This window comes from Salmo salar, chromosome 19 (genome assembly GCF_965601325.2).
Source record: "Salmo salar chromosome 19, fSalSal1, whole genome shotgun sequence".
In the NCBI taxonomy this organism is placed as follows: domain Eukaryota; kingdom Metazoa; phylum Chordata; class Actinopteri; order Salmoniformes; family Salmonidae; genus Salmo; species Salmo salar.
Window position 1 is genome coordinate 17,307,359 of NC_138309.1, and position 144,179 is coordinate 17,451,537.

Below are 144,179 nucleotides of genomic sequence, written 5' to 3' on the forward strand. Positions count from 1 at the left end.
AATGCTGACTGGATGGGCTAGTTCTACAAGCCTGGTCCTATACTGTTGCAGTAGCCAACTCTATGACATGACAGCTGTTAGAGAATGGCACTGCCAACACCAAGGTTGTGGGTTCGATTTCCACGGAGGACCAGTTTGAAAAATGTATGTAAGTCGCTCTGGATACGATTACTTAAATGTAAGAGTTGGCTACAGCAGATGGGACCAAGCTAGTTCCACTGATTATTTCCAGACACAGACTAAAAGGAATGTTCAATGGAGATTATCCATCGAAAGGGTTTCTTAATAGAAGACTAGGTTTAATCCATGTCTGGGAAACCAGCCCTCTGAGTACATAAACCGATCTGCAGCCCTGAAAATATGAACGATGTAATAAAGTGAGAAGATAAAAAAAATGAAACAAAGCATAAGTCTGATAAGATTCTTATTATTCCAATAAAAAATACATTCATACAGAAATATAACAATTTTGCAAAACAATTTCAAATAAAACGTCATAAAGCAAAAAACAAACAATCTTACAAAATGAATATTTTTTTTTTTTTTTTCTTTGACAAAGATTCTGTAAAGAACAAGGGGCGCTGTGTGTGGAAGAGGAAGAGAGAATCAGAGTGCGTCCCAAGTGACATGCTATTCCCTATATAATGCATTAATTTTGAACAAAGCCCTACGGTCCCTGGTCTGAAGTAGTACTCTAATAGGGAATAGGGTGCCATTTGGGATGCAGACAGCAATGGGAAACTGTAGGTTAAGATGTAAGCAAACATGAGGCTTAATTAAGGCTCGATTATCACCTGAATGATATTGGCTGCTGTTCTGTTACAAAGACAGAAAGTCATTGTTCTATTTCTTTGCCACAAAAGTCTTGCTGTTGCTGGCGGTGTAATTTTATTGCAGCAGGCCGTTTCAAGTTGTACTCATCCTCCCTCTTACAACAATCTGATCTAAAATCCATGTTGTGGCCCTGCTACATTGATCTTGCTGCAATGTCAAATTCCTTTCCACCCACAAAGCATGGCATGTCCCTGATACTGAATAAAATAAGTCTATGCACTTTGTTATATTTCAATGTTAAATCTCACCAATCCTTGAGTCTAGACTTTTTTTTTAAATGACGAATATAACACAATAAGCTATCCTTTAACATTATTTTGGTCCCTTACCCTGCAAAAATGTCCTGAAGTCTTCAAATTATTTCAAGTGTGTACATAAACAATGAATCAGCTTCAAATGGGGAGGGAGAAAGATGTTTTTTTTCTTCTCTCTTCAGAATCCTGTTCACGTTGGTTTTGATAATAATGTAGCTGCCTGGACCAAAACAACGAATGCGGCTGCCCAGACGGGTCAATAGCAAACTCCCAGAGTCAGCAGTCCGTAATAAATTCTATGCCAGCAAAGCCTTTAGCAATTTATTACAGAGATGCAGTACAAGGCAAGGGCTGTCCAACTGGAGCTTGTTAATTACAATAAATCTTTAGGGTTTTTCCTCAGCTTTGGTTGCAGGGGGGGATATTGCCCTACACTGAGTCTGGGCCCCTGAGTTCTCTACAAACCCACTGTTAGAGCATTGTTGAAAGCAGCTACATCACCATCACATTCCTTTCAAGTCAGCCTTGTCTTTATGCAAACCACAAGTTCATGTCCTAGACTGTGTCTGAAATGGCACCCTATTCCCTTTATGATGCACTACTTTTGACCAGGGCCCTATGGACCCAAAAGTAGTGCCCTAAAGAGGGAATAGGGTGCCAGCCCAGACCTAGTCCGATCGTCTCATCAGGTTTTTTTGTACCTTTGAGCAACATTTTCACTTGATACCAAATGTGTATAACTACGTAGACACAGTACATACTACAGTGGTAGAAAATTGGGTTAATAATATACTGTTATAAGTGCTCTCTAAATGATGACTTGAAGTTATTTTATACAAGTCTTGGTTTGAATCGACTGAATGTACTATATAGATCATCGGGGTGCTATGCAATATAACCTAACAAGGGAGGATCTTTACTGTACATGCTATACACACAAAACACTATTCACAATCTACATAGGGCTAATAGACCAAGCAGTCTCTGAAAACAAGGAAAGGTGCAAGTAAGTTCATGTGAAATTGAGCCTTAATAAAGCTTTTCAATCACCCATACAACAGTGTGACCCCCCGCCACCCTCCAAGGAGTAGTCATCCATCCCACAAGGATAGGTCACTTGCATAAGGCACCATTAAGGTCGTCAACAGTGCATTACCAGGTAGAAAAGAAGATAGAATATACAAAATCAAATCCGATAGTCCTCAAGGCATCGATGAGTGAAAGAAAAAAAAAATAGCTTAATGAATGAATGATTCAGTTGCTAAGTAAGCAGTAGTGGTTTCTCAAACCAAAAAGAGAGAGAAAGAGAAGTACTGAAGTAATAATAATAATAATAATACAAAAAATCATCAAGGCTTTATGTACAATATTGTAACATTTAACCGTTCGTATTTAGCTGCGCTTTTATTGGAATCTATTTGCAGTCCTGATTACAGAATAACAGGAAGAGAGAACAAACCCTAGAACCATGCAACACCTGTCTATGATACTGAAGTTATAGTATAGTTGTGTTATACCTCTAAGCACACAGCTTATACAATGGACTAAAAATTTGCTTTGTAACTTGTAAAAAAAACAAGCTACGTAACACATTGCACATTTAGTAGCTGCACCAAACACCAAAAAAAGCTCCTCTCACTCAAGGACTCACATTGTGGAGTTTCTGCCCTGGCCTGGGTTGCTGAACGGGGGGGAACAAAACACATCACCCCCCCATACCACTCAACACCACAACCCCTCAAGGCTTCTGGTGAGAAACCCCAATCTTCACTCAGTCTCACTGCTGCTTGACAGTCAGGCAGGCAGTCACGTTCTCACAACTACAAGAAAAAAAAGAATAAACTTGCTCCCTGACACCATTCAGTCCACAGCAACACTGGTACCAGACCGCCTTTGCTTCCCCCTCTTTGCACACAGGCCAGTCAACCAAGTCAGACATTCGCAGTGCACACATGCTTACCTCAGACAACCGTTTTTGTAAAGCAGTACCAGTGTATCAGTTGTCCAGGAGACAGTTGCTTCACCTCAAAAACATCATGCACCAACCACACATTCAACTCATTCATTCACCTCAAAAACATCATGCACCAACCACACATTCAACTCATTCATTCGTTAATTCTTTTTTTGTCTTTGTTTTAGTTTTTTTTTTTTCTTTTTCTTTCAAGTCCCTCAATTCAATTGGCTGCTTCCTTCTGTCTGTACATGATTTTGTCCTCTGTTGTTGTGGTTTTTGGACAGGCAACCTTCAGAGCGCCTTCCTTCTCCAAGGGGTCCATCCATCCCGGAGGCACTGGGTATGGTGCAAAATGGCATACTTTGGCTAGAACACGCTCCCCTAGCTCGCTCCTCTCAAGGGCAGTTCAACCATGAGGCTGGTTAGGAGACGACATTTCCTTTCGCTGCGTTTGTTAGTTTCACTAAACGGCTAACATCGCTCCGCTCCGACCTGCTCAGAGGTGTCTTTTCATGTGGAGGGCAAGGTGATCGGACCTGGAGAAACACCTTGAGAGAAAGAGAGAGAAGGAAAGTGTGAACAGGAGGGTACCTAAAAAGTAGTAGTAGTAGCAGCACTACTACAAAAACCAACAAGTGTGTCAAGGATACAAGTACAGATTCCAATTGAACATAAAAACAGCCTGACAATATAATTACATATTTTAAGAATTTCATTATGCATGACTAACCATTTTCATTATGCACTTGTTAACAATGCAATGCTATTCTCATCACTGAATGAACAGACATCGTTACAACTCTAGTAAAACAATCATTCTTTTCTAACACTTGATTAAATGGTATCAAGAGGGATTGGGTAAACACTCAGGTGCAGGTGGTCTCTATTGTAGATAGCAGAGTGATGGAGCTTACCGGTCACAGTGACTGCATTTAAATGGCTTGGCCCCAGTGTGCTTCCTGAAGTGTCTGGTTAGCTCATCACTCCGTGCAAATCGCCACTCGCAGCCCTCCCATGAACACCTGTATGGTTTCTCACCTATAAAATAAACAAGAGAAAAACATTAATATTGTGAAATGTATGTAATATTGCACAATACATTTTTTTTTACCTCCAGTCAATGTGAAAGAAAATGCTGTGTGCTAAGCTGAAGTCTTTCTTCTGGTCAATGACCTTTGGTAGTAAAGAGAAAGGAAATGACCAGATGAGATGATGCAGCGGTAATCACTTGACAGCGATACAACTTCACTCAATGACACTTGGTCTAAATTCAAATGAACTGGTTACACTTTGCTTTCACAACGCAAAACATGTTTTGGAACGCAGAAAGTCCTTTATACACCGGACGCAATAGCGGTCTTCATGGGTCAGAGCCCATGGAGAAAACCACACACGTGCAATTTCATGCTGCTAATAAAAAAACAAGGGATGGTCAAACGACCATACAGGCCCCCACTCAACAGCCTCCCTTTTCCCATGGTGAAACAATCCGTTTTGAAGAGCCATGGCTAATGTTTGCATCCCAAATGACACCCTAGTCCCTATACAGTGCACTACTAGCCGTACTATGGCTCTGGTCAAAGTAGTGCACTATAAAGGGAATGGGGTACCATTTGGGATGGAACCCAAGTCCCTTGTATTCCCATGTGCACTGGGACTGCATCCCTCAGTGTGAATGCCTCCCCTCCCCCACAGCATTCAGACACATTCCAGATAGATTAGGTCACAGTTTAGGTATCCAGTCATGTACGGCTAATAGTCTGAGAGTGAGTGCACTGTGTGGCACTCTCTCTGTGGCTGCATGAGGACACGCAATGAACTGGTTTTGGCTCTTTAAATTACATTACACAACTAGCTAACCAGACAGGCAATACCATTTGGTTAAATAAAGAATGACAGTCAAATAAGACATTGCTTTTGTGTAACAGTGAGGAAGTAAGGAAACTTAGTACCATCACTGTCACTTCCACCAACAGGGTTTGTATTTTGCCCCAAGGTTATGCAATGCAGAGGCCTGGGGTGTGATAGCATAGGGAAATGTCTGCTTTCTCACCTGTATGAGTGCGTTGGTGTGCTTTTAAGTGGGAACTCTTTGTGTAAACCTTGCGGCATCCGTTGAAGTGACACCTGTGCACCCGTCTCCTCCCGTCCGGTGACGCGTCTCCACCAACCAGCCCAGACTTTGCCGAGTTCTTTCCGATGCCGCCTGTCCGGACTTTTACCGGCAAGGTCAATTCTGTGTTTACACTTCCCCAGCCTTGTGAGATGCTGGGTTCCGAGCTGACCTCTGGGGAGGATGGGGGAGTGCTAATGATAGAAGGGCTAAAAGGTCCAGAACCGGCCAGAACCGACCCCAGAGGGTTCAAGGTAAAGCTGTGTGTTGGCGAGAGCTCCACGGAACTGTCTGAAGCTTCGCTGCTGGCATCAGAGTTTACACTGTTGGTTTCCAAGATCTGGCCATCCTGATTGTCCTCTTCTTTGACCAGAGGGATCTTTGGGTCAGAGTCGATCGCTTTATCACCGCAGGCCAAGATCAGCTTGCTCCAGAGGTCCTGCTCCTGCGGCTCCAACTTGATGTCGGATGTCGTTGAGACATAAGGCTCGCTCTGTAGATACCGCTCCAACTCCAAGCAAGTCTGGTTCAGGAACAAACAAAACAGATGTTTAGAATATATAGAAGAGATCACAGGTGTACTGCATTTCAGGGAGCTACCAGACCACCAACACATGAAGCAGTATCAACCTCATTGATGTTTTATGACAAGAAACTTATGCAACTTGTTTCCTTTGGCTCACAAGGCAGACCTGCTAAGGTTAGTCTGGGTAAACTACAGCTTCACACTAGTACGAAAACACATGTTCAAACAAGAAATGGGCTCTTCTTGACTATCACATGGTTGTGACCAAATTTAAGCTAGCTAGGCTACATGTTTACATACGCAAGTTGAGCAGTCATAAACTGCATATCCTAAGTGGTGTGTATGTGTGGAGGAACAGGGACTATATCCATTGTCAGTTCTGTGGTACAATGAATGACTCAGAGCACATTTGGTGTCCTTTTAAGGAAGCCACTGAACTTCCTGCTTCCCCAAGACTCATTCAGTTGCCACAGACTGACTGATACGATGCATTGCATGTAATCACATCCTTCCTACCCCCCAGAACTCAGTTTCTCAATGTTATAATACATTAATTCAGTTTTGATACTATATCTTGAGTATTCATAAAAATAAAGAGTAATCTGTTTGGAGGTATGGCAGCGTGTTGGTTTGACAAGAACAGTTGGAGAAAAAAAATTATGCCCCAGGCAAAGCACATAATGCCCCTTCCACAATCTAAACCAATCATTTCCAGTTGCAATACTATCTTCTCATGCGCACACGAATTCGCACGGAATTGGTCACTGCTGACATTTGATAGTGTGGATATGAGCATACTGAAACCCACTGAACGACATGCAAATTAATGCGATGTGTTTCAGAGGAATATAAACCTTATGGTTGGTTCAAACTATGGTTTTGATAAGTAAAATACCCTTTCCAGTTCTCTTTGGTAAAAATAAGTTATTACATTTTTACATTTACCACTACCAGTCTCGACAGTATTTATTTGTGGCTGTGTTGAAAGAGTTAAATCTCTTATGGCAGCTAGGAAGAAGTTGGCTCCGTGCCCAACTCGCAAATGCCTGAAGGAAACTACTTGGATCGATTTCAATCACGTATGAACTGCAAATATCTTCAGAAAAATGACTACAAACGAGGCCGTCCCGTCATGATTAATACGAGGGGTCAGTTGTTACACTTTATTGGTGTAAATTGTATCCACTTTCAAAATTAAATTGTTGAATTGGCTGCATTCCGGTTAGACTACTTCATCAGATCCTCTTACGAACGAGTTCCGCTCCGCAGCATTTTGAACGACAACAACTCCGTTACTCGAACCAAATCATTGCTTTCAAATTCACTTCCGATATGAAGGCTACTTACAGTAGCATCGCTCAGAAACAAGCCTATAACATCGCTCAGAAATATCACAACACTACAATGCTGGAAATTATATTGGTCGGGTCTCATTCATTTCAAGTGAGATTCCCGAGCTGTCAAACACTGGCTCACTGAACTAGACTTGTGCCGTGCTTTGACGGGCAACAATGCTCTACTTCGAATCAGCCATCTGTATAAAACAAGATAAGAACATAGCTTGTGCATCTGTGGGTAACCGGTTAAATAACACGTTTAGTCCTCCATTCGGAGGTATCCCTTGAAATACGAACCACGCTTGGTTCTTTTTTCGCATACTCTAACACACGCGCCGAATTTGACACATCCAGCTAGCCACGGAATTCTGCATGTATGTAGTTTACTGACGCTTCTGCAATGTTACAATTCATGATCATCTACTACAAAACAAAAGTTGACACATTGATCATCTACATTTTGTTTAAAAATGAAGAAAACAAATGTTTGACACAAAGTGCTGTAGAATATCGTAACAACGTGTAATTAGTAGTATATAATGTATCCATTTGTATAAATTAATATTCGTTTGCACGTACTTGAACACATGTAGCCTATAGTCATGCCAGGCTAACAGCCAGTCTGATTGGTCACATTATCTTTATTTCAGTTTAATGAAACAGTTTCAAATGAACGGATAAAAATGTTACCTGCTGCCAGTAATCCTCCAAGGATGGTAAAGCTGAAAAGTAGCCCGTGTCATGTACAATCTGAAGTTCCTGAAAGATGCTGCACATGGGTAGAACATCCATTTCAAATCCCAAATGTTGGCTAAAGAGCTGCACTGAAATATTTTTCTTGAGAATCAAGATACTATTCAAAATATTGGTCAATCTCGAACAGGTAAGTAAGATCCTTGTTTTAATTTCACATGCAACCCTATCTGTAGCTAATGCAAATAGCACGCACTGCAAACAAGCGTTGTTTTGCTTCCCCGTTGGCAGACCACTGCTTACTGGTGATGAAGTTACTCTATTTGCAAACACTGAACTAAATGCGAAGCCCGTACCATGTAAACTTCCTTATTCAAACCTCGCAACCTACCTACCCCCTCGTGACAGCATTACGCTTTTGGAACGTTAACCAATGAACTCGAATCAGCTTGCCCGCGCGCATATGATATCACAACCAACCAATCATAATCGTCTCCTGACATAATTTGGTCCTGTCTCTTTTTTTATTGGTGAATTTGACTCGTAGTTCCTTCACATTCATTGGACAGCTATTTTTAGAAAAGTATATATATGTGTGATGTACTCTATTCAACTGTCAGCGAGTTGCCTCTCTCTGCATATTTCGCCACGGAGAGCGCATCTGAGAAGCAACAATTTTTCCTCTTTGTAAACAGTTTCACTGTGTAGTTGTTTGACAGAGTTTCAACATACAGTACAAGACAAATACTTTTGAAACAGTATGCGAGAATGACTGGAATTTCGTTTGAATCTTTTGAAATACGCTTTTTTTTGCCGACTATATCATTGAAACAAACTTATTTTTTGAAGTTGTTCGGAGTTTCACACACTGGCATTTCTTACTAACATACCACCGTCTCCAGTCGCAAGATAGTAGGCTACAGCTAAATTCCACAAGGGGAGCCAAGTGCCACATCGCTCATGACTCAAATAGGCTACACCACTCTGGTAAAACGCAGCTATGCAGAATGCACAGCAGTTGTCCAGTATTTTGTTTGTCTAGCAACTGAAAGATGGTCATAGTCAACGATTTAGATATGCTTAAACTTTATGAAGGGCACACTCATGCAGAGTAGGTTACCTTTTGGGGGAAACTTGAGTTTGAAAAACTTGGAGACTTGCACTTGTTTTGCAAAAAAAGAAAGAAAAGAATAACAATCTTTAATGATATTTGAATTTGATTCAGTGTCAGTGACTTAAACATTTGAGAAGGATGATGGATTAATGCCTTTAGGCCAAGGCTGCTCATTTAGTGATTAGAGCTGAAGAGATTGTCCTAGTTCTCAGTAACATCCTGTTTTCTTAGAAATGATGACCAGTTGAGCGAAAGAACCAAAACACACACAAATGCAGTTAATCTATTTAATTATCTATCTATGCTCGAAGCCACACAGGTTTCAAAAATTGTTATATAGGTGTCAGTTTTCCATAACATCTCATATGTATAGTGCATCAAGGAAATCATGTTATTCTGTCATTTTATATGCTTTATTCTAACAGTAGTTTGATATTAATGAATAAACGGTGAATTGCTATCCACACTCAAATGTAACTCCATCACAGAAGATTTTTACAACCATGTTATTACGCTATTGCATACTTGGTATCTCCCCCCCCTTTGTATAGTTTCCCAATATGTTCGGAATGGCACCAAATAGATAGAGGAAGTGCTTTCATAATTGCAAAGTTATAGGATGAAGTCATATAGCTCTGTGATCATCTTGACCTGAGTGATATTCTGAGTTAAAGATAGAAGAGTTGCAAACAACATATTTGGAACAGAACCTCATTGTTTCAAATGGAACTATTTCCTGATTCTAGAACTGAGAGTCTTTTGTGAATGATCAGCTGTTGGTGCATATTTGTGGCTTGCAGCATCTGATGTAGTCATATGGTGATGTATTCGGAACCCAAAAGGAACCAGGCCTCAGTTGTCACTGGAATTCAAAGGAATTCCTGCTTATGTGCACACTAATGGTGCTGTCCATTATATCTTGAGTCATCCATGGTGGATGGTAGCTTTGAAGATGGTCTTTAAACTCAGTGAGGTCTATTCAGAAACCTTTATGTTAGAGATTGACTATGATGCACCCTAATTGTAAACTCACATAGAAGATTATACAATTTAGAATTTTTGTCTTGGATCGATCGAATGATACTGCACATCCATGCATTGCAGCTTGTACTTGATGCATGACAGGATTGCTGCCTCACATCCTGTAGCACAGCCTACAGCAACAGAGTGAAGCTGTGAACCTTGTGACCAGCCCACAGTATGCTGTCAGCGCTGCTATGTATGATTTTTTTTAGATAACCAGATGTAGTCTTTCTGTGAATAAAATGCTAAGTACAGCTTAGTACAGTCTGAAGGAGGCCCATTTTGTCTGGCACAGTACGTTGTGTGGTTGCACAATTGAGGCCTGGCTAACCCAAGTTCAGCTTTTGTAAGGTACAGTATTTACCAGGTAGCTCCAGACTTATCACTACCTTGATCTGTTGAAACATTCAGAGAATGCAGTAGTGTCTGCATGACACCAGGCAGCTTTTATCTTGGAAAGCTGACCAGGCAGGCTAGGTCCTAAAGCTATATTATCATTATGCAATCCTAACCAGGCAACCAGTAGGCCTAGCCACAGGAAAGAGCCATTAGAAGATGGCCCACTTTAATGCATCATTGTCAAGACAATTACTAACTTGTTTTAAGGTATTTTATTCCAGTGATGGACACTGTTAACATGCAATGAGGCATTCTTTGTCTCCAAGTCTAGGCTACAGCTCTTGAAGTAAAATGAATTAACAATGTGGTAGTTTTCTAAGTTATGTATGTTTCTTTATACAGGGATAAAGCATATTATATCAACTAGTAGGACAATATAATTGGACAATCATAGTAAAACAGAGGCATAATACTTTGATAAAGGCGTCAAAAACACATTCAACACAGAAGGCTTTGTTAGGCAAATCCAGAATGCCTAATAGTTTAATACATCATTTCAGACTATTTCTGGAATACTTTACAAACAACTGGTTTTCAGATAAAGCACAAGGTACAGTTGATAGAGTAATGCACTTGTCTCTGCGGGGGGCATTGTAATTTGTTCAAGCTTAAATAAAATGAAAATGAAGCAATTGATTGGAAATCAATGCACTTACATCAATCACTCTTTGTAAAAGACGGACAGAGAGAGAAAAAAAACCTGTCCAAAAATCAATATTCATTCTAATTCAACATATCATAAATCTGGACAGAGTCAGCACTGCTCGCTCACAGTGAGAGGATGATTGGCCAGTATGGTGTTATTTCACATTCTCTGTGTGTTTCAGCTCATCCTGTTCGGTATTAAAGCATTTGTTTGGTGAAGTCCTCATTGAAAGGCAGTGAGGGTTGACATGTTGTTGGCCTTATATTAAGCTATCAGGCCATGTCACAGGACGAGGGATAGATGTGTGTACATTGGGCCATGTGGCGTCAACCCATCAGAGAAGCCCCTTTGCCTCGCAGGCAGCTCTTGACCTTGTGTGTGGTGTGTGTTCCACAGCTCTCGACCTTGAGGAGAACAGTCTGCTGTGTGTTTGTAGTATGGGATGTATTTGAGCGGAATCAGTAAGTGGACTACATGGATACATCACTTAGCACTACTATGGCTAGTTTAATCATTATCGTCTGCCTGAGTGATGTACGTGTACAAAAATGGTCGCTAACATATTTGTAATGACTTGTGAAATACTGACCAGTAGTCTTAGACACTTTAAAAAAATACATGTAGTAGGCGTATAATATATACAGACCCTGTAACAGAGAGGTATAGAGTAGTAGCTCTGCTGCTGCCTTGAGTTCGGCAATAACATTTGTAATACAGAAATGTGTACTTAAGCTGTCAAAAAAGCTTTCCTAAATCATTCAGGTCTTACAGAATTGTTATTGTGGGCAACAGTTTCGGATTCACTATACCACACAAAATACCTTGAAAATTAGGAAATACATTATGCCCCCCAAAATCTACTTGTTTCAAGTAGGATGTTGTTAAGCATTGCATTCACAGCACGTAGGACAGATTTGGTACTAGATCTTTAAATGTGCTAGGTGGAAAATCTGAAGGACAGTTCAATGGTCATTGTTTGTCCCAGGGGTGGCATATTCAGTGGCACCAAGTTGTTTCCCCCTGTGATTCCCTGTGCTTCAGGCCTGCAACCATTATACAGATGCCAAAGGAATGTTAGATATTTTATTATTTTCCGAAACCACTCTGTGGGAACCCACTCTCTCCTTTTACGGGGGAGGCATTTATCAAGTGTATAAACAATGACCCAACCCACTGATTACAGACTACTAGGGTCTATTCATTTGACACTTTCGGGGGTGGGAGACTAGTAAAGAAGGGGAGTAGGGGAGGGCGAGGGGAGTGTATATCAGGTTACCCTGACCATGGACAAGTAGACCTGTATCTGGTATTTTAAATCCCTGATCCCTTTGCTGAGAATTCCCTTTCCTCTCCTTTCTCTTCTATTTAATGCATTAGCTGACATCAGGTGACAAAAAACAGTTTTTGTTTTGATAGAAAGTTCTTCTAAATGTTAAGTTCTGTGCATTTAGTTTTACAGCTGTTGACGACTGTTGGTATCTTTTAATACCATGATATGAATAGAATAGCACTCGTTACCAGTTTGTATTGGTGTAATAATAGTTTTGAGTGTGCTGTGGTGGATAATTTGTTTGTAATTATTTTATAAACACATTTTTTTTTTTTTTGTATTGAATATATTTATTTATTTAAAGCCAACAATATTGTTACACCGCAGCCATGAGCCACGAGCTGTTCACTCCCTTACCGTCGGGCAGATGGTATCAGAGCATGAGGTCTGATACCAACAGGCTTAGAGACAGTTTCCATCTACAAGCCATCAGACTGCTGAACACTTGAACTGGACTGACCACCTGCTCTGACTCCCCACACCTTAGCACACATGCACACACACACACACACACACACCACACACACACACACACACACATTAATGCTACACACATATCACAACTGCTGCTACCAGACTCTTACAATACTGCACAATTTAAACTCTTGCCCCCCAATCTTCCCTTTCTCTGATACATGTGTAAATATTGCACTATAAATTGTGCCTTCCTTTATTATACTTATGCTAAAATGTTTATTCTACTAAGCCATTTACTTTATGTTCGTATTCTGATATTTGATTATTTCTTATTGTTGTTGCATTGTCAAGAAGGAACCTGCAAGTAAGCATTTCGTTGGACGTTGAATACCATGTGTATTCTGTGCATACGACTAATAAAACTTGAAACAATGATTCAATGCAACAACTATGCTAATAGTGTGTAGAACATGGAATTACAAAACCACTGATCAATGTTTGTAAGACAAATATGTAATTCCAGTTCACAGCCAAGCTCTGGTCAATAAATGTGGAATCGTTAATGGTGAAACATATTTTAGAATTTTACCTTTATTTAACTAGGCAAGTCAGTTAAAAACAAATTCTTATTTTCAATGACGGCCTAGGAACAGTGGGTTAACTGCCTTGTTCAGGTGCAGAACGACAGATTTGTACCTTGTCAGCTCGGGGATTCGATCTTCGGTTACTGATCCAACGCTCTAACCACTAGGCTACCTGCCGCCCCATATAAGTTACTGCAAAAGACAAGCACTGTTTTTCCCCCTCATACATCATCTCACGTGTGACAGAACAGCAGAAAATGTACTGCAATGTTGTTGTTTTTTACCATGTTGTGCGACGCTCCTCACCTCAAGCTTTATCAACAAAACAATAACAGTGGTGAGACGGACAGCGCCACTGTTTCCTTTACTCCGGATTCAATCTTTAAAAGAGCCAATCCATGGCCTTCAAATTTAAAAGGCAGTATTTTGAACATAGATGAAACCTTACTCTCAATACAATCCACACAAACGGTCATTCCCGCTGGGCAAAAACTGGTTGAATCAACATTGTTTCCACATCATTTACATAATTATTTTATGTGATGACATTGAATCAACGTTGAAAACTGATTGGATTCGCAAAAAGTCATCAACGAAAGACAAATTCGTATTTTTTTCATTTTTAACATAGTGACATTTAACCAAATGTAAATTGAAACTATACGTTGAACTGATGTCTGTGCCCAGTGGGTTGTTTTTTGGGGTAAATGCTTCTACAAGCCACAGAGCATTCACGGGCATGAACATCCACCCATGAACAATACCGTCCCTATCCTACAGTATGTATGGCCTGTCATGCCTCATACAGAAACACAATGTCCAGTTACAGATCTACAGACAATCTAGGTACCTCATGAGGGATTGAATGAATGCTACCAAGCCTTAGGTGACCTGACCTGTTGGAGTGAAAGAAAGATCTGCCTGTTGTGTTTCTACCAGAATCTGATACCACCATACCTATGTTAATGTTACATACAGGTAACTGGCAAAATAATGGAAACGCCAACATAAAGTGTCTTAGCAGGGCGTTGGACCACCATGAGCCGCCAACACAGCTTCAATGCACCTTGGCATAGATTCTACATGTGTCTGGAACTCTATTGAAGGGATGCGACATAATCTCCCATTAGTGTTCAGTTTAGTTGAGATCTGGTGACTGAGACGACCATGGCATATGGTTTACACTGTTTTCATGCTCATCAAACCATTCAGTGACCACTCGTGCTCTGTGGATGGGGGAATTTTCATTTTCCCCGGCTCTACGGGGTGGCAATGCCAGGCATGGACCCCCCCAGATAGAATTTGTGTACCCCCCCCCCCCCCCCCCAAACATAAGACATTTGATTTATTTCCGGTTTTGTCAACGTAGCGCTTCTGGGCCTGCCAGTAGAGTGGGACAGAGGCTATATGCTGGTGTGTGCTCATGATCTGAGGAGGGGGAAGGGAGGGAGGGGGAATGTATTATTTAGTAGTTAAAATCGCAAAATGCATTCTGATTGGGCACCTAGCCAGAATGCATAAGGTACTGCCTTTGAATTCAATACCTTGTTTAGGAAGCTCATTGGATCCCAGGGCGGGGTCAAATTAACCATTTTCTTTTCTCACAGAGAAGGAAAAAGGTTGTTCACTTTTGCAGACAGCCACACAGCTAGCTTTGTTAAGTTTTGGTAGTTGCACATTGAATAATTATAGTTAGTTGGCTAAGCTTTGATCAGCATGCATATCTGAAAAGGGCTGGACACTGCCAAGACCAAAAAAACGGAGGATCACCTTGTAGAGACCAACGCCGAGCTCACCGAGTAGCCGGCTAGCCCGACCTCCAAGGTCGAGGAGCCTAGCAGCAAATGCAATACCCGCCCATCCCCATACCGCCTGCTGACCAACAAGATCGAGAAGACCCGTGGCAATGGCACCAGCAGCATGAGGGTAACATCACAACAAGCACCTGCACCTCAGTTACCCCAGCCACTAGCATCTGATGACCTCGGTGATGAGGAGACAGCACAGGCTTGTCTTCACACTTAACCGAGCCGCATTTTTTGTGGGAGAAAGTGGGCCTTTTGTAGCGTCTGGTTCAAAGTCTGCAATTGGTTGTGGTGCACGCTATGTCGTCTGCGGAGGCGATAGAGGACTTTTTTTTATGTGTGTAGCTCCCTGTACAATTTCTTTAGGAAACCAACGGTGACTGCACAGAAACACTGGGGAAAACTGAAAAGGCTTCTTGATCAGAGATGGACTGGCCACCTCGCCACAGTGTGAGTCATTTTGAAATCAAGTGACAATATCACAGAAATCAAATCTACACTACTCGTGAGACTTGATGCCACAGACTTATTGAAAGCAGAGACAGAGCCGAGCTTTAAGTTTATTGCTAACATGACTTTCAAAATCCTGGGACTCTTCGACCCTCCTAACAAGTTACTGCAGTTAAATTAATTGTGTGAAAAATTGTCTTTGCGTGATAGGCTACTGTAAAAGTGATGTCAGTACTATGATAATGACACAGCCTACTTTTTCGCCCCCTCCCTGCTCTCTTGCTATAGTGTATGTGTGTGTGAGTGTGTGTGTGTTGCTCTCTGAATGGGCATTTACTCTTATTCGCGGCAGATTCAAATTGGCTACCGTCATGTAAGAAATGTCACAATCAGCTATGTTAATCGAATATGCACTTTAATTTAGATCGCTTTTTTTTCTCCACAGAAAATATTGCGGACCTGGAGAAGTGGCGGCTTGGCTTACTGTAAGTTACGCTCATTGCGTAGTGTCACAATTTTGCTAGAAATGTAGGCTATAGTTCTATTTATTGAAGTTCGCGATATGACGCCTGTAAGAATCTTTGATAGTCTAGTGGTGCTCATCCTGTTGAGCTGTTCTGTGCTTGTTGGTAGGCAAAAATTATGTGTAGGCATACTGCAGCAACAGCTGGATTTCGGATACACTTGTGTGTCTTGGTGGGGGCATATCTTTCTTGTGTTATTATATAAAACAACAGTTGTTGATGTGTACCGATACATTTCAGATACAATTTTATACAGATGAACAGCAGTAGGACAAATCTACCTTGTTTTATTAGGGCTCTAAAGCAATACTACATAGTTGTGCCCAATGATTTATATATAAACTAGATGACTGATAGGGGGCGTTGTGTTGAAGCCACCATGCCTCCATCTTGGCACTCACTTATTAAATCTTTAGATTTTTTTTAATGAATGTCTACATTTGTTTTTGACACATAAATTCTATTACAGACACCTTCATGCATACATTTAAATTATATTATGTGACCTAAACATAAACATTTTAATTAAAAAAAGATATACAAATATTGTCATGAAAGTATAATTATTTTTTGATTTCTAATGTTACTGGCCCCAGTACAACAACAAAAAATACTTAAATACATGTAATTTTGTCCTTGAAGCATTGAATTGAAATACTTTACAATTCAGTTCATTCCTATGGAGGACTGCTCCAATATGGCCTACTGGTGGCTTCAAAGCCTCTCAATGGCCAATATATAGCATCACCAATCAAGGGTTTTAAAATACCCCCTCAGGCATATTGTCCTGGAGCCAGGGCTGTGGGAGCATAGCCATGGTAGCCAAAATAATGGGCAACTGGGCCTGCCCAGCATTTTTATACATGGCCTGGAAGCAGGATGGGATGTTAATTCCTTAGGAATTGCTCAGGAACCACACCTGTTTGGAAGCACCTGCTTTCAATATACTTTGTATCCCTCATTTGCTCAAGTGTTTCCTTTATTTTGCCAGTTACCTGCGTGTGTGTGTGTGTGTGTGTGTGTGTCAGTGACACTCCCCCACCCCTTCACCACAGGATTGGATCTCTATCTTGTCACAATGACCTGGGAGGCAGGTCAATGCCCGGGGGTCCCTGTCCTCCTTGTCCCCACACACTATGAAACAATGGCGTCTCCACCACAGCTTATCTTTAATCAAGGCCCACATCTTTTAGGTATCACTTAGTTGAATCTGTGTCACCATCAAGGATTGGTTTCACAGTCTTGTAGCCAGGGGAGCATGCTTTGTTGGCTAGCCGATCGAAAACATTGGCTTACAATGGGGATATCAGATAAGAAAGGAGAAATGTGTTGTTCTCTTTCATTGGTTCAGTTAAAAATAGACAGACAGACGGACGGATGGACAGAGACCCCAACTAGAAATGTACATTGCGTAACAAATAATAGGGCAGCTGAAAGGCGGTGTAATTATTAACTTACTGTGACATTATCCTTAATCTTAACGTAGCATAGGATCACAGTGTCTAGAAGAGACTAGGGTTGTGAGGATGATACGTTTCTGCTCAGTATTTCTCCTTCCCCCTTTTTCTCTCTTTCTCTTTATGCAATAATGTGTCTTGGCATCAGTAATAGCCCTGAAGCAAGTCCTCTTTGGCAATGAAGTAGGTGTCATTTCCAGCCTCAGAGGACGTTTAAGCAGTGATTATTACAGCATTAGCGAAACCATTCCTTTGTCTTTGATTTCCACTTTCTTCGGGTTAATTATTTTTGTTTAGTCTATTCATTTTTGTCAGCTCGAATCCCTGAAGCACATGTAATGTTGACGGCACACTTCACGCTGTATTTGCTTCCTGGAGTTGCCTGTGGCTGTATGGCAGCCAGGGCCAATATGTCTCATCTGAAGTCATGAGATATCAGTGAGTCAGTCTCAGCTGGGTAGACGGTATCAGCTGAGAGAGAGAGAGAAATCCTGTAACTAGAGGTTTATTCATGTGATTGTTGAAGCATGAAGTGCTAAAACTAAGCCTACAATTTAGCTCATGACATTTCATGTGACTAACAATCAGAAGTCATATAGTATTCGCTATATGTACTTTACCTGCATGCTTCATTGAATACGATTCAATCTGTGCAAAGGTAAATCACACCGTGTGGAAACTCGACGAACAATGTGTTCATTTATTTAATCTGATGCAACCCAAAACAAAGAACATGACCATTATCTAGGCTTGGGAAAGCAGGACTTCAGAGGCCCGAACAAAAAGGGGCTAATATGGAAACGACTATTCAAAAGAATGCTTTTTAACAATGGAGGTTGTAAACAAAGGTAATGACACAATAGGTTATGAAGGGGAAGGGTTTAGGGATTTCCCAGAGGAAGGAAAAGAAAACATTCAGAGTTAGGAAAGAGAGACGTGTGAACAGAAAGGTAGATGACACATAGATCAAATACATGATGTAACCGCCACTAAAATGAAGTCACCACGGCTACCATGGGTACACCACAGGTTACTTTGGCAACAGTTAGCCGTTAGTACAGTATCGGTGTACTGACTGGCTGACAGTCTGTAGACAGAAGCTGAGTCAACATACAGGCTTTGAGTCAACCTGTAAAAAGCATGACCTTTATAGAAAATGGTGGCGTGACACAGCCAATGTTGTTTCAGTATATGTTTCCTATATGGAACACTCACTCACTCTCAGTCCCTGCAACTAGGAGAATATCAGCTTTATAACAAATCAACATACTAACTGGATACCTCACTGCCATATTTCAGCTATTATAATGGCTGTTTCATTATGCCTTCAACTTTACCTCCTTCTTTATCTTTAATTTTGTCACATAGATTATAGATCTGACTACTCGTTTGGATAACACTGAATTCAGTATTTAAAAAAAAAACTGAACCAATGATTAAGACAGAAAGACAACGGCAGCAGGGGATGAGAAGTGCCAAAAGCCCCTAGAGAGCATTAACACAGTGCCCCACAACAGACAGGCCTGCTATCCCCCCCCCTCTCTCATCACAGAACCCTGCTCACCTCAAATGTCTCAGCTCTAATGATCAGAGATGTGTCTCTTCCTCCCTGGGGACTAACGGGGGGGGGGGGGGGGAAACACCGCAGCCAGAAAACTCTACTTCCCCACAAGTCTAATGGCTGTGGCTCAGAAAAACAACAACGACGGCAACAACAACCCAAATAAGCCACGACAGCTGTAGGTACCTGAGCCAGTTTATAATTGATCATTCTCAGTTGGAAACTTCCCCCTGCTTCTACAATCCTCTACCCCTAACTGAAAACATCCAGTTATTGAATGTAACATAGTTCAGACTTGTTGTTATTCTTAACATGGCTGCAGTGCATTGCTAAACTATGTTTCAACACATTAACATATTTTCCTAGAGAATAGTAGGCCTACAGTTTCTCTCCTCCCCATCCGTTCTGCTCAAGCTCTATGTCCTAGTTCTTTGTGGATTTCGCAATGCATAGCTCATTTCCGCTCACGTTCTGCTTAAAACATTACTCAGTCATTCACAATATGAGATCAACAATCAGCAACTCATGACGTTTGAGTCCAGTCTGGAGAGATCGTGACTGAAATGGCAGCAGGCCTATTGTGTGAATTAATGAAGGTTTGTGGGCCAGCACAGTTATTTGGGACTTACTGAATGTAGGTGCTAGTGGAGCTCTCAGAAGATGGCCCCACACACACACACACACACACACACACACACACACACACACACACACACACACACACACACACACACACACACACACACACAAACATCTTGCGCTCGGGTCTGCATGTCATCTCACTCCATCAGCTGGCGACAGCCGTTCGACACAGCAGCCACGATAAGACCACTGATCCTGGCCCTGTCTGTTGACCGGCACAATTAACATTCACCCACTATACACTAGCCCTAATCCTGGAATTTAACAATGCGCTTGGCCCTCAACACTATGGATCAGATTCCCTTTCCCTGGCTCACATGGCACTATATTTGAATTTGAGCACCCAGCGCCACCCACCACCTACAAAGCAGTCCAGAAAATTCACACACTCACACCCTGGTTCACTCGGCATGAACCGCAGCAGACTGCACACCCAACATCTTGTAACAGGGACACACTAATTGCTGTTGCGAATTCCTTAACTTATAATCTTCTATCTTTTGTGATCTTTCTATTAAACTTTGGATGATACTTCGATTTCGTTTTTAATGCCTATTCTTTTTCTCTCCATGTTTCTCTTTTTCTTCCCATGTTTTCCCATGATCTGACAGCTGACCTTGGCTTTGGGCCTATTACTACTACTACTGTATAAGCTGGCCTTTGGAGTCTTTCACCTGTGTTACACTGGACGGCCAGAGAGCTGTGCCCTGCATTTGCAAAGGGGCAATAGGATCAAACCCCAGAGAGAAATCTATTTCCTTCACGGCAGTGTTTTTTTGAAATACTGCACCCGTTTGCTGGCATTGACACACAATCATTGGAAAATGTGCAATTAGCGAGTGTGTACCACCACTATCAAATGTATTATTTTCGGTCACCTTCCTTCCGATAGGAGCAGTTCCAGTGTCTCTGTGTTCCACAAGGTCAGATAGGAGAGATACCCTATGATACTGTCGGAACCTCACAACTGTGCGAGGTAATTACCAGTGTCCTTGATATTTGATGTGAAATGGGGAATGGTAACCTTTAGTGTTTGCCTGTGAGACCACCCCTCCCTGCCTCACCTCCTCTCCTCCTCTCCCTCTGAGCATGGTTGGGAAACAGTAGGCTGATTTTGGAGAGAAATGGGAAGTGTGCTTGCCTTGCGTGCCAGGCGGTGCCATGGGACATGGTGAAAGAAATGCAATCACACCTGCAAGCACAAGTGCGTGCACACATCACACACACACACACACACACACACACACACACACACACACACACACACACCACACACACACACACACACACACACACACACACACTAGTCAAATGGAAGTTTGTTTGTCATTGCTGGTGATCTGTGAGGACACTGCTGATGGCTGATGGGAGATGGGGAAGGCTGTGTTGGGGGCCACTCTAATCCCTAAAATCATAGAGGTACGTATGTGGAAACCTTTTTAAGGGCATCATAAACCAATTTAAACGTGGTGCAGTTTTATTGTATTTCTGCTGATCTTTATAATTTGGACGGCTAGATAGAAATGTGATGTGTGTAAAGGTTTAAGTTTTAGAGAGAACATGTTAATGATGAAATAATTAGTGGAAAAATATTGCCATAGACAGAGTACTGAGGCTCCGACATGACTCAGCAACTAATTACACTAACGAGGGCTCTATCTATATAACGAGTGGTCCTCTATCTCTATGCTGCTTTAACTTCAGTCACTGTCAGTGTTTGACGGTAGCCCTGACAACAACGGCTGCAAGCTTGTTTTTGCGTTTACATACCTGTGGAGACACACCCCATTGATATCCATGGAAGATCGAACGATATGTTTCTGTACCAAAACAAACAAGTAAAAGCAATGCAGATAACATTTTACATGAATACGCTTTTATACCAGCGTAGTAACAGTGTAATTACTACAGTCACAACGTTGTTGTTACATAATGACGACTGGGTAGTTTGATAATTGCAACGTACGCCGCAGCACTGCCGTACTGGGTTCGTATTTTGTGTTGTGCTATCACATGAGTACTGTTTGACATTCCTTTCCTACACACAGAACCACCCATCTGTCATTGCTCAGGTAAATCCAAAGGTGTTTTGCCCAACATTTCTAAGACACTGCAGCGTATAAGCGCTATGTATTCACATTCAAGTGCAAAGCTCTGAATGTGCCGCAACATGCAAGGTTGATCTACCAGATCCTTCACTCCTGTCATAACTCCAGCTTTAAGCCCCGAAAACAAGTGTGTATAACAGTAACCACCAAAAACACAAAAACATTCCCCAGTTGAATGGTAGTCTTACATAACAATCGTTCCCTGCCTCTCTAACGCTCATCCATCCATCCACTCTCTTTCTGCATTTGTTTTCCGTGTTGTTTTTGTTTTCCTGGCCTGTTCTGGGAAGTGTCGATGAAAGGGGATGACGCGGGGTGCGGTTGCCCGCATATCTCAGATACCTGGCAGACATTATCGTCACGGTTTGATCCCCCACCACACACTTCACAAAGCAGGGGAATCCGACCTTATCTTCCTCAAATAATGTGTCAGCCAGATAGCCGTGTGTGTGTGTGTGTGTGTGTGTGTGTGTGTGTGTGTGTAGTGTTTGGGGCCTAGGTCGGGACTTGTCACTGGTAGACAAGGGGAGAGAAAACCCCCAGTGTATAGGGTCCTGTGTTGGAGCATGTTGGAGGAGGAGGTATGCCACACTGGGGAGGTGTATAATGTCCGGCTGTCATTGGATGTTATCTGTGGGGCTTTGCAGGTTCATTTCAATGGGAGAAGAACCAGAAAAATAAGAAGACATGGAAGTTGTCAGCTCAAAGCTTTGAGTCAAATTGTTATGGTTGTTAGTATTACTCTTTATTTTTATGTTCAGACAATAATTATATTTATGTCAAGAGTGATACAGATTTTAACACATGCTGTCGAAGGTTTGATGTGTTTAGAAATCCAAGAATTGAGAAAAACAAGAGAACATTTTCTGTGTCAGACAATGACAGAGGGCAGTCGTATTGTTCATTGATTATCTACATCTTCCTCCATTGTCCATCCATGACGGTGAGGCTGAATGGAGCTTTTCTTCCCTGTGATAAACTTTTGACCCTGACATAGCTCCTCTCCACTCTGACCCATGCAAACATATTGACTCTGGCTAGCTATTCAACAGCTGACTGTATGGGAGTGTCTGGCACACTGCTCTCTAGTCATATTTAATCCACAATTCCATAGATGATTGTAATTATTTTATGATTCTCTTTTGTAGTCACTGAACAAAAGTACGCAACATGTAAAGTGTTGTCCCATGTTTCATGAGCTGAAATTAAAGATCCCAGAAAATGTCCATATGAGCAAAAGCTTATTTATCTCAAATTTTGTGCACAAATTTGCTTACATCCCTGTTAGTGAGCATTTCTGCTTTGCCAAGATAATCCATTGACCTGACAGGTGTGGCATATCAAGAAGCTGATTAAACAGTATGCTCATTACACAGGTGCACCTTGGATTGTGGACAATAAAAGGCCACTCTAAAATGTGCAGTGTTGTCACACAACACAATGCCACAGACGTCTCAAGTTTTGAGGTAGCGTGCAGTTGGCATGCTGACTGCAGGATGTCCACCAGAGCTGTTGCCAGATAATTGAATGTTAATTTATCTACCATAAGCTGCCTCTATTGTCATTTTAGAGAATTTGGCATTAAGTTCAACCGGCCTCACAACCGCAGATCACGTGTATGGTGTCGTGTGGGATAAGTGGTTTGCTGATGTCAATGTTGTGAACAGAGTACCCCATGGTGGGGTTATGGTATGGGCAGTCAAAAGCTACGGACAATGAACACAATTGCATTTTACTGATGGCAATTTCAATGGACAGAGATACCGTGACAAGATCATGTGGACCATTGTGATGCTATTCATCTGCTGCTTTCAACCCATGTTTCAGCATGCTTATGCACAGCCACATGTCGCAAGGATCTTTACACAATTCCTGGAAGCTGAAAATGTCCCTGTTCTTCCATGGCCTGCATACTCAACAGACACCCACTGAGCATGTTTGGGATGCTCTGGATCGACGTGTATGACAGCGTGTTACAGTTCCCGCTTATATCCAGCAACTTCGCACAGCCATTGAAGAGGAGTGGGACAACATTCCACAAGACACAATCAACAGCCTGATCAACTCTATGCGAAGGAGATGTGTCGTGCTGCATGAGGCAAACGGTGGTCTGATCACAGCCCTACTTTTTTTATTATTATCTGTGACCAACAGATGCATATCTGTATTCCCAGTCAAGTGAAATCCATAGATTAGGGCCTAATTAATTTATTTCAATTTACTGATTTCCTTATATCTGCCATAAGTCAGTAAAATGTTGGAAATTGTTGCACGTTGCATTTATATTTTTGTTCAGTATTTTTTTTAAATGTTATGCTTTTTTATGAGATTAGTTTTACTGCTGAAGCTATTTACATGCGTACATTTTTTCTCAGGCTAAATGACAGACAAGGAACAGCATATGTGGGTTTGTACCTGCACTTGGAAAACCGGTAACATCAGTTACTGTGTAAAAATTCAGGTCAGTAGCCATCCTACTCTCAGTGAAAAGAGTCCTAGAACTCAGCATCTCAAATGGCATGCTATTCCCTATTAAGTGCACTGCTTTTGACCAGGACCCACAGGGCTTTAGTGCACTATATAGGGAATATGGTACAATTTGGGATGCGAACATGTACTTTCTCACTCTAAATATAACCAGGTAACTCCAGCACACCAGCCAGCCAAAATGGAAGCGAATACCATTATCTAAACTAAGCAGTGTCGGGGGCGCCGCTGCCACAGCGCATTTGTCAAGAATTGCTCAAGTCTTCTGGAGTACCTGGTTATTATTTATGGAGTCTCGTTATAGTACTTCATTGTGGATTCTCGCTCCAGGCACCCACATGTATTTTCATCACACTGGATCATCTTCCTCCTTTCATGAGGGATCATTAGCATCAGGTCTGTGTGACCGATGTTCCTGAAACCTGACTGCCAGCACTAACTCAGATCTGTGGCGGATATACACTATATACAAAAGTATGTGGACACCCCTTCAAATTTGTGGATTCGCCTATTTCAGCCACACCCGTTGCTGACAGGTGTATAAAATCGAGCTCACAGCCATGCATTCTCCATAGTCAAACATTAGCATTAGAATGGCCTTACTGAAGTGACTTTCAACGTGGCACTATCATAGGATGCCACCTTTCCAACAAGTCAGTTCGTCAAATTTCTGTCCTGATAGAGCTGCCCTGGTCAACTGTAAGTGCTGTTATTGTGAAGTGTAAATTTCTAAGAGCAACAACGGCTCAGCCATGAAGTGGTAGGCCACACAAGCTCAGAACAGGAACGGCGAGTGCTGAAGCGCATAGCTCGTAAAAATCATCTCTCGGTTGCAACACTCACTACCGATTTCCAAACTGCCTCTGGAAGCAACGTCAGCACAAGAACTGTTTGTCAGGAGCTTCATGAAATAGGTTTCCATGGCCGAGCAGCCGCACACAAGCCTAAGATCACCATGTGCAATGCCAAGCATCAGCTGGAGTGGTGCATAGCTCGACTTTGGAGCAGTGGAAGCGCGTTCTCTGGAATGATGAATCACGCTTCACCATCTGGGGGATTCCAGGAGAACACTACCTGCCCCTAAGCATAGTGCAAACTGTAAAGTTTGGTTGAGTAGGAATAATGGTCTGGGGCTATTGTACATGGTTGGGCTAGGCCCCTTAGTTCCAGTGAAGGGAAATCTTAATGCTATAGCATACAATGACATTCTAGACAATACTGTGCCTCCAACTTTGTGGCAACAGTTTGGCAAAGGCCCTTTCCTGTTTCAGCATGACAATGCCCCCATGCACAAAGCGAGGTCCATACAGAAATGGTTTGTCGAGATCGGTGTGGAAGAACTTGACTGGCCTGAACAGAGCCCTGACCTCAACCTAAATGAACACCTTTGGGATGAATTGGAACACCGACTGCGAGCCAGGCCTTATCGCCCAATGTCAGTGCCCAACCTCACAAATGCCCTTGTGGCTGAATGGAAGCAAGTCCCCGCAGCAATGTTCCAACATCTAGTGGAAAGCCTTCCCAGAAAAGTGGAGGCTGTTATAGCAGCAAAGGGAGGACCAACTAATGATTTTGGAATTAAATGTTCGACGAGCAGGTGTCCACATACTTTTGCTCATGTTGTGTATCTTTTACCCTGTGCTTAAAAAGAGGAAGGGAAAGGAGTTGGAGGTGTGGGATAGGAAGGTAGACATAGAGATTTGGTGGTGATTGCCGGCTGCCATTTCATTCAACTGTATTTTAATCTTGGTGTCTGGAGAAATCTCGTTTCACAAATGACTTCACTCGAGGAGGAGTTGGAGGAGCCGTGGAGCCAAGTGGTAGATTCCACTAGCTGATATCTTGGAACAAATTACCTGGATATGAACTATTCGCTTCCAATTGGGAATCCATATTCATCTTGCTCCGATAGAAAACTCTCCTATGGGGAGATACAGACGTGGAAAGATATTATATCTTCCTTTCCCCTCTTCCCATCCCTATACCTAATCACAGACGCTCCTATTTCCAAGACCTCCTCCATGCACAATCCGCTTATATTGAATTGCCATGGCTACACCATTGGGTTTACGGAAAGCCTTTGGGATTATTAATGGCACTGCATGGAGTTCCCCATATGAATATGGAGATAAGGTCTTCTGCATATGTGTTCATAGAAAACAGGGATTGATCTAAATCTCTTATGTCTTCTTTGACTGATGATGCCAGCCTTTATGCTTAATGAGGGCAGATTTTTTTTCATAAAAGTGCATGCTTTAGTACCATTATCCATGCATTTGATACCCAAGACTCCCCTTTAAAAATCTACATAGAAAATAGTCTCATTTCTCACCGCTCCTTACTTTACAACTGCAGTTCAGCAGAGTCGATAAAGGGTCATCTTGATGCTGTGGGATCAAATTGAAACCAAGGGGTTTGTTTCTGGTTGGTCTTTATGTGCATTCATGTTAGTATTTTTCGTTCTTCTGAAGGGCACCTTCGTGCTTGCAGCGGTTAAGGAAAGAACACTGTGGCACATGCATGGTGATGCCGGGTGGAGATACGAGGAATGAGTTATTACAGTAAGGAGATTTTATTTATTAAGTCCTCTGCAGAAGTTTGGAAACAAGCCAACTGTTGCTGCTTGGAGACAGCTCTCAGACCCTTTTTATGATCAGTATCGGAGGGCAGATTATTAATATGGTCTGTGCTCCGTCTCACAGATACTGCCTGCATGCATATTAACAGACAATTACTATCAGTGTGTTAGGGAAAGGTCATCACATTATGAGTCCCATGGTTAGGATTGCAATATCAGGGGATGTTGGTGGTGTTATGCAACTTTCCTCATAGTGAATCACAATGACATGAGAGCTAGGCTAAATTAGTTTGTCTTCAATTACAGTATTATCCCTTCAAAAATCAAAAATAAATAAGCAATCCAATCTCCTTCTTGAAATGTAATTGTAAATTGTTGCTCAAATTGTGTATAATTTAACAGGCAAGGGTGTCCTGCTGTTTTCTGAGCACACGTCCCCTTTTTCGTCATCCAGTAGTCTTCTGACCTGAGCTGGTAATGAGTGTCATGATCTGCACATGCTCACTGAGTCCTCTAAACATCAGCTGATAGTCATATTGGTTCAGGGTTGTTATCTCAATGTAGGCAACAGCTCGGGGTAAACAAGCGCTAACAGAGAGTCTATACATGAAGACAAGGTGCCTGCCTCATAGCAAATAACATTGATTTGCTATCCTCACAGCCTTTCTCTCTCTCTCTCTCTCTCTCATTGGTTTTACTGTAAAGTGCTGCTGCGCTAACCAGAGTTCTGTGGTAATGCTCTAATGCTGAGAGAACATCTGACTGACCGTGTTTGAAATCAATGGATGCTATTCAGTATACAGAGAATCTTTAAGCGATGTTTTAGCCTTGTTTTTGTTGTACTCAGTGATTTAAACTTTCTGAGTCATCACAAGAGTCCCGGAAATCCAATAAAGATGACTGATCACGTCTTATTTCTGAGGAATATTCTGGAGAAAACATTTCACAATGTGGCTTATCAGCAGATATGGAGGGTATCGCAAGCATCGATAAATACTGTATGAATCCGCAGAATGTTATTCTACCAATGTTTATACTTGAACCAAAGAGCCCAGATAGATGTTTTACATCACTCATATAAAACGAATAAAGATCATTTAAAATAGACTAATTGACAATGATGTTTACTGAATGGGTAGCATTCCACATCTTTGTGTTGTTGAATGTCAAACACATGCACAGTTTTCTTACTCATTCTCTGTGCTAGTTAGCTTTTTCTCTTTCAGCTCTAAAGATGTTACTGGCCGATTGATATTAAGGTAGCATTCCAACAGTTTCTGTTGTTGCTGTTGTTTTATTTCAGATAGTCTACATCTTTTATTCATCTTTTGATAGTTTTAGGTCTTCTATTAAACCCCTTAAGACGTTCCTGGCAGATTAAAACGTCCACAATTTGAAAGGGCTGCTTTGGCCCCATGACTCAGGAAAGACTGTCTGACCCCTGACCTTTGACCTTTGCTATTATCCAGCCGACAACACCTTGGCCAGGCAATCAGGGGATCAAGGCCAGGCAGGAGAGATCCTGTCCCTCTAGACATTAAAAGGATGTCTCTCTCTGTCTATCTGTCTCTCTGTCTCTCTGTCTCTCTCTCTCTCTCTCTCCTTTCTCCTCACCAGGAAATCAATTTCACTCAGGGAACATCTGCCAGAGATAAGTGAAACATAAACAATGTCATTCAAAGAGAGAGGTTCATGGTGAGACATGGTGAGTACTGACGGCTCCATAATTACAAACATGTCCATCTATGACCGGCATTTTAGGTTCAATTCAGTTATGAGCGGAGTGGATATGAAATGAGAAGCTCTAGTGGGTCTACCTTCCTTTTTTTCATTGTATTTAATGGATTTTGTATTGTTCATATTAACACTGTAGGCCTACAATGTCAATTTGATATGTCATAAGTGTCATAAGATGAACATCTTAGCTTTATACATTCCATAAAAAGTCATTTTAGAACCCCATTTAAAAGCTCAGTCTCCTCTCACTTTTATTTTAATGGCTTTAAGGGCATAGCATTTCACAACAGGTACAGTGTTTCAGCATCAACCTCCTATAGATCTTACAGTGTGCTCTGTTTTACAGAGATGCTTTTGGTCACGTCATTCTGACCAGTGGAGGCTGCTGAGGGGAGGACGGCTCATTATAACGGCTGGAACAGAGCAAATGGAATGGCATCAAGCACATGGAAACCGTGTCCCCAATTAAGGTACCACCAACCTCCTGTGGTTCTGACATAGCCTACAGTAAAAGCTCCATTATCGTTGAAATGACGCAGACTCTTCCAAAGCTTCTGAAAAACCTCTGTCTTTGTCAGCTTTGGTAAACACATTTTCAGAGAGCCATAGTGTTTATACCATAGACAGTACATAGACTGTACAAGTCTGTGCCACATAATATAACTCCATTACTATAAACAAGGCCATACTGCTGATGGCAGCTCATGTCCCAACATTCTGTGGTTTACACTAACCTTACACGTCCATCACTTACAAAGATGGGCTCTACAGAAATCAAATAATCTTCTCTACAGAAAGGTTTGATCTGAAAAGTACATTTGGTGTTCATATTTAAGAACAATAATGGTCTCAAATTGTCCTATTTTTCCACTCATGACTAATAAACGTAACAAGATCAAATGACAACGACTCCAGACTTTTTCTGTTATTCATTTAGCATCATTGGTCATTCTTTCCTTTGCTATCAAAAGCAGATCTTGCAGACTTTCTCTCTGTCTCAAAATCTAATTCGAATTTACTCATGAACCAGAGTTTTAAAAGAGACAATTTATCAATATGGCTTTTACATTCGATTGCATATAAGGGATGACAACCATGTCTGTCAAGCTGGTTTAGAACTATCATCAATTGACCATACAGCCATATATACTGTGCTTTACCTTTTGTCCTTTTCAACTAATGCTACTGACGTGATTTATTGAACGAAGTAAGGAACACATAATGTAATCAGCTCCTACAGGTGGAATCAATGATTTCATCCATTGCCTGAGCTCAGAGGAAAATATTACACTGACTTTAGCTTTCTCCTTCAAAGAAACAGTGAAAACGGAGAAGCACTTGTTTCTTCCCTTGTGCTTGTTGAATGCAGAATACATTTTTCAACAGCTTAATGATAGGTGAATGCATCACGTACGCTGTATCTCTATTTCATGTACTGCATGTTGATGTCAGTTTTCTCTCAGTTTGGTGGCTCATTTTATTGGTAGAGCGATAGTAAAAAAAAATAGTATTGTGTACCTAGTGCACATTGTTAGCAGTAAAGAGTATTTCCTGCTGGCAGCCATAATAAACAGGATGCTTGCTGCTGTGTCATCTCAGATGTTAGTGAGACAGCTGCCATATGGCAGACATAGCTGGGAGTTGCACACTTTCAGCACCTCGAGTTGAAAATCTATTTGAGCTTTCATCCTTAGAAGTACAACATTCCCCCTCCACTCTCTGAGATTTTGTTTGACTTCATGGAAGTGCAAAAAAAAGAAACACTGCACTCACACCTGCTTTTTGTACAAATAGAAGCTGATTAAAGTCCTAGCTGAGATATAAAATCTATTTTTTTTTTGGTTTGCCACCAGATTTAGCGGCTAATCCCTAGAAAGAACAATGTTCCCCACTGACAGCTCATCTGGAACCCCTCAGTTATAATACATAATACACTTCACATTAAAACTCCTAAATCTCCTTATTCTCAGAATTGTATTACTTACACACTCTCTTTTTCTTAAATTCTCTTACAATTGTTTCATCTGATGACTTCACTAAACTCTCTTTTGTCCGCCTGCAGTGACTGACCCCCCCCCCCCCCGCCCCAATCCTCCTGACATCATGACCCCATCACCCCCCCCTTAATCTTAGCTAGCCTCAGCTAGTCCACGTAGCAGCCGCTGGATAACCCCAACTACCTCATCCTCCACTCGGTCCAACCCACATCCTTCCACTTCTTTCCATCTTCTTCCCTTCTTCCTATTCTCCTCGTATCTCGGTTCTGTTCTCCCTCGGCTTTAAAATACAACCATCTGTTACCCACAACCCCTCCCTCCTCTTCCTCTCCCCCATATCCATTCTCAGCATTAACAGGAAATTGCACCTGCTTAGCCCGCTTACTTCCTGTCCTCTTCGTCACTAGACTTTTTACTTCAAACTCTGCCCCAGTGCAGTGGGATATCTGTCCCCACCAGGGTAATAAGAGACATGGCCTATAATGTGAATGTTACAGGCTTTGCTACTGATTCACTAATGTTTCTGGTGTCAGTAGTGAAGTCCGCTCTTGGAAAGGGATTCACTGTTGACTGACTGTTTGACTGTTCCTGGCAGTCCTGGCTGACCTTGTGTTTTATATTTAGCACCCATGCAGTCTTTTAATTGTATTTTTAAATCATCACTGTGTGTCTAATAAATCACTGTGTGTGTTTATTTCATGAAAATAACAAAACAATTCGTTTTAATAATTTATTTCCCTGAGCTTCCTTTTGCCATTGAAATGCTCAGTCCAATGAGAGCATGTTATTACAAACATATAAAATATACTTACATACACAGCCCTGGTTGGTGGATAGGATCGTCTAGACTCTAGAGAGCCTACCCCACTTAATTAAAGTAGGAGGATACATATGCAAATAAAAGATGACAGGTCATTGGTCAGGATAATCAGAACAGATTGTGATGTCATGCTTTTGGGCAAAAAAAGCTTCCCACCTGAACAGGCTGAAATTCCAGGCATAAAAAATGTAATAATCTTATACTGAAGGGCATTTTCATAATTTTCACAATTTCAAAGTGTTATTTCGACCTCATAGTGTTGGAAAAAAACATTTAAATCACGCATTTGACTGCACTACCGCTTTAACAGTATCTCTCTGGTCACTTATCTCTCTGTGGTCCTGCTCTCTCATGGTTAACCTTGGCCACCATTGTCTCTGTGACACATAGGTCACCACCAGGCAACTTCCTGGCATATATCATCTCTCCTCACATTGGCCCCTTATCAGTACTGTCCAATCATTGCAGTGGCACCCAACATAGAGTATCAGAGCTCTCCACGCTCTGTTAATTCAAATAATATGGATATCAATGCAGCAAGCAGGACAAGCCTACATCATTCTCATTCTCATTCTGAAACATGCATAATATGAAACAAATGTATTGTTGTGGACATGACAGTCAGGAACATTATTGAGTTACATAACCCAAAGCAGGATATTATGTTGTACAATTATACCTATCGAGGAATGATGATGGCTAAACATCATCTGAAGTCAAGTGACAAGTTGAGTCCAAAGTGGCACCCTATTCATGGGGCTCTAGTTAAAAGTAGTGCACTATATAGGGAAAGGGGTGAATAGGGTGCTCTTTTAGATGAAACCACAGTCACTTCTTGTTGCTAAGAGACATGTTATTGTTTACCTCTCTATGTTTGTCTATACTTCCTGCCTATCCTATCAGTGTGGCCATACAACCTCATGTCTTCCTCTGTGGTGTGTGTGGCCCCTCTTTATGACACCACATCACTTCCTGTGCATGCTTTCATCCTCAACCTTTACAACCCGTCTACAATCTGTATCAATCTCTTCACTGATCCACTGTTTGCAACGGCCTTTAATGATGACTGTTGACATTGTGTAGTATAGATTCACAGTAGTGATCGCTGGATATTTTATTAATCACATTTATGTTAGATCAGAATGTACACATCAGTAGCACATTCCTGTTTGCAGTTTGAGACAGCAGACATTCACAAGAGGAAACACACACATTATAAGAAATATAATTATAAGATAAGATGTATAGTATACACACCAGGGGCGGAGCTTCAATGGGCCAATGAGAGGGCCCACCAAGAACGTTTGTCATATTATTGAAAACATCGTCACAAGCGGATGGTCCGTTTGTTCAAGCAGTTTACAGGCTTCGTGCCAGCAGGAAGGCTGTTTGATTGGCTGTGCCGAGGTGGGAAGACGAAAGCAGTGCCGAGGTGGGAAGATGGCTAGGTAATTGCTGTTTGACTTGAAAGGAAACTAAAGTAGAGTTTTTAATCCCTGTGCTGAGCTAGTGTTCAGCAGCTTATTGCTGTAGCCTATGGCATGTGTTTGTTACAGAATGTTATCTATGTCCCTTATCAACTCAGGTGAATGAAGCTACAGTAGCCAAGGTGATGATGGCTCGAGTCATTTTTGCTGTTCTCCGAATAGCATTTTAGATTGTGTAGAAATGCAGTAAATCAGTTCCTTGGAGGGATAAATGCTTCCTTGGAGGGAGAGTTACCACTGAACATGTATCCAACTCCAAATGAATCTATTAGAACAGATACAAGTTAAAACAGTTATTCAATACAATGGATCATAGTTCAAGCCAATTTTCTACACTATTTGTGATAACAGTTAGCCATTTGTAGGCTACACCATGGAATTTGTCCATTTAGGACTTGCAACTGCAGGTATGCATTTCTGTAGCTTAATATAAGCTTGTGTTCATCGTTTCCATTTTAGCAGACACACTTATCCAGATCTACTCTCAGTAGTGTGCATACATTTTCATATTTGTTCATACTGGTCCCCTGTGGGAATCGTACCCACAACCCTGGCATTACAAGTTCCATGCTCTACTAACTGAGCCACACCAGACCACATGGTAAACGCAACTTGCTTAAATCATTAGAAAATGATATTAAAAGGCATTATTCTCTGTACATGTTTGACTTGGGAAATCACGTACCGACTTCCCATACTGAGTAAAATGTTATGCACAGGAGGGGGCCCCTAGCTATGACTTGCACAACTGGGAGTGAAAGCTAAGCTGGTGCCCCAGATAACAAGCAATAATAGATACATTATACAGGAACACCATCAGGGGATACCTACTTAGAAAGCTATCCACATCATGGATTACTATTTCTGCTTGGTTTGACTAGATGTCTGTTTGTGTAACAGCTTATGTGTCTGTGCTTGTCAACAAGCAGGTATTATTTCATCAACATACACTGAGTGTACAAAACATTAAGATCACCTGGTCTTTCAGGTGAAAGCTATGATCCCTTATTGATGTCTCGTGTTAAATCCACTTCAATCAGTGTAGATGAAGGGGAGGAGACGGGTTAAAGAAGGATTTTTAAGCCTTGAGACAACTGAAACATGGATTATGTATGAGTGCCATTCAGAGGGTGCTTTTGAACAGGGTATGGTAGTAGGTGCCAGGCGCACCCGTTTCTGTCAAGAACTGCAACGCTGCTGGGTTTTTCATGCTCAACAGGACATCCAGAAAACTTGATACAACTGTGGGAAGCATTGGAGCCAACATGGGCCAGCACACTGGAACACTTTCAAAACTGGAACACTTTCAATACCTTGTAGGGGAGGGGGGGGGGGGGGGGGGGGGTGTTCCTAATGTTGGGTATATTCAGTGTACGTTATGTGGAAAATACCCCAAGTGAAAATCAAACAATCTTTCAGAACATGACCCTATGTTGTCATGGTTGCGTTGCCAGGAAACGAAACAATGCTCTGTCGAAACTCAATAACAGGAAATGATCTCACTGTCTCTTCCCTTTAATGTGCAACCAAATCGAATTTTATTGGTCACATACACATATTTAGCAGATGTTATTGCGAGTTTAGCAACAGTGCAGTAGTATCTAACAATTCACAACAATACACATACATCTAAAAGTAAAAGAATGGAATTAAGAAATATATAAATATTAGATATAGCAATGTTGGAGTGGCATTGACTAAATAACAGTAGAATAGAATACAGTATATACATATGACATTATTAAAGTGACTATTGTTCCATTATTAAAGTGGTCAGTGATTCCAAGTCTATGTACAGTATATTGGGCTGGCTAGTGATGGCTATTTAACAGTCTGATGGCCTTGAGATAGATGCTGTTTTTTCCCCCCCTGGAAAGCCCTGCAGTTGCGGGGATTGCAGTTGCCTTACCAGGCGGTGATACAGCCCAACAGGATGCTCTCAATTGTACAATTGTGCAGTTTGTGAGGGTTTTAGGGGCCAAGATACATTTCTTCAGCCTCCTGAGGTTGAAGAGGCACTGTTGCGCCTTCTTCACCACGCTGTCTGTGTGGGTGGACCATATCAGATCGTCAGTGATGTGTACGCCGAGGAACTTTAAGCTTTCCACCTTCTCCACTGCGGTCCCGTCGATGTGGATAGGGGCGTGCTCCCTCTGCTGTTTCCTGAAGTTCACGGTCAGCTCCTTTGTTTTGTTGACGTTGAGTGAGAGATTATTTTCCTGACACCACTCTCCCAGGGCCCTCAACGTCAACCTGTTGGTTGTCTCGTCATTGTTGGTAATCTGGCCTACTACTGTTGTGTCGTTTGAAAACTTGATGATTGAGTTGGAGGCTTGCGTGGTCACGCAGTCATGGGTGGCCACGCATTACACTGACAACAAAGCATGCACTCTGCACCGCCAGACTAGCCATTCATTCAAAAGAGAGAAAATAATGGATAGTGTTATTCAACATGTCTTCTCTCAATAAATGAAATACGTGGGAACACTCCTACAAATCACACTGATACTCATGATGACAAAATAGTAGTTTCACCGAAAGAGGACAAGTGATTTGTGACTGGTTGTTGATGGAAACAAACTGGAAATGTGTGTTGTACCATGTGGTACAAAACTGGATAGTGTTTGTTGCACCATTCTCTTAAGCCCTGTTTATACATGGTTCTGACATGCATCCTTTGTCCAGATCTGGTCCACATTCTAATTGAGCCCACATTTTCAGGCAGCTGGAGATGATTAAAAGATACATTGTGATCAGATCTTCCTGGCCACCTCCAGAGGTAGTCAGGCACGAACTGTATCTGGATATCTTACAAGTGTAGACAAATCTGGACAGTGAAACCATTTAAATCATCATTATCCTGACTTCTATCATGCAGAAGTATGTGTCTTAAAATATATAAATAAATATTATTTTGAAAGAAAAGCTGTTTAATAATTTGCATTCAGACCAAGACCAAGAAATCTGGTCACAATGCGAACACAGTGGACGAATATGAGACATATTTTAATATCACGTGTAGACATATTTCTGAAAATGTGGATACAATCAGAATGTGGACAAGATTAGGACACAGGACACATTTTAGTGTGCATAAACAACGCTTTAATCTAGCGTACGTCACACGACAGGGGAGTAGGATTGATTGGATGGAGACCAGTGTGTTTGGTATGGTATGGATATGGTGTAGCTTACGTATATCTGAACTAAGAGGTCAGCTTTCATGTGATGTTCCCTTCAGCGCTGCTGAGGCTGATGCTTGCCAGGTCAATGTCAGACGGGTTCATTACGAAAGATAAGAGTGAACTAGGCCAGAGAAGCCTCAGGCTGTCTCCCCACACTTCTCTGTCTGTTTGACTCACTGGAGGAATGTGGTACTGGGGTATCACATATGCACGCACACATGCACGAACACGCACACACCCCTGACTCTGTAGGAAAGAAACACCAGAAAGATCAGAAAGTAGAGATCTGTAGAAGGTGGGCATACTGTACTGTAGTATATGTCCAACTATTAAGCGTCTTGTAATCTGCAATGCTTATTTGCCGTTCTGATTTAAAAGGGTGACATTTCATCAGAACGATGCTTTACAGTTTTTTTCAATTGTTTAAGCACAATTTTGAAAACAGGGCCCGGTTTGTTTAAAACACTACACACAATTAGCACAACCCTACACCAAAGTAGCACAACACTTCAGATGATTTGCAAAATGGAACACTTTTGTCAAAACTATACACGACTTCATAAAAACAATATTTTGTTACCATACGAAACACATTTCATATGACTTCAATCTTTTTGAACCAGTTACTCACTGCTGTTGCTAACCTAAAACACTTTTAGCAAGTCTAATTGTCAGTGATTAGAGTACTGTAAATGAAGTACACAGAGAAATTGCAACTATAAAAACACTACACAAGACCAATGCAGCAGACTGAGGAAAATATCATTTATTTCTCTCCATATACCCAAATCAGTCAACATGGAGAATCACAACAAAACATGTCCCAGTTTTCATGCTACTACTGTAGTGTGCATAACACTGTTAGCTCAGCAAACAGACAAACGTAAAATACTGTATCCAGTACAGGTTACAATTACAGTAAATAACAACAACAACAAACATAAAAAATAACCTGAAAAAAACGGACAATATTGTACAGAAAATACTACAGTAAACATACTATACATTATCTCTTCGCCTAGCTGGATCTGGCCAGAGAATTTCATCAACATCACAAGCAATATCCTCATTAGCAAGACAACGCGAGAAGAACCGTCATGAATGTCGAATCCATCCTTGCACAGCTGCGGCGTCGACTTGGTCACAGGCGTCCTCCATGGACTGAATGAGGGGTACCTGAGCCTGGGGCTGGAGATCGTAAACCTTCCACCGCCATACAGCGAAAAACTTTGATTGGGTTTAGAAACGGAGAGTATGGTAGAAGGTATAGTACTGTCAACTGTGGATGGTGTTGAAACCAGTTCTGGACCAAAGCAGAGCGGTGGAATGACACATTGTCCCAGATGACAGTGTATTGCATCTGGTGCATTTCATTACCTGCTGTGACGATGTGGTGCAATCGGTCCAAAAATGCGAGAACGTGAGGTGTGTTGTAAGGGCCCATTTTGGCATGACGGAGGAGAACCCCATGCTGTGAAATGGCAGCGCAAAGGGTGATGTTACCCCCACGTTGCCCTGGGACATTGATTATAGCTCTGTGGCCAATGATATTTCTGCCTCTCCTTCTTGCTTTTGTGAGGTTGAACCCTGCCTCATCAATATATATGAATTCATGCAGGATTTCCTCAGCATCCATCTGCAAACCTCCCTGAAATACAGTGAAAGACAAGATTGTGTAGTTCAGGATAGGTCTAGTATACAGTCAATGTAAAAAAGTCATGTGTGCAGTATGCAACATCACAGTGCTAAAGTAAACAATAAAAACCTCCACATACTCATGCCGCAGCCGTTTGACCCTCTCTGAATTCCGCTCAAAAGGCACTCGATAAAGTTGTTTCATTTGAACCTGATGTCTTTTCAGGATGCGTGCCAGTGAAAATGGCATGGTCACGATAATGTTGGCTTGTAGTTCTCTGAGCCTGATAGCATTATTGGCCAAAACCATGTTTATTATCTCTCTCTCTTGTTCTTGCGTGAATATGGGCCCCCTTCCTCCTTGTCGTTCCCGACCCTCAATCCTATGTAGAGAATAATACATGTAACTTACTGTACAATGTCACAGGAAGGGGTATCACAAGTGCTGATATGGTGCAAACAATAAGTGGCTGATTACTGTAACAGTAGACAGATCTTTTACCTGTTTTCCTGTCGAAAAGTCCTTATGACAGATGCCACTCTATATCCGCTAAGATTTGGCTGAACTCTCAGTCCAGCCTCCCTCAGCGTCAATCCGTGGTTCACAACATGGTCCACTAGTGTTGCACGAATGTCATTTGATAAGTTTGGTCCCCGTCTTCTTTGTGCACGTTCTCCTCCTGCTTCAGGTCTTCCTCGACCTCTGGCTCGGCCTCTGCCTCTTCCTCTACCTCCTTCTCCTCCTCTGTGTACTCCTCCTCTCACCCTCACTCTTCTTCTGACTCCTTCCATTTTGGTTGAAGCTGCATTTTTATAGTGCTTAAACCTGATTGGTGTGTCTACAATTTAGCAATCATGTGTTTGTGCACCTGATGGCTGTTTAACAGATGCTTTGGAATTGCAAGGAAGTGACATCATGATATACTTCTGTGTCTGATGTATACAAGTGTGTTTAGTGTTTTGCAAATCACTGTGTGTAATGTTTTGCAAATAGTGTGAAGCTGACAATGTGCTTACAGTTGTGCAAATCTAGCCTTGTGTTTTGCTCCTTGAGTGTAAGGTTTTGCTAATTGTGGGAAAAGTAACATTTTAGTGTGTAAGCAATCGTAAAAAACTGTAAGAAGATCTCTGTTCACATATTATTCCTATAGACATCCATCCCGTCGTCATTCACATGACTCCTGTTGTATCCTGTGTCCTGTTTCTTTCCATTCATCCCCAACATAAAGGCCCAGCAGTGATCTGTCACGGGTTAAAAGGAAGACTTTCTGATTTTGAAGTCATTTGTAGCATTTTGGCCCCTGATAGGCAGGCAGACAGGCTGCAGCCCTTCCAGAGTAGGGTATCTAAAGCAGAGCGATACATTCCCAGAAACCAGGGAAGGAATTTGGCTCTGGGGCAGATGGGTAGATCGGGTCCCTAAACAGAGAGAGGAGGTGGAATGTGCTCTGCTCTCATGCGAGGGAGGGTAGCTGAGCCGGAGCCAGCTTGCCTCTCTACATTTTTAGATTATGTGTAGGTGATGTAAACAAGTACTGATGACAATGACCATGCCAAAGGAAGAGAAGGAAGAGATATGTTGCAACATTGAGTCAATACACTGTACATAAATATGCATATTGACATTCAAATGTGTCACTTTTTATGAGTGCCAAACCCTAGGCAACCGCCAGTAATATGGTAAGCTTCAGTATTTTTGTATTATTGGTCTCCCCCTCATAAGAGCTTTGAGGTCTAACTACAAAGCACCAATCCTGTGTGTGTATGTCTGTGTCTATGTGTGTGTGTGGGTGTGGGTGTGGGTGTGTGTGTGTGTGTGTGTGTGTGTGTGTGTGAGAGAGAGGGGGAGGGAGAGAGACTCAAGGTTGGCATAAATGTTAATATCCCAAGATATGCGTTTCTAAACATTGTAGACATTGTTGCATTATTCATTCCCTCTAATAGAGGAGGAAGTTGGGTTATTGCAAATCAGGAAACAAAATATGAACCCATAACATTAGCATAGCAATATGCTCCAGCTGAATGAGTTACATTACAGTATAGTTTCGTTGAACATGCCCCAAAGGTAGGTAGGTAGGTTTCCATACCTAATGTAAACACTATAGGGTTGAATTACATTTGTATGACATCCTCTTTGAAAACCATTACTCAACCCAACTAGCCATCTGCAGAAATAGTTTACATTTGCAAACATTATAAATAGCATGAACCGCAATAGAGTTTATTCTTGCTTGTTAGGATTGACATTTGTCATTGTGTTCAGTGGGAAAAGGACACAGAGGGACATGGTTGGCTTGGATGATGGTGCAGATTGGGGCTACTCTACTCCACATGCCTGCTATTGTTTTTGTGCTTTGTTTAGTTTGAGCATCTATTCATTTTGAATGAAAATCCATGATCCATTGAGTCTAGATTGTCTTCGCATAGCCTGAGGTTTACTGAGAACTGCTACAGTAGGTCTTAATGATGTCCAGAACTTCCCCCCCCCCACACACACACACACACACGCACACACGCACACACACACACACACCAACTCTATCCCTTCCTGTTGTAGGACTCACCACCCCCAACCAGCTGCATGTACACTATGTTAAAGGAGAAGGCCAATCTGTGGTGCGGACAGATGCTTTGAATGAGACTTAGTCTGTGTCCCAAATGGCACCCTTTTCCCTACACAGAGCCCTATGGACCCTGGTCAAAAGTAGTTCACTACAGTATGTAGGGAATAGGGTGCCTGTTTTACCTCAGTGGTGTGTACTGTCTCCTCCTAATTAATCCAGATATATGTTGGTTTTAGTGTTCAAATGTCATCTGAGTATCAGCTATATGACATCAGACCTGGGGCTGGGGCCCCCTCAGTCCTCGGTTAAAAAAGTATGTTTTCCTTCAAATATATATTGTACTTTGAGCTTTTGATTCAGGGATCTACATTTTTGGGTCTACTCGATTGGTTCCATTGTGATAGGTAAACTTAATTAAGCATAGCTAAAGCATATAAAACAGATACTATCTGAAACCTGGCCTCATAATTTAACAAGAGCCACATACACATTCGCCCAAGTTTTCCTGGAAGCAGCGTGTCATAACGACATTTGAATTTCGCTGTGTCAGCAAGTTGAGATCAGTGGCCTGAGGGGGCCCGGGGCCACATCTCTCCTCACATAACCCTGAGGTCCCAGTGGGATGCCCCTGTAGTCCACTACTCCACGGGGCCTCCGCAGCACTCAATAGGAACCTCAACATGAAGGATGTGTGTGCTGCAGACCAGCCGGTAGGTCAAGGCTTGCATGCAACTTTGAACTGTTGGGGCAATGGAAAATGGTATAATGGTCTGGTTGCTATACCAGTTTATGCTTTGAAGATGTAACTGGATGTAAAATAGATATTCAGTGTATGAATAGGAAGGAATCAGACAGTAACCAACAGTGTATGAATAGGAAGGAATCAGACAGTAACCAACAGTGTATGAGATGGTATGCAGTACATGTCAAAGTCTTGCTTAGCGACCCACACACTTTTTTCTTGAGAGGGGTTAGCAGAACTTTGCCTGGAAATATTGACCAATTGCAAACTGGGTCAAACCTTGCAATAAAATCTCCAATCTCCCATTTGGGGTTTCAGTGCATTGATTGAACTCAGCCTCAATGTTTCTGTAAACTTGTGCACAGCACCAGACAAGATTTACCGGGGAAGGAAAAACAAGCAAATAGATTGAAGCAAATGATGTGCTTACCGTGCTACTCATGTGCCTGAATTAATCCACAACTGCAGCATCTAAGTCCAAATATAGTTATAAGACTACACACTCTATTCCTTTGGAATAACTGACCGTAGATATATTATTAAACTCAGCAGTTGTTTAACATTTTGTGATCGTACATTAGCCTAACCCATATGTTCTCTACATAAGGAACTAAACAGCTTTTGACATTACTAATTCATGTCTGTACTATTGTCAGCATGTATACTCAAAGTGTACTGTAGCCCCAACTCATACGTTGACTTAATATATACAATGTGGCAATCAACATTCCAAACAGTTCAACATATCAGCGCATTAACTGTGTATAAACTGTACTCCTTATGTAATGTTTCTGTGAAGCCTCAAACTTTCATTTCTTCTTTCAAGGTCATTTGACTGTAGTACATAGTGTGGGTTGCCAGTTCAACTTTGACGTTTCAATTTGAATGATTTCCTATTAAATGAATACCAGCTACATAGCAATGTATAGTTTTCAATATGTCAAACACGAACAAAGTCATTCAAAGTATCAACATGCATGTTGAGGTATTGGTTTTAAACTTCAACAGACATCAGTGTAATATAATTTCTCCTTGATGTAGTTCTACACATGTACAGTACGTGCACATAATGTGATCGTAAAGATGGCCACCGCCCAGCATGAACAGCAGAAGAGAATGGCAGTTTTGGGAGTTGAGGGTGTAAGTCACCTTTGTTTGTTCACAGTAGTAAACTACATCATCAGAACCCATTGGCAGGCTGCCAAGCAAAGAGTAATAACAGAGAGAGGGAGAAAAAAAAATCACTTACGTTATCAATCATTTTAAAGGCCGACAAGAGTGATGTATGTGTTACAACGTAGTCACTGAGGAATTTTTGGGGGCTGACATCATCTTCATCAATACTAGTAATGGCTGTTTCAAGAAAACAACTTATCATCCTTCAGTTATCTAGTCATTATGTACCTACATGTAACTGCCAAAATAAAGGAAACACCAACATAAGGTGTCTTAATAGGGCCACGAGCCTCCAAAACAGTTTTTATTTAACCAGGCAAGTCAATTAAGAACAAATTCTTATTTACAATGACAGCCTATGAACAGTGGGTTAACTGCCTTGTTCAGGTGGATTCAATCTAGCAACTTTTCAGTTACTGGCCCAACGCTCTAACCACTAGGCTACCTGCCGCCCTCAATGTGCCTTGGCATATATTCTACAGTGTCTGGAACTCTATTGGAGGGATGCGACACCATATTAGCCAAAATAATGGGCACCTGGTCATTTTTATTCATGACCCTAAGCATGATGGGATGTTAATTGCTTAATTCATTCAGGAACCAGACCTGTGTGGAAGCACCTGCTTTCAAAATACTTGGTATCCCTCATTTACTCAAGTGTTTCCTTTATTTTGACAGTTACCTGCACATTTGTGTGCCGTATGAATGTCACAATGACTACATAAAACCCAGCGAGGCAAGATATTACTGTTTCTGGGCATGGGCGATGACTGGGTGATGGCTTATTGTATTCTCTTTTATTTTCAAATACAAAACACCAATTCAGACACTTGGGTCACATGACTATAATGACAAACATTAGCACAATATGGGTTTGGGCCGTTTGGTGCTGGAATTTGGGCATTCCTATACAATAGTCACAGTAAAATCAAATCTTATATCATGCCTCCCCTAATCCCATAGAGCGAGTGTATCTTTCAATCCCATCCCTGTAATATACCTTTCCTTACCATGCTTGCTACTCACCTCCCTCCTCAGATTATATTTAATGTACCTTTTTCAGAGGGATGAAAATCTCTGATGAAAGATTACAAAAAACATAGAAAATTACAGAAAATACACAGTGGACCAATAATAAGGTTTCACTTTTGTGAAGTCGATGCGTACTCTTACGAAGAAAAAAAAAAGTGGAAATTTCACATGTGAAGTGTGGTTTTGGAACAATTCACATGTGATGATATTTCACATGTGGATATTGATGCCCTGAAAACAAAAATGAGTCATTAGGTTGTCCCCGGAACGTCACAGACGTAGTGTTTTCAACTTACATATTTAACACACATGATCATATTGTGTATGTTTATACAGTAATTCTTATTCAACATGTCCTCACCTGCAAGTTGAACTCGCAACCATCTGATTTACGGCATTCCGATCTTCCTGCTACGCCACCATGTTGTATCAATAACTGATTTCACCTGTATTCCTACACTTTGGACTTAAAAGTAAATCTCAGCTTTGTTAAAAATACACTCAAGAAAAACTGTTGTATAGTGATTCAGGAGAAACATTAAAGATGCACTATGAAGAAATCGCTCCGCAATTTCCTGGTTACTAAAATTCTAAAAGTTTGCTTAATTTCAGTTTATGTGGCAAAACAAGCAAGTACAGTGTAGAGAATCATTGTACCATCTAAACCGCTGTAAAATATATATTCCATAACCAAGAATATTGTATTTTCATTTGATTAAAGCTGGTGTACAAAACCAAAATCTTTGCTTTATTTTGCATTCAAAAATGTGGAAAATTCGAAAATTCACATAGATTTCATCGAGTCACATGTTGAAATTTACCGTCCCCATATTGTCACATTTATTTCACATGCTACAATGCTTTCATGTGTAGTTTCATGTTATCATATGTTGCTTTTTCACGTTAACAGCACATAAGATCACACAAGATCATATTCGAAACACGTGATCACATGTGAAATTCATGTGTTTTATCCATAAGGGTATCCCTACTCACAAATGAAATCTCCGCCTTCACAAAGCCTCTTCTCTATGCATGGCGATGTTTCCCTGGCACCACAGCCAAATGTCATTTCTCAGCACAAATGAACCCAACAGATAAACGTAGCCCTGTAACACGCTGGAGAAAAATGGTGACACTCCAAGTGTAGTGTCTGAATAAATTATATGTGGGGAGGACAAAGGCTGCCAGGGAGTTTGATCAGGCCCCTCATTGAAATCTATTTTTAATACGCTAAGACCTTGCAAAATGTATCAACCTGCCCTGCATTAAATTCAGCTTAACATTTCCAACTGTGGAGCACCTTGTCTACCGAAGCTGTTAATTTCTCATTTACACCAGTGGAAAGGATACGTTCAAAGCAAAGCTACACAGTGCTCATCTTGAAGGTCTTTATTAATGGATGTAGGTAGAGAGGTTTTTTCCCCCTCAGACAAAGAATGATTCCAAAATGGCACCCTATTCCCTAAATAGTGCACTGCTTTTTACCTGGGCCTGGTCAAACGTAGTGCACCATATAGGAAATATGCTACCATTTAGGACACAGTTCACAATAGTAGACTCGGGACGGAGTCTTGGTGGAAAGTTGCGTCACTAGAATCTTGTGAAACTTTGATATTTAGATACATGTACTATGTCAGTGGTTTTCAAACCTCTCCTCAAGGACCCCCAGGCATTTCACAATGTTATTATAGCGCTGAACTAGCTCACTGATTTACCTAACTAAAGGCTTGATAATTAGTTGACAAATTGAATCAGTTGTACTAGCAATGGAATAGTTCAAATACATGCAACGGCTGAGGATCCCCAAGGAGAGGTTAGTCGTCCCCACAGTGACTGTACGTACATATCCCAACCAGAAGCCATGCGTTACGGGCAACATCGTACCCTGTGAAAATAGCAAAGTTATCATTACTCTTTGTGTATTTATTCCTCGTACTATTTTTCTATTTTTACCTCTGCATTATTGAGAATGGCCGGTAAGTAAGCATTTCACTGTTAGTCTACACCTGTTGTTTACGAAGCATGTGTCAAATAACATTTGATTTGAAAACCCCTGTATTATGTCATCAAGAACAATGGGTGTACGCTGTCGTAGATGTTAAACACAGGTTATTCTTGCAGAGCCCAGTCTAAACAATCATGGTATAGCTCCTGTTCAACAATGGTTAGAGTAAACATTGTCTGGTCACAGTGAACCCATTTCCTTTGAGGTTTTTAGAGTCATTTGAAAGTAATGCAAAGTGTAACAGTATGACAGAGGACAGATTGTCAAAGTTTAAGATGACTTCCCGGTAACTCCCTATGCATTTTCAGATCTGACCACTGATAAGACAAGTGCGTAAGTCTTTAAGTAGTCCAGACATTTCATCTTAGGAGGACCACCAACAGCACAAAGACGTCATAGAGACGTCATAGGCCTACACTCGGTTCTATTTGAATTCACACTGTAGGTTTGTATCTGCATTTGTGTAGAAGGTTTTAAGAATAATGAGAGTTGTTGTAGGAACTGGCCTTCTCTCATAGTAAACTGCACTGTCTGCCTATCGCTTCACCTTCTGTTTAATCAGCTCTGAGCTGACAAAGGTCATGCGGATGCAATCCTGGGCTGCAAATGTTACCGTGTTTGTGATTGGAAAGGCCTCATCCAAAACATCTGCCTTGGATTTCGCAAGCATAGCCATTAACCTATTCAAAATTACGTTTGGTTTTACTTGATAAACGGGGCTCGGCTAATGCGCTCGGCTCCGATCCCTCAAAGTGAATTTAGAAATATGGTCCTTTATCAAGTAGAATGAGAAACCGAGCGAGAAAGTGTAGAAACTAAGGGAAGGAGACAGTTGGAGGTAAACAGTAACTGGGTCAGGTCCAGACTGTTAGTGCTTATTACTGAACATGGCTTCCTCCTCTTTGCCACAGTGCACAGGCAGTATCCTCTCTTGTACTCTCATATTGACCGCATGCATTATCGGGCATGGGGAACACGGCTACAGAACTCCCCTCATTATAAGTTTGGGTTTCTCTGAACATTATAGCAAGAGGAGGAAAAGGTATTGATCCATGGGAGATAGCTAAGGTGAAAACACTTCCCATCAGAAGAACCGGTGCTCATTTAGGACAGTCGTGATTTCTTTCAGGACTACCACATCAGGGTTTTTGGAGTCCATAGCGATACGATGAGAGTGTTTCTTCTGTAATCAGGATACGTTACAAAATCTATATGAAGTAATTGTTATGAGCTCATTTTCACTGTGCAATTCCAAACTTCATACTGCCATTAAACAATGGCAGTATGGGTGGAAGTTTTAAAAGGAAGTCAATTCCACTGTTATCAAGTATGCATTGTCCTGGACAATTTCAATGCACCCCTTCTGTCAGTTCAACAGTCAGACGCATGACAGAGTTTTGTGTTTCTGTATTTTTTTTGTATTCAGATCACTCTGAAAACAGACCATATCACTTACATTAAAAATCTGATCATGATCCTGAGAAAGAATGCTATTCACTTAAACACACATCAACCATGCTATGCTTTCCAAGCTCATTTAAAAAACATTCATTCGCTACAGACTTCTCTGCCACAATAGTCAATCTGCATGTGAAAGTGTAGTATGTTAGATGACTCTGAATGACTCACACCCATTTCCCCCTCAGTCTATAACATAATAACCTAACACATTCTATCTCTCAACCAGTACCCCTATAAATATTAAAGCACATTCAACCATTCATCTGTCCTTTACAGTGACAACTGTGAAAGGGAAATGTACATTACATTTTTTTTAAATCCTTTCACTGTATTTGATATTTTCATGAATGGCCCACTATTCCACTGCTCCTGACAATAAGACAATGCATGTCGTGAAGAAGATGGTTCCCTTAAAATGTGCTCATCATATTGGAGGGAAGCGAATTGATTATTTCCAGAGGAGGCATATCAGTAATGGGCCACAGAGAATGCCAGATGAAAGGACAACGTCTGTTCCATCAACGGTTAGTGCTCAAAGAACAGTTTTGCTAAATTTTATCCAACCCATTTCATCGTCATTGACAGCCTTTAATCAATGAATAAAGATTTTTCCAACTCCACCGTCTCAGCCCAATGAAAACCTTGTTTGAGAGAAAACATTGTTTGTTTTCAGAGATCGTTATAGAAACTGTTATGTATCATTTTTTTCTTCCCTAGGATTACCTACATTTCCAGATATAAAATATATATTTTCGTCCTTTGTTTTTTGTTTCGCATCTCTTTCTCTTACTATGTTCTTTGACAAATTCCATTTTAAAATGTATGATTAAGTACTGGGCCATTCTAACAGCCGCAATATAAAATAACTAAGCATCACATACTATTCAGCACTTATGATGTTGACATAGTGTACTGTAAGATGTCTGAGTATCAGTTTTGGTATACATGAAGAGTACATACAATTCACACAGCTCCCAAAAGACACTCTGAGGGCCATGGCGTTCATCCCAAATGGCATCCTATTCTCTAGTGCCCTGGACACTATGCACTACATGGTGAATAGAGTGCCATTTGGGACGCATCCATTCATCCTGTTCCTACAGAGATTGGTCCTTGGTGTCCTCTAACTAGTTTAGCCAGAAAACACGACCCAGTCATCTGGAAATGAAATAGGAGGGCTGGAGTTGAACTGTATTTGTCCTGGCCATGCTCAATGAAGCTGCTAATTGTCCTTGGCCATGTAAAGCAAACGTACACGTCCTTCTTCTTTTTCATTATCATCGTAGTGCTGTTTCTCTAAATGCTACCCAACTCACATCCCTGAATCCAGCTACTCTGCACGCAACCTTGTGATGTACAGATGAGCATTCTAGCTCATTGGTGTCAATAGTTTAAGCGTCTAAAAGGAGTCCAAAACATGTTCCACTGCAGGATAGCAGATTTTATGGATACCACGACTCTCTGCAAAACAGGGACAAGTATTACTGAGTTAACTGTCCTGGCTAAATTATTTAAAGTGAAAGATGAAATTAAAAGACTGACCAATTCACCTAGTTTACACAGCACTTTACACTTTAGTTCAAAGTGATAGCCGGGCCCCAAAATTCAATTCAATTCCCGTAAAAAGGTGTTGTCAAGAGGATAAATTGTTCCAAAGACGATTAATGTATATATATGGATTGCCACTTTACCACATGACACACACTAATGTATGGTGTAAAAAATATAAATCTGGTAAGATCACTGTCAGCTTTCATTTTTCAGTCTAATGGGTGGAGCATTAGCAGCTGTTAGTCCCTGTCTTATAGCCATTCATTACCACCTATGTTATCCCAGTCTGCCGGTCTACTACTATAGCTCTATATATCAGTAGGAGTGAGACGAGGGGGAGCTCTTTCATTTATGTCTGCTTTAGGAGAAAAGATATATTGTCATGTCTATGCAGTCAGAGTGCAGAACATGGAGGATTGGTGCCATGAATGAAACATTTCGAAACTCTGTTGGTTTCAAACCTGCATGTTTCTCTTTCCCTTTGAATTGTAAGCCTTGGATTTTTTTCCTTTCTTCCATTGACTCAAAAACATATTATTGGTGGAAAGGGAAGAAAAATAGAAGCCTGGATGAATATACAACAGCATAATTTCATTGGCTGCATGTCATTGTGTGTTTGGAGTGGCTGACTAGAAGGTCATGTCATACAGGGGCTAAGAGACGTAACCTTACACTTGGCACAAAGGCTCTTCTTTGAGCTTTTGTGAGGACTGAGGGGACCTGAGGAGAGTGAATGGAGGGTGAATGGTTTGGCACCACTGTGACTGTGCAGCCCCAATGACGTCCATGAGTCTCTCCTCTCTCCTTCCTCTGTCTCCTCTCTTAGCCCTCTCACTATGGTGCAGCAGAACAGTGCATTTCATTTACTATTGGCTTCCTCTAAATGTACTGGGGAGGCGCTCCATAATTCATGAAGGAGGAGCAAAAGAAGAAAAAAAGACATGATAATCTATGGTCTCTATTCATGTATGCCCTGTTCTTTCCATTGAATGTTACTGGGCAGAGACAAAATAATAAAGGGAGATAATGAAAGCATTGATGGGACCTCACCATTAAATAACAATAGCTCAAAATATGTATGTGAGTAACCTTGATCGAGAAATTACATTCCTAGGGAAGGAAACCATAAATTATCTTCAAAGTTTTTTTTGCAGTAATCATTGGCGATTCTGTTCATGGCCATGTTCTCTATAATTAAGCAATTAACAGCTCTGGGAGGCAGTTAGTATGGCGCTGGACAGGATAGAGTGAAGCCCACAAAAATAATACCCATGAATCACTGAAGCGTTAGAGGATTTTAAGGAATTGCCGTGCAGAATAATCAAAGATTTAAATGTAACGACTGAGGAGGCTGATTTTGGCTTGGAGAAGGAGAAAAACAGTGCATGCAAGTTTGCACGTACACATGTATGCACACACACACACACACACACACACACACACACACAGTGGGAGTAAACGTGGGAGTTAGCACAAAATGCCCAGAGGCGCTATCACACACAGAGATAACTCACCTGTAAATCAAACCTTGACAAGATGGAATTTACTACAGATCTGTTTACCTTCTCCTCTGTGCTATGTGGGAATGTACCCATAGCATGACATCATTTTAGAACGTTGATAGATTGTAGTGATTTTCCTTCATGATTCCTATGGAGTTAGAAACAAATGTACTGAAAGTGATAGATGAGACAAAAAAAGAAAGAAAGAAAGAAACACTATGTTGATTAATAGCGTGTCGATATAAACCTCCTAAACTGTAGTATTCTGTGAAGAGAGATCCATTGCTCTGTCAGACAACTGGTGTTCAATGGACCACATTCTATGTGAATACATTTGAGTCCATCGTCATTCAGCCTTTACTTTCCTTTAGTTATTGTGCCTTTCAAACAGCGTTGATCTTCTCTTGTCCTGTAAGTCAGAGGAGCTATTTTAGGCTACGTCCAGACAGAGACATTTTCTGTCTGAAAATGATGGACTGTGTGACGGCAAAAATGACGACGACTGCAAACGCGTTTTCATACATCTCTACGTGGCTGTAGCCTTTAACAAGAACATACGGTATGAAAATAACAGGTCTGTGTCACTATGGATGGACTTCTTATACCTCTTTTTTTAGATTGTTTAACAGATCTGATCTTACTGATGTCTATAAAAGTTAAAAGGCCTACCCTCACTAAGTCAGGGCATTTAGCATTGTGAGGTAAGGTTGTATTGCACTACAATGCACTGCATTGTAAATATGGTACTGAACTAAACTGACTGACTCTGTATATAGTACGCTTACTTTCTGGTGTTCTTCTTATTTCTTATTTTTATTTCTAGTGCGTTTTAGTTCTAACTTGTGTTCTTTTTAGGAGTACATTGTTATTGATTACTCCATTGTTGGGTTGCAAGAAAGGCATTTCATTGTACTTGTGCATGTGACATTAAAACGCGAAACTAACCGAGCACGTGGGTGTGTGCGTGCGTGTGTGCATGAGTCCGTGCCTGCATGGGTTCGTGTGTGGGTTAGTGTACGTGTGTGCATGCCTGTGTGTTTAAGTTTAAGGTGTTGATCTTGCAGCTTCCTTTGGTATCTGCGACTTTAATAAATACATATTTTCTTTGATATGTTAAAGTTGTTTATAATGATGCCTTAATAGAGCCACAGTCTTTCCCGTGGGAGGGAACAGTGTGCATGCCCCCCCCCCCCCCCCCCCCCCCCACACACACACACACACACGATTCATTATTATCGTTGTGCACATATCTCAAAGCCACTATATATCTATGGATGCTTGGCTCAAACTGAGGTGCTTTTGTATCTGTGCCCCAGCATCTCTACTTTGCTTTTGGCTGTTGCTGGACTTTGTCATAAACCCCCCCCCCCCCCCCCCCCTCTTTATTGAGGGGTGAAAAATAGTGGCCTCCTCTATCCAAGACCCTATCTAAGATATTTAAGCCCAGTCCATAATGGGGGTGCTAAAACTAGATAATGTACCAAACTGTGTCCTTTTGATTTCTGACTAGTGTTGTTCCAATCCAGCACCAATCAGAGTTCTCATATATATGGGGGTACGAGTGATTTTCTCTCCTCAGACGACTGATCACTGGGAGACAGCCGGACACGAGCTGCCAAACACAGAAATACAGACCCCATGTGCAGGAATAACACGTGTGTGTGTGTGTGTGTGTGTGTGTGTGTGTGTGTGTGTGTGTGTGTGTGTGTACACCACAGTGTAATCAGAATGTACTGGCATGCATCCAGTTTGTGGGTTCTTTAATCCTCCATCTGCAGGACAGCAAACAAGTCATATAACACACACACACACACACACACACACACACACACACACACACACACACACACACACACACTAATACCCTGGTTTTTGATGGGGATGAATAAAAGAATAGTCACACAGAGAAGCACAAGTTGGAAACCTATGGTGGGAACAACCTGCTGTTTCTATTGAAGTGTAGTTTTCAATAAAGACCTGTGGGATCAAAACAACCACTCAATGACCCCTGTGGCTGACATACCTTTTCTTTTAATTCAAAAGCACATTGTTAGATATTCAACGAGTCACTTTGTAAATGTTTCCAGATGAAAAAGAAAAGAAGGGGGGGGGTGAAAAAAGAAAATGAAAAAGTATCTTCTCTCCTTCTGGCCACAGTGGGCGATGGTGAACGTAACCTTGTTGTCTGGCAATATCCTACTGACCTGGCTCACCCTTCCTGATGTATGAGCTAACATCAGACTGCTCACACAACATTTATTAGATTGCCTAATGATAAAAAGATAGGGGGGAAATAGATGACACTTAAATCCGAGCCCAGACACAGCAGAGTCACAGAGACGGGCGTCTCGGGTGGCTGGGGCCTCACACTGCCTCCCTGGCAGTCTCCCTGTTGTAATATCATAAAATGGAGAAGAGAGGCAGCTCCCCCGGAATACAAATGTTGCCTTTGAGTCGGATATGCGTGGCTTAAACTGTGGCACCATATTGAAGGGGGAATATTTCGCTTAGCAGATTCATCACTGTCATCATCTGGCCATTGTGGAGAAGCAATTTAGATGGTAAATACAGCATTGGGCCGTATATCATCTGTTTAGACTATGACATGCCAAAGTTGGGGCAACTACATTTCAGGCTGGGCAAGACTTATTTTAAATAAATGGTCTTATTTGTCGTCAAGACAGTTTTATCGCACCACAACAAGGAGCTTTTAAAATACCCTTTCTGAATAACGTTACCTGCTTTAAAGATTTTACCTTCTGGACTTAAAGCCATCCTACATATTGACTGCTAGACCTTTGTAAAATGAACTTGTCAGTCAAGTAAGTACAATTGCTAGTTTCTACATCGTAAAATATACTTTTCTACCCCAGGAAGAAACATTTACTGTAATGTTTTCTATTCATTATTAAAATGCAATTACAAGAAAAACATCTTTCAATTTTTTGAGTGAGATGCTACAGCATTCAAGGGCCTTTTAATTACAATGACATTGAGCAAATGTTGGAAACACTTTATGTGAAGTACATACATATAATGCTCAACATAGTGCCTTCAGAAAGTTTCAGCCTGAATTTAAAATGGACTAATTGAGATTTTGTGTCACTGATCTACAAACAATACCTCATAATGTCAAAGTGGAATCTTGTTTTCATTTTTTTTAAATTAATAAATACATTTAAGCTGAAATGTCTTGAGTCAATAAGTATTCAACCCCTTTGTTATGTTAGGCCTAAATAAATTCACGAGTAAAAATGTGCTTAACAAAATACATAATAAATTGAATGGACTCATTCTGTGTACAATAATAGTGGTTTACATGAATTTTAAATGACTACTCCATCTCCAACCCACACATAAAATGATCTGTAAGGTTCCTCAATCGAGTGAAGAATTTCAAGCACAAATTCAAGCACAAAGACAAGTGAAGTTTTCCAATTACTTGCAAACAAGGGCACCTATTGGTAGATGTGTAAAATAAATAAAAAGCAGACACTGAGTATCCCTTTGAGCTTGGTGAAGTTATTAATTACACTTTGGATGGCATATCAATACACCCAGTCACTACAAATATACAGGTGTCCTTCCTAACTCAGTTGCCGGAGAAAAAGGAAACCACTCAGGTGATTTTAAAACAGATACAGAATTGAAAGGTTGAGATATGTGACTTGTTTCAGGAAACGAGTCAAATTCGTTTTTTGGCAGAAATGCCTTCTGGAACATGTGAACTTTCATGTGCCTTCATAACAAACTTGTACGCCATCTGTATCTATGAATAAACTTGTTAAATTATGAGCCTAGTTGGTTTAGCCATGGAAAAAGATAGGAACCTTGCCGCTAGCCATGACTGGCTGATATAATGGATGGGCTGGACATGCCGAGAGATGAGTTCAGATTGGTCTGCCATGTAGCACGCTTCTGTCTATAAAATGAGCTGGTCAGTATTTGTATTCCTGCAGGTTCATGCAGCGTAGTAACGTTATGAGTTTGGATTATGGTTCATTGTTTCGCTAGCTAGCTACATGTCTGAACAAAAGACTCCACTTGTCACACCCTGTTCTGTTTAACCTGTCTTGTGCTTGTCTCCACCCCCTCCAGGTGTCGCCCATTTTCCCCATTTTCCCTGTGCGTTTATACCTGTGTTTTCTGTTTGTCTGTTGCCAGTTCGTCTTGTCTCGTCAAGCCTACCAGCGTGTTTTTTCGCATACTCCTGTTCTCTCTAGTCCTTGTTTTAAAATTCTTCCGGTTTTGACCATTCTGCCCTGACCCTGAGCCTGCCTGCCGTTCTGTACTTTTCTGACACTGGCCTGGATTACTGACCTCTGCCTGCCCTGACCCTGAGCCTGCCTGTCTGTACCTTTCTGACACTTCCCTGGATTACTGACTTCTGCCTGCCCTGACCCTGAGCCTGCCTGTCTGTACCTTTCTGACACTGCCCTGGATTACTGACCTCTGCCTGCCCTGACCCTGAGCCTGCCTGTCTTTACCTTTCTGACACTGCCCTGGATTACTGACCTCTGCCTGCCCTGACCCTGAGCCTGCTTGTCTGTACCTTTCTGACACTGCAATGGATTACTGACCTCTGCCTGCCCTGACCCTGAGCCTGCCTGTCTGTACCTTTCTGACACTGCCCTGGATTACTGAACTCTGCCTGCCCTGACCCTGAGCCCGAGTGCCGTTCTATACTTTACTGACTCTGCCATGGATTACTGACCGCTGCCTGCCCTTGACCTGTCGTTTCCCTGCCCCCTGTTTTGTAAATAAACATCTGTGATTCAAACTGTCTGCATCTGGGTCTTATCCTGAGTCCTGATACCACTATGCAAGTAACCATTTCAATAGAATGTTCATCATGTCACTGTGATAACTGTCGATAGATGTAGCTGGTAAATTCGCTTTGGCTATCTACTCCGATTTCAGAGCAGTCTCGTCTGAGTGTGCCAGAGCGCAGAATAACTGATTAATTTACGAACGCTCAACACACGTTGAATATGGACCTGTCAGTAAATGTTGGCAAAAAAGCATAATTAAATAGTTACTCATATTATGAGAAAACTGAGGATGGAGCAGTACAGAATAAAAAATATTCTAAAACATGCATCCTGTTTGCAACAGAGCACTTAAGTAATACTACAACGTTTTGTCCTGAATAAAATGAATTATGTTTGGGGCAAATCCAACACAACACATCACTGAGTAACACTCTTCATATTATCAGGCATGGTGGTGGCTGCATCATGCTATGGGTATGCTTGTCATCGGCAAGGACTAGGGAGTTCATTAGGATAAAAGTAAATGGAATACAGCTAAGCACAGGCAAAATCCTATAGGAAAACCTTGTTCAGTCAGCTTTCCAACTGATACTGGGAGACAAACTCACCTTTCAGCAGGACAATAACCTAAAACACAAGTCCAAATCTACACTGGTGTTGCTAACCAAGACAACATTGAATATTCCTGAGTGGCCTATTACAGTTTCGACCTTTATCGTCTTGAAAATCTATGGTAAGATTTGAAAATTGCTCTCTAGCTATGATCAAGCTCAAAGAATATATAAATAAAGGGCAAATAATGTACAATCCAGGTGTGCAAAGCTCTTAGAGACTTACTACAAAAGAATCACAGCTGCAATCACTGCCAAAGGTGTTTCTAACATGTATTGACTCACAGGGTTGAATACTTATCTTATCGAGATATCTTAGTTTTTAATTGTAAAAATATTTTTTATAAACGTTCTTCTGCTTTGACATTACAGAGTTTTTTTGTATAGATCAATGACAAAAAATACAATTAAATCCATTTGAATCCCGCTTTGTAACACAACACCTTCTTCGCCCGCTTTGAGTATAACATAGTGCCCCGGACGCGGTCCACTACTAAGGACTGTGGGCTCTCCTTCTCTGTGGCCGACGTGAGTAAGACATTTAAGCGCGTTAACACCTGCATGGCTGCCAGCCCAGATGGCATCCCTAGCCATGTCCTCAGAGCATGCGCAGACCAGCTAGCTGGTGTGTTAACGAACATATCCAGTATCTCCCTATCCCAGTCTGCTGTCCCCACATGCTTCAAGATGGCCACCATTGTTCCTGTACCCAAGAAAGCAAAGGTCTCACTTCAGTCATCATGAAGTGCTTTGAGAGACTAGTCAAGGATCATATCACCTCTACCTTAGCTGTCACCCTAGACCCACTTCAATTTGCTTACCGCCCCAATAGATCCACAGACAATGCAATTGCCATCACACTGCACACATAGCACTATCCCATCTGGATAAGAGGAATACCTATGTAAGAATGCTGTTCATTGACTATAGCTCAGCATTCAAAACCATTGTGCCCTCCAAGCTCATCATCAAGCTTGAGGACCTGGGTCTGAACCCTGTGCAATTGGGTCCTGGACTTCCTGACCAGGTGGTGAAGGTCAGAAACAACACCTCCACTTCACTGATCCTCAACACTGGGGCCCCACAAGGGTGCATGCTCAGCCCCCTCCTGTACTCCCTGGTCACCAATGACTGTGGACAAGGACGCATCCAACTCAATCATCAAGTTTGCAGATGACACAACAGTAGTAGGCTTGATTACCAACAATGACAGGCAGGAGGTGAGGGCTCTGGGAGATGATCGTGGACTTCAGGAAACAGCAGAGGGAGCACCCCCTATCCACATCGATGGGACTGCAGTGGAGAAGGTAGAAAGTTCCTTGGCGTACACTTGACTGACAAACTGAAATGGTCCAACCACATAGACAGTGTGGCAAAGAAGGCACAACAGCGCCTTTTCAACTTCAGGAGGCTGAAGAAATTTGGCTTGGTACCTAAAACCCTCACAAACTTTTACAGATGCCCAATTGAGAGCATCCTATCAGCTGTATCACTGCTTGGTACGGCAACTGCACCGCCCGCAACCGCAGGGCTCTCCAGAGGGTGGTGTGGTCTGCACATCACCAGGGGCAAACTACCTGCCCTCCTGCCCTCCTGGACACCTACAGCACCCGATGTCACAGGAAGGCCAAAAAGATCATCAAGGACAACAACCATCCATGCCACTGCCTGTTCACCCCTCTATCATCCAGAAGGCGAGGTCAGTACAGGTGCATCAAAGCTGCAATTAAGAGACTGAAAAACAGCTTCTATCTCAAGGCCATCAGACATCTCATCTCAAGGTTCCAAGATGGCGTAGCAGTCGGACGTCTGTTTTTGTCTTGTCTTGTCCCGTCCTGTGTATATATAATTTTGTTCGTATATATTTCTCAAATTATTTAAATATTTTTTATCAATTTCCATCTACGGACTGAACATACTCTCCTGCAACCCGCCTCACCCAACATGGTACGGATCTGCTATTTTTTATACTTTAGAACCAGAACCCCAATCAGAAGCTAGCCAGCTAACTAGCTACTAGCTAGTAGTCAGTTAGCCACTGCTAGCGGTCATCACCATTAATTCGGACGTCTTCCAGCCTCAGCCCAGTCAATTCCTGCCAGTCTGCACAGCACGATATCAACCCAGAGCATATCAGACTGCTTTTCTCTACCACATCGCTGGATTCCTACTGCAAGCTCTGAAACTTTACACCGGATCATCGCAGCTAGCTAGCTGCTATCCGAGTGGCTACTCCTGGCTAAAGTCTCTGTCCCGAAGCAAGCACCAGTTAGCCTGGAGCTAGCCTTGAGCTAGGCCCATCTTCCGGCTAGCCGAAGCGATTCCATCAGCCGATTCCTGGGCTACAATACCTCTTTTGCCAATTGGCCTGGACCCCTTTCTGCCGACATGGAGCCCCGCCGATCCATCACGACTGGTCTGCCGATGTAACCGTCCGAGGGGGTTTCTACAGGCTCTTCCATTGCGAGGTCCCCCGCAGGCCCATCTGCTTGCCTGCTAGTCCCGGGCCTGCTAGCTGTCTGAATCGCCCTGTCTCCAGCTCGCCTAGCTACTTACTGGACCCTATGATCACTTGGCTACACATGCCTCTCCCTAATGTCAATATGCCTTGTTTACAGCTGTTTTGGTTAGTGATTATTGTCTTATTTCACTGTAGAGCCTCCAGCCCTGCTCAATATGCCTTAGCTTGTTCCACCCCCCCACACATGTGGTGACCTCACCTGGCTTAAACGGTGCCTCTAGAGACAAACCTTCTCTCATCATCACTCAATGCCTAGGTTTATCTCCACTGTACTCACATCCTACCATACTCTTGTTTGTACATAATGCCTTGAATCTACTCTTCCACGCCCAGAAATCTGCTCCTTTTACTCTCTGTTCTGAATGCACTAGACGACCAGTTCTTATAGCCGTACTCTTATCCTACTCCTCCTCTCTTCCTCTGGTGATGTAGAGGTTAATCCAGGCCCGGCAGCCCCCAGCATCACTCCCATTCCCCAGGCGCTCTCATTTGTTGACTTTTGTAACTGTAAAAGCCTTGGTTTCATGCATGTTAACATTAGAAGAAGCCTCCTCCCTAAGCTTGTTTTATTCACTGCTTTAGCACACTCCGCCAACCTGGATCACCTAGCCGTGTCTGAATCCTGGCTTAGAAAGGCCACCAAAAATACAGAAATTTCCATCCCTAACTATAACATTTTCCGACAAGATAGAAATGCCAAAGGGGGCGGAGTTGCAATCTACAGCAGAGATAGCCTGCAGAGTTCTGTCATACTATCCAGGTCTGTGCCCAAGCAATTCAAGCTTCTACTTTAAAAAATCCACCTTTCCAGAAACAAGTCTCTCACCGTTGCCACTTGTTATAGACCCCCTTCAGCCCACAGCTGTGCATTGGACACCATATGTGAATTGATCGCCCCCCATCTATCTTTAGAGTTCATACTGTTAGCTGACCTAAATTGGGACATACTTAACACCCCTGCCATCCTACAAACTAGGCTAGATACCCTCAATCTCACACAAATGATCATGGAACTTACCAGGTACAACCCTAAATCCGTAACCATGGGCACCCTCTTAGATTTCACCCTGACCAACTTGCCCGCTAAATACAATGCTGTCTTCAACCAGGATCTCAGCGATCACTGCCTCATTGCCTGTGTGCGTAATGGGTATGCAGTCAAACGACCACCCCTCGTCATTGTCAAATGCTCCCTAAAACACTTCAGCAAGCAGGCCTTTCTAATCAACTTGGCTCAGGTACCCTGGAAGGATATTGACCTCATCCCGTCAATGGAAGATGCCAGGTTGCTCTTCAAAAAGTGCTTTCCTCACCATCTTAAATAAGCATGCCCCATTAAATAAATGTAGAACTAAGAACAGATATAGGCCTTTGTTCACCCCAGACTTGACTACCCTTGACCAGCACAAAAACATCCTGTGGCGTTCTGCATTAGCATCAAATAGCACCCGCGATATGCAACTTTTCAGGGAAGTCAGGAACCAATATACTCAGTCAGTTAGGAAAGCTAAGGCTAGCTTTTTCAAACAGAAATTTGCATCCTGTAGCACTAATTCCCAAAAGTGTTGGGACACTGTAAAACCCATGGAGAATAAAAGCACCTCCTCCCAGCTGCCCACTGCACTGAGGATAGGAAACACTGTCACCACCGATAAATCTACGATAATCGATAGTTTCAATAAGCATTTTTCTACGGCTGGCTATGCTTTCCACCTGGCTACCCCTACCCCGGCCAACATCATAGCCCACCCCCCTGCTTCTCCTTCACCCAAATCCAGACAGCTGATGTTCTGAAAGAGCTGCAAAATCTGGATCCTTACATATCAGCTGGGCTAGACAATCTGGACCCTCTCTTTCTAAAATTATCCGCCGAAATTGTTGCAACCCCTATTACTAGCCTATTCAACCTCTCTTTCGTATCGTCTGAGATCCCCAAAGATTGGAAAGCTGCCGTGGTCATCCCCCTCTTCAAAGGGGGAGACACTCTAGACCCAAACTGTTATAGACCTATGTCCATCCTGCCCTGCCTTTCTAAAATCTTCGAAAGCCAAGCTAACAAACAGATGACCGACCATTTCGAATCTCACTGTACCTTCTCCACTATGCAATCTGGTTTCCGAGCTGGTCACGGGTGCACCTCAGCCACGCTCAAGGTCCTAAATGATATCATAATAGCCGTCGATAAAAGACAGTACTGTGCAGCCGTCTTCATTGACCTGGCCAAGGCTTTTGACTCTGCCAATGACCGCATTCTTATCGGCAGACTCAATAGCCTTGGCTTCTCAAATGACTGCCTCGCCTGCTTCACCAACTACTTCTCAGATAGAGTTCAGTGCGTCAAATTGGCCACAGGGTTCAATTCTCTGGCTGACTCTTTTCTCTGTATGTATCAATGATGTTGCTCTTGCTGCTGGTGATTCTCTGATCCACCTCCACACAGACGTCACCATTCTGCATACATCTGGCCCTTCTTTGGACACTGTGCTAACTAACCTCCAAACAACACTCCTTCCGTGGCCTCCAACTGCTTTTAAATGCTAGTAAAACTAAGTGCATTCCCTTCATCCGATTGCTGCCCGCACCCTCCCGCCCGACTAGCATCACTACTCTGGACGGCACTGACTTAGAATATGTGGACAACTGCAAATACCTAGGTGTCTGGTTAGACTGTAAACTCTCCTTCCAGACTCACATTAAGCATCTCCAATCCAAAATTAAATCTAGAATCGGCTTCCTATTTCGCAAAAAAAGCCTCCTTCACTCATGCTGCCAAACATACCCTAGTAAAACTGACTATCCTACCGATCCTTGACCTCGGTGATGTCATTTACAAAATAGCCTCCAACACTCTACTCAGCAAACTGGATGTAGTCTATCACAGTGCCATCCGTTTTGTCACCAAAGCCCCATATACTACCCACCACTGCGACCTGTATGCTCTCGTTGGCTGGCCCTCACTACATATTCGTTGCCAACACCACTGGCTCCAGGCCATCTATAAGTCTTTGCTAAATAAAGCCCCGCCTTATCTCAGCTCACTGGTCACCATAGCAACACCCACCCGTAGCACGCGCTCCAGCAGGTATATTTCACTGGTCATCCCCAAAGCAAACACTTCCTTTGGCCGCCTTTCCTTCCAGTTTTCTGCTGCCATTGACTGGAACATATTGTAAAAATCTCTGAAGCTGGAGTCTTATATCTCCCTCTCTAACTTTAAGCATCAGCTGTCAGAGCAGCTTACCAATGACTGTACCTGTACACAGCCAAGCTGTAAATAGCGCACCCAACTACCTCATCCCCATATTATTACTTACCCTCTTTGTCACGGGCTGGCTCGAGGAACAACAGGAGAGGTAGAGTCAGGCGCAGGAGACAGAAAGTTCGTGACCACACTTCTTTATTTGAAGCACTGTATGTGGTCGACAAAGTATAGGGGCGCAGCCCTTAAAGATTCTGCAGTGGTGTACACAAATAAAATAAACCACTGGCAGAAGGAAAACTCAGTACACGTTCTTTTCGCACAAAAACCCGGACAAGCAACACAATCACGTACAACCACATACATCCTACGCTAACCTAAATACCCCCCCCTTACTAATGACTAACCCAAAACAGGTGCGTGCCTACCTAGACCTAACCAAACGAAAGTGAAACAAAAAGGGATCGATGGTAGCTAGTAGGCCGGCGACGACGACCGCCGAGCTCCGCCCAGCCGAGGAGGGGCGCCACCATCCGTCACTGTCGTGACAGTACTCCCCCCCTGACGCGCGGCTCCCGCAGCGCGCCGACGCCGGCCTCGAGGACGCCCCGGAGGGCGAGGCGCAGGGCGATCCGGATGGAGGCTGTGGAACTCCCGGATGAGCGCTGGGTCCAGTATGTCCTCCACCGGTACCCAGCACCTCTCCTCCGGGCCGTACCCCTCCCAGTCCACGAGGTACTGCAGGCCCCTCGCCCGGCGTCTGGAGTCCAAGATGGACCGGACTGTGTACGCCGGGGGCCCCCCGATGTACAGGGGGAGTGGAGGGACCTCCCATACCTCATTTTCCTGCAGCGGACCAGCTACCACCGGCCTGAGGAGAGACACATGAAACGAGGGGTTAATACGATAATAAGAAGGAAGTTGTAATCTGTAACACACCTCGTTTATTCTCCTCAGGACTTTAAATGGCCCCACAAACCGCGGCCCCAGCTTCCGGCAGGGCAGGCGGAGGGGCAGGTTCCGGGTCGAGAGCCAGACTCTCTCCCCTGGGGTGAACACGGGGGCCTCGCTGCGGTGCCGGTCAGCGCTCGCTTTTTGTCGCTCCCTGGCTTGTTCCAGGGATTCCTGCACAGCGTTCCAGGTCTCCCTTGAGCGCTGAACCCATTCCTCCACCGCAGGGGCCTCCGTCTGGCTCTGATGCCATGGCCCCAGGACCGGCTGATAACCCAACACACATTGGAATGGTGACATGTTGGTGGAGGAGTGGCGCAAAGAGTTCTGAGCCATTTCGGCCCATGGCACGAACCTTGCCCACTCCCCTGGCCGGTCCTGGCAGTAGGACCGCAGGAACCTGCCCACCTCCTGGTTTACCCTTTCCACCTGCCCATTACTTTCGGGGTGAAACCCCGAGGTCAGACTGACCGAAACCTGAGACGATATCCTTGGGCACCCCGTAGTGCCGGAAGATGTGGGTGAATAAGGCTTCCGCGGTCTGCAGGGCCGTAGGAAGACCGGGTAACGGAAGCAGACGGCAGGACTTAGAAAACCGGTCCACAACGACCAGGATCGTAGTGTTGCCCTGAGACGGCGGGAGATCGGTCAAGAAATCCACCGCCAGTTGGGACCATGGTCGTTGTGGAACCGGGAGGGGTTGTAATTTCCCTCTAGGCAGGTGCCTGGGAGCCTTACTCTGAGCGCACACCGAACAGGAGGAGACATAGTGCCTCACGTCCCTCACCAAGGTGGGCCACCAGTATCTCCCACTAAGACCACGCACTGTCCGCTCAACCCCTGGGTGACCCGAGGAGGGAAGCGTGTGAGCCCACAGAATCAGCCGATCGCGAACACCGAGCGGAACGTACTTACGACCCACTGGACACTGCGGAGGAGTAGGCTCCGTCCGTAACGCCCGCTCGATGTCCGCGTCCACCTCCCAGACCACCGGTGCCACCAGGCAGGAGGCTGGAAGTATGGGCGTGGGATCGGTGGACCGTTCCTCGGCGTCATGGAGACGAGACAGTGCGTCGGCCTTAGTGTTCCGGGAACCTGGGATATACGAGATGTTAAACCGAAATCTCGTAAAGAACATCGCCCACCTGGCTTGACGCGGGTTCAGTCTCCTCGCCGCCCGGATGTACTCCAGATTGCGGTGGTCAGTCCAGATGAGAAAAGGGTGACGCGCCCCCTCAAGCCAATGTCTCCACACCTTCAGGGCTCTGACCACAGCCAACAGCTCCCTGTCCCCCACATCATAGTTACGCTCCGCCGGACTCAACTTCCTAGAGAAGAAGGCGCAGGGGCGGAGCTTGGGGGGGGGGCGCCCGAGCGCTGGGACAGCACGGCTCCTACCCCAGCCTCGGACACGTCCACCTCCACTATGAAGGGCAAAGAGGGGTCCGGGTGCGCCAGCACCGGAGCGTCAGTGAACAAAACCTTCAGACGACTAAAGGCCCTGTCCGCCTCTGCGGACCACTGCAACCGCACCGGGCCCCCCTTCAACAGTGAGGTAATGGGAGCCGCCACCTGCCCAAAGCCCCGGATAAACCTCCGGTAGTAATTGGCAAATCCCAAAAACCGCTGCACCTCCTTCACCGTGGTGGGAGTCGGCCAATTACGCACGGCTGAGACGCGGTCACATTCCATCACTACCCCTGATGAGGAAATGCGATACCCCAAGAAAGAGACGGCTGGTTTGGAAAACTCACATTTCTCAGCCTTGACGTATAGGTCATGCTCCACCAGTCGCCCAAGCACTTTACGCACCAGAGACACATGCTCGGCGCGTGTAGCGGAGTAGACCAGAATGTCATCGATGTACACCACTACACCCTGACCGAGCAGGTCCCGGAGAATCTCGTCCACAAAGGATTGAAAGACTGCGGGAGCATTCTTTAACCCATACGGCATGACGAGGTACTCATAATGGCCAGATGTGGTACTAAATGCAGTTTTCCACTCGTCCCCTCCTCGGATACGCACCAGATTATATGCGCTCCTGAGATCCAATTTCGTGAAGAAGCGCGCCCCGTGAAATGACTCCATCGCCGAGGCGATGAGAGGTAGTGGGTAACTGAAACCCACTGTGATGGCATTTAGACCTCTATAGTCAATGCACGGGCGCAGACCTCCCTCCTTCTTCTTCACGAAAAAGAAGCTCGAGGAGACGGGTGAGTGAGATGGCCGAATGTATCCCTGCCTCAAGGACTCAGTGACGTATGTCTCCATAGCCGCTGTTTCCTCCTGAGACAGGGGATAAACGTGACTACGAGGAAGGGCAGCGCCCACCTGGAGGTTTATCGCACAGTCTCCTCGTCGATGAGGTGGTAATTGGGTCGCCTTCGTTTTACTGAAGGCGATAGCCAAATCGGCATACTCTGAGGGAATGTGCACGGTGGAGACTTGGTCTGGACTCTCCACCGTAGTCGCACCGATGGAAACTCCTATGCACCTGCCCGAGCACTCATTTGACCACCCCTTAAGAGCCCTCTGTCCCCACGAAATCTTAGGGTTGTGAGTGGCTAGCCAGGGAATCCCTAGAACCACTGGAAACGCGGGGGAATCGATGAGGAAAAGACTAATCTGCTCCTCATGTCCCCCCCGCATTACCATGACCAGAGGCACAATAACCTCCCTGACCAGCCCTGACCCTAGTGGTTGACTGTCTAGGGCGTGCACGGGGAAGGGTTGGTCCAACTGGACCAGGGGAATCCCTAACTTAGCCGCGACCCCACGGTCCATAAAACTCCCTGCTGCACCTGAATCGACTAGCGCCTTAAACCGGGAGTGAGGGGAGAAACCAGGAAAAGACACTGACACATACATGTGACGGACAGGGGGGTCTGGGTGAGGCTGGTGCTGACTCACCTGAGGTGTCAAAGGAGCGCTCTGCCTGCCTTCTGGACTCCTTGGGGAGTCTCCCCAGCACCGGTCCACAGTGTGCCCTCTGCGACCACATGAGGTGCACGAGCGACCTCCCCCTCCAGTCTTCCTGGCTGCTGCCCCCCCTATCTCCATAGGCGTGGGAGCAGGAGGGCTGGAGGGTGGAATGAGCAGGCCCCGGGTCGGACGTCCGTGGGCGGCCAGCAGATTGTCCAGTCGGATGGACAGATCCACCAGTTGGTCCAGTGTGTGGGTCGTGTCCCGACAGGCTAATTCCCGGCGGACGTCCTCCCTCAAACTACAACGGTAGTGATCTATAAGGGCCCTCTCATTCCACCCTGCTCCCGCGGCCAGGGTCCGGAACTCAAGAGCGAAATCCTGCGCGCTCCTCGTCTCCTGCCTCAGGTGAAACAGCCGCTCACCCGCCGCTCTCCCCTCCGGGGGATGATCGAATACTGCCCGAAAGCGGCGGGTGAACTCTGGGTAGTTGTCCCTGGCTGAGTCCGGACTGTCCCACACGGCGTTTGCCCATTCCAGGGCCTTACCCGTGAGACAGGAGACGAGGACGCTGACGCTCTCCTCCCCCGAGGGAGAGGGACGAACGGTCGCCAGGTATAACTCCAACTGGAGTAAGAAGCCCTTACACCCAGCGGCCGTTCCATCGTACTCCCTGGGGGGAGCGATTTTCACACCACTGGTACTGGGTGCTGTGGGTGCGGTGGGGGCGCAGGCTGTTGGAATGCCGCATTCAGGGGGCCGAGAGCGCGTCGGTCCCAGCTCTCCAGGCGCGCCAACACCTGATCCATGGCGTTCCCCAGCCGGTGGAGCAGGGTGGAGTGTTGGTCTACGGTTTCCTCCATGGACATGGCTGGCGCTGAAGCTCCTGCTGACTCCATTAAGTTGTGGTACGTGATTTCTGTCACGGGCTGGCTCGAGGAACAACAGGAGAGGTAGAGTCAGGCGCAGGAGACAGAAAGTTCGTGACCACACTTCTTTATTTGAAGCACTGTATGTGGTCGACAAAGTATAGGGGCGCAGCCCTTAAAGATTCTGCGGTGGTGTACACAAATAAAATAAACCACTGGCAGAAGGAAAACTCAGTACACTGTCGTGACACTCTTGCTCTTTTGCACCCCAGTATCTCTACTTGCACGTCATCATCTGCACATCTATCACTCCAGTGGTAATGCTAAATTGTAAAATTATATTTTTTGCCTTACCTCCCTACTCTTCTACATTTGCACACACTGTACATAGATTTTTCTATTGTGTTATTGACTGTACGTTTGTTTATGTGTAACTCTGTGTTGTTGTTTTTGTTGCACTGCTTTCTTTTATCTTGGCCAAGTCGCAGTTGTAAATGAGAACTTGTTCTCAACTGGCCTACCTGGTTAAATAAAGGTGAAATAAAATAGAAATAAAAAATAAGACTGTTAAATAGCCATCACTTGCACGTAAAGGCTGGTGCATGTATACGTAGACTTATAATCACTGGACACTTTAAAAAACGGAACACCAGTCACTTTAATAATGTTAACATATCTTACTTTACGCATCTTAGTCTATGCCGCTCTGACATTGCTCATCCATATATTTACATAATTCAATTTTTTTACTTAGATTTGTGCGTATTGGGTATATGTTGTGAAATTGTTAGATATTACTTGTTAGATATTACTGCACTGTTGGAGCTAGAGACGCAAGCATTTCGCTGCACCAACAATAACATCTGTTAAACACGTGTATGTGACCAATACAATTTGATTTGATTTGAACAAAATGTGGAAAACATCTAAGGGGTGTGAATACTTTTTGAAGGCACGGTAGGAATGAATATGCACAGCCATCTGTGACTGCCTATGGATTGAAGTGAATGGTGTGTATTGTGACTTATATCACAGTCGATGCATTATGAATACAGTATGTCACCTCCGTATTTATAACTGATGGAAAACTATTTCACATATGACATTCATATGACGCCTAGAGCTAATGGAATATATACAGTGTAAAAGAACCAACTGAATGATTGATTCAATATTATTCCATTTGTTATACTGAGATGGCTCCCAGGGTGGTCTTCATAAGTCAGGCCTGCAGGCCAGCTCACTGGTAATGTCTGTGGTGTTCTTTCTTATCTGGGAGATGAGACAAGAGGTTTAACCCAGCTCTTAAAGGAGAAACGTGGAGGAGTTGCAGATTGCAGCAATGGTTGACTGATCATCTGTTGCATGTGTGCACAGAGTCAAACCAGGAAACCCTCCAAAGAAGATTCTGATTCCGAAGTTCTAGAATGTTCATTATTCTTCTCCCTCCTCCCATTCCATTGGCTGAGGATCTCTCAAGGATCTCTCCCGTGGAGAGTGATGACGTCATCTTGACAGCCCACATGTTGACCTAACATTGCCTGGTAAAATGAAAGCCATGTGCTGCCCAGACCGAGACTGCAGAGCTGGCTGTCTGATAATTGACAGCGTAGGCTTTGAAATAGCTGATTATGCACAACACCGGGTCTGGCCTGCCTGCCTTACTACCATCAGATGGCCAACTCTACAAGACGGTTTGATCAGAGGAAGCTACGTCCTAAATGGCACCCTATTGCCTGTGTAGTGCACAACTTTTGACCAGGGTCCACAGGGCCACTATATAGGGAATAGCCATTGAGGAAAAACCCATACAGCAGTAATAATGTCACACCCAGTCACACTATGTGTCCCTTATATTATTATTATTAGTAGTAGAGCAGTGAGATTATGTCCCTTAATAAGCAGATAGAAGCAGCAGTGATGGAGAATGAGATTGTGATCAGAATCTGAATGAAAATTCCAAAGTTAACAACAGGCGTTCTGTCAAATGAGGCTTTAATGATTCAGTTTATTGATGATGCCGTTATCCCCAAAAACGTATTAGAAGCAACAAGACTTAGATTTCAAGTCTCAAAGACTTACATAGTATACAGTACTGTATACCTATATTCATATGCTGTTATCCGCAAAATGTCTCAGCAACAGGACAAAGTCCTCAGATTCATTTTAAAGGCCTCAGACTCTCCCCGCCGACCCTGACTCTAGGTCAAAGACATAGAGGTCATTTCTCAGCGCCTTAGCCAGCGTCGTCTGATGAAAAATATTGACCAACGTGGCGAATAAGCTGGAACCAGGGAAAGTGGTGAAGTGGAACTTTTTCACTTTGACATATAATAGTGAGTCTGGATTAAAAGACTTGATGTAGTGCAGATCCATCAGTCAGCTTGAAGGACAGGGGATGGTGGATGTAGGAGCGGGGTGTATTGGGGACATGGTCATGACTCGAAGACAATCTATTGTAACCTATACCAAGTCTGTTTGTCCGGGTATAGGCTAGTCAATGGCATCAGACTGAAAATAAAGGGAGAGAGGGATGGATGGATGCCGGACAAAAGAGACGGCTGGCCTGGCGCTCTCTTTTTCCATCCGTGGGGTTAGTGAAATCTGTCTCAGGGGAATGGGAGACCTTAAGACCCTCCTGACTCCCTGACCTGCATGCCCCTGCCCGGCCACACACCCTTTAAACGGACAAGATGGATGGCTTCTCATGCATGATTCTAGTCAAATGATTTATTGATCGCTAAGTGATGGTGATATTTGAGCATTTTTTTTCTCCCCTGCCTTTTTTAAACTACAAAATCTTGATTTTGCAACATTTCACCACCATGGCATCAATTTATTTCCTTATTCTTCAGATTTTTATCTTTTCATTAATTATTATCCAGCCAGACAGTAAATCCATCATAAAAGCCTCTCTGGCAGAGAAGTACAGATAGAAAGATAATCTTGACAGAGGCTCTTGCTCTACTATTAGTGGGAGATGGTAATAACTCACTTTTTTAATATCCATGTGTCACTTTGTGAGTTTAATGCTACTCTGAACCTAGCATTGACTGACTTTCCTTGGGGCTATAGAGTATACGTTCACCTTTAGCCGTCAACAGCATACCATAGATACTGTACAATGCATTGGGATTCACACATAGGCACAGTGGTGGAAAATTACAGGCGAGAGACTGGGCAATCTGGGCCAAAGTGTTCCATAACAGCCTGACAGGTTAGAACAGCGCGAGTTCCCTGCAGATACGTGGCCTATAAAAATCTGCCAGTACATTATTGCACCTACTTCCCTCTCTCTCTATGTCTTGGTTGGTCTCTCTCTCTCTCTCTCTCTCTCTCTCTCTCTCTCTCTCTCTCTCTCTGTCTCTCTCAGTATCTCTCTCTCCCTCTCCCTCTCCCTCTCCCTCTCTATTGCTTTCTCTAGCTTGCAACCGTTTGCCATCACAGAATAACTTGGCGCTCCCATCAAGAGTGACAAGCATGGTTCAGTGTTAGAGCTCATTAGCTACTTCCCTTATATCTCTTAATTTCAGTCTGTTCAAAGCTTGTGGACTGGTTTTAGGTAAGACTCTTCGGTCCCAACTGAATTGTTTTTTATTCTACTTCGACATCTGACATGTCATCACTGCTCAGAAGCTGGAAGAAAATAATTAGCATTGAAAAGTGATGAACTCAATGCAAAAAGAGCAAATGTTTAAAAAGAAAACAACCCTAATTCAAAACATCTCTCAGGCTCCTGTTGCATACTGCTATAATGCTATAGTTGTTTGGACCGCAATACACCATGGGTGGGATTGGCTATTCAAACCGCATTTGGATGTTTTTGTGTCCCCAGTCCCACCACCTTTATTGTGACCCCTCTAACCCCATCCAACATTAATATGCCATAGGCAAGTAACCACAAGAAGGATAAATGAAGAGAGCAGAAACAGAGATGGAGACAGAGACGAAAAGAGAGAGAGACCGAGACAGAAATACACCGTGAGAGGGAAAGAGAGCGAGATAATGAGAGAATGAAAGGAGAAAACAGAATAATTAACACAGATCTGCAATCCTTTGCTAGAGGTCATGTGCCTGATAAACACTTGCTTGCCTGTCTGTGTTGCATCCTAAGTGAGGATCTCAGTGTAATTATCCTGGATGCAGTGAGATACGTGGCTGAACGTGTGTAATGTCACGCCCTTTCCCCCTCTCCTAAAGCGGGGGGCTCCCCTATGTCAGCCGCCCCACAGACAGGGGATAGAAGGTCACTCACCAAAAGGAAAGGTCAGGGAAAGGACCAGACCACTGGCAGAACCCAGCGCTGTAGCGAGAGAATGGGCAAATGTTCGTTAAGATTAAAAATGAAATTTTCTTTGCTTTCTAAGTCCTTTCTTCAATTATGTATCTTTTGCAGACAGTGGGGTTTTGATTATACATGGGTACCTATTCAGTCAAACCTGCATACTAGGTTTCAGGCATATGTCAATTTCATGATTCTTCTTGCAGAGACTCAGAGGCCATAAACACTACATGAAACTTGGTTATTCTCTTTGCTGATAGAGCTCTCCGGTGCAATTTAAAGTCAAATGTAACAAGAGCTACATGCTGCTACACTTTCAAATTCCTGTCGACATCTTCATTAAAACATCAAAAAGTCTCTCTTTTAAAGACGGGGGCAGCACTACATACGGAAAAAAAACCTCTCCAAATTGAGAGGAGCCTTGCGTATATATGGTACCAGGACAAGCTCTGCTGTCTCGGCAGATTCCTGTGAGCCAGGGGGGACAGTGAGCAGTAAAAGGAGTCCTTCCTGAAGGCTCGCAGCGTGTGTTAGTGGGCGACACCACAGAGATCAGAGGGAGAGAGAAGTCAGTAGGCTGGCCCAGAGCCTCCTCTCTCTCCAGGGACACAGAGAGGAGAGAGCTTTAATCACCACACAGCCAGGCAAAGTGATCGTGAACTCCACAAGCCTTTGGTCTCTCTCTTGCTCTGTGTCTCTCTGTCTCTGTCTCTATCTGTCTCTGATTCTTTCTTTCTCTCTCTTTCTATCTCACTCTCTCTTCTCCCTCTTCCTCTCTCCCCATCTCTGATTCTGTAGTAGTTTTGTACTATACATCCTCACATAGAGGACCACTGTCTTGCAGAATTTCTTGTTGAAGTAGCAGAAAGGCAAATGCAAGGACAGTAGTAGTTTGTTCTCCTCAGTCAGAACTCTTTCCAGTATCCAGTAGCAGCACTAATTGAAGATGCGACAGACAAGTCCCTGATCACCAGGTCTCCAGAGAGAGGATACCATAAAAGCAGCTTACACACTGGAAACATATTTGTCAGCGAATATCTTTAGATTTTTCTGGGAAATGGCACATGCTGTTCGCTAGACAGACCTGCCCCATTATGAGGTACTCAGAAGTTGTAACACTGTTGGGAGGGTCTGAAATCCCTGTAATCTAATGCTGATTGAGGTTGGAAGACTGTAATTACGCAGCCAAAAATGCTTCATTAGCATGGAATCCACATCCAAAACCTGAGATTGCTGGCATTTGTTTATGTCAAAAACATTGCAAGTCATCACTGGACATGTTCAGGCATTGTAAGCAAAATGTTGGTATTGTTGAATTTGTCTGAGGTACATTTTCAGAAGCTTGTCAATTTATTTACTCATAAAAGATGAGGTATTCATAAAATATTTGGTCTTAGCTGTCAAATGTAGATATGCTCATAAAGTGATAACAACAAGAGAAACATACCAGTTGTCAGGCACAGCTTGAAGCCTGTCATACTGTCATACAAACTGTATGGCCTATATTCTGTAGACTAACTTTGGTCTCTGAGCTATTCTGTGAATTATTCTATTTAGGGTATTTCCTGGTTTGTCACCATAACATTGGGTTACTTTGCTCATAAAACATTTAGATTCCGTATGTGTCAGGCCATAATAGACAGCAGTGTTGCTAAGTGCAGGGTAACTCAGTAAGTCAGTGATATCTCTGTTGCATGGCAGGCATCACAAATAAATGACAGTTGAGACATCCCCTTTGGTTTTGAAACTCATTTCCTCTTAACTATGAAGAGAAGAAGAAGAAAACAATATTATTGAAGTTGCCATGGTGATTCAATTTAAACAGGTCCCTTCCCCCAACTCATCTCCTCTCTCTCGCCCATTCTCTCTCCCTCCCTCATTTCCTTTCTAGAACAAATAACACCCATTTTTAGAGAGGAATTCCCTGTTTGTGGGAGTTGAGGCGAGCTGAGCTTCACTAACCTAACTTACTGGGGACGGATGGACAGACGTGCTCTCCAGGATCCAGCTTTCTATCCCATGCATCCCTTTGGGATTTTAACTCATTGGCTATTCTGCACTCACTAGTGACACTAGTGACCCATATAGGCCTAATGTGTTTATTTGGAGTTTAAACAGGGAGGCTTTTTTTTCCATCACCGTCACCATCACCACTGAGCCTCAATGTTTCTACTAAAAATAAAACTTCTGGACTTTCCTATGGAGTAACTAAAAAACACAGAGAAAATCTCACCGCAAAGAGTATTCAAGTTCTTCGTCTGAGACTGTGGTGACAGATCCTACTATAAACACTCACTGTAGGAAACATGTCAATCAATTACTGTACATGCTGCTTGGATATTGAATATGTCAACATTTTCTCTCAAGTGAAAACGAAACAAAATGGATATCATTCGAAGGAGTGGTTTACATTAATGTTGGATAAATGCAGACTGGCATTTTGATTACATTGCTTCACAGCTTTCCCACCGAAAATTGTAAGCCAGCCAGAGTGTGATCCAACAGTCTGTGTCTGATCCCCCTGTTTTTTCCTCCTCAATTTTCGCTCCTGTTTTTTCCTCTCCTCTGTCTAGTGTCTGTCTCACACACAGTGGCCATCTGCCATGTTGGACATGTGCCCTACGAAAGAAACACACACACACAGACAGACACACACAAAGAGAGAGAGACAGAAACACTTGGGAGAAGCAATGTGTGTTCCAGCTAAAACATGCTGTGAAACAGAATCACAAATCATCACAAACTGGATACTACATTTACATTTTACTGCACTGTGTATTTGGCTCCTCCGATACAAAGTCAAATAAGCATATGTAGCTACTAGCTAGAGCTAAATGTCCCACAGGATTGCCTATTAACTTTGCGATTCTGTGGTTTTCCAGATCCAGTGACTGCACAACATAATTATAGCATAATCCCACATGTTCCAGCGTTTAGCCTGGAATGACTGGTTTGATTGAGCAAGATGGGGTATGATACTGCCGGTGGGGAAAGCCCTTCGTCAGTGCCAGCATCTCTGAAATAGATCCACGTGACAGATCAGAAGTTGAAAGGGGATCCCTTCTCTCTGGTTCCTTCTCTCTTCTTGTTTTGTCAGCTATCTCCATGGCGATCTGTGTTTATGTCGAAGCGGCCAGCAACACTTGAATGACAGACTCATTTTGTAATACCTATTTATAAACTCCAACGGCACACAGTACAGCGGCAGTGGAAAGCATGGTCTAACCACCATACGTCCTGTCGACTCTGATTAGTAGAACCACTGGTCAGCAGTTTAGCGCTGAATTACAAAGTAGGCCCAGGAAATACGTCCAGCTATTACCATGGCAACAGGGTCAAAGAAAATAACTGTCTGTTATTAAATACACGTCATGGCTCAATATTGTCAGTCTTTTACTGAAATTCTTTCTGTTGTAACTGTTTTATCTGTTAAACATTCAAATAATAATGAACAGATAATAAATACATTACACACATTCTCTTCGAATTCTGGAGACCTCCACTGTTGTGAGCTTGTAGTTCAAAGATATAACAAACACATCTCTCCAGAATCCTGAAATAGGATTGCCGAAAGGCAAATTATATAAAAAGGGATAACTTTTTGCAGATTCTATGGTAATGAGTGCCTCTCAGACCGTCTGAAGGACCTACCAGATAGCAGTGCTCCAGAGCTCTGAAGAGGTTCAATTTAACTTAATATTTTGGCTCTTTCATTAACCCAACATATAAACTATTAATGGTCTCTAAGGTTATTTTTCACGATAAGGCTCCCACGTTTGAAAATATCTCATTAGCACCAAAATTAGGGGACTCTCGTACTGTATAAGACGTTCAAGATTGGGCTCACTAAGACATATTGAGCAAAATGCAGATGTAGTGTGCACGTATGTGTGTGAGTATGTGTGTGTGCCTGCGTGAGAGAGAGAGACAGAGACAGAGAGAGAGCGAAATAGAGAAAGAAAGAAAGAAATAGAGAAAGAAAGAAAGAAAGAAAGAAAGAGAAAGAGAGAGAGAAAGAATGAACATGTTGTAAGCCTTGATGTGTCTGTATGATCTAGCTCCCGCTCTCTCTGTTCCTCCCAGGGTGTGTGTGGTATCTCCAGGAAGACGAGTGTGTGCCAGTGTGTCCTGTGTCACTGGGTGTCCTGTCTGTGCCACTGCCTGTCTGTGTCCTTGACTCTGGGTGAGCAGAGAGCAGGAGTCAGGAGTCAGGAGATACACACACACAGCTGTCAGATCCACTCTCTCTCGTCATGTCACTTAAACAGAGGATGTGCAGCGTCTCTATATACCCTAATACAACATGCATTCCCATCTCAGAGACAGAAAGTGAATAAATCCAAATCAAATGAAATTGTATTTGTCACATGCTTCGTAAACAACAGGTTTAGACTAACAGTGAAATACTTACTTACAGGCCCTTCCCAACAATGCAGAGAGAATAAAATGAGAATTTTAAGACAAGGAATAAATACACAATGAGTAACGATAACTTGGCTATATACACGGAGTACCAGTACCGAGTCAATGTGCAGGGGTACAAGGTAATTGAGGTAAATATGTACAGTACCAGTCAAAAGTTTAGACACACCTACTCATTCAAGGTTTTTTCTGTATTTTTACTATTTTCTACATTGTAGAAAAATAGTGAAGACATCAAAACTATGAAATAACACATATGGAATCATGTAGTAACCAAAAAAGCGTTAAACAAATCAAAATATATATTTATATTTGAGATTCTTCAAAGTAGCCACCCTTTGCCTTGATGACACCGTTGCTCACTCTTGACATTCTCTCAACCAGCTTCACCTGGAATGCTTTTCCAACAGTCTTGAAGGAGTTCCCACATATGCTGAGTACTTGTTGGCTGCTTTTCCTTCACTCTGTGGTCCAACTAATCCCAAACCATCTCAATTGGGTTGAGGTAGGGTGATTGTGGAGGCCAGGTCATCTGATGCAGCACTCCGCCACTCTCCTTGTTGGTCAAATAGCCCTTACACAGCCTGCAGGTGTGTTGGGACATTGTCCTGTTGAAAAATAAATGATAGTCCCACTAAGGGCAAACCAGATGGGAGGGCGTATTGCAGCGTAATGCTGTGGTAGCCATGCTGTTTAAGTGTGCCTTGAATTCTAAATAAATCACAGCAGTGTCACCAGCTAAGCACCCCCACACCATCACATCTTCTCCGTGCTTCACGGTGGGAACCACACATGCAGAGATCATCCGTTTACCTACTCTGCGTCTCACAAATACACGGCGAATGGAACCAAAAATCTCCAATTTGGACTCATCCGATCAAAGGACAGATTTCCACCGGTCTAATGTCCTTTGCTCATGTTTCTTGGCCCAAGCAAGTCTCTTCTTCTTATTGGTGTCCTTTAGTAGTGGTTTCTTTGCAGCAATTCAACCATGAAGGCCTGATTCCTGCAGCCTCCTCTGTACAGTTGATGTTGAGATGTGTCTCTTACTTGACATCTGTTAAGCATTTATTTGAGCTTCAATCTGAGGATCAGTTAACTCTAATGAAATCCTCTGCAGCAGAGGTAACTCTGGGTCTTCCTTTCCTGTGGCGGTACTCATGAGAGACAGTTTCATCATAACGCTTGATGGTTTTTGCGACTGCACTTGAAGAAACTTTCAAAGTTCTTATTGACTACCCTCACCATCTTAGTGAAAAGCTTGGAGGGCACTATGATGTTGAATGCTGAGCTGTAGTCAATGAACAGCATTCTCACGTAACTATTCCTTTTGTCCAAGTGGGAAGGGCAGTGTGGAGTGAAATAGAGATTGTGTCATCTGTGGATCTGTTGGGGCGGTATGCGAATTGAAGTGGGTCCAGGGTGTTTGGGATGATGATATTGCTGTGAGCTATTACCAGCCTTTCAAAGCATTTCATGGCTACAGATGTGTGCTAAGGGGCGATAGTCATTTAGACAAGTTACCTTGGCGTCCTTGGGTACAGGGACTATGGTGGACTGCTTTAAACATGTTGGTATTACAGACTGGGTCAGGGAGAGGTTGAAAATGCCAGTGAAGACATTTGCCCAGCTGGTCGCATCCTGGTAATCCATCTTGCCCTGCGACCTTGTGAATATTAGCCTGTTTAAAGGCCTTGCTCACATCAGCTACGGAGAGGGTGATCAAACAGTCGTCCGGAACAGCTGGTGCTCTCTTGTATAGTTCAGTGTTGCTAGCCTCGAAGCACGCATAGAAGATATTTAGCTTGTCTGGTAGACTTGTGTCACCCGACAGTTCGCGGTTTCCCTTTGTAATCCATGATTGTTTGCAAGCCCTGCCATAGCCGACTAGCATCAGAACCTGTGTAGTAGGATTCGATCTTGGTCCTGTATTGACACTTTGCATGCTTGATAGTTCGTCAGAGGGCGTAGCGGGACTTCTTATAAGCGTCTGGATTAGTGTCCCACTCATTGAAAGTGCTAGCTTTAGTCTTTAGCTCAGTGCAGATGTTGCCTATAATCCATGGCTTCTGGTTGGGATATGTACGTATGGTCACCGTGGGGACAACATCATCGATGCACTAATTACTGAAGCTGGTGACTGATGTGGTAAACTCCTCAACGCCATTGGATGAATCCCGGAACATATTCCAGTCAGTGCTAGCGAAACAGTCCTGTAGCTTAGCTTCCGCTTCATCGGACCACTTCTGTATGTCACTGGTACTTCCTGTTTGTTAGCAGGAATCAGAAGGATAGAGTTATGGTCACATTTGCCAAATAGAGGGCGAGGGAGAGCTTTGTATCTGTGTGTGTGGAGTAAAGGTGATCTAGAGTTTTTTCACCTGTTGTTGCACAGGTGACATGCTGGTAGAAATGAGGTCAAATGGATTTCAATTTTCCAGCACTAAGACCGCCGCCTCTGGGTGAGCACTTTCTTGTATGCTTATGGCCTTATACAGCTCGTTGAGTGAGGTCTTAGCGCCAGCATCGGTTTATGATGGTAAATAGACAGCTATAAAAAATATAGATGAAAATCTGCTGGTAAATAGTGTGGTCTACAGCTTATTATGAGGTATTCTATCTCAGACAAGCAGAACCTCGAGACTTCCTTAATATTAGAGATCACACACCAGCTGTTGTCAACAAAGAGACACCCCTTCCTCTGAGCTTCCCCGACACAGCCGTTCTGTCCTGCCAATGTATAGAAAAACCATCTACTGTCGGTTTCTATTTACCATGTCCTTGTTCAGCCACCACTTGGAAAAACATAGGATATTACAGTTTTTCAGATCAGGAATGGTGGTCATGCAGTTCATTCTCCAGTGATTGCACGTTTGCCAATAGAACGGAGGGTAGAGGCGACTTATCCACTCTCCGACGTACTCTCGTCAGGTATCCCGCACGCCGGGTTTATAGTGTCGTCTCCTCCTTCGAGTGTCGGGGATCTTTACGGTCATAGGAAACGATGGTGGAAGCATTACGTAAAAAAAAAAGTTATGATCAGCTCCAAAAAATACACAAAATAGCACAATTGGTCAGGAGCCCATAAAACATCTGTCATTCCCTCTGGAGACGTTATTCATTCCAATGATGAAGTGGATGACCATAGTGAACATGGCTTTCATATGTCCAGTCCACTCTGTCCAGTCCGTCCAAAGTAAAACAACAACCAAAAATATCTTTAACATCTTTACAACTGTATATGAAAATGTATCAAGTGACGCTGAAATTAAAATTACGTTTCCATGACTTCCTATCCTGTTTAAAAATTAATGAGACTGAATAAAAAAGCACTCAAGTTAACAGCCTTGAAATATCGTGCCAAGCAATTTATCTACCCTTCCAGGAAGAGCAGGGCTGTCAGCGTGTGTAAAAGAGGCGAAGTCAGGTGCAGGAGAGTACCGTGATGTAAACAGGCGCACTTTATTAAAGTTCCAAAACGAGAGCACAACATAAATAAATGCGCTCAAAAACACGGAACATAACAAAAGTAAAGCGCGTAAATAGACACCACAGCAACATGAAACAATTACACACAAAACATGATGGGAAACAGAGGGTTAAATACAAGTAGCTTAATTGGGGAAATGAAAACCAGGTGTGTATGGAAACAAGACAAGACAAATGGATATATGAAAAATGGAGCGGCGATGGCTAGAAAGCCGGTGATGTCGATCGCTGACTGCCACCCGAACAAGGAGAGGAGCCGACTTCGGCGGAAGTCGTGACAAGGGCGTGTTTAAAATGTTGGCAATATAACCTGCCTGCCTTTAACATAATGCTCATGTTCAACTTAATTGTTGTCTGCATTAGTAGCAAGCTTGAAACTTTAAACTTCTAGTTTACTTTAAAAGTGTCAAACTTGAAACTTTGTTCACAGACGGATGCATTCACATACGCACGGGCAAGCACATACACTCCCACACACATGCACACAGACACACATTCCTTCCATCAGGACTAAATTATAGGTGGGGTGTGTGTGTGGGAGTCAATAAGGATATCCCTCCATGGTTAGCTACGTGGAGCTGCCTGTTAGTCATCACTGTCTCCCAGAAAGAACAGTATGTCCTGTTTACATTACCAAAGGAAGCCTATGTCCTCATGGAAGGATATGGCATAACCCCAAGATCCCGCCGGCCACAAATTTCTGAATTCCCACTCCCCTTGGCATACAAGGTCACAACAATCTCAGAGAAACCAGTGGCTAAATAGTACTCGAGCTATGTCCACTAATACATAAGGCCAGATTACTGTCATATTAATACAGGAGGCTTATTGCAATATGCACACATATAGGAAGCTAGACTACCAGTGCCATATACAGTACACTTAAGCAATATTGCCCGAGGAGGTGTGGTATATTGGCCATATATCACAAACCCCCGAGGTGCCTTATTGCTATTATAAACTGGTTACCAACGTAGTTAGAGCAGTAAAAATACATGTTTTGTCATACCTATGGTATACAGTCTGTCAGTCAATCACCAATCAGGGCTCGAACCACCCAGTTTCTAATATAGTATATAACATTGAAGCTAAAATCTGTGACTTCTAAGTGTATATTTTACTGTACATTCATGAGACACACTTAACACCACTTGTTGGGGATCCCTCAGTGTTGCAATACAGTTCTGTCTCTCTTCCGTATTTCTCTCTATTGAAAAATCCACTTGTCACTTAAATCTCGCTGGATTGATTTTCATCCTGCGTCTCTTTCATACTCTTGCTTGTGCCTGACATTTTTTCACGTTAATATTTGTAATGACCTGTCAAACACACCCCGGTAATGACTGGAATGGGCTCAGTGGAATACATTGTCAATCCATTGCATCTATAAGAATGCTAAAGTTTCACCTGGGATTTAATGCACAGTCTCGACACTTACATCACAGGAAAGAGAAGAAAGATAAATTCATTTGGATGGGTGCAATTTTTTGTGGAATTTAAAAAGTTATAATTTAATACAGTTGAAATGTTTAGAAATTAGATGAAATGAAAGCAACTTCTGAAAATGAAAACACGGATTATAGTGTCATTATGTCTGATCTCACAAACAATGTAAATTATGTTTAGATAGGTGTAATCTAGACTCCTGCTATTGACACACTTGTTAAATTACGCAACAGAACATGACAACAACAGTAATTAATGAGGCAGTCTAGACAGCGCAGGTGAGGGCAGGTAGGGTAGACAGAGCGAGTGTTTGGGTGGTTGCAGCCCTGCTCCACCCCTCTATGTTCATTAATCCACATACGTAAATAGACCCGATGCATTTACGGAAATGAGGCACATACCATTGTCTTTATTTTAACACAAAATATTTAATAAATACCTCATACCGTGAGAAAATGTATTGCATATATGAGTGCATTCTAAGCAAAAAAGTGAAATTTGACCAAAACAAATGGAATACCGAATTCCTACCAATATCCCTGAACTCAATTCATTATTTGTCCATGCCAGTAAAATGTTTTATGTGCTATAATTTAGTCAATATCTATAAAAATTCAAAACATTTGGAGTATATTCATCCATTGTCCAGCTGTTGCATTTCTTAGAATTGTTTTTGAAAACTTGTTTTTGAAATGATTTTGATGACCGTTGCTACTAATAGCACATTGTCATGCGTGGCTTAGCTTTAACCATTACATTAGTCTCCCCTCTTGTGAAATTGGATGGTGTCACATCAGACAGCTATTTCCTGGCTAGCTGGCTCAGAGGGCTAGCCTTTTAGTGGCAGCGTAGCTCAGAACTGGGTTCAAATACTATTTGAAATCTTTCAAATACATTGAGAGTTTGCTGTAGCCTACCTAGACTGCCAGATGGCCTGATATTACCATTTTGGAAGTATTCTATTGGATGATTAAGCCAAGCAAGCTTAACCAAGCACAGAAAGTATTTGAAGTTATTTCAGGTGGTGTTTGAACCCAGGTTTGTTTTTGTGGCAGTGTAGCAACACAAACAAACTTGAAGCAGGCAGCCCACATAATTAAAAACATGTTTCTCTCATTTCAGGCTTTGGGGCCTAGACTACGTTTAATAGCCCTTTGTTTATAAAAGTCCTTAGCTTCTAATTCGATTAGGTGTATTTAACTTAAGCAGCTATCGCTGTTTGATGTCAGCCACTGTAAACAGGGCTTTACAGTACAAATTCCTACCTTACCACCTTCATTTTCAGATAAAAAATGATATATTGTATCGCTCATGTTGTTAATAAAGTTTGTTCCAGATGAGGTTCATTGTTGGGTTGGGGCAAGCTTTTGGGGTAAAGTGAGGAAACAAAAACATTGGGGTTAGAAACCTTCCACCTATGAGTCCAATGTGTCCCAGCATGGTATCATGTTACATATGACATAAATCCAACCAAACGGGATTAGAGAATGAAAATAAAAGGATTTAATTAAGGATTTTGTGATAATAAAAGGCAGATGACCTTGAGCATAGCTGCTGTCCACATTCCAACGGTGGCTTATGATGATTTTGGGTTTGCGTCCAACCCCCCTCCCCTGGGCCCCCTTAGCCCGTCCCTCCCAGGCATAGAGGTCTGCCTCTGGTATTTACACACGCTTTTCCTGGGGTCACAGAGCCGCTCCGCCGCTCGGCCACGCTGATGGGAATGTTTCATTTTCCACTGTTTTCATTGGCCAAAATGTGCATGGGAAAGTGCTACACGTCCTCTGAGGTTTCCCTAGTCCACTCAGTCTGGCCAATCACAGCGGAGAACCCCTTTAATTCTCTGCTTGTAACCCCTTCTACTACGGAACACAGGGAAATAACAATGTGCATACATGGGATGGGATTTGACCTTTAAAGCCTTCTTCATGGGAATACGTTTTTCACAAAGTGACAAATCGCTTGGTGAGTAAGGCTGTATGGGGGAATTTGATCCTGATACCCATTGCTCAATACTCTAACAGTTCTCAACATTCAAATTCCATAAACAATATACTCAAATGTCTACAAAGACAATGAAAGGAGCAACATAAGCATCTATCATCATTTGTACACATTATTTTTGTACAATCAATTCTAAATCATCTTCTAAAATATGAAGTAATGCACCAAATGCCCTTTCAGATAAAAGGCTTACATTATCATTAAACAGCTACAAATTCAAAATTATAGAGATCAAAGAAACTCCCTGAGTCATCTACTGAATAAAGAATTACTCTGTGGAATTAATTTACTTCATATTTTCACTTTGATACATGTAATACTTTGCATTTAATATTAGGGAGCAACATGTTCTACAAATTGGTATATTTTATTTGGGGGGGGGGGGGGGGGGGGTTGCAGCCTCATGAAATCCGATATTTGGTTAGACTCAAGCTGTGCTGTAAGCTTTCTCTTGTTGCTTAGTTACTTCTGATGATGTTGAGTGGCATATTTAAAGAGTAGTATTTTATATAAATGGAACTTTAACTGGGTATGTGTAGCTCCATTTGGGATGTATGTTTGTGCTAATCTAATGGAAACCACTCGCACACTAGGCAGGGCTGTTATGTAACCATAGTAACAGATGAAAACAGTAAGCCTGACTGTCTGACTATCAACTGTGACGCGTCCAGTTTTCACAATAAGAAGTTTAGTGTGCATTTACAAACAAAGATGTCAACCATTTATTAAAATATACTTGTAATACGAATGTCTGGCTGAGGAATAATTAGCATACCACAACTTCATCATGCACCAATTATTTTTTTAACAGACTGTAATACAGTTGAAGTCGGAAGTTTACATACACCTCAGCCAAATACATTTAAACTCAGTTTTTCACAATCCCTGACATTTAATCCTAGTAAGAAATCCCTGTCTAACGGCAGTTAGGATCACCACTTTATTTTAAGAATGTGAAATGTCAGAATAATAGTAGAGAGAATGATTTCTTTCAGCTTTAATTTCTTTCATCACATTCTCAGTGGGTCAGAAGTTTACATACACTCAATTAGTATTTGGTAGCATTGCCTTTAAATTGTTTAACTTGGGTCAAACGTTTCGGGTAGCCTTCCACAAGCATCCCACAATATGATGGGTGATTTTTGGCCCATTCCTCCTGACAGAGCTGGTGTAACTGAGTCAGGTTTGTAGGCCTCCTTGCTCGCAAACACTTTTCAGTTCTGCCCACAAAATGTCTATAGGGTTGAGGTCAGGGCTTTGTGATGGCCACTCCAATACCTTGACTTTGTTGTCCATTTTGCCACAACTTTGGAAGTATGCTTGGGGTCAATGTCCATTTGGAAGACCCATTTGTGACCAAGATTTAACTTCCTGACTGATGTCTTGAGATGTTGCTTCAATATATCCACATAATTGTCCTACCTCATGATGCCATCTACTTTGTGAAGTGCACCAGTCCCTCCTGCAGCAAAGCACCAACACAACATGATGCTGCCACCCCCGTGCTTCACGGTTGGGATGGTGTTCTTCGGCTTGCAAGCATCCCCCTTTTTCCTCCAAACATAATGATGGTCATTATGGCCAAACAGTTCTATTTTTGTTTCATCAGACCAGAGGACATTTCTCCAAAAAGTACGATCTTTGACCCCATGTGCAGTTGCAAACTGTAGTCTGGCTTTTTTTATGGCGGTTTTGGAGAAGTGGCTTCTGCCTTGCTGATATAGGACTCGTTTTACTATGGATATAGATACTTTTGTACCTGTTTCCTCCAGCATCTTCACAAGGTCCTTTGCTGTTGTTCTGGGATTGATTTGCACTTTTCGCACCAAAGTGCGTTCATCTCTAAGAGACAGAACGCGCGTCTCCTTCCTGAGTGCTATGACAGCTGTGTGTTCCCATGGTGTTTATACTTGCGTACCATTGTTTGTACAGATGAACGTGGTACCTTCAGGCATTTGGAAATTGCTCCCAAGGATGCACCAGACTTGTGGAGGTCTACAATTTCTTTGGCTGATTTCTTTGGATTTTCCCATGATGTCAAGCAAAGAGGCACTGAGTTTGAAGGTTGACCTTGAAATACATCCACATGTACACCTCCAATTGAATCAAATTATGTCAATTAGCCTATCAGAAGCTTCTAAAGCCATGACAATATTTTCTGGAATTTTCCAAGCTGTTCAAAGGCACAGTCAACTTAGTCTATGTAAACTTCTGACTCACTGGAATTGTGATACAGTGAATTATAATTGAAATAATCTGTCTGTAAACAATTGTTGGAAAAATTACTTATGTTATGCACAAAGTGGATGTCCTAACCGACTTGCCAAAACGATAGTTTTTTAACAAGAAATTGGTGGAGTGGTTGAAAAACGAGTTTTAATGACTCCAACCTAAGTGTATGTAAACTTCTGACTTCAACTGTATATTTGTATGTAACATGTGCTCACATTAAACTTGAATGATATTACTACACGACTGAGTTAGATGCATATACAGATACTCATGTTTAAACATTAGACATAGTGCTTACTGTGGCTGGTCAGAATATCACCTTCACTGTTCCTTTTAGGTCGAACCGGGGAAATACATGCCCTTAACCTCCATAACTCATAACAAATTCCATTGGAGACAAGTGAATACAAATTCTGAATTATTTTAAACAGCCTTATTATGTTGTCTAGACTGAGCCGGAAATACATTTGAGGAGCGTACATACTATACACAGAGAGATTTTAATATCAAAACAGGTCCGTAACTGGGTCTATCAGGTTGCGTAACATCATATGTCTAGAGATGTTATTTATTGAAGTGTTATCCTTATGACATATGGAAACCTGAGTAAAATCTAAATAATAAAATACTTACATTACATTAAACATGCCCAGTGAATCCCAAAGCAGGATTGTTGATTCCATCTGGTGTGGAATGATAGTAGAGAACCTACATTAAGTTTCTAGCTCTTACCATGTATAGTACAACTGAATTGGATAAACCATATCCTACTACAATACTGTATGTTACCTCAAAATGTCCTGGTATCTACAATGAAATACACTTTCTATTAAGTATTATAAGGCATTATAAAGGATGTTATAAAGCATTACACCAATTGACTTTATAGAAAGTGTTACCATCGTGCCCTCTATGAGGTAAAGATGGATGCAACAAAATATGAACACACATCAGGATGTTTCAGAATGCTTCGGTAAAAGGTTTGATATGGTTTCATCTAAATGTGGAAGAGAAGGAGAATCTTTCAAACAACACATCTGTTCTTTGGCATCCACATCCTTTGTGTATTTACCAAACACAGCAGAGAAAGTGGCGTATGAAAAATGGGATCCAAGCAAACATTTCAAGTTATAACAACCACTACACTCTCTCCTCCCTAAGTGTGGGTGTGGTGCTCCAACAGCCCAACCACCGCCACATATCTGGAGGGTGAATAATAAAATAAATAGCATTTGAAGATGCTCAGATTAAACATTAGTCAGTCATGAATCATGGCTCCTAGAGTGAGGAGGCCCTCCCAGTGCTTAATCCTATTCCTTTTATGGCCGTCGACCAGCATTACTAACCTAAAGCCATACTTAGGGACTGGATATTTTTGTATGATTCAGAGCATGATGCCTTAATCACTGCAGCTGTACTGGGAGGTGTTTGGGGAACCTTGGTCCCAGCTGAGGCAAGGGGTCTTGGGGATATGGACCCCAGGAGGATTGGGGCGGCCTGTGGGTTACCAGGTGCCTCTGGGGGGGGTCCTCTATAGGTTACCAGGTGCCTGTAGGTCCCTTCAGTGGGTGGTGGTTCCTCCAGCTGTCTATGGGGCCACAGGTTATCCATCATTACAGGGGTGGACCAGTAACGGGAACATTGGGATGGAAATGATCGACAGCTGCATCATGTTGCTGCTAGGGCTAGTTGTCTTGAAGATGACAGGACAATATTTCCAGGCGCCAATCATGTAAACCCTCCCTCCGCCCCTTCATTACCCTTTTCCTGTCACAGTCCAACCCCCCCCATCCCATCGTCTATTCCCTTCCCCCGGCAGTGTTATTGAGTGACATTTCAGAGAGAAGAAAAAGGGTGGAGTCACTGGTTCTTTGCAGCTGGTGACCTGAGCGCCATCGGCAAGACAAATCACTTTATGGAAAGAGCAACCCATTTACTCTCAATGCAGGAGAGGAGTTATTCCACCTCTTCCACCCCTCTATAACCACCCCAACCCCCGTCCCAGTCCCCATTGCTGTCCCCCAGGGCTAGAGGCACAGAGACTTTCACCTTATACCCTATTGATCTCCCCTCCTGAGGAGTGTCATTTATTTGCAGGCTGATATAAGTGGGAGTGATTAGAACAAGGGCTCTGATTGATTTGTGAACACATGCCGCACGGCACCCTGGGAGGAAACCAGGCCTGGCGGGGAAGGAGAACATTCATCTGCTGTTTGTCCAAACCCTCAGATGCCAGCTAACATTATTCTCCGGGAGAGAGTGTGTGTGTGTTTGTGTGTTTGTGTATTTGCGTATTTGCGTGTGTCTTTGCTTTAGTTTAAATCATTCTGAGCAGCTTTGAAAGAAAAAAAGTTGTACAAATGCAATTTGCATTCCAATTTCTTTGCAAAATAACCTATACATTGTCAAATGATAAGATAAAGCATATCTTCTCAACCGCTCTGATTTACTCTCTTTTGAAAGCATAGGTGTGTCATTATAAACCTATGCAGTGTCCGGAGGGATATTGCTGATGGAGAACCTCTAATAAGCACATTTCACTTGTGACTGTGTCACTTTGAAACAACAGAGTGAGACGTGTCCTCTAATACGCCAATGATTAAAAGAATCAGGCAATCTAAAGAGTTACGATCAGCACACTGTTAAGATGCATGTCTCCCCTTCTCCCATCTTCTATCACTTTTCAGCAAACACACACAGCATGGACTCACTGCAAATGTTCTTTGATTGAAAGTGTGGCTTTATTTGATTTCTTTCAAATCTCAGAGAATAACAGCTTTGTAGAGACCTGTTTGCCTGGCAGGCTATAGGCAGTAGACTAAGGCATATATAGAGTTTAGTATGTTCTTCCAAATGCCTTTTTTTGGAGAAGTGCCTAGTTTTGTTCAAGCAAACAAGACAAGGTTTCTTCCTGTTTCCTCTGTTTCACCTGTTTCTCTGTTTCCCCTGTTCCCTCTGTTTCCCCATTTTCTCTGTTTCCCCCTGTTCCCTCTGTTTCCCCATTTTCTCTGTTTCCCCATGTTTCCCCAATTCCTCCGATTCCTCCGTTTCCCCCTGTTCCCTCTGTTTCCCCATTTTCTCTGTTTCCCCATGTTTCCCCAATTCCTCCGATTCCTCCGTTTCCCCCTGTTCCCTCTGTTTCCCCATTTTCTCTGTTTCCCCATGTTTCCCCAATTCCTCCGATTCCTCCGTTTCCTCCTGTTTCCTCTGTATCCCCCTTTTCTCTGTTTTTCCCATTTCCTCTGTTCCCTCTGTTCCCTCTGTTCTTACAACCTTCTTTGTATTATGTGCTCCATAATGAAAGACCAGCAGGTTGTGAAAGATCAGTAAAGGTGGTTTCACAAGGAGCTTCCTCTGATGTAGCGGACGGAAGCCCAGAGCTCTAAAGCTCCTTAAGTGTATGCAGACTGGATGGCTGTAAGGCTGTATGCACTCAGTCTGGATGGCTGTAAGGTTTATTCCTTTCATAGACAGTGGAACCCCATGGCCAAACTATCCTTTAAAAGCCACAGTGATATTTTCATATAGCACATCTCTTAGGTTGCGTGCCATAGGTACCCTATTCCCTACATAATGGGTAACTTTTGACCAGAGCCCCACTGTCCCTAGTCAAAATTATTGCACTATATACTGTAGGGAATAGGGTGCCATTTAGGATACCATCTCCCTTTTTATGTAACTTTGCTATAGGCTGACCCTCTCCATTGATGACATGTGTCTGATCCAGGCCCCCCAGGCAAACTGTCTGTCTGCTAAGGGCAGACAGTATCCTGCACAAAATCTGCTAACAAGCCACATGCCCCAAAAGCTGCATTAAGCAGTGAATTTGTCACAAATGACCTATCCTTCACATTCTTCAACATACTTTTTTCTGCCCTCAGTGCTTTTATATCTTTTGGTTTCTGTTTCTGTCAGTCCGTTTGTCATATCATTTGATTGCCATGCATACTGTAGGGTAAAATGGGATTTCACTTTAATGTATGTGCCTTCATATGCATTAACTCTATTTGATACAAATGAAAAAGACCAGAAAAGCTCATAAAATAGTAATACCATGTCAGTGTTACTAACCATGCTTAAACGTAATACAAGGACCAGCCATATTGTAGCAATCAAACTCAATGCTTCTCCATTAACAGTAACTACAGGACACAGCTCTGTGATTTCTCCCACTAATTGATTTTGAACGGCCTTCTCTCTTTCTGGCATTATAGTTTGTTCCCAAAAGCGACATTTCAGCCAGTAAGTATTGCCAGCCAGTCCCTCCCTCCTGTATTGCATATTAACTAAGTGCATCTTTTTTTCCTCTCTCGTTCTTAAAGGCATTTGTCCTAATGTAGGAGGAAGTTGTGCTGCTTTACCGGTCCCCTCATGACTTATTCAGCATAATGTAGGACAGTGTCATTCTAATGGCCTCCTTCCTGTTGGAGCCACTAACAAATGGCAGTCCTGAAGTGTCCGGGTTTCTGTCTGATTAATAATCAGGGCAGCCTGTGTCAATCGATGAGGTGATGGGCCCCCTGGGACCAACAGAAAGGTCTTGATAGTGTAAAACTGGGAAGGATGGAATAACATAATGGGCAGTAGTACGGACAGGTCCAATGCCATTTATTACATGACTTAACCCCAGAAACACCCATGATAACGTATTATATGTCCCCTAGAAAACCTTAGTCTAACTATTTACTGGATTAACCTCGTTCTCATCAAAGACCATTAAAAAGGTTATTGTCCCTGCTTTGCGCAACACGTCCAACTGAGGATGTTCCCTGACTTCACTGTCATTTAGTGTACATTTGTGGATTCAAGTGAAATGATCAGTTTACTTTATTTAGAACCTCATTGTGGCTTAACAATCGCAATTTTTTTCCATGCTTCCTTGGCACACTCTTTCACTTTCAACACTTTTGACCCTGATCAAAGAACATTCCATGCAAGGTTCTACAGTCTGGTGATCCATCAATAAAACAGGGAGAGAGACAGAGAAAGACAAAGACAGAGAGAACGCGAGAGAGAGAGAGAACACGGAACAGAGAGAACATGGAATGTGGAACATCCCTGGAGCAGGACCTTTAAAGGTCCCTGTTTCTTCTCTAGTAAACTTCCAAACGATGACAAGCCAATTAACCAGCATCATAAGTTTGAGGGCCCTTTTAAATGAAACCACAAGGCAAAGGACTTTAAGGAGGTTTAGCATTATTGATCTAATGTCAGAGATCCGGGCCGGAAGCGGCTGTCATTGGGGAATGCAGCCAGCCAGCCAGCCAGGATCAGGTTGGAGCGAATTACAGTAATGGTTATCTGTGCCGTCTGAAAATCAGCTATCATTGTTAACCACTAATGGGCTGTAACATATTGTTAGTGTGCTTGCTAATGCATTACAGATTAGCTGGGTTTGGTTTCCCTAGCTCTTCCTTAGCCTTGCAGGGAGAGCTACAGTTTGAAAGGTTTTTTAGACAGACCACTGATCATCGAAGCAATCACATTTTTATTGAATCCCAAATTATTCCCAAAATAAAAGTTCCTGTTTAGCAAACTTTCTCCCAAGCAAGCAAAATTATATCAAAGGAAGCAACAAGAATCCCACAGTACACTATCCATTCAAACCCCAATGGTAATTTCTACCACGTGAGCTTAATCAGTTTATTAATTTAAATGATACAAAACTTTCGTTTATAACTCCCTTTTATGAAGAATGTTTGCATGAATTTTGCATGGCTCCGATATTTATGTTAGCACTAAAGAACATAAGAGTGTTACTACCACAGCACATTTCTCATTATATGGGAATAACACTAAAGATGGTATTTCTTTTCTTACCACGCTTTATAGCCAGTGAAATTACCTGTTTAACTGCCTGTTCTTTTACTATGTGACAAGAGGGATTCCTTGATATTACACATAAAACTGGTCTGTTCCTTCCAGTTTAATATCGACATATTATATATTGCAGCAAATTTGGTAGGTCGCCTAATCAGGGCTCGAATCCCAAACCTTGAGTTCATCTTTATTGACTCAAATATCATCATATAAATGAACTTATTTTACTTTGATTATGTGCATTTGTATATTCCTGTGTGGTAGAGCACCAAAAGCCTACATTTAGTAAAAACATTGATATGCAAATATTTTCATTTGATTTCAAAAACACTTTACTCCAGGGTGCTTGGCCAGACATGGCTTGTAGGGTACGATATACCATGGATACTCTACATTAGACATGTATTGCACGTGTACTACCAAAGTGTGAAGTAAGCAGAAAGAAATCCAGTTCAAAACATGCCATTTCGCCATAGCGCCTGTCTCTGTGCTACGAGCTAGCCTCTCTACCTTCAAAGAGAATTTTCAAACTGCATTTTAAGGCTTGCCTACATTACTTTCTTTTTTCAGGACATTTTCAAAACAATTTGCTTTTCCCGTCTTTACTTTTACGATGTTGATGCTGAAATATTAATGGTGTTCTCTTTGCTTTCCCCTGGTCTGCTGGGACTCCCCCACAATCCACTGCAGGTGGCCCCCCATCTCCCCCTTTCTCTACCTCCCTCAGCCCCCATATTAAAGGGGTAAACATCTAACACACATAAAGATAGATTCCTCCTCTAATAATCGGGTATAATTCTATGAAGGATAAGGGCTTCTAGTCGGGAGCTATTTATCCCCAAGTGGTCACAAGCACAAGAGAGCCACACATATTGAGTGTTGTTCACAGGATGAATCAATTGTATAGCCTCTTGATTTTTCTGGTGGCTTTTCAGGTAGGATTTTTCACATCCCTATGCAGTGCGGAAGGAAAAAAAACAATGTTTTTCAAATACAGTTTTTGGAACACAAAATGCTCAGGGGGGTTTAAGCCTCTGCACTGTTTGAAATGAGCATGGTGCAGCTCTGGTGCTTTGAAATGGTGGAAAGATGGAGCTTTAACAAAAGCGTGCTCAACCAGACGCAACTCAATTTTGCTAAATATCCTCTCTGACTTCAGAACAATATTGCCAGGAAGGCCCCAGGTTACCCCCCCCCCCCGTTCTACTCAGGTGGAGATGCAATTATAGATGGGCTGTTGTATGTGGAGATTACTGTATGTGTGTTAGCATGCATGTATGCACATTCACTACGCAGGGATTCTACTCTATATTTTTGGTGTTAGCGGAATGAGTTCACACAGATGCTCACCCTCTCTGTCTCTCTCTCTCTCTCTCTCTCTGACATTTTGTGCGTTTGCGCTTCCTGAACCTGTGACCCTTCACACCTTGTACTGACACCAGCTATCTCTCATCTCATCGTGAACATACACAATGCAGATGATGGAGTAACCAGTGAATTCTCCATGACTCTAGTATTAGTGGGAAGCTGTTTGAGGACACACCTACAAAGGACAGAGTTGTTCCATTCCATGACCTCAACATGTACGTCTTTGTGGGACTTTGTATCATCTGTCTTTTTTTCCAGACTGGTTGAAACATATGTTCCAATCATGGGCTATATTTTAGCTGTACTATATTTCAACCATGAATTTTACCACATTCGAAGGTAACATTAAGTCTTCATCACCCAAATAGTTACAAAATGTCAACCGTTACATTCATTGACTATACATTTACGCATATCTATCTCTCACCAATCATTCCCAGTTAAGTGTTTAGATGTAAACATTGTGATGTTGCCTGCTGGGTGTCCAGCCCCAGCCGAGATGAAGAGAAGTACCCTGGCTCTCTCCAGCCCAAATCAATGCTGAGCTGGGCTCCAGTCAGACCAGGGGGCCCAGGCCAGGCAACCAGTTCAAAGCTCTTTATTTATCTCCAGAATTCCTCCACTGTCAACTCCACTAGGGCCTAGTGTTTTGATAGTCTCCTTGTCTTGTATGCTACTAGCTATTAGTACTAGTGTTAGTAAACCGCTGTAGCTTGAGACCCAAGTGTGTGCATGGCTTTAATAAAGAGAGAGGACGGGAGCAGGCTGTACAGGGAGATTGCTGTACTATTAGTGGCTGTGGTAAATAAGACAAACATATTATACTACTTATACATTCAGTATGTATGTCTGGCCATGTTCTTGTCTTCGTGAGTTAGTGTGTCTTTGCTTTCTTGATTAATGGTGTCCTTCAACTATGGCTATTGATGCCAGGAGACTGCTTTGTAATGCCTTTGCATGGTTTAGCAAATTTAGATACAAAATTGCCAACGCAACTGATTTTTTGAGTTTGACAGAGAATCTTAAGCAGTGTAAATCAAGTTAATGGTGGTGAGATGCAATGGCATCCGATTCTCTGTGACAGCATATCACAGTGCGGAGCCCACAAAATACATGAAATGTATTCTAAGTATGTTGCGGAGGAGGGCATCACAGCAGCGCTAGCTCATTGGCTTTCTTATGATGTCCTCCACTGCTTTGAAGATGTCCTCCAGCTCTGTTCACCTTTGAATCCTAATCGCATGCAGCCCAATAGATCAGTGCTGAAATATACCCTCAAAAGTTATGAATTCATGAATTCTTACAGCATTATCACCAAGGTGAAAGTTTCATCACTCAGAGGGGAAACTACAGCCATGAAAAATAAAAGCTACAGTATTATTAATATCCCATGTTTACCGTCTAGTCATGTTGTTTGGTGTCGGCTGCACACGACGGCTTACTTTCTTCTGGAGAGCATTCTTTATCTAGCCTGGAATTTCAACTGAATGTCACTGTAACAGGTCTCAGGCATGAGATCCCGCTACAGATAATAAAGTCCTGTTTTACACAGGGAGAAAGAAGTACACAGGAGATAAGTTCGGTTTTTCACAGGAAATAAGTTAGTTTTTTCAGTCAGGCAGTTTCCTTTTTTGGCTGTAGAGGAATTTTGCGTACTCTATACCCTAACGCTCCTGCATCTCCCCCTAGTGGTACACACTGGATAACATCGTTCCCATTGGAGGTATATGAAAAACTCAAATAAAAAAACAACCAATACAAAAAGATAATAGCTTAGAAAAACACTAAATTGTGACCAAAATAAGGTGACATTCCTACATATTTACAACTTGTTAAGTTTCTTCAACCCTCTAGGTTCTCTCGTACACATAAGGTGAGTACTTGAAAATAAAGTAGGTTGGGTAGGGTGGGAATTGGTAAAGAGGTGGGAAGTGGCAAGGTGTTCCTCATACTGGCACATGAGGAGCACTATAAGCCTCTATTATGTTGACTGTAGGATGTGGCTGTAGCAAAGGCTGACGTAGTGTATGGTATGTGAACATCTGCCCAAGTTTTCTGCCCCCAATGGGTTAAAGAAGGATTTAAGTGCCTTTGAACGGGATATGGTAGTAGGTGCCAGGCGCACCAGTTTGAGTGTGGTAAGAACTGCAACAATGCTGGGTTTGTCATGCTCAACAGTTTCCTGTGTGTATCAAGAATGGTCCACCATCCAAAGGACAACCAACTAACTTGACACAACTGTCAGAAGCATTGGAGTCAACATGGGCCAGCATCCCTGTTGAACGCTTTTGACACCTTGTAGATTCCATGCCCAGACAAATTGAGGTTGTTCTGAGAGTGAAAAGGGGTGCAACTCAATATTAGGAAGGTGTTCCTAATGTTTAATACACTCAGTGTAGTGTTCTGCCTTCACCTGTTTCTGGACATACCTTGTACACAGGATTGTCTCCAACTTGTTCCTTCACAATGTATATTGTCTTTTCTCAGTATGACCGTAGTTTCCCATGACCTCCTCGCTCACTGAGATTCTGAACAAGCACTCTGTCTCCTGGGTGAAGGGCTACTCCTCTCCTTCATCATAGTACTTCTTATTTCTCAAGCTGGATTGCTTACCGTTCCCCGACGTAATGTTGTATGCCTCAGTCATTCGGTTGGCCCATGTCTCGGTATATCCTCTTGATGAACTTGTCTCTACTTCTGTCATCAAGCCGAAGAACAGGTCCACTGGCAGGCATGGGTGGCGGCCATATAGTAGGTAAAACTCAGTAGCTTCATGTCTGGTGACATTGCGCGATTTGCGGGATATGGTCTTTCCACTTGCATTACTCCATCTCTTCAAGTGTCCTTAGCATCTGCAACAGAGTTCTGTTGATCCTCTCAGCTGGATTTACTTGGTGGAGGTACAGCAATATTCTTGAAGGGTCTACTCCTGAAAGCTGCTGGAGTTTCTTGAAGAGCTGGTTCCTGAACTGATCATGATGTAGTTTCTAGGGGTATCCAAACCGAGGGATAAAATCATTGAAGACTTGTTCTGCTGTTGTCGTGCCAGACTTGTTCTTCATAGGGTAAGGTTGAGCAAACCTGGTGGTCAACCACAACCAAGAGGTACTCGTAACCACCTCGACTGGCTTCTAAGTGAAGGTTGTCAATTCACACGAGCTCTAGAGGTGAACTGGAGTTGTTGATACTGCCCATGGGAGCTTTGACATGCGTGACAGGTTTCTTCGACTTGATGCATGGGCATCTCCTTCTGACATAATCATTGATTATATTTTTCATGAATGGCTAGAAGAACCTCTCTCTAGCAAGGTTAAGTACTCGTTCTGTCCCTACGTGGCCTCTGTCATCATGCAAGTGTTTCAACACTGTTTTTCTGTACTTTATAAGTATGACAAGTTGTCGTCTGACTTGTTTTTCTGTACAAGAGTCCATCTTCCAGGTTTAACTTTCTCCACTCATGCAACAGTTTTCTTGTGATTCCACATACTGCTTGTCATGTCTCATGGCTCAGGATACTATTTGACTCTTTCAGATGGATGACTTCGTCAATGGCCTTGTCCTGGTATCCTAGCGGTTAGTGCGTTGGGCCAGTAACCAAAAGGTTGCTGGATCAAATCCCAGAGCTGACAAGGTGAAAATCTGTCATTCTGCCCCTGAGTAAGGCAGTTACCCCACTGTTCCCCTGGCACCGAAGACGTGAATGTCGATTAAGGCAGCCCCCCACACTTCTCTGATTCAGAGGGGATGGGTTAAATGCGGAAGACACATTTCAGTTGTACAACTGACTAGGTATCCCTCTTCCTCTTTGTGCTCTTATTAGCTCATCATGGCCAATCGTCAATAGAAGTCCACAGGTGTTTTGGTTGGTGTCCTGTAAAAGTCTGTTTAAGGCAGTGATCCATGCGACATTCTTCTGCTGAGTTGATTGGCTTCCTTGCCATGTGGCACAGACCCCATTCGGCTACATACCTGTTAGTTACATACCTGTTAATTACATACCTGATAATTATATACAGTGGCAAGAAAAAGTATGTGAATCCTTTGGAATTACCTGGATTTCTGCATAAATTGGTCATCAAATTTAATCTGATCTTCATCTAAGGCACAACAATAGACAAACATAGTGTGCTTAAACTAATAACACACAACTATATTGAATACATTATTTAAACATTCACAGTGTAGGTTGGAAAAAGTATCTGAACCCAAGGCTAATGACCTCCAAAAGCTAATTGGAGTCAGGAGTCAATCAATGAGACAAGATTGGAAATCTTGATTAGAGCTGCCTTGCCCTATAAAAAAAAACTCACAAAATTTGAGTTTGGTATTCACAAGAAGCATTGCCTGATGTGAACCATGCCTCGAACAAAAGAGATGTCAGAAGACCTAAGATTAAGAATTGTTGACCTGCATAAACCTGGAAAAGGTTACAAAAGTATCTCTAATATCCTTGATGTTCATCAGTCCACGGTAAGACAAATTGTGTATAATAGGGAAAGTTCAGTACTGTTACTATTCTCCCTATGAGTGGTCATCCTGCAAAGATGACTGCACAGAATGCTCAGTGAGGTTAAGAAGAATCCGAGAGTGTCAGTTAATAAAGACTTACAGAAATCTCTGGAACATGCTAACATCTCTGTTGACGAGTCTACAATACGTAAAACACTAAACAAGAATGGTGTTCATGGGAGGACACCACGGAAGAAGCCACTGCTGTCCAAAAAAAACATTGCTGCACGTCTGAGGTTTGCAAAAGTGCACCTGGATGTTCCACAGCGCTACTGGCAACACAGCTACAGTTGAGTTGTTTGGAAGGAACACACAACACTATGTGTGGAGAAAAAAAGGCACAGCACACCAACATCAAAACCTCATCCCAACTGAAAAGTATGGTGGAGGGAACACCATACTTTTGGGGCTGCTTTGCTGCCTCAGGGCCTGGACAGCTTGCTATCGTCGACAGAAAAATGAATTCCCAAGTTTATCAAGACATTTTGCAGGAGAATGACCCCCATCTGAAGCTCAACAGAAGTTGGGTAATGCAACAGAACAACGACCCAAAACACAGAAGTAAATCCTCAATAGAATGGCTTCGACAGAAGAAAATACGCCTTCTGGCATGGCCCAGTCAGAGTCCTGACCTCAACCCGATTGAGATGCTGTGGCATGACCTTATGAGATGAGTTGCTGAACTGAAACAGTTTTGTAAAGAGGAATGGGACAAAATTCCTCCTGACCGTTGTGCAGGTCGGATCTGCAACTACAGAAAATGTTTGGTTTAGGTTATTGCTGCCAAAGGAGGGTCAATCAGTTATTAAATTCAAGGGTTACATACTTTTTCCACCCTGCACTGTGAATGTTTACACAATGTGTTCAATAAAGACATGAAAACGTATAATTGTTTGTGTGTTATTAGTTTAAGCTGTCAAGAGGTAGACGCGACAGCATGTCTCCATCGATGTTGATCTTTCCAGGTCTATATTTTAAGTCAACGAGTTCTCTAACCCATTGGTGCCCAACCACGTTCAGCTTTGCAGTGCTCAGGACATAGGTACGTGGGTTATCGTTAGTATATATGGTGAAGTGTGGTTCGTAGAACATAACTTCTCACACATTGCCCATCTTAAGGCTAGGAACTCAAATTTCCTCGAGTGCAGGTTGTAGTTTCTCTCGGCTGACGTGAGAGTTCTAGATGCATAAACGATGACTCTCAGCATCCCTTCCTGCCAGTGATCCATCACAGCTCTGAAGCCCTGTTCCAATACTTCTGTATGGAGTGTGAATGGTAAGTTGAAGTCAGGGTACGCCAACACAGGTGTCAAGGTGTTGTCTTAAGTCTCTTAAGTCTCCCATACAAATCAGCCGGGCTAGACAATCTGGACCCTCTCTTTCTAAAATGATCTGCCAAAATTGTTGCAACCCCTATTACTAGCCTGTTCAACCTCTCTTTTGTATCGTCTGAGATTCCCAAAGATTGGAAAGCTGCTGCGGTCATCCCCCTCTTCAAAGGGGGTGACATTCTAGACCCAAACTGCTACAGACCTATATCTATCCTACCCTGTCTTTCTAAGGTCTTCGAAAGCCAAGTTAACAAACAGATTACCGACCATTTCGAATCCCACCGTACCTTCTCCACTATGAAATCTGGTTTCAGAGCTGTTCATGGGTGCACCTCAGCGATGCTCAAGGTCCTAAACGACATCATAACCGCCATCGATAATAGACATTACTGTGCAGCTGTATTCATCGACCTGGCAAAGGCTTTCGACTCTGTCAATCACCACATTCTTATTGGCAGACTCGACAGCCTTGGTTTCTCAAATGATTGCCTCGCCAGGTTTACCAACTACTTCTCTGATAGTGTTCAGTGTGTCAAATCGGAGGGCCTGTTGTCCGGACCTCTGGCAGTCTCTATGGGTGTGCCACAGTGTTCAATTCTCGGGCCGACTCTCTTCTCTGTATACATCAATGATGTTGCTCTTGCTGCTGGTGATTCTCTGATCCACCTCTACGCAGACGACACCATTCTGTATACTTCTGGCCCTCTTTGGACACTGTGCTAACAACCCTCCAGACAAGCTTCAATGCCACACAACTCTCCTTCCGTGGCCTCCAACGGCTCTTAAACGCAAGTAAAACTAAATGCATGCTATTCAATCGATCACTGCCCGCACCTGCTCGCCCGTCCAGCATCGCTACTCTGGACGGCTCTGACTTAGAATACGTGGACAACTACAAATACCTGTCTGGTTAGACTGTAAACTCTCCTTCCAGACTCACATTAAGCATCTCCAATCCAAAATAAAATCTAGAATCGGCTTCCTATATCGCAAAACAAAGCATCCTTCACTCATGCTGCCAAACATACCCTCGTAAAACTGACCATCCTACTGATCCTCGACTTCGGTGATGTCATCTATAAAATCCTCCAACACTCTACTCAACAAACTGGATGCAGTCTATCACAGTGCCATCCGTTTTGTCACCAAAGCCCCATACACTACCCACCATTGCGACCTGTACGCTCTTGTTGGTTGGCCCTCGCTTCATACTCGTCGCCAAACCCACTGGCTACAGGTTATCTACAAGTCTCTGCTAGGTAAAGCCCCGCCTTATCTCAGCTCACTGGTCACCATAGCAGCACCCACTCATAGCACGCGCTCCAGCAGGTATATCTCACTGGTCACCCCCAAAGCCAATTCCTCCTTTGGTCGTCTTTCCTTCCAGTTCTCTGCTGCCAATGACCGGAACAAACTACAAAAATCTCTGAAGCTGGAGACTCATATCTCCCTCACTAGCTTAAAGCACCAGCTGTCAGAGCAGCTCAAAGATCACTGCACCTGTACATAGCCCATCTGTAAACAGCCCATCTATCTACCTACCTCATCCCCATACTGTATTTATTTATTTATCTTGCTCCTTTGCACCCCAGTATCGCTACTTGCACATTCATCTTCTGCACATCTACCATTCCAGTGTTTAATTGCTATATTGTAATTACTTCGCCACCATGGCCTATTTATTGCCTTAACTTACCTCATTTGCACTCACTGTATATAGACTTTTTCTTTTCTTTTGTTCTACTGTATTATTGACTGTATGTTTTGTTTATTCCATGTGTAACTGTGTGTTGTTGTATGTGTCAAATTGCTATGCTTTATCTTGGCCAGGTTGCAGTTGCAAATGAGAACTTGTTCTCAACTAGCAGACCTGGTTAAATAAAAAAAATAAAAATAAAATAAAATAAAATGAAGCGTTCTCTGGTGTTTGTTCATCCACTGGACGAGGGCCTTACAGGACAGCTGGGAACCTTTGACATTCTCTCTGTAGGATTTGACTGGCAGTATTTCAGTTGCGTTTTTCACCTGGAGCAACTAATAAATTGGTTTTGCTGTCCTGAATGTGGCTTCTGTAGTACCTCAGAAACCTGAGTCATTTTCGGCCATCACCGATGGTCTGAGCTGTTTTTTTCACTTCAGTGCCATGATCATGTCCAGGTTTTTGGGATCATTCCTGAAAACGTCTGCTGATACGAGTCGTCCAACATATCTGACCTCACTTTTGAACAGCTCACATTTTGTTGGTCTCAGTTTTACTCCATGTTTCTGAAGGGCTTTGAGGACCACCCTGAGTCCCTGCATGTGAAAAATAGTGTAGCACAGTATGTAGTCGAGGTATGGGATACAGCATTTGTCACGTAGCGGGTCCAGCATCTCCTCCTTGCTCCTCTGGAATGTGGCAGGTGCATTCAACAGCCCAAAAGGGATTCTGACCCACTCGTAGAGCCTCCAGTGAGTGATGAATGCCATCAGATGTCTCGACCCTTCGGCTATGAACCCCTAGTGATACACCTTATTTTGATCCAGGATGGTAAACCAGCTGTAGCCACCCAGGGTATCTGTCGGGTCTTGGATCCATGGCAGTGGATGTCTATCGAGGACAGTCTTCTGGTTGAGCTGTCTGTAGTCTACTCATATCTTCAGCGACCCATCGTTCTTTTGGACACATACCACTGGAGCGGAATACAATGAGTTAACTATCCATACATTCGCTAACATATTTTGAATGTGCTCCTTAACTTCTTGATAAAGAGGTTTTGGCACTGATGAAAATGCTCTCTGGACAATTACGTCATCTTTGAGACTGAGACATCTGCAGGCTTGGGATGCACCCGATATCATTGTCGTCGCGCGCGAAGGCGATTGCTTCCTCATACAATATGTTTCTTGACTATTTGTTGTTGTGTCTCTTCCAGGTGGCTTATGTTGACTGGAGGGTGCGATAGTGACACTGCATCACCATTTGGGCTAGGTGAGTTCACACTGTTAACCTTCACACTGGCTTTAGGTTTCACTTGTTGGTCTGTCACAACTATTTTGGCTATTGGCTGGATGCTGCCAAAGGCTGTTCTTCTTGGCAGAGTTATGTCATGCTGGTTGTGGTTTCCTAAAGGGATCTGTACATAAGGTTTTGTGGCCTTTTGGATCTCTACTAAGCCCTTCCCAACAGCTAGTTGTTTTAGCTGCATGTGGTTTTTGTTTGGCTCAAACAGCACACAGGGTTCTGACTGGTAAAAGCTGGGTGGAACTCTACACTTAACCTGGGCTACTTGGCATGGGGTGATAACTATGCTCTGTGATCCGACTCTCATGAGGCCATCTTCCGTGCTGGCTTGTTCCGTGTTGGCTTTTTGGATCTGGACAAAGTTTACAATGGCTTTGGCATGGTCATCTTGGATTTCCATGGCCCCACTGAGCAAGCTAACTATGGTCGACAAGACTCCGCCTGTTTGTCCTTTAACTAGCTGCTCTATCACATTAAACCCAAACAAGGGTTCCTTCCAGGCATGATCTTAGATGCTCACTTGGGCTGCTGAATCAAGTAAGACACTTGCAGCCAAGCCATTCATATTAAATCTGAGCAAGCATTTCTTTCCTACAAGCTGGGCTACTTTTGGGGGTACCGATGCCTGTAGCCAGCTGGCCTTGTGAGTGTACCTTGGGAGAAGCTGTCTCGGCGGGAAACATGTTGTGAGACCGTACTGTGATTTACACTTTGAGGTTTCAACCCTGTGAAACCATTGGGTTGGGACTGTAACTGCGGCCTGATCACCGGTTGCCCCTGTGCAGTGACCGGTTCCCATTTCCCGAGCACTTTAGTCTCTTTAGACAGCCTACCGCTTTATTTCCTTATTACCTTATTTCCACAGAAGAACAGTGACTACAGTTCGGTACACCCTGTTCAACACATCGTGGGCGGCCGTATGATTTCTCTCTTCTGGGCCCAGACGGTTGACTTGTGGAACACTGGCACATATGTTCTGGTTGTTTTGACTCAGTCAGACAGCCTATCATGCTGGTTAAAGCATCAACCTGCACAATGAGCTGTTGTATGGTCTTATGTGTGTTTACGGTCAGCGACCTCGTCCTTTTTGATACAGTCTTCATTACTATGGCCATCACCAAGCTCTCGTCTCTAGTTTATTTTCATCACATGCTTTAGTATTACTTCGTCAGACACATTGCTGTGAGAGAGGAGGGGTCTCAACTCCCGGCAACATGGCTCTGTTTGTGTCCAAGCCCCTGGTACAAGACCCTGGTACAAGGTATTTAAGAATGCATCTTGCACTGTCTTTACATCATATCGTATGTCTGTGTTAGCTTCTTTTGCAATGAACAGAATTTCCTGTTTCAGCCCTATCATCCTGTTCACTTTCCTTAGCACACATAAGGTCATGGAATATATTGGTACTTTTCTTTTCCCCTTGGTGACTCTGGGGAAACCCTTTAAGCTCTGCTATTGTCATGTCATCTTGTTCATAAGCATGTCCTTGAAGTTTTCAGGCTTTATGATCCACAGCACACTTCTGACTATCTCATTCACTGCAGTTCTCTTCAATCCCTTCTTCTACTGTATCTGTTTGCACACATTGTTGTAGCTTATGTCTGACGCTTGGTCACCTATTTAAGCCCCATGAATCTTGAATTCTCTCCGCTACAGGTAAGAGAGATCTGACTTGTCTAGAGTGTGGTGCACGCTCAGAGTGACAGCTACTGTGTGGTTGGTTATCATGTGCAGTGCTTTTTTTCTCAGCTGTGGGTGGGATATGGGAGTTTCCTACCTAGCTTCTCATGGCTAGAACCCATTCTTTGGCACTCAGTATGAGTATATGATGTATCATTGGCTACATCATTTACATCTACTGCGCTACACTCTTGGCTATCAGGTGAAGGTACAAGACTTAGACGATGACTCTGTATAGCTACATCTATTGCATCTTTCAAAACCAACAGTTTGACCATTCCCCCATCATCAGAATCAAGCAAGGCCTTACTGTACATGAAAGCATGGATATGCTCAAAACAACCCTCTTCGTCACCCTTCTGTAATTCTGACCGGTCTTTGTCTGGTACCGGGCCGACAGTCTTGGCGATCTGATAGGCAACACCCGCTGTTAGAGAGCGCAGATTCTTCCTGATGTCCCATACTAAGCTCTTCCTCTCACTGTCTGACATGGCCTCTCTTTATCCCTCAGGCAGGTCATACGGCTACACATGTCACACAGTCCTGGATAGCTGAACCACTGGATCAGCGTCATCCAACAGGTGAAGCCGCTCCCAGACAAGTCCCCAAGAATCTGTAACAGGTCTCAGGCATGAGATCTCGCTACAGATAATAAAGTCATGTTTTACACAGGGAGAAAGAAGTCACAGGAGATAAGTTCATTTTTCAGTCAGGCTGTTTACTTTTTTAGGATGTAGCGGAATTTCGCGTACTCTATACCCTAAAGCTCCTGCAGATCTCCCTAGTGGTATACAGTGGATAACATTTTGGAGGTATATGAAAAACTCAAATAAAAAAATAAAAACAATACAAACAGATAATAGATGAGAACAAAATATTTTTGTCAAAACACCATATTGTGACCAACATATGTGTCCTTCACATCCCTCTGTTTCATAATTCAGTGTGGATTCCAGGTTATTCTTTTACAACTATAAGTTAACAAGTCTTGCAAAGCATCTAGACAGTATTGCCTTGCGTTTACCAACGTGTAAGGATCTGTTGCTGTAAAGTACCACTGCCTGCCTGTCTGCATATGTCCGCATGTGATCTAGAACCCTTGAGCATGTGTGGGTGTGGTAGTCCACGTGCTGAGCTCGAACTCGTACGTCTGTTCCTTAAATTTGGTTCTTATAATAGTTCCACACTGTACAGTGATGATGATGACTCACACATCCCGTACTTAACCAGGCCGCCACACCATTCTAGAGACAGCCCTGTGAGGGGCCCATATAAACATAGAGGGATTTACCTCCCTGTTATTCCAGCACCAGCAGCTGGAGGAGTGTGTGGAGAACACACACACTCACGCACACACGTGGAAGTTAAATGAAATACAATTTTATTGGTCACGTACACATATTTTGCAGATTTTGCAGTGAAAATGCTTTTGTTCCTATCTCCAACAGTGCCGTAATACCTAACAATTCACACAAATCCCCCAAAATAAAAACATCCAAATTAAGAAATATCTGAACGAGTAATGTCAGAGTCCGGAATCTATCTATCGATCTATCTATCTATCTATCTATCTATCTATCTATCTATCTATCTATCTATCTATCTATCTATCTATCTATCTATCTATCTATCTATCTATCTATCTATCTATCTATCTATCTATCTATCTATCTATCTATCTATCTATCTATCTATCTATCTATCTATCTATCTATCTATCTATCTATCTATCTATCTATCTATCTATCTATCTATCTATCTATCTATCTATCTATCTATCTATCTATCTATCTATCTATCTATCTATCTATCTATCTATCTATCTATCTATCTATCTATCTATCTATCTATCTATCTATCTATCTATCTATCTATCTATCTATCTATCTATCTATCTATCTATCTATGCATAGTCACTTTACCCCTACCTAAATGTACAAATTACCTAAATTTCCTCGAGTAACCTGTACCCCCGCACATTGACTTGGTATCGGTACCTCCTGTATATAGCCTCGTTATTGTTATTTTACGGTGTTACTTTTTTTAAACTTTAGTTTATTTAGTAAATCTTTTCTTGACTCTATTTTCGTGAAACTGCATTGTTGGTTAAGGGCTTATAAGTAAGCATTTCATAGTAAGGTATTCGGTGCATGTGACAAATACGATTTGATTAGATTTTATCTGTCTATCAATCTATCTATCTAGCGATCTATCTAGCTATCTATCTATACATACGTATACAGCGCCTTCAGAAAGATTTCATACTCCTTGACTTATTCCACATTTTGTTATGTTACAGTCTGAATTTGAAATGGATTAAATCTTTTTTTTTTCTCTCTCATCTACACATAATACCCTATAATGACAAAGTGAAAATGTGTTTTTAGGCATTTTTGCTCATTTATTGTCAATTAAATTGTTACGTATACTCCTTCTCCGGCCTCTAGGTCATCAGGCTTCTGATTATCCCACACACCTGTCACCATCGTCTTGCGCACCTGCACCTCATGACAATCACCTGGACTCCATCACCTCCTTGATTATCTTCCCTATATCTGTCCCTCCTCTTGGTTCTTTCCTCAGGTGTTATTGACTCTGTTTCATGTCGGTGCGTTGTTTGTGTTTCGTGTTTATTGTTTTGATTATTTATTAAAACACTCACTCCCTGTACTTGCTTCCTGACCTTCAGCGCACTCGTTACATAAATATCTTATTTACACAAGTATTCACACCCCTGAGTGAATGCATGTTATAATCCCCTTAGGCACCAAATACAGCTGTGAGTCTGTCTGGGTAAGCCTCATGGTGAACTCCCTGAGCGGTTTCCTTCCTCTCCGGCAACTGAGTTAGGAAGGGCGCCTGTATCTTTGTAGTGACTAGATGTATTGCTACACCATCCAAAGTGTTATAACTTTACCATTCTCAAAGGGATATTCAATATCAGATTTTTTTATTTTACCTATTTACCAATAGCATCTTCCTCTTTGAGAGGCATTGGAAAACCTCCCTGGTCTTCGGTTGAATGTGGTTGAATCAGTGTTTGAAACGCACTACTCAACTGAGGGACCTTACAGATAATTCTGTGTGTGGGGTACAGAGATTAAGTAGTCATTCAAAAACCATGATAAATACTATTATAGCACACATGCAACTTATTATGTGACTTGTTAAACACATTTTTAATCCTGAACTTATTTAGGCTTGCCATAACAAAGGGCTTGAATACTTATTGACTCAAGACATTTCAGCTTTTCATTTTTTATTAATTTGTAGAAACATAATTCCACTTTGACGTTATGGGATATTGTGTGTGACACAAAATCTCAATTAAATACATTTTAAATTCAAGCATTAACAACAAAATTCTAGGGGTACTGTATGGACAGTATATGAATAGAAAGGTGTGTACAGCAATAGTTATTTAGGACGAGCCTTGACTATAATACAGTATACATATGAAGTTGGTAAAATAGTATTTAAACATGATTAAAGTGACTGACCAGTGTTCATTGACTATGTACTTAGGGCAGCAGTCTCTAAGTAGCAGGGTAGAGTACCGGGTGGTAGCCGGCTAGTAACAGTGACTAAGGTTCAGGGCAGGGTACTGGACGGAGGCCAACTAGCGGTGACTATTTAACTGATGGCCTGGAGATAGAAGCTGTTTTTCAATCTCAGTCCCAGCTTTGATGCACCTCTACTGTCTCCAACTTCTAGATTGTAGCGTGGTGAATAGGCCGTTGCTCGGGGGACCAAGCCACAATGTCTGTGTGAATAGACCGTTTCAGTTTGTCAGTGATGTGCACGCCGAGGAACTTTAAGCTTTTGACCCTCCACTGCGGCCCCTTCGATGTGGACGGGGGCGTCTTCTCTCTGCTGTCTCCTGAAGTCCGCGATCATTTTATTAATGTTGAGGGAGTGGTTATTTTCCTGGTATCACTCCACCAGGGCCCTCACTTCCTCCCTGTAGGCTCTCGTCATATTTGGTAATCAGCCCTACCACTGTAGTGTCGTCAGCAGTCTTGATGATTGAGTTGGAGACGTGCTTGGCCACACAGTCATGGGTAAACAGGGAGTACAGGAGGGGGCTGAGCACGCACCCTAATGGGGCCCCCGTGTTTAGGATCAGTGTGGCGGAGGTGTTGTTGCCTACCTTCACCACCCGGGGTCGGCCTGTCGGGAAGATCAGGCCCTGAGCTTAGTGATGAGCTTGGCGGGCACTATGGTGTTGAAAGCTGAGCTGTGGTCGATGAACTGCATTCTTACATAGGTATTCCTCTTGTCCAAATGGGATAGGGCAGTGTGCAGTGCGATGGTGATTGCGTCATCCGTGGGTCTGTTGGGGTAGTATGCAAATTGTAGTGGGTCTAGGGTGTCGGGTAATATGAAGGTGATATGATCCTTAACTAGTCGCTCAAAGCACTTCATGATGACAGAAGTGAGTGCTATTTGTCGAAAGTAATTTGCTTGAGTTGCCTTAGCTTTCTTGGGTACAGGCGCAATGGTGGACATCTTGAAGCAAGTGGGGACAACAGACTGGGATAGAGAGAGATTGAATATGTCCGTAAACACTCCAGCCAGCTGGTCTGCACATGCTCTAAGGACGCGGCTAGGAATGCCATCTGGGCCGGCAGCCTTTGCGAGAGTTAACATGTATGCGTGCACACACACACACACACACACACACACACACACACACACACACACACACACACACACACACACACACACACACACACACACACACAGACACACACACACACACACACACACACACACACACACACACACAAACACACACATTTTGCACGGTGTTATGCTTGAAGTTGTTATCAGGCTGCATCTGTTTCCTGCTGCGTAAGCTGGGTGACAGACTCCATTGAGTTACACATGAGAAACACGGTTGCTGCGTTTAGCTCGTTATTAGCATGCATCTCTATGGGTGAGTCATGGAGATAGTTGGGGTCATCAGAAGAGCATCGCTATCATTTCTCTGTAGACCTATCCAAATAACACAAACAAACTACAGACCTGCAACCAGCAGGGTATCATAGCTCTAGCTATGTATTACTACCTTGATTTCTACTATTAGATTCATTATATTTCTTGCGTATATTTCCTAACTGCGGGCTCCAACTTTTTTCGCTTTCTTAACTGCAGCATCCAAGCTTGCAGACATTTTTTTTTCTCCATCGAACACCACATCACACCAGTGAATAGAAACATGGGAAAATACTTTGACCCACTTATTCATGTGAAAGCAAGGGCATCGATCGATCAACCACAGCTACATAGTGTTTGGTTGTCAGTCTTATAAACCATGTGCTTCTTGTAGAAGAATCAGCATTTACCCAGCTCACATCACACCAACCAGTCAACAGAAGGTTGAGTAGTCTATTAATGATAACCTATTGTCATAGGTTTCACAAAAGGACGCACAAAATGTGAACTGAATCACTTTGGAGACATTTTCTGTTGCTATATTATTGAAATGCATTAACATAAATCTTGACAAGAGAACGAAAATGCATGAGACTGTAAGTCCAGTGCACAATTAGAGGGTGGGTGTACACACCACGGAAATACCGCTGATGAAGCATCCATTACGGCACCCTGAAGGGTAGAAAAAGAGTATCTCATTGCTTTAGTCAACACACACACACACACACACACACACACACACACACACACACACACACAGACGTACACATTCATGCACAAACGCCCACACACATACACGCACACACATCCATGAAGATGTTGGGGATCTGTTAAACGTACACTCCCCTTGAACAATCCCACTGGGTTGAGGTGAAACAGCTGTGGGTGATTTAGGCTACCTCTCCCCATCACACACCCCCAACCCCTGGCCCCTGTCATCCCATCACCCTCTCTCTGTCTCTCTGACCCAGTGCAGAGGAAAGGCCAATGCCACCCCCATTTCTATGGCCCAGCTGGAAAGGGGTGCCGATGGGGGATCACGTGCTTCTATGAATCACCTTGGCACACAAAGCGGACTTGACTGAAGCGGATAATTGGGAGGTCTTGTTTGAGGAGAGGAAGGGGGGAGGCGGGGGGGGGGGGACTGTGCACGGCTGGTGATGTTGGGTTCTTCCCCACCTCTATAATTCCTCCCTCTAACCCTCCCTCTATGCCTCCTCCATTGAAAGAGACGGAAGAGTGGTTATGAATGAAAAAAGAGAGAAAAAAAGCTGGGTTTTTAAACGCGCCATCGCCATGAACAATTACACTTAACAAAATGTCTGAGTCAATTCAAACGCATCTAAATCCTTCCTGTAGGTCCCCCACTGATGCACCATCATTCCTGTTTCACACAAAATTCCTCTAAAAGGGCAATCTCAGTATGGCCTCAGAAAAACATTTGACACCATTGTCTATTTAAGCAATAAGGCACGGGGGGTGTGGTGTTTTGCCAATATACCACGGCTAAGGGCTGTTCTTAAGCACGATGCAACGTGGAGTGCCTGGATACAGCCTTCAGCCATGGTATATTGGCCATATACCACAAACCCCTGAGGTGTCTTACTGCTATTATAAATTGGTTACCAACGTAATTAGAGCAGTACAAATAATTATTTTGTCATACCCATGGTATACACTCTAATATACAACAGCTGTCAGCCAATCAGCATTCAGCGCTCGAACCGCCCAGTTTATAATCATCTTTGGATGGGGAAGCGTAAAATAGAAATCACTCAGGATTTTTTTCTTAATGTATGAAATCTGCCACAGCACAAGAACGTAAAAACATATTTATTGATCTGTCTAGGACTCCAGGTTCATCCAAATCTCCTGTGTCCCTCTGCTCTTTCATCTTTCCCCTCCTTCCTCTGACTTCTTCCTCAATTCCTATCTTTTCCCTTCCCTTCACCCCGCCACAGTCGATTGACGGTAACCGTGCCAATCACTCAATCTTTAAGCAAACTGAGAATATGCCTTTCTGAGCACCATGCTCCAATAAAAGGGTACATTTTCCTCTTCTCCCCATCTGTCAGCAGCTGCATCACAGCAGAGCCCGGCAGGAGAAATCAATGGCCTGTATTCTTTTTACTGCTAACCCAGTCCAGGGAATAGCTCTTTAAAGCCATTTTGTAACAAGTTTACAATGTTTAATATGCAATGCAAACACATTCCATGGGGTTCTATAAAAGTACCTGGGTTTATTAGTACATTTTTTTAATCTAAATGCACTCTTCACAATAACTGCCTGCCACAGTGCAGGGACTGACATATTTCTGGTTGTTGCGGTGCTGTTATGGCAAAACATTGGGTTATTTATGTCAATCTCAATAATAGTCTCATTAATTCATCATTAGCTTGCTGTGTTCAACAGATGTTACTTTGACTTCATTGTGCTTCTTTTTTTTTTTTAAACGGCACAAACAACAGAAAACACTGCAGAGCCACAACAGTATTTTCAAACGGTTAACATACAATCTGTACTGAGAGGCGATGAATTGAAGCAGTTATAGCCTGAAAGTGAAAAATACATTTATATCTCTATGTTGACAATACAAACAGCGCTACTAATTCGTTCAGTGAGGCTATTACACTGTCTACTGTATTTCTGCCTATGCATAGCCACTTTGGAACAACTTGATTTAAATACTTGATCTGCCAAAGACATAGGACCTAATACGACTATTACACACTTAAGCTGCAAACTAGCCGAGAGCACTCCGGGTTAATGAAAGCCAATGGGAATTAATGGCATCCTTATGTGGACGATGGAGGGTGCGGTTCTGGAGTGCCCAACCCTCTTTGTAACCTGTGAGTAGGCATCCAATTACCTCGGCAATTACCACAAGTGTTGTTGAAGACACTTTAACAAAAGGTCATAACAAAAGGTAGTCTGGGAGACCACATGCATTGGTTTGGAGGATCATCATGAAAAAGACCCGATATTGTCATTTTCAGGTTTAGCCATAACAACAAAATTGTTAGGATGTACAGAATGCTTTAACAAAACCCAGACGTAAACCATCAAAACGGCAAGCTCTGGGAGAGCAGTGTTATGGAGAAAACTCCGGAGTAGGGAAGAAGCCTTGTGAGGAACCAGACCCAGGATGGGTATAATCAATTTTACAATATGACTTGATGCAATATTGATTTTGTTATAATATATGTGACCCATCACCTGGATTCGGTCCTATGTAGCAACATTTGAAATTGTGTTTATTTTTTCATTTTTTTTTTTTACATAGGATGAAAGTACAGACTCAGAGCTAGAAAATGGTATATCATACACTGCAGTTGAGGAACAATGGGAAGGTAATTCTGCTTTGAAATTTGATAAACTTGTAACCTCACATTGAGAAAATGGCCCTTGAATGTTTTGGTACACCCACTGGAGAGCTCTTCTTTGTCTACACCCATTCAGCATCGTTCACACCCTCTTAAGCCTTAGAGCCACCCATCTCTTTAAGGATTCACCAGTGAGGCCATGTGTTAAGCATAGTGAGTAGTGTAGTAAAGGTTTCAGGACTAAAAGTGGTAAAAGTAGAAGCCTACTATAAGAAAAAACTCAAGGTAAAAATACACTGTCTAGTCTTTGGCCTATATCCTAATCTGACTTTGGTGCAGGTCATGTTGTTCTTCACATTACCGTCTCTGGTAAACACACACTATATGAAATAAAATCTATGTTTATTTGTCTCATGCACAGAATACAGAAGGTGTAAACGGTACAGTGAAAGGGTTACTTGCATAGTAGCAATATCAAAAACAGAAAGTGTCCAGATACAAATATTTATAATTATTTCATAATTATTAGACTACGCTTACCAGACACACTTGTCTAAATTGTTGTGTCATGTGAAATAAATGCTATTTCCTCCCCCCAGCTACATCTACAGTGCATTCAGAAAGTATTTAGACTCCTTCCCTTTTTCCACATTTTGTTACGTTACAGTCTTATTCTAAAATGATTAAATCATATTCTTTCCTCATAAATCTACACACAATACCACATAATGACAAAGTGAAAACAGTTTTTTGACATTTTTGCAAATGTATAAAAAAACAGAAATACCTTATTTACATAAGTACTCAGACCCTTTGCTATGAGACTCAAAATTGAGCTAAGGTGAATCATTTTTCCATTGATCATCATTGAGATGTTTCTACAACCTGTGGTAAATTCAATTGATTGGACATTATTTGGAAAGGCACACACCTGTCTACATAAGGTCATGTAATCATCTGGTGAAGTGGAGTCTTTTGTTTAGACACGTAGCTAGATAGCTAGCTAAACAATGAACTGGCCCAATCCCAACTACTACCAATACAAACATTTCATAGCTGTAGTATGAATCTGCAGGGAGCTAAAGCTAACCAACAAGGTTCAATGTTAGCTGGCTAACATTAGGCTATAACTAGCAATGCAAATGTATTTCTGATTTGAATAATATTACTACACAGATCATACACTTAACGTTAGCTAGCGAGCCAGCAAGCTAATGTTTGCGAGCCAACTAGCAGTATGCTTTAACTTGCAATGAAAACACCTTTCTGACAAAGTTACAAACTTATCATATCTGAAAATGTTGCTAGACTCTTACCTGTATACATGGATGAGCGCTTCACGGCAGACTGGAACCGTTTAACTCTGTTTGTTTGTAGCTACATCTTGTTTGGCCAGCGTTGTGTCAAGTCACTTCGGTTCACACTGACTGTGGCGTGTGCAGAAAGTAGCCCATCACAACATTTTCCAACTGATCTGTCGGTAGTGCCTGCTAAATTCAGGGCATCAATGTTATTGAGGAAAGTAGCAAAACGTTTGTAGTTCTCGATGGCTAACATTATATCTTTCAAAAAACGCTGCAATAGAAAGGACTATCAACACATAATGTGCAGATTGCGTTATAGACAGAAGCATGCTACATGGCCAATACAAACTCATCTCCCGGCATGTCTAGACCATCAATTATCTCAGCCAATCACAGGAATGTTCCTGTCTTTTTCTGTGGCTAAACCAACTAGGCTCGTAATTTAACGATTTTATGTGTATTTCCATATGGACTACCAGTTTGTTATTAAGGCACATGAAAGTTTACATGTTCCAGAAGGCATTTCTGCAAAAAAACGTATAATGATTTTTTTTAAAGACGTTCAAATGCCTCTCCGTTTGACATATGCCTAGCTTCCTGAAACGGTTCACATGGTCAAACAATAGCTGAAGCATTAAGCATACCGTGGCTGATCTACCTTGCTGTGTACTGTAACCAGAACCATATGAAGCCAGTGAGGATCATGTGTTTATCCACCTCCTCATGTGATCAGCTGTGTAAGGGATGGCCAGCATCTGTTCTCCATGTCTTTGCCGTAGTGTCTAGGCCTTAACCACAGAGAGGAGATCCATCCATGTCAGCAAATACAGATACAGATCCACACAGAAGCAGCATGTACAGTATGTATGCATTCAATGCATCCAATGTCTACACCCTGGCCCATTTAGCCAAACATTTTAGCCAACAAAACAGAAACTAATTGAGTAAAACAAAGTAAAAGTGCGAGAAAAAGTTCTCTACTCTGGGATCGTCTTGAACTCAAGGAACTCTTAATGCTCTGTTTAATCGTATTTCGCAACCATAACAGCTTTTACTTCAGTTAATTATTTTTAAATCTTGAAACAAATACATAAGGTACAACCCTTCAATTGGATTTTGATATGCAAGTCAGGCCTTCCTAGGCAGTAGCCGGGGCTGTTTTGGAACCATTTTAACTGTGGGTAATCAAATGATTCGTAATGCTCTCTCTGTGTTTTCTGAGAGTAGGGGGAAAAAAAGATAAGAAATCAGTTTCTGCTATTATGATTTGATTACATCTACCCAGAGTAATCCTTCTTGGTACTATCTCTCTCACTATCTCTTGGTGGTCTATACTGATTTAAAAGTAAATGATGAAGTTAAACATGAAATGGAGAAAGAGAGGATAATCCTTTAACCCAAAACTCAAATGAGCGATGTTGCCTTGTACTACGGTAGAATCTAAGATATTCATGTCTTGAGCATGATAAACTTATGCTAACAATGCTAATGATATGATCAATACGGTCATTTTCTAAAAACTACAGTATGCTATTCTGCCTCATTCAACTCCATTCATCAAACTGATATGATGAGTTAACTTTCTCTGCTGCTTCTGTAAACGTGTCACCTTTGGAACTCTCCCTTAAATAAGTGTCCATGGTCAGTTAATGGATGAGTTCTTGGAAGCTCTATCGCTCTTTCTTAGAATGATTGATCCACATGGTGAATGCATGTTTGACCCAGTACAAAGAGACACAGCTACAGAGACGACTGCAGTATCTCTATGCAGTTGATGGATGGTCAACCAACGTTATTTGGTTCAGAAAAGCAGAGCTGATACCACATTGTCTTTCTGCCCACAAGCCAGAGCCTCAAGCACTCCACATTGAGACATATCTGGAGTCTCTGGTGTGTTTCTGGATATCAATATCAGATCACAACATTCTCATTTGAAGCGAGTACATTTTATCCAGTTGGTATTATCCCAATAATATTCTTGCAAAAATCCAACCACTATCACTTTATTTTGACCACTAACATACATTGTTTGTGTTCTGCAAGCAATTGTAGTCCTGTATTCATTCTGGTGATCAAGGTATTGCCTGTCTGAAACATCCCTGAGATATATCAGCTACGTAGAGATTATAAAATCTTGTTGACATTCCTTTATCACTCTGCCATCAGGTTTGCCACCAGTGCCCCTTACAAGACTCACCATTGCACTCTATACTAATCTGTTAACTGGCCATCGTTTCAAACTAGGTCATCTGTTAACTGGCCTTCACTACAAACTAGGCATAAAATCCAATTGTCCCTACTCACTTACAAAACCCTCCTAGGTCTAACTCCCCTCTACTTGAGATCCTGGGTACTTAGCTCTGCTTCTACTTACAACATCAACTCTGTCCATCACATTCAGTTAAAGTTTCCTAAAACTCTCACATGCTCCTCATTTCAGTTTGCTGTAGCCAGTGACTGGAATGAGCTGCATTTTTGGGGGGGAAACTTGCGAAATGTGTATCTCTTTGTGCCTTTAAGAACTCAATCACTGACATTTTCTCTGACACCTGAACTTGTTACCCTATCTAATCATGTCATTCATGGTTATTCTTACTCCCACTGTGCACAAACTGGTTGAATCAATGTTTTTGCAACATCATTTGTCAACATATTGCGATGAGGAATCTACGTGGAAAATACATTGCACTTGAAAAAAGCTAACATTGTAAACTGTTGTTTTGAGGGTGACGTTTTGAGGGTGACGATTATGTCATCATTGTAACCAATTTTCAAAATAGACAAACCTTGTATAAAATATGTTGATTTTGTACCTTTGAAACAACGTCAAATCTTCAACATTATAGCCACAATAAAAAATACAGTAGGCTCGGCAGCACCTCCTACTGGAGTTGATTTGCAGCTATTCACTTGGTCTCCCATCCAGGGTTTTAACCAAGCCCATCTTTTATATTTGTCACTACTACCAATTGTGAGAATTATTATTGAGAGACCTCGTAATAACTACATATACTGAACAAAAATAAAATATATAAACGCAACATGTAAAGTGTTTCATGAGCTGAAATAAAAGATCCCAGAAATGTTCCATACGCACAAAAAGCGTATTTCTCTCAAATTTTGTGCATACATTTGTTTACACCCCTGTTAGTGAGCATTTCTCCTTTGCCAAGATAATCCAAACACCTGACAGTTGTGGCATATCAAGAAGCTGATTAAACAGCATGATCATTACACAGGTGGACCTTGTGCTTGGGACAGAATAAGGCCATTCTAAAATGTGCAGTTTTGACACACAACACAATGCCACAGATATCTCAAGTTTTAAGGGAGCGTGCAATTGACATGCCAACTGCAGGAATGTCTAAATAAAATGGGTCTAAATAAAATAAATGAAACTTTAAATGCATTTGAAATAAAGTTTGATTTAATTTAGTCCTATTCATTAAATGTGATTCTTGGTTGAGATGGAGATGTGAATCCAACATATAATTTGTTTAAGTGTTGTCACGTCCTGACCATAGAGAGCTCTTATTTTCTATGGTAGAGTAGGTCAGGGCGTGACTGGGGGGGGGTTTATCTAGTTTATTTAGTTCTATGGTGTTTGGTTCTAGTTTCTGTTTTTCTATGTTTTTTTTTGTTGGATGATCCCCAATTAGAGGCAGCTGGTCATCGTTGTCTCTAATTGGGGATCATATTTAAGTAGTTGTTTTTCCCCTGTGTTTGTGGAAGATTATTTTTTTGAGTTAGTGCATGGTGCACTGCTGTCGTCACGGTTTGGTGCTTGTTTATAGTTTATTGTTTGTCTTGCTAAGTTTCACATAATAAATAAGATGTGGAACGATACCCATGCTGCACTTTGGTCTCCTTCCTACGACGAACGTGACAAGTGTGTATTGCAAAATTGATATTGAATTATGTTTAGTTGTCAACAAATTCCAGTTTGTCAACAAATTAATAATGTATATGTTGGATTCACGTCTCCAACTAAACCAAAAATAAAACTTAAAGAATAGGATTAAGCTAGTGGCTCAGATGAAACTATCCTCTATTGTCAACCAAACACAATTCTAATACAGTAAATAGCCCAAAGTGAAGGCTTTCTTACAAACTAATGTAACAGTATTTATTCATCCTTAAAATGAGTAACACATCCATGGCCACATTGAGGTTACTGTAACTATAAATGTCTTATGTAATCATAGAACGTGTGCATGTGAATGATAGTTTGCAATGGTCACAGGTCTGTGGAGATCTTTACAATTGCTGTAATAATCTGTCCAGAATCATGAACAGCATTGATCACTTGCACCCTGTACTTTTAGCGTATTCTCAATTGCAATCCAGGTCATTTGGTTCTGCTATTAGATGAAGCACAGTGATAACACTAAGTTTTTGTACGAATACAAAATATCTGACATGGTATTCCCATTTGCTGTGCTTTTAAATGGTTGAAAAGCATATATAAAACATTTAGATGACAAAGAAAACCATCAGACAGTTTTTCTGTTGGAATTTCGTTGTGCTTTTAGATGACTGAAAGCATAGTGATAACACAAACTTCTGTCTGTCTTTTTGAGTGGGTGAATAAAGGTCGAAATCTCATTGATCAACGTCTCAACCAAATATTGCCAACATTTCCACGTTGAAAGGACGTGGTGTGCACAGTGGGCTGAAAATAACTTGTTACTCGACCAAAGCATGTCTTTCATGTACACTTTCACAGACACTAACTTTTAATTCTAACAAATAACATGTCAATTATGGACATTCCCATGGACACTTTCCATTGTTCTTATACTGTACATATTGTACCTAATATTCTATCAAATGAATTGTTGACTGTCTACTCTCTATGCTGACTGTTTTTACTAAATGTTGTGTTGTTGCCATGTGTTTCTGACCGGCTGTGTTGTGATATCTGTTCTTCTTGTGCTGTAACAGTTATGTATTGACTTATGTGTTTGTTATTTTAATTATTGCACCGCACTTCCCAGTCGTCACTGGGCAGGCCATTATTGTACATAAGAATTTGTTTTTAATTGACTGGCCTGGATAAATAAAGGTTAAATAGCAATTTTAAAAGCCCACATCACAAAGTGCAAAACAGTCTGAGGCCACACCAGACAGTGACACATTGCCTGAGGTCCCATTGGTTGATTCTACTGATTCTTCTCTGACAGGTTAGAATACCTTGGTGTTCAACGTGCACGAACCTGTCCAGTGCCCTCTTTACAACTAATGGAATTTGTCCACCCCCCCCTCCAATAAAAACCACGTGAAATTGGGAATCCTATTATTTCAACATGCATAATCATTACATAAAGTATATTCCACATAATTTAAAAGCAATGCAACACATGATTGTAGAAATCATTGAAGCTATTAAAGGTTTGGTCATACCAAATGAGATGATATTGAATTAGATTACGGAAGAAAATTGGCAGAGTACACACCAGTAAAAAGCAATCAGGGTGGTAAAATCGAACAGTAATGAGCGAACTACAGCCTATCTAACCTGGTAGATGGTTTTCTGTCTCATAAATGTCCCATATAGCGCAAGTAAATCATGTTGCAGTCAATGGAGAATCAAAATGAGCAAAGAGGAAAGAAGCAAACACCTTCACAGGGAGTATGTTAAAAGGTTTGACCACAAACAATATGGAACAGAAAATGAGCAGCTATGAAAAGACCTGAAGTGTCTCGGTACTTTGAGGGTAATAAAATATTTGTCCACTTCTGTGGTCATGGGTGAGAGGTCAAAACCTCTAAAACCACAAGAAACCATCACACAAAACCACATCCTCAACTTATAGCTCCCTGACTATCTATGCCTGTGTTACTGTGAGTGGGGGTTTGGTTGCTAAGAAGCACTGATGTTACGTAAGACACACAAACCCCTGGTGAAGATAAATACTAGATTTTGCCTGCGTAGGGTGGAGAGATGTAGCTCCTAAAGTACGACTCATTGACGGATACCATCTCTTAGAAACTGCACACAAGGAGACAGCTGGTTTATGTCTGCTTTGGCGTCAAAGAAAGCACTTCAGCACAGCACCAACCCATGGGTTTAAATCATGCTAGTCTACTCCCTTCCAATGACATTCCTGTGTAACCACAGAGTAGAGAGTCCATGTAGCCTCTTGTGTCTACTCCCTAACCACCCAAACATCTTATTTTGATTGCTACGATTCAGCCTTAAGATGTGATGTCTGCCGCAAGTATTTCTCAGGAATCTACTCCAAATGATTGTTTTCCTTCTAAAGGAGTGTGTGTGCTTCACGTCAGGCTTCGGGAGGAGTAGAGAGAGAGGGAGAGCGAGAGAGAGAGTTTCCCTGGCCCACATCTGTTCAACATAAGAGCTTGTTGACAGCAATTCTCTTCTTCTCTCTTTGTGGCCTGATCATCCCTTCTGTGCATGCTAGCTGCTGCTTATCCAAGATTAAACAGAATGCATCTTGCCCCTCAGTCCAGGCCCTTGCCTTCACTCCTATCTGTACTTGAGCCAGGGTTCGGTCTAAGATAAGGGGTGTTTGTGTAAGGTATTCCATGAGAATATATTTTGAGTTTAAAAGTGAATTACACAGAATTATAAGCCACAGTAGGAATATTTTGGGCAGTATTAGCCTGTGTTTAGCCGTGTTACAGTATCTCTACAGTATGTATTTTCATTGATTTCAGTTACATTTCATGGTAACGTTGGGAGTACAACCATTGTTTGTACGTTTATTACTGATGTAAAAGGATATTGAAGCCAGATAATTAAGTCAGATAATTTAATTAAATACAGAAATTTAAAATTTAAAATTAAGGCCAAGCTGTTTTGCTGGAGAATTGAAATCCACCCAAACCTATAATTGGGAAAAAGGCCATTTGGACAATCACAATTGCCCATTTGGTTTTAAAAGGCAAACAGATCGATGCACAGCATTAAAGGGGATCTGTGAGAGATCTAAATGCTTCTACAGCCACAATCTGTATTTCCTGTTTAGATATGTGCCCTTAATGATTGGCTTCAACTCAAAGCTGCAAGTAAGCTGTAGAGTCCATCAGATAGACTAGATAGGGTCTGACACCACTCGAGATTGACCTTTCTACCTCAAATCAAAACAAAGTGTGTTGGTCGTGTACATAGATTTTCAGATGTTATCGCAGGTGCATCGAAATGCTTGTGTTTCTAGCTCCAACAGTGCAGTAATACCTAGCAATAAGAAATAAAATAAAAACACAATACACAATCCAGAAAAGCCGGATAGAACTGTGACTAAAGTTAAGGGCAGGGTATTGGGCGGAGGCTGGCTATTGAAAACTATTTAACAGTCTGAAGGCCTGGAGATAGAAGCTGTTTCTCAGTCTCTTGGTCCCCGCTTTGATGCAACTGTACTGTATCCGCCTTCTAGAAGGTAGCGGGGTGAACAGGCCGTGGCTCGGATGGCTGAGGTCCTTGATGATCTTCTTGGCCTTCCTGTGACACCGGGTGCTGTAGATGTCCTGGAGGGCAGGCAGTATGCTCCCGATGATGAATTGAGCTGACCGCACTACCATCTGGAGAGCCCTGCGGTTGCAGATGGTGCAATTGCCGTACTAGGCATTGATACAGTCCGACAGGATGCTCTCAATGGTGCATCTGTAGAAGTTTGTGAGGGTTTTAGGGGCCAAGCCAAATTTCTTCAGCCTCCTTTAGATTGAAGAGGCACCGTTGTACCTTCTTCACCATGCTGTCTGTGTGAAGGGACTCTCTCAGGTTGTCAGTGACGTGCATTCCGAGGAACGTTTGACCCTTTCCACCACGGCCCTATCGATGTGGTTGGGGACGTGCTCTCTCTGCTGTCCTGTAGTCCACGATCAGCTCCTTCATTTTGTTGACTTTGAGGGAGAGGTTATTATTCCTGACACCACTCCGACAGGGATCTCACCTCCTCCCTGAAGGCTGTCTCATCGTTGTCGTTAATACCTTATGTCATTAAACCATTACTGGTGAAGATATTCACCCATCTTACCTGAGTCAACACTAAAGAGGCTAAACTGGTCATTTATTTATCTAAGCAAATGTATTATTTGCATTGGGACAAGAATTATCTCTCAGAAAAAATACAACGCAAACATAATGTAATCTCCTCAGATCTACAGCAATGTTAGTCTCAACCTGCAATTTGCAACCTACAAAATCCATGTAATGAGACAGTATTCTATTGTTACCATCCCTGGCACTAACCTTACACATCTCTGTAGTGTTCTGACCATGCACCTGTTTGTTGCCGTATTGATCTGGTTAATATAATATAAAGTCATTGTTTATACACCTATTTCTATTGAGAGGTGGCTGCTCCACACCCTGACTACTAAACCTCATGCTTGAAAATAAAGTCTAAAGTAAATAAGTCTAAATCGTCCAACCGAAACAATTGACACCATAGTGAAAGAAAGAGGTCTCATCTTTGTATCTGTGACAGAATGGGAAGCACCTTTCTCCATTTAAAAGTTGAAAGCACCATGCTCTACCAACTGAGCTACAGAGGACAACCATGTGGGTTGTGGACAAGTACAGTGGGGGAAAAAGTATTTGATCCCCTGCTGATTTTGTACGTTTGCCCACTTACAAAGAAATGATCAGTATATAATTTTAATGGTAGGTTTATTTGAACAATGAGAGACAGAATAACAAAAAAAATCCAGAAAAACGCATGTCAAAAATGTTATAAAATGATTTGCATTTTAATGAGGGAAATAAATATTTGACCCCTCTGCAAAACATGGCTTAGTACTTGGTGGCAAAACCCTTATTGGCAATCACAGAGGTCAGACGTTTCTTGTAGTTGGCCACGAGGTTTGCACACATCTCAGGAGGGATTTTGTCCCACTCCTCTTTGCAGATCTTCTCCAAGTCATTAAGGTTTCGAGGCTGACGTTTGGCAACTCGAACCTTCAATTCCCTCCACAGATTTTCTATGGGATTAAGGTCTGGAGACTGGCTAGTCCACTCCAGGACCTTAATGTGCTTCTTCTTGAGCCACTTCTTTGTTGCCTTGGCCATGTCTTTTGGGTCATTGTCATGCTGGAATACCCATCCACGACCCATTTTCAATGCCCTTGCTGAGGGAAGGAGGTTCTCACCCAAGATTTGACAGTACATGGCCCCGTCAAATGATGCGGTGAAGTTGTCCTGTCCCCTTAGCAGAAAAACACCCCCAAAGCATAATGTTTCCACCTCCATGTTTGACGGTGGAGATGGTGTTCTTGGGGTCATAGGCAGCATTCCTCCTCCTCCAAACACGGCGAGTTGAGTTGATGCCAAAGAGCTCTATTTTGATCTCATCTGACCACAACACTTTCACCAGTTGTCCTCTGAATCATTCAGATGTTCATTGGCAAACTTCAGACGGGCATGTATATGTATTCTTGAGCAGGGGGACCTTGCGGGCGCTGCAGGATTTCAGTCCTTCACGGCGTAGTGTGTTACCAATTGTTTTCTTGGTGACTATGGTCCCAGCTGCCTTGAGATCATTGACAAGATCCTCCCGTGTTGTTCTGGGCTGATTCCTCACCGTTCTCATGATCATTGCAACTCCACGAGGTGAGATCTTGCATGGAGCCCCAGGCCGAGGGAGATTGACAGTTCTTTTGTGTTTCTTCCATTTGCGAATAATCGCACCAAATGTTGTCACCTTCTCACCAAGCTGCTTGGCGATGGTCTTGTAGCCCATTCCAGCCTTATGTAGGTCTACAATGTTGTCCCTGACATCCTTGGAGAGCTCTTTGGTCTTGGCCATGGTGGAGAGTTTGGAATCTGATTGATTGATTGCTTCTGTGGACAGGTGTCTTTTATACAGGTATCAAGCTGCGGGTAGGAGCACTCCCTTTAAGAGTGTGCTCCTAATCTCAGCTTGTTACCTGTATAAAAGACACCTGGGAGCCAGAAATCTTTCTGATTGAGAGGGGGTCAAATACTTATTTCCCTCATTAAAATGCAAATGAATTTACAAAATTTTTGACATGCGTTTTTCTCGCTATTTTTGATGTTATTCTGTCTCTCACTGTTCAAATAAACCTAACATTAAAATTATAGACTGATAATTTCTTTGTCAGTGGGCAAACATACAAAATCAGCAGGGGATTAAATACTTTTTTCCCCCACTGTTCACACTTCAGGAACATAAGAATATGGCATAGCCAGTAATGGACTCCAGCCCTCCAAGAGCCCAAACATTGACGTCTATAATGTTCTGTGCTGAACTATACTGAACTCTACTCTACTGTACTTTACTGGTACTGTACTCTACTGTTATGTACTGTACAGTTCTGTACTCTACTGTACTTTACTGTACTCTTCAAGTTTACTCAAGATTCTTACAATTAAAGAGAGGGCCCATGGAGTCTTGATCTAGTGGTCTTTTGATCACTTAAGACCACGTAAATTCAGTCTCTAACTTGTCATAGTCTCAACTCACTGGGTCTGGGTCTGGCTCTTGGGATCCATGTCCTGGTTTACAACCTGGTCTTGGCTCATGATCTCAGACATTACCTTATTATTTGTTTAACAAACCATAGGCAACCCAATTTGAAGAAGACGACATTGCTCTCTGATCATTGGCTGATCGCCACCAACACATAGGATTCCTCACCCAGTTGTCTACTTTAAAATGGTGGAAGCCCTCAATGGTAATGTCCATACTAAAATTGGTTATGTCCATCAAGACTAGAGTCCTCTATGGATCTTTATGATTGACACTTGATTGTTAATCCACTGTATTTCTTTACATTTATTGGAAAAAACATTTTATTGATTGTGATAATAATATATGTCAATCACATGTACCCCATTAGATATGGTATCAAGTTAAGTAAGCAATTAAGTTCAGAATGCATATGCCGTAGAAATGGAGTCACTCCCAAAACCGCTGTTATTTTTACAAAATTAACATAGGAAAAGTGACAATTTAAACATCTAACAACATAATTAAAGTAATTAAATCAATAAGTTTCAGATTCATACAATCAACATTGAACATTTTATAGAGAACAATAGAGATTATATTTCTCTAAAAGAAATGTAAAGGTTTTGAAAACCAGGTTAAAAGTAATGTTTTACTATTTATAAAACGTTACATGCAAATTCCAACCCCCAATTTGGACCAGTTCGATAGAATCACTGGTATAGAATCACCGGTATAGAATCACCCATATAGAATCAACGGTATAGAATCACCCGTATAGAATCACCCGTATAGAATCACCGGTATAGAATCACCGGTATTGAATCACCGGTATAGAATCACCCGTATAGAATCAACGGTATAGAATCACCAGTATAGAATCACCGGTATAGAATCACCCGTATAGAATCAACGGTATAGAATCACCAGTATAGAATCACCGGTATAGAATCATCCGTATAGAATCATCGGTATAGAATCACAGGTATAGAGTCACCCGCATAGAATGACCCGTATAGGGAATATGATGCCATTTGGGACACACATCTTGTATCGTTCTCCGTTCCATCAGAACCTTAATTGCTACCAGCTTTGTCATGTTCGTCCAATAGTCAAGTGAATACGAGACTTGGAGAAGTGGCAACGCGATATTTGGAAAAGGAAAACCCACACTCACACACTTTAGTGTGACTTTTCCTTTTCCAATCTATATGCATTTTGAACCCTGCACCCAAATTCTTTTGATTACAAATTATTGAATCGAGCACGCCTATTCTTGATTAAATTACAGATTCATTCCATCAAGACTATAGTGTCTGATCCTACTGCAGATAAGTTTACACACCTGGTACAGTGACACAAATACACTGTTTCATGTAAAGCATGATCTACTATAAAGGTTTAAATAATGGTAAGGGTGTCAAACAGGTATAAAGAGCTGTTCTGTAGGCTTAGCAGTTTCTGCAGTGTCTGTGAGCCTTCACTTTGCATTACAACTAGTCCACAATTCCCAAATTTCAATTCGGGGAAAATGTAACTTTTAAGTATTGATGCATGCCGTTTTGGTATTCATCATTGGTATTGGCCATCCCATTCTTCTTCCCTTTTCTCAGGGCGAGTTCTTTCTGTTCCGTCTCTTCTAACCGAGTCTCTTTGTTCTGTCTCAAACTGCTCCTCTCCCATAGAAGCTACTGAAGCTGCCACTGTTGTTTTGTTCTTTGATGTAAGACAGAGAGATGGCAGTAAGTTCTCACCTGTCAGCTTTCATGGCTCCCCGAAGGCCTGACTTTGAGCCGGTGTCTGATAAATTGGGATTGATCGCTACAATAGAAGATTCACGTATGGCACTGTGTTACAAGGAAGGGTTCATTTTCTGACAGGCAACACAGCAACCCGGGGCTTGTTACTGGTTATTGGACAAAAAGCACTGGTTTTTATTACGGCAGTAGCGATTTGATGTGACCGTACTGAAACCAGTTATTTCAGGTTCAAGATATCTGTGGTGTTCATGCTGTTCTCTCAGTAGGGGTGTCATGCAGACTCGTGCTATGTAGTGAATGCTCCATACAGCTCCATATGGCTGCAGAGGAAATACCAAGTAAGTGCATATTTTAATAAATCAGACTTTGATTATAGTGCTGTATCCATCAGGAAACATCTCCCTCTCTGAATAAGAACAGAAGAATTTGGCCGGTGAGTCAGAAATTCCACAATCCCCATCCTCAACCGCCTACCACTCTTAAATCTGACACCGACCTCCAACGATACTTACAGTTTCTGTCTGAATGGGATTTTCAGCAACTGCCAAACTACTAGTGCTAAGGCCATGCTTTAGTCAAATCAATGTAGTAGCTAGCGGTCAAGGCTCTAGTATGCGTCCCAAATGGCATCTTATTCCCTACATAGTGCACTACTTTTGACCAAAGCCCGCTGGGCCCTGGTCAAAAGTAATACACTATATAGGGTTACATGGTGCCATGTGGGATGCTGACTATTCCTTGTACATGCTAAGGATGATGCATTTATCCTGCGGATGCCCACCAGCTCCCCTTCTCTGAATTTGCCACTGAACACAACCAAGAGATTTGTTGATACGTATTCTGTGCAAATGAGTCACTGAGTCACAAGGGTTGCAATCGTTGTTTTAACAAATCCAAGTGCCAGTTAAATCCATTGACCGCGAGTGAGTCACTGTCCACATATTGTAGGCTGTCTTCATCTCATGTGTTCTGAGTATGCTTGAGCTACAAGTTTAATGTACAGCAGTCTACTGTACTCAAGTGATGGATTGGCACAATACAGTAAATCAGGTTTCATGAAAAAGGTTGTTGATCAGCCTGTGGAGAATACAAATTCCTCTTCTCTCCTCTCCTCTAAGCTGGTGGTGATTAGCACTGAGGGGCTGATAAATGCAGGGAATCTCAAACAGAAGCTGCTCCTGATCACCAATGATAAGTACGAGAGAGAGAGAGAGAGAGAGAGAGATAGAGAGAGAGAGAGCGAGTGGGATAGAGGGACCATTAAACGGGAAGCCCCCCACGGATGGTCCTGTCAGCCCTGGGAGAACAGATGAAAGTGGTGCAGCCAGATACCATGGCCCTTTGATCGTTGCCTTTGTATGATAAACATTGCGCTGTGCCAACCAACGCTCTGAAGGTGAAGGGCTTTGAGTGTGTTTCCAGATCCCAGGACAGCAGGTAGGCATTCCTCCATGCCAGCTAGCTGTCTGCCACTCGGCTTTGAGACCCCAGCTCTCTCTGAAGAGTAGAGAGAACGAGAAAGCTGAGAGAACTGGCTCACCAGCAGATTGCGATGCCCATGCTATTCCCCATTAGAATGTTTTTTTCTTATGCAGCTTTTTGGAGGGTTGAGAGGCTCGTTAAACATGGCGTCTTCGTTCCACAGGCAACGGCTCCCGCTGAGTGGTGGGAGTCCTATTTGAACCAATAATCATCAAGCTTCAAAATAAAAAGTGGTGCAGCAGGAGAGTGCGCACATGCATTTTTACAATGTGTTGGAATAATAATATGGTTGTTGAATATTTTATATCCACTACAGCAGCTTTGAAATAGTTTAAGGTTCAGCATGTTAGTTCTAACAAGGGAGGTGTGAAGGGAACTATGCAGTGCACTGTGCCAACTACTGCATAGACCCCTGAACTAATATCTTTCATTAAATTAAATACGTAAAAAGATTATCCATGCTCCTTGAATAACAAGGGTTTAGGCCTAAACGGTGCAAGAAAACCACATATATTGAAGAGGAATATTCTTCTTCTGTGTAAACTTCATGAATCCTAACCAGATCACACCTTTATGGAAAAAAATGTTTTGGACATAATTTTTTTTGCAACACTTCACATGTGGACTTTCACAAGTGATCACATAACCTTCCACATGTGAATTACTTTAATTATGTTGTTAGATGTTTAAATTGTCACTTTTCCTATGTTAATTTTGTAAAAATAATGGATAAAGTAATCCTTCTAACCCCCCCTTAAAATATTTAGATGCACTATTGTAAAAGTGGTTGTTCCACTGGATATTATAAGGTGAATGCACCAATTTGTAAGTTGCTCTGGATAAGAGCGTCTGCCAAATGACTTAAATGTTAATCATGTGGTTTTGGAACACTTCCCATGTGAAGATATTTCACATCTGTGTCAATGACTGATTTCACCTGTATTCCTACTCTTTGGACTTCAAAGTACATTTCACATTTTAGTAATTTAGCAGACGCTCTTATCCAGAGCGACTTACTTAGTGAACACATACATTTCATTTTTCGTACTGGCCCCCCGTGGGAATTGAACCCACAACCCTGGCGCTGCACACACCATGGGGACATTGCAAACACCATGCACTACCAACTGAGCCACAGGGAAGACTCAGCTTTGTATAATACTGTAACGATGTGCACTGAGAGTCAGGAAGTCAGTTCTGGGAGTGTTTTAATAAATAAACACAACATAATACAAAATAGGAAACCCGAACAACGCACAGACATGACACAGGAACAGAAACAATAACGCCTGGGGAAGGAACCAAAGAGAGTGACAAAAATAGGGAAGGTAATCAAGGAAGTGATGCAGTCCAGGTAAGTCTGATGCCGCACAGGTGTGCTTAACGATGGTGATAGGTGTGCGCCATAACGAGCAGCCTGGTGACATAGAGGCCAGAGAGGGAGTACACGTGACAAATACACTCAAGAAAAACTATTATGGTGATTCAGGAGTAACATTAAAACATAATCATATAAATAAGTATAGCCAGTTATAATTGCAATGGCTTAGCAGATAATAAGAAAAGACGATCAGTATTTACCTGGCTAAAAGAGAACAATTTTAGATAAAGTTTTGTGGAAAAAGGACTGGGGGTGTCACGACTTCCACCAAAGTCGTTTCCTCTCCTTGTTTGGGCGGTGTTCGGCGGTCGGCGTCACCGGTCTTCTAGCCATCGTCGATCTACCTTTCATTTTCCATTTGTTTTGTCTTGTTTTCTTACACACCTGGTTTCCATTTCCCTCATTAATTGTTGTGTATTTAACCCTCTGCTCCACCCATGTCCTTGTGTGGAATTGTTTGTTTGTAAGTGCTTGTACTCTATGTCACTGGTGCGCGTCGGGTTTTGTACCCATGTAGGTTCTTTTTGCATTGCCGTGGGTTTTGTATTAAACGGCTCCGGCTATTACCTATTTCTGCTTTCCTGCATCTGACTTCACTGCCACCAGTTCCACAACCCTTACGGGGGGGGGCGAAATATATTTCTCCCATGGGCAAAGAAGTTCGAAAGGTGTGAGCAAATAAAATCAAATCATTTTTTTAAATATAGCCCTTCTTATCTCCGCTGATATCTCAAATTGCTGTACAGAAACACAGCCTAAAACCTCAAACAGCAAGCAATGCAGGTGTAGAAGCACGGTGGCTAGGAAAATCTCCCTAGAAAGGCCAAAACCTAGGAAGAAACCTAGAGAGGAATCAGGCTATGAGGGGTGGCCAGTCCTCTTCTGGCTGTGTCATTTGGAGATTATAACAGAACATGGCCAAGATGTTCAAATGTTCATAAATGACCAGCATGGTCAAATAATAATAATCACAGTAGTTGTCGAGGGTGCAACAAGTCAGCACATCGAGTAAATGTCAGTTGGCTTTTCATAGCCGATCATTGAGAGTATCTCTACCGCTCCTGCTGTCTCTACAGTCGAAAACAGCAGGTCTGAGACAGGTAGCACGTCCGGTGAACTGGTCAGGGTTCCATAGCCGCAGGCAGAACAGTTGAAACTGGAGCAGCAGCACGGCCAGGTGGACTGAGGACAGCAAGGTGTCATCATGCCAGGTAGTCCTGAGGCATGGTCCTAGGGCTCAGGTCCTCAGAGAAAGAAAGAGAGAAAGAGAGAATTAGAGAGAGCATATTTAAATTCACACAGGACACCGGATAAGACAGGAGAAATACTCCAGATATAACAGACTGACCCTAGCCCCCCAACACATAAACCACTGCAGCATAAATACTGGAGGCTGAGACAGGAGGGGTCAAGAGACACGGTGGCCCCATCCGATGATACCCCCGGACAGGGCCAAACAGGCAGGATATAACCCCACCCACTTTGCCAAAGCACAGCCCCCACACCACTAGAGGGATATCTTCAACCACCAACTTACCATCCTGAGACAAGGCCGAGTATAGCCCATAAAGATCTCCGCCACGGCACAACCCAAGGGGGGGCGCCAACCCAGACAGGAAGACCACGTCAGTGACTCAACCCACTCAAGTGACGCACCCCTCCTTGGGACGGCATGGAAGAGCACCAGTAAGCCAGTGACTCAGCCCCTGTAATAGGGTTAGAGGCAGAGAATCCCAGTGGAGAGAGGGGAACCGGCCAGGCAGAGACAGCAAGGGCGGTTCGTTGCTCCAGAGCCTTTCCGCTCACCTTCACACTCCTGGGCCAGACTACACTCAATCATAGGACCTACTGAAGAGATGAGTCTTCAATAAAGACTTAAAGGTTGAGACCGAGTCTGCGTCTCTCACATGGGTAGGCAGACCATTCCATAAAAATGGAGCTCTATAGGAGAAAGCCCTGCCTCCAGCTGTTTGCTTAGAAATTCTAGAGACAATTAGGAGGCATCCCTCTTGTGACCGTAGCGTATGTGTAGGTATGTACAGCAGGACCAAATTGGAAAGATAGGTAGGAGCAAGCCCATGTAATGCTTTGTAGGTTAGCAGTAAAACCTTGAAATCATCCCTTGCCTTAACAGGAAGCCAGTGTAGGGAGGCTAGCACTGGAGTAATATGATCAAATGTTTTGGTTCTAGTCAGGATTCTAGCAGCCGTATTTAGCACTAACTGAAGTTTATTTAGTGCTTTATCCAGGTAGCTGGAAAGTAGAGCATTGCAGTAGTCCAACCTAGAAGTAACAAAAGCATGGATTCATTTTTCTGCATCATTTTTGGACAGAAAGTTTCTGATTTTTGCAATATTACGTGGATAGAAAAAAGCTGTCCTTGAAACAGTCTTGATATGTTCTTCAAAAGAGAGATCAGGGTCCAGAGTAACGCCGAGGTCCTTCACAGTTTTATTTGAGACGACTGTACAACCATCAAGATTAATTGTTAGATTCAACAGAAGATCTCTTTGTTTCTTGGGACCTAGAACAAGCATCTCTGTTTTGTCTGAGTTTAAAAGTAGAAAGTCTGCAGCCATCCACTTCCTTATGTCTGAAACACAGACTTCTAGCGAGGGCAATTTTGTGGCTTCACCATGTTTCATTGAAATGTACAGCTGTGTGTCATCTGCATAGCAGTGAAATTTAACACTATGTTTTCGAATGACATCCCCAAGAGGTGAAATATATAGTTAAAACAATAGTGGTCCTAAAATGGAACCTTGAGGAACACCGAAATTTACAGTTGATTTGTCAGAGTACAAACCATTCACAGAGACAAACTGATATCTTTCTGATATCCCACCATTAGCTCTTTTTGTCAGAGCTAATGGTGGGAAGCTTCGGCGTCTCAGACCCCGTAACGGGAGGAGTAGAGACCAGAGAAGGCTTGGCCTCTGACTCCGACTCGCTGCTTAATGGGGAGAACCGGTTGAAAGTTTCTGTCGGCTGAATGAGCGACACCGGTTGAGCATTCCTACAGCATTTCCCTCCAGAAGCCATGAGAAAGTTGTCCGGCTGCAGGGACCGTGCGAGGGGATTTATACTAAAGTTACTATCTGTACTTACTGGTGGCACAGACTCTGTTTCATCCTTTCCTACACTGAAATTACCCTTGCCTAACGATTGCGTCTGAAGCTGGGCTTGCAGCACAGCTATCCTCGCCATAAGGCGATCGTTCTCCTGTATATTATGAGTACAACAACTGCAATTAGAAGGCATCATGTTAATGTTACTACTTAGCTTCGGCTGTTGAAAGTTGAATGAAAAAAAGTTGAGTGAGGGAAAAACTTAAAATATAAACGATAATTAAAAAGTAAAAACCGTAAAGTTGTCAGGTAGCAAAGTAAGGTTGGCAACAAAACGCACAGCAGCACGTAAACAAGTCTGCAAGTTGTGACCGGAAATTACACTCAGGGATTCGATGGTATTGGTATTAATTAACAGTAATTTTGATCCAAATGTGCAAATTGTCCAAACAGATCATCAAGGTAGATGGATTATTTTAAATATGTTATTGGGCAAAAAATAGATATGGTTTATTAACCTATACGGTCCAAATAATGATGATCCAAGCTTCTTTGAAAGTATATATAAGAATTTATCAACTCTACAAGCAACACTACACTCTATTATTATGGTGGAAGATGTTAATACAGTTTTAAATACCTCTATGGAGCGTAAAGGAAATCACACTACCAACTATCACACTCAGGCACTTAAGGAAATCATGAATGTCATGGATATATTGGAATTAGTGGATATATGGAGGCTTAAATACCCTGACCTAGTGAGATATACATGGCGGAGGCTTAATCAAGCTAGTCGTCTTGATTACTTTCTTATGTCATTCTCTCTGGACCCAAAAGTTTAAAAAGTATTGATTGGGGACAGAATGTGGTCGGATCATCACATAATTGGCACATATATTACTCTTACAGAATTTCCACGTGGGCAAGGATATTGGAAATTTAATCAAAGCCTACTGGATGATAACTTGTTTATAACTAGGACAGAAGAATTTATAACAGATTTCTTCCAACATAACATAGGTACAGCAGATCCCCTTATTGTACGGGACACTTTTAAATGTGCCTTTAGAGGCCATGCAGTTCAGTACTTATCTATAAAACAAAAGCAATTTAGATCAAAAGAGTCCATATTAACAAAGGAAATTGACGGACTAACAGTACAGTTAGATAGCAAAAAAACTGTACTATAGAGGCTCAGAATAAGTCAGAGGAAAAACAAAAAGAAATGGAGGAATTTATTCAAGAAAGATCCAGTGTAATATATTATAAAAAATAAAGTGAACTGGATGGAATATGGGGAAAAATGCACCAAATTCTTTTTACATTTTCAACATAGAAATCCTACCAATTGTTTTTAATGAAACTTGTTACAAATGATAGAGTCACGCAGGATTTACCGAATTACATTTTGAAAGAGGAAGTAGGGGTACTTTAAGAAAATGTTTTTGTTTCAGTCTCCTCCATCTCCACTAACCGAAGCTAATTGTATGGAATTGTTTCCTATTAATAATGTAAAAATTAATATCTGTACAGAAAAACTAATGTGAGGAGGAACTTCTTGATTCAATTAAAGCCTTTAAGGCCGGGAAAACTCCAGGGCTGGATGGCATACCAGTGGAAGTGTAACAAACTTTTTTTTATATACTCAGAGGACCATTATTAGCATGTTTTAACCACTCCTATATAATACCCTTGTTTGAAGTATTGAGTTTATTTGTTATAATTAATTGGTATTATATTTAAAAGATAATTGAATTGCTCCTAAACTGTAATGTTGTTAATGCATTATGCTTTTGAATAAATATTTATTTAATGTATAAGTGAATAGTCTGTTTTACTTTGAAGTTTAAGTTTTGGCCAATAAGGTCGCTTGTTAAGTTGTGGCCAATGGGAGTTGACCTGGTTAACGGGAGGCCTGGAAAAAAGAAGAGGGAAAAAGGACGTTGATGAAAGGATAGACGTGTTACCTTAGGACGGTTGGTAAAGAAAAGTTATAAAAGAAGACGACAGAACTAGAACAAAACCCATACCTACTAAGACATGAAGGGAAATACATATTTTATTTGATAAAAGAGTTATAATTTTGTTAAAACTTAGTAAAGACTGAAGCTATCGTCTCATGGAGGTATTTGCCAGCCTAGAGGTTAGCCTAGCATCGAGTGATACCGAGAGATAATTGCTTGGGAAGCTTAACGAGTTTGTGTTTCTATGGGATATCGGTTAAGGCTAAGGAGTACTGTCTGCATGGGTAGCTGTGCTTGCCTTGGACTTTGTGAGGAAACCTGCATGGAACTACCATGCAGAATGTCCATTTAGCTAAACTGAGGAAAGTAAACAAAGCTTTCGGTCGACGCGGGCACGTGCCTGAGTCTCACAGTACTGTAACCAGCCACTACCCAAACGCGCTACTTTGTTTCAGCCAGAGCCTGCAAAGCCACGATTCAGCTTTTTGCCGCCTTCTGAGACCCTATGGCAGCCGTAGGAAGTGTCACGGGACAGCTAAGATCCTCACTCTTCAATAAACAGAGACAAGAAGAACGACACCTTGTCAGACAGGCCACTTCCTGCCTGAAACCTTGTCAGGTTTTTGCCTGCCAAATGAGTTCTGTTATACTCACAGACACCATTCAAACAGTTTTATAAACTTTAGGGTGTTTTCTATCCATATGTAATAAGTATATGCATATTCTAGTTACTGGGTAGGAGTGGTAACCAGATTAAATCGGGTACGTTTTTTATCCAGCCGTGTCAATACTGCCCCCTATCCTAAACAGGTTATTTAAGCAAACTTGAAATAATTTGGACACGGGTTGTGCACGACTCATTGGGGATTATTTTGTATTTATTTTGATGTTGTGTCTGAAAATGTATTTGTGTTTGAAAATGTTTTAATACACATATGGAATGTTATGTATATTGCCTTGGTGGAGTCATTGATTGTTTTAATTTAATGCATGGGATGGTTTATCCTGATTCAATAACAGAAACCTATAATCATTTAATCTGAAGTTAATACCCTATTGTCATAACCCTAGATAGTTTACAATAGGAATTCTTATTGGAGATGTCATTCTCGCCTAACATCCCATGCTGCTGAGATACTCTGCATAAGTGAATATTGTGAGAGTCATATTTGAGCCTGGTGAGAGGGTTACACCTATATAAACAGCAGTTTATCGGACAAGCAACAAGGTCTGATTTCATTATTACTGAAACAGGATCCAAGTGGCACAGTTGAATCGGAAGTTTACATACACTTAGGTGGGAATCATTAAAACTCGTTTATCAACCACTCCACCAATTTCTTGTTAACAAACTATAGTTTTGGCAAGTCGGTTAGGACATCTACTTTGTGCATGACACAAGTCATTTTTCCAACAATTGTTTACAGACAGATTATTTCACTTATAATTCACTGTATAACAATTCCAGTAGGTCAGAAGTTTACATACACTAAGTTGACTATGTCTTTAAACAGTTTGGAAAATTCCAGAAAATGATGTCATGGCTTTAGAAACTTCTGATTGACATAACTTCAGTCAATTGGAGGTGTACCTGTGGATGTATTTCAAGGCCTACCTTCAAACTCAGTGCCTCTTTGCTTGACATCATGGGAAAATCAAAAGAAATCAGCCAAGATCTCCACAAGTCTGGTTCATCCTTGGGAGCAATTTCCAAACACCCGAAGGCACCATGTTCATCTGTACAAACAATAGTATGCAAGTATAAACACCATGGGACCACGCAGGCATCATACCGCTCAGGAAGGAGACACGTTCTGTCTCCTAGAGATGAATGTACTTTGGTGCGAAAAGAGAAAATCAATCCCAGAATAACAGCAAAGGACCTTGTGAAGATGCTGGAGGAAACAGGTACAAAAGTATCTATATCCACAGTAAAACAAGTCCTATATCGACATAACCTGAAAGGCCGCTCAGCAAGGAAGAAGACACTGCTCCAAAACTACCATAAAAAAAGCTAGACTACGGTTTGCAACTGCACAAAAATATCATACTTTTTGGAGAAATGTCCTCTGGTCTGATGAAAAAAAAATAGAACTGTTAGGCCATAATGACTATTGTTATGTTTGGAGGAAAAAGGGGGAGGCTTGCAAGCCGAAGAACACCATCCCAACCGTGAAGCATGGGGGAGGCAGCATCATGTTGAGGGGGTGCTTTGCTGCAGGAGGGACTGGTGCACTTCACAAAACAGATCGTATCATGAGGTACGACAATTATGTGGATATATTGAAGCAACATCTCAAGACATCAGTCAGGAAGTTAAAGCTTGGTCACAAATGGGTCTTCCAAATGGACAATGACCCCAAGCATACTTCCAAAGTTGTGGCAAAATGGCTTAAGGACAACAAAGTCAAGGTATTGTAGTGGCCATCACAAAGCCCTCATCTCAATCCCATAGAACATTTGTGGGCAGAACTGAAAAAGCATGTGCGAGCATGGAGGCCTACAAACCTAACTCAGTTACACCAGCTCTGTCAGGAGGAATGGGCCAAAATTCACCCAACTTATTGTGGGAAGCTTGTGGAAGGCTACCCGAAACGTTTGACCCAAGCTAAACAATTTAACCTGTTAGGGCTAGGGGGCAGTATTGACACGGCTGGATAAAAAACATACCCGATTTAATCTGGTTACCACTCCTACCCAGTAACTAGAATATGCATATACTTATTACATATGGATAGAAAACACCCTAAATTTTCTAAAACTGTTTGAATGGTGTCTGTGAGTATAACAGAACTCAAATGGCAGGTCAAAACCTGAGAGATTCCTTTACAGGAAGTGGCCTGTCTGACCATTTCTTGAACTTCTTTTCCATCTCTATCATTTACTAAGGATCTCTGCTCTAACGTGACACTTCCCACGTCGTCCATAGGCGCTCAGAGCCCGGGAAAAAACAGAATGTCCTCATTCCAGCCCCAGGCTGAAACACATTATCGCCTTTCTCAAGTGGCCGATCAAGGGACACTGGGCTTATGCGCATGACCCCGACCGCCCCCGCCTTTGGGATTTTTTCCTCTGTTTGCCGAAAAGGAGATTCCCTGTCGGAATATTATCGCTTTTCTACGAGAAAAATGTCGTAAAAATTGATTTTAAACAGCGGTTGACATGCTTCGAAGTACGGTAATGGAATATTTAGAATTTTATTGTCATGAATTGCGCCATGCGCGCGACACTTCTTTACTATTTCAGATAGTGTCTGGAACGCACGAACAAAATGCCGCTATTCGGATATAACGATGGATTATTTTGGACCAAACCAACATTTGTTATTGAAGTAGCAGTCCTGGGTGTGCATTCTGACGAAGACAACAAAAGGTAATCAAACTTTTATAATAGTAAATATGATTATGGTGAGTGCTAAACTTGCCGGGTGTCTAAATAGCGAGCCCGTGATGCCTGGGCTATGTACTTAGAATATTGCAAAATGTGCTTTCACCAAAAAGCTATTTTAAAATCGGACATATCGAGTGCATAGAGGAGGTCTGTATCTATAATTCTTAAAATAATTGTTATGCTTTTTGTGAACGTTTATCGTGAGTAATTTAGTAAAATGTTAGCGAATTCCCCGGAAGTTTGCGGGGGGTATGCTAGTTCTGAACGTCACATGCTAATGTAAAAAGCTGGTTTTTGATATAAATATGAACTTGATTGAACAAAACATGCATGTATTGTATAACATAATGTCCTAGGGTTGTCATCTGATGAAGATCATCAAAGGTGAGTGCTGCATTTAGCTGTCTTCTGGGTTTTGGTGACATTATATGCTGGCTTGAAAAATGGGTGTCTGATTATTTCTGGCTTGGTACTCTGCTGACATAATCTAATGTTTTGCTTTCGTTGTAAAGCCTTTTTGAAATCGGACAGTGTGGTTAGATTAACGAGAGTCTTGTCTTGAAATGGCTGTAAAATAGTCATATGTTTGAGAAATTGAAGTAATAGGATTTTTAAGGTTTTGAAAATCGCGCCACAGGCTGGCAGTGGCTGTTACGTAGTTACGCAAGCGTCCCACCTAGCCCATAGAGGTTAAAGGCAATGCTACCAAATACTAATTGAGTGTATGTAAACTTCTGACCCACTGGGAATGTGATGAAAGAAATAAAAGCTGAAAGAAATAATTATCTCTACTATTATTCTGACATTTCACATTCTTAAAATAAAGTGCTGATCCTAACTGACCTAAGACAGGGAATGTTTTACTAGGATTACATGTCAGGAATTGTGAAAAACTGAGTCTAAATGTATTTTGCTAAGGTGTATGTAAACGTCCTACTTCAACTGTATATGGATATGTATGTGTATGTGTATGGATATATATATTTACCCCAAAAATATATGGGGGATTGAAAATGATGCAGACAATTACATTGATGGAAGCAACAATCTCTCCTCAATATTAAAGCTGATCCAAACCTTAAAAATAAAAAATAAACATTATAATATGCCCCAACAACATTGTAAAACTATACAGAATTGCTGAAATAAGTAAATAGAATGAATGATGAGTAAATAATCAGATTAAGTTGCTAGATTTCCATTCAATTATATTCTAAAATCCACATAAAAACAAATTGCGCATTTTCAGTGCTGTGATTCCATCAAATTGATTTATTGCTTGATAACGTAGTGCACATAAAAATACCTTTTGAGGTTAAATTCCCATGTACTAAATAAAATCGCATTTTCAACTCTACTGATGGTTTTCTCTAGCCAACATCTGTCACGCTCTGACCTAAGAGAGCTGTTTTTTCTCTGTTTAGTTAGGTCAGGGTGTGATAAGTGGTGGGCATTCTATGTTGTTTTTTTTCTATGTTTTGGCCGGGTATGGTTTCCAATCAGAGGCAGCTGTCTATCGTTGTCTCTGATTGGAAGCCATACTTAGGCAGCCTTTTTTCCCCTTGGTTTTCGTGGGTTGTTGCTTTCTGTTTAGTTTGTATAACCTGACGGAACTGTTGGCTGTCATTTTGTTTATTTTGTCTAGCGTTCGTTTTCATTAAAATATAACGATGAGCACTCAACACGCTGCGCCTTGGTCTCCTCTATATGACGCCCGTTACAGAACTACCCACCACAATTGGATCAACCGGCGTGCCCGGGCAGTGATGGATACCTGGTCGATGAAAGAGTGGACCGAAAGGAGAAACTGGACTTGGGGCCAGGTAATAGACAGGTATCGTAGCCTACCGGGGAAGAACGAGAGACAACGATAGTGTTTGTTTTCATTAAAATATAACGATGAGCACTCAACACGCTGCGCCTTGGTCTCCTCTATATGACGCCCATTACAACATCTCGCAGATACAGCGTGGATTTAGCTCCCCTGTGTCCGGTCTGGAGCGTGAAGTCACGAGCTCTGCTGTTCAGCTACAGCATAGCAATCTAGTGGTGCCAAAGCCATGGTCTGCCCTAGAAAGCCTATGTGCTCTAAAATGTTTTTATTATGATCAAGTTTGATCCTCACAGTGAAATATTTTCAAGTTTGCTACAAATCGAGATACTGTATTTAATGAAATAGTTATCCATTCTGACTACTACATTTGTCATCACACAGGACTAGGTGCTGACACAGTCCAATCATGGGCCGGCAGGCTACGAGGAGTCTCCATAGTTGACTCCTTCAGGCAAGATGAAAACGACTACATCGACCATGATCCTTTACTACTTACGGCCACTTTCACCATGATCCGTAGTGATTTTTTGGTGCTATTCAGCCCCATTCAGCGATATGGCATGCTTCAAATACTTCAGGAGTTTTCCATAGGAATACGTGGTTGATGTCAACACTATCACTATCAACTGGTTTGGATGTCTATGGTTTAGCCTACATGATGAGATTATTATGGACAAAATAAAAAAATGTATTTGTCAAACTGCAGCCAAGCATCGATGATCATGTCACCAGAATAAGACCCTCGATATTTATTGGAAAGGAGAATCAAGCTCATCACCTTGTACTTTCACCACCCTGTGAAGTTATTTCATATTTAGCTTAATAATCTGTCTGCTTTCCCGATGTGTCGTAGTGGGAGGACCACACAATACGTCATTGCGACACCAAGTTTACTTCGATATGAAGGTTATTATATCAACATTTGCGCATAAAAGCATTTCCACCAACATTTCTCGCTTAATACATTTTACTGACACAAAAAGATCCCACCTTGTCTAGCGTATTTTGTTTTGTCAACATTTAGAAAGTTTAGGCCCGTCATGATTTTTTTTTAACGACATGTACTTTATTTGCATAAATAGGTTGGATGGAAACCTGATTAGTGATAACTAAAATAGCTAAGTGCAGAGATGTAAACTGAACAAAAATATAAACGCAACATGTAAAGTGTTGTTTCATGAGCTGAAATAAACGAGCCCAGAAATGTTCCATATGAACAAACAGCTTATTTCTCTCAAATGTTGTGCATGAATTTGTTTACATCCCTGTTAGTGAGCATTTCTCCTTTGCCAATATAATCCATCCACCTGACAGGTGTGGAATATCAAAAAGCTGATTAAATGGCATAATCATTACACAGGTGCATCTTGTGCTGGGGAAATAAAAGGCCACTCTAATATGTGTAGTTTTGTCACACAACACAATGCCACAGATGTCTCAAGTTTTGAGGGAGAGTGCAATTGGCATGCTGATTGCAGGAATGTAATTTCTCTACCATAAGCCGCCTCCAACGTTGTTTTAGAGAATTTGGCAGTACGTCCAACCGGCCTCAACCGCAGACCATGTGTAACCACGCCAGCTCAGGACCTCCACATCAGGCTTCTTCACCTGCGGGATCGTCTGAGACCAGCCACCCGGACAGCTGATGAAACTGAGGATTTTTCAGTCTGTAATAAAGCCCTTTTGTAGGGAAAAACTAATTCTGACTGGCTGGGCCTGGCTCCCCTGTGGGTGGGCATATGCCTTCCTAGGCCCACCCATGGCTGTGCCCCTGCCCAGTCATGTGAAATCAATAGATTAGGGCCTAATTAATCTATTTCAATTGACTGATTTCCCTATATGAACTGTAACTCAATAAAATCGTTGAAATTGTTACATGTTTTGTTTAGATTTTTGTTCAGAATTTAATAGGTAAAGAATGTGTAGGGGACTTCTGAGAATGCTACAGATTTTGTGGTGCAGTAGGAAGATCAGCATACGCCAGAGGTTGTGACACTAGCTGGATAGCCTACCACTTACCTTAAAACCCCCATACCATTTAATTACTCCCCCACGTTTGAAATAACTGTTTTCACATGTTGAGCTGAAATTGTCACTTGAAAACAAAATAGACACGTGTCAGTTGTTCACATGTGAAACCATATGTTAACATGTATTCAATATAGAGTTCACATGTTAACACCACCTTTTCACATGTGAGGAGAATAACATGTTTTGAATTGTAGATTCACAGGTGGAATTTGCACTTTCACATGTGAAAAACTTTCACATGTCAAAACCTAACTCTTATATGTTGAGTTGCATTTTCACAAAAACTTTCACATTTGAACATTGAATTTATACTTTCACATGTGAAAAACATTCAAATGTTGTCAGGTGTAGTTTATGAAATTATATGTTGAAATTTTGCATCCCAACATTGTGAAACAAATTTCACATGAGATCATGTTTTCACATGTGAAGTTTTATGTCATCACATGTTGCTTTTAAATGTAATCACATTAACGTCACATAAGATCACATAAGTGTTTTTTCTGTGAGGGCAGTCACAGCTGTTTAATCAAAGAAATGAAGGACAAAGAAACATCTGAGAGTAACAATTAAAAAATGTATGGACCAATATAAACATTTTTCAAAGTTAAGGATTTGAGCCAGCGATCCAAACGACCATCTGGACTTCATACAGAACAGACAAATACTAAGTAACAGATATGGCGATACTGACTGGTGGGAATTGGAATTACTCTGATATAGGTGTCCAGAAGGCTTTGGATAAGGGATGCTTTAGCTTATCTGCTACTCTATGTAGATTGGTTACTTTGGTCTTATATTTTATTTTCATTTTCTTTGTCTAGTGTCTCTTAACGTGTAATAATGGAGTCAAAAATGGTTTATAATTCTTAGGGTATATGGTCATGGGATGTGTGATACAGTGCAGTGCATGGGGAAAGAGAGCGAGAATTAGGAATGCTATGTATGTGTGGGAAGTGGTTCTGTCTGAGTTATAAATTAATGAACTCAACATGTGCTATAGTTGAGAATCATCAAAAACTCAAGTGCAGACAAAAGCACTATCAGCCATGGAGGGCCTGCAGATGGAAAAGTGTCTTGACTAGGAGACAGAGGCTGGGGAAAACTTAAAAAGCATGGTCCTTTTAAATGAAATGTAAAATTGAATGCTGGGAAAGTCCATGTGTGCTTGTCTGGTATCTAAAACACACCAGTAATTCAATGCAATGCACAGTTTAGTCTATGCACTCAAGTCCATTTACAGACTATTTGTTTGATTGGAGGGGGTAAGAGCATTCTGCACCAGTGAGGATTTTAATACATGAGCGATGTCACTCAATAGGTGTCCATGGTAATTCTTTATCAATGTGAGGGGCGAGAATTCAGACAAGCGTGTGCTTTTGACACCTGGAAATGACGTGCTAACATCCGTGCATATGAAATATTTATCACCGATGCATATTTCATGGAGATGGAACATTTATGAATATGTGGACCTTGGTTCAGAGTGTGTGTGTGTGTGTGTGTGTCTACCTGCCACTATTGGGCTAGGCGCCTTGCAGTGCCAGTGGAGGCTCATACGGTGGGAGCACCCTGTCATATGTGGGAGATAGGAGTATGAAATTCCACAAGACTACGTACAGATATAAGTGGTCTCCCGTGTAACACTAATGAAGGTCATTTCATGCTTACATTCCAGTACAGTGCGTGTCTGTTTGAGAGTGGGTGGGTGGTAGGAATGTTTCACTCTTCAAATGAAAGTGTTATTACATGGTCGAGTGTACTTTTCTTTTTAAACAGACAGTTTAATAAAGAAACGTTTCACACGTTCTATATATCAGTATACTGTTCACATTGACCATATAAATCTGTATCAGTAGAATTTCAAACAGTGACTTTTTACTCGTGCACACCTAATATTTGCAGTATTATACAATATGAATCCTATCAGTAGCAACAACACAATAGAATGGCTCCTTCAAGACAATAGTATTCTATTGAGTGGTATATCACTAAGTATATCAGTGTGTGGACGGGGTTTGTTAGAATCTATGGAGTGTAGCCAACATTGTCATTGTATCAGGCCTGTCTGGCTATAGAGAATATCCACAGGGCTGACAAGAGGTAAGCTACATCGCTACATCTCCAGTCTGCATCAAAGAGGCATCAGTTGTGGATCACTACCTTCAATCAAAGAGCGGGGAGGGAAGGCAGGGCTGCATAATGTGACAGGTCCTGTCTCTCTTTGATGCCTAGGCTGCTCTGCTCTGCTCTCCATAACCCTGCTAGTGGTGTTGCGCCTATAGGACCTAGAGCTCCGCCCTAGACAAAAACTCAGATTGAGACTAATTCTAGACTAAAAAACACACCCAATGGAGACTTGTCAATGAAAGTGGTGTTAAGTCTCATACTGGGCTTGATTCATTAATCTGGGTCTGGGAAAACTGTCCCGAAGAGAAATAAGGACCATGGATAAAGTGGGTTTCTAACTCCATGCAGCAATACAGATATAGAGGTTTGTAACTCGTAACAGTGAGGCTATACTGGCACAGTATCCTTCTGTATAATATCACAGAGCTGCTGACCCCAGTGTCACCAGAGATTTGATATATCGTCAGATACATTTCATTATAGAATCCTCCAGAGACCACCCAAATATATCGGACATAATGACAGTCAGATTGAATTACATTAAGAAGCATTAAAATGAACAAAGTCATTGTCTGATGTTATCTCATTATCTCATTGTTTCATAACGATTACCAGATCTAATATCTTGTTTCATATCTCCATCTAATGCAGTATAACAAATTAGGAAATCTGAGGAGATGTGCATTTTTAACAGTGTTTTATTGTTAACATTGTTTATTGTGGTTGTGTAATTACAGAATGAATAATGAGGAATTTAATTTATTAGAAGGTTGATAGCATTGTAAGTCTATAACTGTAAGATTGAGATAATCTCCATTTATTTTGCTATTGTAAACAGTGCCCTCTAGTGCGTCTCAATGTTACACTTGTATGTGCTGGGCATATTCATAACAAGTAAGGACATGGGTACAGAAATACTCACAGCTCAGTCTCAAAAATGCAACAAAAATGAATTGAAATCAACAAAGAGCAGGCAGATTGTGCTTCACTCAAAACAAAAAGGGTCAGATAGAGAGTCACTCTGTTATTCAAACATTAGAGTGTAGTGAAGAAACACAAGTCACTACGTACTGTAGCTATTTACATTTAATTGGTTTGTGCATTGAGTAATTATCTACTTTTGGAAGGCTTGGATAACTTGAATCCAGAAATCTCTTTTCCAAGAGCGTTTCCCTTTATTAGTTGTGAAAACTAGGCAATAAGCTAAGAAAAAACCTTTGAAAACAACACACATATCCATCTGGAAAAGGGATATTCCCTCCATTGAATTGTGGTTGTGAACACTAGGGTCATCCAAGGATACGTCGCCTGGTGCTGAGCGAAGCTGGAAACTGACACTCATATCACAACCACATTCTTTTCTCTCCAGCGCTACGGAAAATATGGTATTAACCAGATTTACTGGCCAATCAGACACAACTGTGCTACATCCCAAATGGCACCCAATTCCCTATGTAGTGCACTACTTTTCATCAGGGCCCATAGGGCTCTTGTCAAAAGTAGTGCACTTTATAGGGATAGGGTGCTATTTGGGATTACCCTTTGTCCCGGTCCATTCGCAAGTCCAGATCTAAAAATATCCCCCATAACCATGACCAGACTAAAGGAACTTTGAGCTATATTTCTTATTCCGCAATGGCTAAGTATCAAGGAAAATATTAGTCAAAACTTGCCACTTGCGTGTAAATGAGACCAAGATGGATTACAAGCTCTGGGTTCTATTTGAGGTCTCTTGGCTCGCAGTGCACCGCACAATTTCCATCCATCCCTGCTTGGCTGAATGAATCAAAGCCCCAGATGTGTGGGGCCACAACTTTAAAATGTGAATTCCTTTTGGTAAGCCTTTACTGTAGGTAAAGGAATTATAACAGATTAAATCTCTGAACCCTCTACTTGTGGGATTTGATGTACATTACTGACAGTGAAAAATGGCCAGTCTGAAATACAATATACCACTTCAGTCGAAGATGGAAGGAGAAAGTGGAGGGAGAGAGGGGAATGTGTTCTGGGTATTTCCTGGAAGTTTGAAGTGCCTCACAAGCAAATATACAGTTAAAAGCTTTACAAAGGAAGCTGAAATGGTTCTCCATAGCACCCAAGCCATTGTGTAAATGAATCAATGTGGCAAAGCAGCTCTGGTGCTTGGTGGGTTCTATGTCAAATGCCGTAGAAATGGATCCCTGTCAAATTACAGTGCATTCGGAAAGTATTCAGACGCCTTGACTTTTTCACATTTTGCGTTACGTTACAGCCTTATTCTAAAATTGATTAAATCGTTTTTTCACTCATCAATCTACACACAACACCCCATAATGACAAAGCAAAAACAGGGTTTTGAAATCTTAGCAAATGTATATAAAACAAATGTATATCACATTTACATCAGTAATCAGACCCTTTACTCAGTACTTTGTTGAAGCACATTTGGCAGAGATTACAGCCTCAAGTCTTTTTGGGTATGACGCTACAAGCTTGGCACACCTGTATTTGGGGAGTTTCTCACATTCTTCTCTGCAGATCCACTCAAGCTCTGTCAGGTTGGATGGAGAGAGTCGCTGCAAAGCTATTTTCAGGTCTCTCCAGAGATGTTCGATCAGGTACAAGTCCGGGCTCTGGCTGAGCCACTCAAGGACATTCAGAGACGTGTCCCGAAGCCACTCCTGCATTGTCTTGGCTGTGTGCTTAGGGTCGCTGTTCTGTTGGAAGGTGAACCTTAACCCCAGTCTGAGGTCCGGAGCGCTCTGGAGCAGGTTTTCATCAAGGATCTCTCTGTACTTTGTCTGTTCATCTTTCGCTCGATCCTGACTAGTCTCCCAGTCCCTGCCGCTAAAAAAATTCACACAGCAAGATGCTGCCACCACCAAGGGATGGTGCCAGGTTTCCTCCAGACGTGACGCTTGGCATTCAGGCCAAAGAGTTCAATCTTGTTTTCATCAGACCAGAGAATCTTGTTTAGATGGTCTTAGAGTCTTTACAGTGTTCATCCCCCTTGGTGTTTTTCCTATTTTGGTGCATTTCAACCTGGAATTTAAATTGATTTTTATTTGGGTTTCATGTAATGGACATACACAAAATAGTCCAAATTGGTTGAAGTGAAATAACTTGGTCTGCAACACCACTAAGCAAGGGGCACCACCAAGCAAGTGGCACCATGAAGACCAAGGAGCTTTCCAAACAAGTTAGGGACAAAGTTGTGGAGAAGTACAGATCAGGGCTGAGTTATAAAAAAATATCTGAAACTTTGAACATGGAGCATCATTAAATCCATTATTTAAAAAATGGAAAGAATATGGCACCACAACAAACCTGCCAAGAGAGGGCCTCCCACCAAAACTCACGGACCAGGCAAGAAGGGCATTAATCAGATAGGCAACAAAGAGACCAAAGATAACCCTGAAGGAGCTGCAAAGCTCCACAGCGGAGATTGGAGTATATGTCCATAGGACCACTTTAAGCCGTACACTCCACAGAACTGGGCTTTACGGAAGAGTGGTCAGTAAAAAGCCGTTGTTAAAGAAAAAAATAAGCAAACACATTTGGTGTTCGCCGAAAGGCATGTGGGAGACTCCCCAAACATATGGAAGAAGGTACAATGGTCAGATGAGACTAAAATGTAGCTTTTTGGCCATCAAGGAAAACGCTATGTCTGGCGCAAACCCAACACCTCTCATCAACCCGAGAATACCATCCCCACAGTGAAGCATGGTGATGGCAGCATCATGCTAGGGGGATGTTTTTCATCGGCAGGGACTGGGAAACTGGTCAGACTTGAAGGAATGATGGATGGCGCTAAATACAGGGAAATTCTTGAGGGAAACCTGTTTCAGTCTGAAAGAGATTTGAGACTGGGACGTAGGTTCACCTTCCAGCAGGACAATGACCCTAAGCATACTAAAGCAACACTCGAGTGGTTTAAGGGAAACATTTAAATGTCTTGGAATGGCCTAGTCAAAGCCCAGACCTCAA

General features: G+C 42.2%; 1 protein-coding gene across 1 annotated transcript; it reads right to left on the reverse strand.

Moving 5' to 3' along the window:
- Positions 1 to 3,149: 3,149 nt before the first annotated feature.
- klf6a (Kruppel like factor 6a) lies at positions 3,150 to 8,078 on the reverse strand. Its single transcript, XM_014157467.3, has 4 exons — positions 7,712 to 8,078; positions 5,099 to 5,681; positions 3,960 to 4,083; positions 3,150 to 3,593 (listed from the first exon to the last, which is right to left on the reverse strand). The coding sequence occupies exons 1-4, from the start codon at positions 7,811 to 7,813 to the stop codon at positions 3,542 to 3,544; spliced, it is 861 nt and encodes a 286-aa protein (XP_014012942.1). The 5' UTR covers positions 7,814 to 8,078; the 3' UTR covers positions 3,150 to 3,541.
- Between the last annotated feature and the right edge of the window lie 136,101 nt (positions 8,079 to 144,179).

Bases quoted from the DNA above. Each gene is read 5' to 3' on its own strand.
- klf6a (XM_014157467.3), bottom strand. From the start codon at position 7,813: ATGGATGTTCTACCCATGTGCAGCATCTTTCAGGAACTTCAGATTGTA. The intron at 5,682-7,711 runs GTAACATTTTTA...TTCCTGAACCAG, and splicing joins TGGAGGATTACTGGCAGCAG to ACTTGCTTGGAGTTGGAGCG. The intron at 3,594-3,959 runs GTAAGCTCCATC...CTTTCTCTCAAG, and splicing joins AAATGCAGTCACTGTGACCG to GTGTTTCTCCAGGTCCGATC.